At 38.7% G+C, this 144,179-nt stretch overlaps 2 protein-coding genes across 6 annotated transcripts; one reads left to right on the top strand and one right to left on the bottom strand.

Annotated features, from left to right (window-relative positions):
• Positions 1 to 31,814: 31,814 nt before the first annotated feature.
• On the bottom strand, positions 31,815 to 112,320 carry mettl15 (methyltransferase 15, mitochondrial 12S rRNA N4-cytidine). 4 transcript variants are annotated; one of them, XM_055203803.2, is made up of 6 exons: positions 112,216 to 112,320; positions 111,087 to 111,363; positions 68,954 to 69,090; positions 52,491 to 52,667; positions 46,484 to 46,662; positions 31,815 to 32,486 (listed from the first exon to the last, which is right to left on the bottom strand). In XM_055203803.2, exons 2-6 carry the CDS (start codon positions 111,354 to 111,356, stop codon positions 32,029 to 32,031), a joined length of 1,221 nt encoding a protein of 406 aa, XP_055059778.2. In that variant the 5' UTR covers positions 111,357 to 111,363; positions 112,216 to 112,320; the 3' UTR covers positions 31,815 to 32,028. The 4 variants fall into 4 exon arrangements, with proteins under 4 accessions (XP_055059778.2, XP_055059762.2, XP_055059769.2 ...); XM_055203787.2 differs by lacking the exon at positions 112,216 to 112,320 and adding an exon at positions 111,638 to 111,929; XM_055203794.2 differs by lacking the exon at positions 112,216 to 112,320 and adding an exon at positions 111,761 to 111,927.
• A 101-nt stretch (positions 112,321 to 112,421) lies between these two features.
• On the top strand, positions 112,422 to 138,722 carry kif18a (kinesin family member 18A). Of its 2 annotated transcripts, XM_055203774.2 has the most exons (19): positions 112,431 to 112,565; positions 112,809 to 112,895; positions 113,222 to 113,576; positions 115,519 to 115,676; positions 116,066 to 116,170; positions 116,272 to 116,382; positions 116,816 to 117,013; positions 122,198 to 122,374; positions 122,504 to 122,578; positions 123,112 to 123,212; positions 126,332 to 126,494; positions 126,787 to 126,951; positions 129,886 to 130,007; positions 130,227 to 130,465; positions 132,078 to 132,137; positions 136,744 to 137,092; positions 137,300 to 137,389; positions 137,529 to 137,638; positions 138,222 to 138,722. In XM_055203774.2, exons 3-19 carry the CDS (start codon positions 113,258 to 113,260, stop codon positions 138,359 to 138,361), a joined length of 2,682 nt encoding a protein of 893 aa, XP_055059749.2. In that variant the 5' UTR covers positions 112,431 to 112,565; positions 112,809 to 112,895; positions 113,222 to 113,257; the 3' UTR covers positions 138,362 to 138,722. The 2 variants fall into 2 exon arrangements, with proteins under 2 accessions (XP_055059742.2, XP_055059749.2); XM_055203767.2 differs by lacking the exon at positions 112,809 to 112,895 and having other exon boundaries at positions 112,422 to 112,565.
• Positions 138,723 to 144,179: the final 5,457 nt, after the last annotated feature.

Here is a 144,179-nt window from a genome sequence, read left to right as displayed (position 1 = left end):
GACATTTACTTCACAGTGAGCATCGCCAGACTTGCTGGCCAAAAGCCACTCAGATGAATATAACGGCAATTGGAAAAAACATGCTGAAGATGTATGAAATAAGTGGACATTTTTAAACATTTACTACATGCCATTACAAAGAACAAGCATTTGGATGATAAAAGTCCCTTTCACACATACAGTCTTTACTGGTAATTTACTGGTAAATTGCGGTAAACAGATCATGTGTGAACAGAACCTTTCCGGTAAATCAGTGCTCCCAATTTACCAGTAAGACAGGTTGTAAGATTACCAGTAATTTACCGGTAAGTGCTATGTGTGAACGAAAAATATAGGATTACCGGCATTTAGAACGGACGACGTCAGACCCCGCTGACAGCTTCGGCCCAATCAGAACGTTTTTATACAAGTGACGCGTTTACCCCCGCACGGTTTTACGGACGTTTCCACACACGCGCTGCTTGAAAGTCGAGCACACCTGAAGTTTACATTCACATTTCTTCACCAAAGTTGTTCAAAACAGCTTACCACCTACTTGCCGAATTGCCGACGTCCTTAGCACGCCCTCTGTGAAGCCTAAAGTGCAAACAGTACTGTTGTTTAAAACTCATTTTCGGTCTGACGTCGCCTCATGCAATGTTGTTTGGTCACGAGCAACTTCGCAACTGTCAGAGTTTGCCATAGACGTGAAAACAAAATGCGGACCGTAGATATAAACAACGTGGATTGTTTACAAATACAACACTGAGCTTGCCGCGCGCCACAGGTAACTTCCAATTTCTCAACGAATTTACCGGTATTTTAATACTGATGTGTGAATGATGTCTTACTGGTAAAAAGACGGAATGTCACTGCGTGTGTGAACAGCACATTTTTGTATTTACTTGTAAATTCATTCTGGTAAATTCATGGTAATTTACCAGAAATACTGTGTGAAAGAGGCTAATGTTGGTAGTGGCCACATTTTGGATTTTTAGCTTTGGAGGGTCCGTTCTGAAATCCTTAACCAATACGAAATGTTACCACCAAGAATCATACTTATACATTATACTTATACATATAAAAATATACATTTTGAAATAGGCTCAATTACCTCCAGATCTAAATCTATAAAAATGATCTAATATAATAACATAGACTTATACTTACTGTATTATTCTAATGTGCGCTAATTGCCTGACCATGCTTAGCAGACCACGTGCTAACAAGATCTTTATTTTCAATGTTCTGCCACGCTAATGGCTGCTCTATTTAGAAGAGATAAGGCAACAGCAATGCTAATTATCCCTCTTCACCATTCTCTCGCCTCGACAGGGGACACAACATCTCAATCAAAAGAAAAATACAGAAAAGTAGCTGTACGTGGGAATAAGAGAAGAGAATGCTGAACGAATCGGCATCGGAAGCACAACTGTGTGTAATCCTGCTTCAGGCCTTCTCTTCCCCATTTTACATCCATTATTGATAATCAATGGCTAGCTGGGAGGTCATTGTCTGGGGCCTCGGTGTATAGGGAACAGAGTGTAAATGTGAACGTCTGCACCAGTCGGTGTGTTTCGACGACGGGAGGGGGGCAATGAGTTGAGGTTTATGTGTTTTCTCTTTGAAACAAATGTAAAATGTTAATGATGGTGAGTCACGGTCAGTCCCATCTTCCCCAATCCAGCCTCTAATCAAAAGCAATGCTTAATGAGCTGAGTGTCTGAGCCGAGCAGCTCTCTGGTCAAACCGTGCCTTAATTGTTACCTAAATAGCTTCATCCACATTATATATGTCAGAGATGGAGAAAACAGATCGAGTTAATTCAGACACCCAACATGAGAAAATGAGCGAACCACAAGCACTGATGACGCAGTTTTTACGTGGGTCTGCGCCAGAGCACAGGCCCGAGGGCAATCAAATGGCTCTCGCCTTGGTCAATCAGACAACATTAATACAGCTTTCACAAAGTTCAAGCGTAGTTTTAGGGCAAATCTGCAAGCATGGCTACTTATCCATTTCCTTAAGGCACAAGTGGAAATCATCGATACTAAACATGAAGGACATCAGCCAAAAACCAGGCCAACTCATGGAGGGAGAGAGGGAGCAGGACGTTGACAGAAAAAACATGGTAAAGGCATCAGTAGGTCAGACAGGTGGAAGAGTCAGCTGTGAGCTCAGATGCATCACCTGACAGAAACAGAAGCTATATGTCAGCAAAGACTCCATTCACTGCATATACATGAAGTGATTTTTAGATGCTATTCAAACCTTACAAGTCAATGAAAAATGATATATAATACTTTTTTATGCACAAACATGAATCATTTGTTGCTACAAAAAGCTGGGCTTCAAATTACAGACTTTCTTTGCTAAGAAACCAGGTTTCGAGGGATCTTTGTAAACAGCTTTACTCTCGCAACAGAATAACAAGCTGTGAGAAAGCAACTCCACACGAGCAGGTTGAATGTTTCATTTGCCATTCATAGTCAACCACGCCAGCTGTGAAACAACAGGTGGTCAGTCAAGAATTAAAATGTAATTACTAATGCAATGTGACTCATTCCTATAAATCTGCTCACAAAGTAACAAAGTAACTTTTAAACAGTCTCTCCCCCAAAAGTCTCACATAATGAACTGCACTCTCAGAGAGAAATCACAGGGGTTTATTTATTTTGGATTTTTTTTTTAAAGCACAAAATTGCTCTGCTGACATCCTGAGCTCGTATTTTCTTTAGCCTGTTGTCTGAGATGTAACCAGACATTCGCAGGATTCAATTCCCAGAGTAAATAGATGCCTTAAGTGCCAATTGTCAAGCTTGTTATTTATATGTATATTGTTTGTGTGGATTTCCCTCCTTTTATCTCATTCTGTTTAGCAGAAAAGGTTGAATGAGCCATTCATGGGCCTGGCCGGCTTTATTGAGAGACCTATTTGTGAGTAATAGCCTCTGTCAGAGGGGTGAGAGCCGGCACACTGCACTGACAGGATCATTGAGCTGTTGGGGCAATTTGTCCCTCGATGCTGCACTTTTATCAGGAGATTGTTGGCCGTGGTGGGAAGAGAAAAAATGAGGGGGGAGGTAAAAGAGAGAGAGAGAGATAAAGCGAATCCCGAATCCTGTGCAGGTAATACAGGCATCGGAGGAAGCAAGATTGTACAGTATGGCTAAATGTCTGGTAAATATCACAAAGCAAAATTTAAACAAAGTATGAATATTAGGGTATATTAGCTTATATTAGATTCACATTTTTAATTGAATTACATGGTGTCGAGATTAATTTATCACAGCAATTAATCAGACATCAGTTTTGGCTTACATATATGTCTTTTATTGAGAAAATCTCATGAAATATGCAACTAAAACTGGCAGTAGGTGTCGTTGTGAGTGAGCCAGTCATTCATTAACCGTTTGATTCAAATGGCAAATTCATTCAGGAACAAAGCAAGCGACTGGCCAAATTTGGAACTGCATACTAGCACTACTCATATTATATTATACATACTACGGTCATTATAATACCTTTATATGGCAGTAAAAGCAAAATCATACCCCAGTAGTGTTGTGGGTAACGCATTACAAGTAACGTGCATTACGTAATAATATTACTTTTCTGAAGTAACGAATAAAGTAACGCATTACTTTATAAATGAACACATTAATATTTGAGTTACTTTTTAAAAAAGTTACTTTTCAGTTGAATTAATCAGAGGTGGAAAGAGTAATAAAATATTGTACTCAAGTAAAAGTAAAAAGTAAGTCATTTTAACTTTACTCAGAGTAAAAGTTACTTTTTTACAGCGGGGAGAGGTGGAGGATTCTAGTATAGTTCAAAAAGGACAAGGAAATATAAATCTCAAAGTAGTTGTTTTTAATTGTAGGAACAGCTTTACAATTAAAGTGCAATAACAAAAAGTTAATAAAATAAAAAGCTTTTTTAAACTTAGAAACATTTATGGAATTGTTTAATGATTTTTACATGTGAGTTATACACTTTTGAAGGTGGTCAGCAGATAGTAAATACAATCACTATAGTAAGGTTGTAATTGATGTATTGCTGGTAACATACATTATTTTATTAAATAATGTAACTTAAAAGTAATGTAAGTATTACTTTCCACAAAAAGTAACTAAGTAACACAATTAGTTACTTTTTGCGGGTGTACCTTAATATTGTAATGCATTACTTTTAAAAGTAACTTTCCCCAACACTGTACCCCAATATATAATCCCATAAACTGATATATTCAATTTCACTTGCTGCAGGTACAGGTGCTAAATTAGTCAAATTTACATGGGTATGGATTGGAGGATATCTTATATGTTAAATGTTTTCTAACTGCAACAGACTTCATCATGCAGTAAAAGCCCCAGTAGCAGTTGAGGGGTTATTTAACATACACAGGGTTTTAACATAATAAATCAAGGGCTCACTGTATGTATTGTGCGTACAGCTTCAGGCTCAATTGTTCAACATTATGAATCACAGATATTTCATGTATGTTCATGAAATATCAGTCGCTCATCACACAGTGGTTTCTTGCCTTTGAATTAAAACGATGGTGCTCCTAAAAATGCAAAGTCTTAATGCACCTCCCACAAAAAGAACTAATGGGGGCCACTAGACTGAAAATAAGGGTCTCTCACAAAAGTGTAAGGGCATTTTTAAGACATATGCTGGTAGTAGAACAAGATCAATAGCAGAATATGACACAAGGTTTCCATTATCACTATGCATTTCATTTGTTTTTAACATGCTTGTGTAAGACAACAGGAATTATAATTCACTATCACACTGTAAACCTGAACAGTACAATGAACTTGTTTAAAATGAGTGAACTGTACTCAAACCTGTTTTATGTGTCTTCAACAAATATACTATTTTGATTTCCACAAACTCAAATAAAATGAGTCAAAGAACCTAGCTCCAAACTCCAAAAAAATGTTCTTACTTCTAAACATAGTCATTTAAATACCACAACCTCATTTAAACAAACACTGCAAATAATTGCAAAGTTAAATAAATTAATTGGTGTTGGTGTTGAGGTTTATGGCATTCAGTTTGCCGTGTAAACTAAGAAGCAGTCTGGCACTGCAAACTTATTTCAGTTTAAAGTTAAATCAACACAATTGGTAAAGAAGGATTTTCAATTCCCAGCATGCTTTGGATGAGCCTGCATTACGAGAGCATTTTTTTAAATTAAGTGATATTTTATGTGGTTTTCGGTAAAGTGAAAGACTCAATAGTGTTAAAAATGTATGTTGTTCAGAACTGTAGTGCCTGTTCTTAGGCTGTAGGTCGGATATGTGTTGTTTTATCATATAAACAATAACTGTGAGAAAGTCAGTGCTAAGCTAAGTCTCTTCACTCTTACACTGGTCTTAATTTTTCATAAGTCACATTATCTGTTTCTGCGACTTGTGAATAAAAATTAAATGTTAAAAATTAACACGAATGGTTGAGGATGTTTTTCAGTTTTCAGCATGCTTTTTATAAACCATAAAGAAAAATATATGTGACCGTGCTGGCAAAATAAGTCGGAATGAGCAACTTATAAAAAATTAGTTATCTATATTTTGACATTTACTATTAAAAAAAACCTTTAAAATGATGTATTGTCAGTTTTGAAAAAAATCGAGTTAAAGATTTTTGAGGGGTTCAAAAGCAACATCACTGCATCCATACCTTAAAATCACTGGTAAAACTAATAGATTTGGCACACACAAAGTCAAAAACAATAATATAGGAAACATATGTTTAACTTTTTTCTTCTCTTCTTTTATTGTTTGATTGACAGAGAGCTTTAAAGGGTTAGTTCACACAAAAATGAAAATAATGTCATTAATGACCCTCATGTCGTTCCAAAATCGGAAGACCTCTGTTCATTTTCGGAACACAGTTTAAGATGTTAGATTTGGACATGGGCTGCATTCTCCGATAACGTTGTCTCTTAGCGCGCTACGAAGACTCAAAAGGTACACCTTAACTACAGGTATACCTTTCGTGTGTTCTCCGAACTATACCTTAGGATGTTGCTTAAGGTAAACCTTCTTAATCCTCAAACGCTCCTCGTTTTCTGTTTACACTTCTGGCCCTGGTCTATATGACCCCAAAATTGAAAGCATAATTGTAAGAAAAATATACATTTTCAATAATACAAATAATATATCATTTTTTTTGTTTACTTCTCATCTATACAATAAAGCTGTGTTTTGAGAGATTTGAAGTAGTTTTGTACCTGTTTACCACTAAAATCCTCAACTACACAATTGGCTTTCCTGAAAAATATCAAATTTTAATGAAAATTCACATAAATAATAATCTAAATTTGATTTAAATTGTTTTTAGATATTAATATAGGTGTGGGGTGTTGAATTCAGGCATCGGTTTTTAGAAAAAAAACATAAGAGAATTACAGTGTAGGAATTAAATCATTTAGACCGGCAGATTCCCATAGAGACCCATTCATTTTCCTGGATATGGACAACTGCTCAAATCATTACTTTTGTGATACATTTTGTAAATTTATGTTTATATAAACATTAGAAAGGATATTAAAAATGAATATTATGTCAAATAGTAATTTTTTATAGTTTTTGATGCATTTTAAAATGTCTGTTTTTACAAAATGCCATAGAAATTTGACTGAGTGTGTGTGTGTGTGTGTGTGTGTGTGTGTGTGTGTGTGTGTGTGTGTGTGTGTGTGTGTGTGTGTGTGTGTGTGTGTGTGTGTGTGTGTGTGTGTGTGTGCATGCATGTGTGTGCGCGCACGTGTGTGTGTGTGTGTGTGTGTGTGAGAGAGAGAGAGAGAGGGAGGGAGAGAGAGAGAGAGAGAGAGAGAGCCACCATGTGTGCTTGAGAGAATGTGTGTGAGAGGCAGAGGGAGAGAGCATGTGAGTGTGTCTGTGTTTGTGTGTGTGAGAGAGAGAGTGTACATGTGCGTGCATTAGGTTACACCCCTTTGTATCCTTTTTCTACATTTGTGACTGATTTTATTTGCCACATTTTATAAAAATGCTCTCTGTGATAGTCATGCGTGTGTGCGTTTGTCTGCGTGTGTTTGTGTGTGCGTGTGTGGGTTTGTGTGTGTGTGTGTGGGTTTGTGTGTGTGTGTGTTTGTGTGTGTGTGTGTGTGTGTGTGTGTGTGTGTGTGTGTGTGTGTGTGCGCGTGTGTGTGTGTGTGTGTGTGTGTGTGTGTGTGTGTGTGTGTGTGAGAGAGAGAGAGTGTGTGAGAGAGTGTGCATGGGAAGGAGAGAGAAAGAGCATGTGTGTGTGTGTGTGTGTGTGTGTGTGTGCATGTGTGTGTGTGTGTGCGTGTGTGTGTGTGCGTGTGTGTGTGTGTGTGTGTGTGTGTGTGTGTGTGTGTGTGTGTGTGTGTGTGTGTGTGTGTGTGTGTGTGCGTGCGTGTGTGAGCGTGTTTGTGAGTGTACATGTGTGTGCATTATGTCACACCCCTTTATGTGTTATTTTCTGCATTTGTGACTGATTTTATTTGCCAAATTCCACACAAATGCCCTCTGTGGCAGTCATCCCTGTGTGTGTTTGTGTGTGTGTGTATTTGTGTGTGTTTGTGTGAGCATGTGTTTTTTGCATTGCATTTGTGCACAAGTACCAGGCCTTCATTTCTGTGTCAAAATTTTCAGATTTATGCTGGATTTATTGATATTTATTTTTTTTACTTTATTACATTTTTTTGCATTTCCCATTCACTTTCAATTGGGGTCATATTGACCCCAAGGGACAGATTGATAAAAAAAATTTTTACATACCTTTAGAACAACCGAATCAAGCCCAGTTTTTTTGTGCATGTAAAGATAGATTATTTAGGAAAAGTCACAAAGTTTTACATCTCTGAGATGAAGGGAACCTTTTTTGTTAACCAATGAAATGTCGTTTGGGGTCATATTGACCCCAAGGACCGATTGAGGGTTAAGTTTGACCTTAGCGGGTGCTGTCCATGGTGGAGGTGCTGAATAGGTTGATATCGATTGCTCGACAATCAATTATTCACTTCATGTAGGTTTCGCTGCGTTATGAGATAGCGGTGTTCTTTATTAAAGAAACATTTTAGAAATAGTTCAAGTTAAATTTATTAGGAATATCTGGTAAAAATATTTCAAATTGCAAACAACTAAATTCAACCTTCTATATTTTATATCAAACTCGTGCAAAACCCGCAACTTTATTTCCAAACGTATCATGTTTAAACTGCTCCAATTCATCCGCTATGCCTTCACTTGAAAGGATAATTTATATTAGGGGTTCAGTGTGTTGCACAGGGGAATAAAGTGGGTCGTGCAAGTACTTGGTTGTGCATTACACTTAAAATATATAAAAACAAACTGTTGTTGTTCATTAGTTCACACGTTTATTGTGCTTGGACAGTGGATGCGCAAGCAGCGTCGTTACAGTGCGGATAAAGCTTAATGGATGCATTTCTGGAGCCTGTCTGTCTACATAATATATATATATTATGATTACCTTAGATTTTAGCTTTGATTAGTTTTAATGTGGAAATTGTGTTGACCTTAGGAGACTATACAAGCAAGTGCGCAGTTTATTTTGAATGTTTATAAAGAATATGGCATGCAGTTGCCTCAAAGTTATAAAACATTAATAAATTTCGATGCAAAGTCGAATAAACATTAACAATACTAATTAGTTTTTTATTTTTTATTTTACCCGATTTATTTATGCAGCTAAAATACTTGCCAGTAGACTAATTTAACGGATATGAAATGCACAAATGAAATAGTAGGATTCGCTGTATAGCTGCCAGTTTTACCAACTCCATCACCCAAAATATATTTTTTAAATAGTTTCTTAAGCCTGTAGAATTTAATAGTTCGCAGCTGATGTCCCTTTGGAAAACATAATTACAAATCTAACAACCATCAGTGTAATGATGTCTAATTATGTGAATGTTTTATTCTTTAAATATAAAAATATTTGCCTAATTAAACATGGAGTGTATCGGAACTTTTTTTTTTTTACAAATATTTAGTTATATAGACTACAATGTAAGCTTTTATGAAAGTGATGGCCCCTAGTGGAGTCATGTAGGATAAGGTATAGCTAAGAGTGCTCCAGACCAACCTTCCGAACGTATGACTTACAGAAGGGATACGTAACTAAGAACGTATTAACGATAAGGTACAGCTTAAGGTACAACTTAAGAACGACATAGAGCTAAGAAGGTTTCGGGGAACGCAGCCATGGAAAGTAGATTTTCAATGAAGGATCAGAAAGCTATTGACACAAAATTTCCACCAGATGTAGCCATCAAGCCAAATATTGAATTCATACAAAGAAATTAAAACATTTAAGTATACAAGTTGAGTCATAATAAATAAGGTGAAATGACAGGGAATAAGAGTTTCGTTGCAAAACTAGATAAATCCATTTTTAACATGTTTATTATTATGTTATCATGTTATTATGTTGTTTTATGGTGCTACATAGCTGTATTTTTTAAGTTATGAAGGTTTAAATAAAAACAAACCAACTGCAGTTGAATTGATATTAATTGGAATGCATAACCAAAAAACAAGATTTCTGAAAAATATAAAAACGGTGTAATCTTGTTTTGCAACGAAACTTTTCAAGTATTGAACACACTTTATTTAATACTTTGTAGAAAAGCTGTTGTTAGTGATTGCAGCTGCTAGACCCCTTTTGTATAGAGAGACCAGTCGTCTGCATTGCTCAGGAGTGATTCTGGCCCATTCTTCCACACAAATGGTCTTTAAATATTGGGTTCCTTGGGCCTCTTTTATGAACTTTGATCTTCAGTTCTCTCCATAGATATGGGATTTAGGTCAGGTGATTGACTGGGCCATTCAAGCAACTTGATTTACTTTCTTTGAAACCACTTCATTGTTTCCTTGGCCTTGTGTTTGTCCACCCACTTTTCATTTTCAACTTTCTGGTCGATTTTTATCCAGAATGTCCTGGTACATTTCTCTATTCATCCTGCCTTCAATAATGTGAAGTCTGCCAGTACCCCTTGCTGAAAAGCAGCCCCAAACCATGATGCTTCCATGCCCAAACTTAACTGTTGGTATGGTGTTCTTGGGCTGGTGGGCAGTGCCATTTCTTCTCCAAACATGGTGTGTAGAATGACTGCCAAAAAGCTTTCATCTGACCATACTATAGTCTCCCAATAATCCACAGGCTTCTCCGAATGATCTTTCGCAAATTTTAACCGAGCCTCAACATGCCTTTTGTTCAGCAATGGAGTCTTGCATGGTGAGCATGCATGGATGCCATGGCGTTTCATTTATTTATTTATTATGACTCAACTTGTATACTTAAATGTTCTGATTTCTTTGTATGAATTCAATATTTGGCTTGATCTGGTGGACATTTTGTCTCAATAGCCCACTTAGAAATCCCCTTACTGATAAAAATGCGGATGTGTCAAATTTTATTTTATTTTAAATAATAATTTTCCCCGCTGTATGGTAAAAAGTACTTATGTTAAACAGTAGTTTTAAGTATAGTGTACTGTACCTAGATATTAAATAAAATAAAATGTAAACTTTTAAGTTTGGATTAATTTTAAGTTTTAAATATTCTTTACTTTTTGGTTTGGTTTTAAAAAAGTTTGTTTACTTATAATTTTAATGTAATAAGTTTCAACAAAAGTTTGGAGTACTGTGAACTTGTTGGGTTTTACAGTGCATTATTTTCACTTCGGGTCAGCACATTCGCTCATTGTTAGCGAATTTAAACTTAAAAAAAAAATCATTCAATAAATCTCACTACATTCTACATACATATTCATCATGATGGTGCGTTACCTATGACAACAGATATGAATAAACATATGTATAAATCAGCTAACGTATTTGTCACTATCAGCAGGCACATATATCTCAGCGGTAATTCCAGCAGTTATATATTCCAATCTGCAGAATTCCACACCTCTTTCTTCATGCCTCTGTCTCTATTTCTGTCCCTGTGTTGGGAAATGAATACAGATTTCCCATGAGAATGGCCAATGAAAGAGAGAACAAAATCTAGCAGAGCTGGGCCAGATGGCAGCTCTAATGGCCACTTGGCAAGCACCTGCCTCAGCCTTGCTGCCTCACTTCTTCCCTCTAAGTCTGCATCTCTCCAAACGACACAATTCAACAGCTGAGTCTGATATAGCGTGTATAAATCAGACGTGAGCTTTGACAAAGCCTCAGGTAGAGCTTATGCAAAGCCGTCTAATAATGATGACGTGAATCGCAAGTTTCCACTGCATGCCTCTGTGCCGAGTCCTTTGTGAGCAAGCAGCCTTACAACACATTCATTGACGAAAATATTACTTATTATTACAATATTGTATTATAAAAGTACTCATTTCATTAGCTCAGTGAGCACCAGGAAAGCTGATCTTGAAGAAAACAATGCGTATGTGTTTTTGTATGTGTGTAGGTGTCGGCTTATATCCTTAATGTATTCAGTCACCTCACATACAGAACAAATAAAGAAATGGATCCCCCCGAACCAACGACATCATTTAAAAAAACATTAATTGAGTATAAACAGATCAACACAAACAAGCAGATAAGCCAGGGTGTACAGAGGAATGCAAATGCAGATATTTGTGTGCGTGACGCTGGTAAAGCATTGCGGCCGCAGCCCTGTCTCTGACTCAGCCTCCTCCCTGGAGACCCCTGTACTGACGTCACTTCAGCTCAGCGCCAGGCCAGGCAAAGCTCCTGCCACCCAGAGAAAAACAGGTAGACTTGCTGAAGATTTATCTCAGGATCAGATCACATCCACACCAGATACACACCCACCCATGTATGTTTTGTGCTAGTCATCGAAGCAAACATACCACAGGTTTACACCGACAGAAGGCTTTCATAACAAGCATTTATTTATTAATTTCCTTTTTTAACAGACTCGGGCCCTGCTCACGAGACCGAGCGTGTCAGATCGTGACCATGCTATGTTTAAATGAGGCTGAATCAGTGCAGAAACACTTCTGTGCTCTTTAAACCAATATACAGCCAGACCTGGTGCTACTGACTCATGTTATGGCTCAATACGCGGCCTGATGATGTAAGTGATGTACTAACACTAAATACCACGGGAAAAAAATGGCCTGTCTCCATCTCCTTCTCCATCCACATAGGGCTGTTAACATGCATTACCAACTAATAAGAGTGAAAAACATAGAGGAAACTTTATTATTAGCAAAACCTCAAATGCTTACAATAACAAAGGCGTATACCACCTCAGGGTGTGCATTAATATTTAAGAATGTATTGGGTCCATCATTAATCATTCCTTACTTAATTAGTCCTCTTTACATGAACATTTATATTTATATACCAACATAATATTGGACCTTAAAACCATTCCACATGCATTATAACATTTGTATTTAGCTGTCTGAATATGATCTATAATGCCGTGTCTTGTGCTCTTATTTTGAAGTTCAGTTCTGTGTTTTGTTGATGCCATGTTCCCTCATGTTTTCACTGCCTGTTCCCTTCTTTGTTTCCATGGACATTCATTGATACTCCACCTACTGCCTGTTTGTTGTTATAGTTACTTATTGTCTCTGCTTTCTGATTGGTTCCTGTCATGTTTAAAAACCCAGCCTTTTTCTAGTTTGTTTGTGTATTTGTGTATGGGAAGTCATACTAACAGAGTTTCCACATTCGCTTCCCTAACACTCTTGAGGAAGAGCAGAGGGTGCCGGTTCAGTGACAATATTATTATCAAATTCAATAAGTAAGCCCCTTTAGACAGGAAAATTGTATATAATTATCCTGCCTGTGCAATTATCCATTAGATGTAATTGTGGTGGCACTTGCAGCTTGTCTTTAGCATGCAGGTGCACAAGGAAATGCTTTCAGGGAGCTTGTGATACTAAATAGCTGCTGTCGCTGGTACTGTATGAATAAATTTCAAGAGAAAAAAACAAATACCCAAAAACATAAAAAACGTTGTTTCACTCTCAGCTAATTACATGAACTCAATAATTTTTTATTATTATTTTTAACCCATAATGGATGAATGAACCAATGTTGGGTTGTTTTAAAGCGACACCATGTAATTTTTCAACCTTCATAATACATTTTCAAGACACTTGTGGTAGTACATCGACTTTAAATAGGTTGAATGACATGTCTACTAGGGCTGTCACTTTTGTGAAAAAATCATTTTCGATTTTTAATATATAAGTGTTCATTGAATCGATTGTAAAATCGATTTACCATGTCTAAAAAAGACGTTTCCATTTTCAACGCCAAATAACAGGCAAATGTAAAGAGAGCGCCTGAAACGCACAAGTCAGCAATATTTCTTATTCATTGTCATTAAGTTTCGTGCAGAATAAAAAACAGCAACAGTAGTGCAACATTCTCTAAAAAATATGCAGAGTGGACTGCTGCCATAAATGAAAAACATTACTGCAGGCTTCAACTGGCTGCTTTTATGATTTAGGCAATTCAAAAATTATTTTAAATAATGATTCGATCCATTTCAAACAACTGTTCAAAAATGAAACTTTAAATAGACTTACTTGAAGTTGAGAACATGCTGTGTATTTTTTTATTAAACGTAACCGAAACTTAGGCGGCACTAGGCAGGCATAATGAAATGCGCAAAAAGACTAGGGCCATTACAAATTATTGGTGAGGAAAACAAGTCGATCAACATTGTAGGGGTCAAGAGCAGAGCGCTTTTCATTCACTATATGTCCATCTGTTGAGAAGACGCACTCCGACCGCACTGATGTCCCAGGGAAACTCGGGTGCTTCGTTGCCAGCTGCGTATTTCGTACTGCCAATCTTCCATCACAAAAGCGGGTCGCTGTCAGCTCGCAAGGATGGCCCCTTTGTCATAACTCATCATCTCCTGTAAGGTCACAATTTCGACACTGTCTCGTGTTGCACAGGTTTATTGACGTTGTCCTCCATTTTCTTTGCAAAACACTAGATGCAGCGATTGAAAGCGTGAACATATACAGTAGGTGCGTAAAATTGCTGGGTATTTTCTGTCTAGCTTTCGCACACCTACTGAACTTTCGGAATTCTTTATTTTCTTTTTCTGCTTGTTTGTGAGTTTTGTTACATCTATATTTTTTACTGTTTAATTATTTTAAAATTAATAGTGTACATATTTGGTTAAAATCGATTGCCTATTTTCGTTTTCGAAACTTTTTTTGGTTGGTCCGATCGATTGTGCAATCGATTTTCGAACGAAAAGTGACAGCCCTAATGTCTACCATAGCCTGGCGGAGTCTGTATCGTTTTTACTCGTACTTTAAAACTTAGGGTTTCTGGTAGTAACCAGAGCACAAAAAAACTACAAATTTCGACTGCTTTACGGCATACGTCACTTCCTCCACACAATTTTTTTTAACGTGAATTTTGTTGGAGGCTACTTAAGGAGCGTAGAGAGCATCTTCTAATATGTGACTCTGTGGCACCATGTTAGTGTCACGGACCTATGACACGGGCGACCCGGGTTCAATAAGGCAATTTTTTATATAAACTCACGATCTTGATTCATACATAAATGCAATCTTCTTTATAAATGACGTGCTTTATAAATGACTTGCATATAGTTCCCTGTATTCAGATGCTGCATTCACGTGTTCACATATTTACCTTTCTTTTACTGTCTATATTTACGTTACAATCCAGGATGCTATAGCAGTCAAACTTGCTCAAACTCACACAGTGTAAAACCAAACCCTATTCATTTACCAATCAGAGCCGAGCGTTTCTCTCTTCTCTCTTCCTCATTTGCTGCGTTCCGCTGTCACTCACGTGAGTGACGTATTACAAAGCGGCAGACCTAAACACATCGGTTTACTTGGATTTGGAGCGACAATTTTCAAAGAGGGGAAATACGAGCGCCATTGCGGAAAATCCTGGTGGCGAGGGAGAGAGAGACGATGCAACAATATTTGTTTGGAAAAAGGCAAGGAAATACCTCTGGTCGTTTCTCAATTGGAAGGCTGCAGCCTCCCGAGGTCAAATATGCAGGCTGCATACGTCATCAAGCCTGGTTTATTAAAGTAAACTGAGCATTACATTTGCAAGTCATAAGCATACTGCAACAATTTACGATTAACTAAGTATAACAGTCAACTTTATAATTGTTAATATTCTGAAATAAGACAGTCTTGATGACGTATGCAGCTTAGAAATACGACATCCGGAGGTTGCAACCTTCAGATTGAGAAATGGCTTCTGCCACGAGTTCCTCATCAGAAAGTTGTAACATGACTGCGTTTCTCTCTGATGCCTCTAAATGTTGATCGTTTAGCGTTTTAAAGGTTTAGTTTTTAGTTTAGTTTTAAGGTTGGCCAGATCTTTTCCTTTGCCACAGTGCTGCGGCGCTTGTGGCCTCTAGGGGCGCTAGGCGTGAAAAATACATGTCTAGCGCCCCCTAGTGGCCAAAAAGTTCTGCGGTGTGCCTTTAATGCAACCATGGGTTATGATAACCCAGCAACAGTTGGGTAAAACAACCCAGCATTGGGTCAATTGTAACCCAGTGATGAATTGTGTCCAATATTTACCCAACATGGCTTAAAAATAAACCAATAACTAGTGTGTGTTAAAACGCTTATTACAAAACAAATGCCTCAGGTTTAGCTGGCTGCCAAAAGGTGTCAGATAATTCCCAAGTCCATAAGACTAACTTATTTAATATCAACTAATTCTTTAAAAAAGTGCAATGTTTCAATTTGTCAAAAAATCAATAAGCCTATGGCGAGTAATTTATTGGCCAGTGTTTAATTTAGGAATGCAATGAAAAGATGATTGTAAATCCTTTAGGATTTCAGTCTAGACCCGAGCTCAGTTTTGTTGTGAATAAAATTCAGAACTGACTGACGCAGGCTGGGGTGCAATGCAGCAAAACAGATGAGTGGGGTTGTTTGGGGGGAAGCCAGGTACACCCCATTTATTGGAGGTGAATGAGGCCTAATGGCACTCCTACACTCTGACTCCCCCTACGCAATTTTCCTTCGCATACCTACAATCTCCCTCCCCCTTCCCTCGCTGCCCTGTCTTTGGCACTCTCTCTGTTTCGAAATGTCAACCATGAGGTAAAATAACTGACTGGCTGACTGGATGGTAATTGTATTGCTTAATAATTGATGGGCTGAGCGTTGATGCTGTTGGGTTGACGTAGCGAGAGGGAGCACCTTGCTGGCCTTTCACTGTTCATAGTCAAATTCCTAGTCTGAACAAATTTTTACTAAACTGTACATGATGGTGGTATCATTTTGAAGAAATTTTGTTGAATACAAAAAGATATTTTGATAAATGATGGTTAGCACACAGCTGACGGTACCCATTGACTTCCATAGTATTTGTTTTTCCAACTATGGAAGTCAATGTGTACCATCAACTGTGTGCTTAACATCATTTATCAAAATATTTTCTTTTGTAATCAACAGAATTGAGAAAGTCATACAGGTTTAGAACAACGTGAGGTTGAGCAAATGATGACAGAATTTTCATGTTTCACGTGAACAATCCTTCTAACACGTGAGATGTCAAATTGTTTTGTCCATACATCTGACAGGAGCACTGGATCTACATATGCATTTCCATAATATTATATGTTTGAAATTGAGCTCTGAATAACGCCGGTAACCATGGTGACTATGACTAATGTAAATATAAATGGCAACTTTCACAATAATGCAAACTGTTACCACAAATAACATGACATTTATTTAATAAATCTGCATTGTTATAGTTTTAATTTAATTTCATTCATTTGTTGTACTTCACATGTGGCAGATTCTTTTTCATGTAGTCTTAAAGGGACACAAAAATATCAACTCCCCTAGAGTTTATATTTGATTTTTACCATTTTGGAATCCATTCAGTCGATCTCTGGGTCTGGCTGTAACACTTTTAGCATAGCTTAGCATAATCCATTGAATCAGATTAGACCATTTAGCATCATGCTCAAAAATAACCAAAAGAGTTTAAATTTTTCCTATTTAAAAATGTTTCCTATTTATAACAGCCGAAAGTAGTCCCCTTAATAACTTTCAAGAGCAGGGGACTATTTTCAGGCATTGCGTAGTATCATTGCGCCTTCTGCAGCCATGTTATGACAACAAAGTCCCAACTTAAAAATCGCAACTTTTAATTTTCTCTCTGTCTTAGTATAAAGGGGATCGCACACCGGCCGCACAGCTCAGCGCTCGCCGCACCGTTCTAAAAAAATCGAACACATTGTTTTCTATGAGTATACGCACACTAGCGCCACCAGGTGGCGCCTGTCCGTGCCGCCCAGCTGTGCCTCAAGAAGTTGCTCAAATCCCTGTCATGCCACACAGCGGCACTCACATAGTTTAACATTAAATAACATCATATTTGTCCCAAATCATTAGCCATTAACATTGGCTGCTAACGTATATTTTACATTTTGAAGTAGACGCTATCTGACGAAGCTCGCGCTATTTAATGTGCACTTCCGGTTTACAATACCGTTCAGTTGTCCTAGACACGACTCGACACGGCGCGGTGCTGAGCTGCACGGCCGATGTGCGATCCCCTTAAGATGTAACGCCAGAAGATTCAAGTTTTAAATAGGAAAAATATCAAAACTCTTTGGTTATTTTTGAGCGTGATGCTAATGGTCTAATCAGATTCAATGGATTGTGCTAAGCTATGCTAAAAGTGGTAGCGCCAGACCTGGAGATCAGCTGAATGGATTCCAAAATGCTAAAAATCCAATGTTTAACTCTAGGAGAGCTGGAAAATTTGCATATTTTAAAAAAAATGGAGTGTCCCTTTAATTGTTGCTATACCAACATAAAGCTGGTAAACTAAAGGAATGAACGTTGGGCCAAAATGTGTATGAAAGCCCAGGTGGGACACTTATCACAGTGCTTTATGTAATGTTTAGGAACAACATGGTGCTCTCCACTGATTTCATTTGCCTTGAAACAGTGGCGGATTTAGGCATGGGCAACATGGCCTGCCGTCTAGGAATGCAGGGGTGGAGCACGAGGAGAATGGGTCCGTAGAAGCAACTTTTACAGATTTCTAATATACAGTATAAAAATATTGCAGATAAGAAAAGGTCCACACTAAGCCCAACAGGTGCTCATGTTAGAAACGATACTTTTGCTTTGTTTATCAGTCGTTGAATGATGCGGCATTTTGTGATATTTGTCACGCCTCTTCTCTAATGTGATTGGACGGCAGAGTGAAAAGTGACATTGACGAGCTGAGCGTTTTTCAACTCTGGGCGCTCAATGCTGAGCGTTTTTGAAAAGTACAGCGCTTCCATTGGACACAATTGAAAACATATGCCGGCGTAAACACCTTTGTGTTTCGAATTCATTGAAAAACTATTTATTTTCTGTTAATTTCTTGTTTGTTAGAAAGAATGATTTATTTGTGTTGTAAAAATATCTTTAAAAAACTGGTGGTGGGGTTGGGGCGCTGAAGGGGGAGAGTGTTTGCCCAAGGCGCCACACAGGCTAGAACCGCCACCGTCTTGAAAGCACAATCAGTCTATTAAATTACAACTTGAAATAGGCTGCAAGATTAAAACTTTTACATTTTTACTGACAGGTCTACTTAATCAAAAATGTAATTTTATAAAGAAATAAAGAATTATTTTTACCTACAAATTCAAACATTACATAGTGAAATATTTTTTCTTTTGGAATGTATTAACTAAATGCCAAAATAGTCAAATTTGATAAACAAATCCATAATTTATCTCTCCATGTCTAATTTGAAGGACTTAAAAAAAACTAAAACAAGAGTGGAAAGTCGAACATGTTTCCCGTCAATAAATAATTCATTCACAGCATAATATATTAAATGAGAACTAATCTATGAACATGAACGTCCACAGGCCTGGTAGCTTAATAACTATAGTGATGACATGCAACACAAAATTAATATCAGCTCTATGTAAAAAGACAGAGAAATAGGCAGAGTAAAGCAAGCAAGACTTTGGGGCAAGAAAATAAAGAGAGGGAAATATTCCTCTGGGTCGCTCTTAGTGAATGTGTGACTTCTGGTTGGACAGCTGTTTAATTGTGGAATGGCTCAAACCTCTGATGATCTGAGGTTGGATGGCCATCTGTCCAAGCAAACATGATAAACAACAGGGAAATGCTGGCCACTGTTTGTTTATGCCACATCCTAACCTGACTGCCAGGCCACAGTGGCCAAGCTCAGCCAGGCCTCTATGGCATCCTACAGGCTATTTATTTATTTATTAATGTAGTAGTTCAAAGTTTAAGACAGTTATTCATTGTTCTTAATAAATTTGTCTGTAATTTCTGTGTCTTGTACATTTGTCTGCGTGCTATGTTGCAGTTACCTGAAAGTTACCTGGTGATTGGTGTCACCTGCTGGGGGAACTGCTTAAAAGCTAACGCTGACTCACACACTCTCCTCCTCCTGATCCAGGTATGCATGCTACTCTTTAATATGCAAAAAGCAACCTACAGCCACCACATACACTTATTTCCCAAAAGTAATAAATAATCAGGTTTTGACCTACACAAATGTTGTCCGTGTCTCCTTAATGTTGGTTCATTTAAACCTAAAGTCCCCTTTGAGACGTAACAACACAACAATCAATTTATCTCTTCATCCATCCGTTCACTGGTCATTTCATTTACCAATCTGTCAAAAGACGTTTGCCAATACTGCTCGCGCCTGATCACTGGTCACAGTTGTTACCCAGATTAATATACAGAAGGAAGTAGACAATTGCACACCTATTAAGAGCAATTGATTGGATGGATTGGATGTACTTGCACAGCTGCCAAAAGCGCCATACCTCTTTGAGCGACGGAGGGTGGGTAGAGAGGGGGGTCAGGGGTTTAACAGCCGATAATGGGAGCCAGGTCAGCCATTAAAATCCCCTCTGGCCGTCAGCCAGGAGGAATCTGCCTGTTTCCGCTACTGCCCTCCATCTCTGTCCCTGTCTGTAAAGCTTTAATGTGCTAATGCACAAACACACAAATGGGTCTCAGGGTGGCACTGAGCGGTTTACCGGATCTAGGAGGTGGGTGGACGTGTACTGGAATACCACAGCAGACTGGGAAAGAATGGGATCCAGATTAGTGGAAAAGAGTCATGGTCAATACCCGGAAAAGTAAGCTCGACATAACTTTACCATAAGCGTCTCATAATCATCTTTACTGAAAAGTACGCCTTTGGTTTGACAGGATGACAGCCTGAGCGGAAAATCCAAGACGGAATGAGGAAAAGAGATGTATTTCCGAGGACTGACGTGCATTGAGGCTTTTCAAATGCAGGGGTCTGTGAGGATTATGAAATACCTTTCGAAGATATTTCTAACTTGTTCTAATGAGAGTTCTAATAAAGTCCCTGGTTATGTAAAGTAAAAAACTGGGAGAAAGAGAGGAGGACTGCGCAAACTGATACAACAACAGCTTAGTGATGTATCTACACATCTCTGTGTTTAAGTGTTGGACCCCATCCTACCAGAGCATACTTACCCCTAAAGGTCCTAATCTGCTTCACATCCACTGTAGTTTCATCTACACAGTCATCTCACCTAACAGCGAGCTTCATCTGCCGCTGCCCTGGCTGTGTTTCAAATAGAGCTGTTACTGCCCTGCCATCTCCCCAATTGCATTAGTGCTTAACCAGGCAAACCCTGAGAGGCAGCAGCGATAACCATTACAGACAGTCGACAGGCCCCTGCCTCAGCTCTGTTAGTAAACCACACAAGCCGCCTGATAAAACATCCGCCACTGCCGTCCCCCGCCTCGCCCGTGTGAAATACAGCGAGCTGAGAAACAGCTTCATTCCGCCGCCGCGTTCTCTCCTTGCTTGACTGAGCACAGCAATACGAGGGGTAATTTACACCCCAGCCAAACCTGTCATTACCCGAGGGCACTTGTTACGGCTGCACCCGATGTTTTTCCAATTCACCTCCAACCCCTGTGACTGTCAATCTCCTGAGTGGATGTTGAGGGGTGGGGAAGGAGTAGGAGAGAAGCAGGGGAAGATTTCAGTCTCCGCCAGACAGCGGGGGATAATGGGAGTGAAGTGGCAAAAAATGCAGGATTGTTGCTATAAGCAAGGTGAGTCAAAGCAGCACTCCAGCAGTGGTGTTGTTTAACATCTTACAGAGTAGTACTAATACACACGGCCTCTCAACACGCCTCCCTTTTTTTCCCTTTCATAGACTTGCACGGCGCGATTTACTAGCATTTTATTGAGTGTAAAACCTGTAAACCTGCCTGCATTACACCTGCAGGATTTGTTCGCCACCTGGAAAGTGCAGATGGATGTGAAAACGTGAATCATGAGACAAAGCGGCATGAACACACCCCAACACAACCCAGGTCTTCCTCTGACGTCGCTCTGGGACTCCCCGAGGTCTCGTCCTCCAGAGGTGCGTCCAGGCTGTGTGTGCATCCGTGTCTCTCTCTCTCTCTCTCGCTGGATGCTCTGCAGAGATGCAGCACACATCAAAATACACACCTATAAGATTAGTCTGTCAATATTATCGCTTCAGCATTCTCTAATCTGACAGTAAATGCAAAAAAATCCATTTGAAACCATGCCAAAATGATGAATGCATATCAGCTGCGTGATATCTTTGTTGTTAGATTGCCCCTCCTCCTTCAGCTTTGAAATCAGATATCCAGCAGAGATATTCTAGCCATCGCTACGTGCTGATGGCAACGTGAAGCTTGTCTGGTTTGCGGAAACATGCTAGGAACTCTTTCAGCTCTTTGTTAAGAGAGCCGATTTGTTTGGTTTAGGTTCTAGGTAGATTGAATCTACAAACATTAAACTGGCATTGGATGAAAGTAGTACAGAAGTGTCATTGTTGCAAAGCATAAAGGATACAATATTAGTATTATCATTAAAATAAAGATGCTTTAGCCTTGAACCTCAAGTTTATTGCCTTAACATTGTTTGCACCATTCTACTTCGTATTTTAAAGCTTAAAATTTGTATTAATAGTTTTACATAATGTGTCTCATTCTGTTTACAATTTTTGGGTTGTGATGTGTTATATGATGCCAAACAAATCACATTTATCTCTCAGTATAAGCCAGCCAGGATTAAGTGTAGCAATAGCTTTAGGATGTACTAGTTTTAATGTTCATTTACTTCCTAGAGCATTAGAACAGGATGGATATGTATATTAATATTTATTAAGAGCTCGGGACGTTCTGTTCCGTTTATATAAATACGTCTGAGAGGGGGTTATCGCCTAAAACCACACAGACGGTTCGTTCTATAAAAGATCATAAACAGAAATGCCGAGCGAGCTGGATACGTGCTAAGAGCATTTATTTAGCTTCATCATATTTTTATCTTCTCTTTGTTATCAAAGTTTTAATTGAAAGTCAGTGAAAGGTGGCAGGGCACCCAGCTGAGCTGTCGACAGAGCTGTCTTCTCCACCGGGTTTGATCTTCCTCCCATGAGGCTACGAGGCCCTGCGTCATTCACAAAAATCATTCAAATAGCTTCGACCTCAAAGCTTCGTCTTCATTCAGAAATCTTTTTATAGCACAGGCTGTGCCGGGGAAGGGGTGGATTATGAGAACGGGTTGGCCGGAGGGGGAAAAGAGGTGGGTATGAGTCTGCGCGTGTGCGTGCTGGGCTGTATGGGGCGGAGGCTGCTTGCACAGCACCTGACACCGAGCAGACTCGTCTGCTTCGCTGTCTCACCTGTCTGTCCTCCCCACCGGGCTTCTTGATTGGTGGAACGGGACCCGGCGCTGTGACGGACTGCTGTGAATGTGTGATCCGGCAGCATGAAGGTTCATTGGCTGAAAGTAAAGACGTCACAGCACCTTGTTAGAGAGATGCTGCAAACAAAACAGCATTGCTGAGGAAACAGGACTCGTCGCCGAGCGCAACCTTATTCACAGATATGACACACCCACGAACGCTCAGTCGCTGTAAATAACTTCAGATTATGCAGGGCTGCAAAAGCTACTATAAACTTATAGCTAAAATTGGCTAGGAGTAAATATAGTGCTTATATAAAGCTCCATGAAGCTTATAAAAAAACATTGTGAGCTTGTCCTAAAACTTTCTGCTATGAATCCAGTTAGAAATCAAAACCCAAGTTCTAACTTCCACTAACCATCCTAGTGCATTAGAGGTTAGCAAAGCATTACTTAATAGGTAAAAACTGGTTAAAACTACATTAGGCATCTGAATGTATCCCAGCATTGGCACGATTAAACTAAATGGGAGAATTGATGACACATTCACGCAGAGAAGACTGTTGGGAAATTGGTGAGGTGGCAATAATCAGCCCGTGTGTGTTTGTTTGGGGGGAGTGCATTAAAAGCCATTAGTTGTATTTAACATGGGCACACTTACTTATGTTGACAGTTTCATACGGCGGACTGATTCCCCACACAGAGGGTGTATCCACATGCACGGACGTCCCGATCCTTCACATCCTCTTCTGTGTGCGACCCATCCAGCCGTGACTGCACACAGACAAATTGGTTGGGGGTGGGAGGGGGATGTGTGCCTAAAAGCTGTTTGTAGTCAAAAGCAGCTGGGCAAGTGTGTGATTGTGAGAGAAATGATAGTGCGTGTTACACGCAGATGATAAAATCACACATTAGTATTTTCATTAAGCATATCTTGTACAGTGGTGTAGTCGGAGCGATACGCATGTACACACCATATGCTCACCTTTTCCAGAGCGCTGTTTAGGTAAAACGACTTCTAAGGATCTTTATTAGTGGATAACCTCTGTATTCCCACTGTTTTGATGCTTAAAGCGTCTCCACGTTGCTTTTGTGGTTGCGTTCTCTTTAACAATTTATTTTGTTTTTAAACTCGCAATTCTTGCATATGGGGCGGTTTCCTGGACAGGGCTTATGCTAGTCCCAGACTAAAATGCATGTTTAAGCTGCCTTATTTTAAAAACACCTTGTACTGCCATATCTTAAAATATATCAGTGCCATTGGTTGGTCTCAAGATGCACATCATTATTGTTTTTTGTAAGGTTTGTTTTAGGGATGCACAGCAATGAAAATTCTTGGCCGAACCCGAAAAAGAGGAAACCAAGGCCAAAAACCGAAACACCGAAAGAAATTATGCCAATTAGTAGTACCATTGCATTTATGGCTATGACTGTGTACTAACTTTACGGGTGTCGGATCACAAAACTCACATTACAGTTTTTAAGGCACGGATCGGATTATTTTTCGGATCAGCAAAAAAGGGGTGGGAAAATCTAATAACAAATAAAGAAATTACAAACATTTATAAAAAAAGATTATATAAAAGATTATTAAGTAAGGTCTAAATTAGCATTAGAGAAATCGAATTAAATGACTCATAATACTGTGTTTATTGTATAAATTAGATATGATTATTTTTTTAGAGCTACAGAAGTGATTTTCTCTTTGTCTTGGGTTGTTTGATTAACATTAATGACACAAACTTAAGTAGGTTAATTGAGGTTACTGTCTCTTTAAGAACAATTAACACAGATTGGTTTCTGACTCTAATCTATACATACATACATGTTTTATTAGAAAAAGAATACTGTGGAGATCATTTTGTTTGTATGTGCCCTGTCAATAACAGAAAGATGTTTGCTTGCTTTTTAAAACGCGTCTCTCTGTGTATGCACTACTGAGTGCACTTAAACGCACGCGCGCACACAGAGAGTCGCTCCACATAAAAACATCATGTTGTTCTCATTCTCTAAAGTTTACACATCAAGAGTTCTGATCTTTGAAGGGCATAGGGATCATCACGTCTGACTGGAGCTGCACCGGACACATTGAACCACATGTGCATCTGTGCTGTAGGTCTGTGCATACAGAAAGCTGCTCACTTTAGCGCATTTTTGCGGTTAAATTGTTTAAAATCACTTGAATGTTAACATTTGCAAGCCTTTGAAACATGTGCAAATGATACTGATTCACGACCTTGGGAGCTAGGGAATGAATTAAGACACAGGGATACGGAAATACGTCCACACCACAGACATGTTGCTTTAGACAAGCATTTGCAGGTTGCGGTTTCTGTTTGCATCATCACAACATTTCGATCGTATTGTTTCGATGATAAAAGTCTTTCGGACGAAAACCGAAAATGCTCTTCTGGGCCATTTTCAGCCGAAAATTTTTGGTGGCCGAATATTCGGTGCTTCCCTAGTTTGTTTATAAAAGCTACTTAAATATCTTAATATAACTAAGGCCTAGTCCTAGACTAATTTAAACCCTGTCCAGGAAAACACCCCACAATGTATAAAAAATACACACTATTTCCAGTGGCTCCGCCTCCAACAATCGTGTTATGAACAGGAATTGATGTTTATGGTCACTCATACTACATTTGAATACATTGTATTTCAGAAGTACTGAATAGTAAAACTCTTGTATGTAATGTAATTTGTTAAAAAGATATAATGCTTTTTAAAATAATATTGTATTGTAGTCATCCGTACAGGTGTCCATTTTGTTTCAACTTTTTAACAAAACAAAATTTTTGTCATTTTTGAGCCCACCACTTTCACTGTCCAACCCAGAGAAGTTGTAAAGTCCTGGGCAAGACATGACCCACGGTCACAGCAATTTAAATCTATATATTCAGAAAACTTGTCTGGAAAATGCTATAACTTCATAATTAAAGCACAAGTAAAGAATTATGCTTGCATATGAATAAATGGCATATGTAATTGTCATGTTACTAGAAAAACAAACAAATACACAGACTTCTGTTTTAATTTTTTGTCATTCTGCATCAGAGGCTCCAAATCTCAAATCTCTTGAAAGGGCTGCAACAAAAGGACACCCGCAGTAGCCAATCAGAAGCAAGCAAGCTTCAACCGGATGTCGCATGCTTTTATAGCTGAAACAAGACAGCCTCAAACATGACATGAAAGGGGAGTATTGAAAAAGATTATTGTACAACTATGGCAACAGTGCCAGTGCTTTTATAATGTGCCATGCAAGAACTCACACAACATTTGTTATTTTCTCAAGTCACATTTGATCTCGTGTCTGTGAGATCTCATGTCACTGTGAAATCATTATTGCAGTCATCAGGTGTGTTGTCTTGCAATCTGGTGGAGTCATCTAGTGTGTGCGTACTGAAATTAAAAATCGCTTCAAGTCTGTTATTTGCAAAGTACTAATAGAGATTGTTTACATGTAGATTCAATGTTCCTTATAATCAACAGAATGAAAGGAGATATCAGAACAGAGTATTAGCTGTGCAGAGGAAATAAAAGGATTGTTGTTGTGGCTACTTATTTACTTTTCATATGATTGTCACTAATATACAGCATTGATTGAAGTTTTATTAATTTACACAATCTCTCTCTCTCTCTCATACTGTAATAATGTTGGACATGTTTCTGTTACTTTTCTCACTTTGAATAGAAACCTGCCTTTATCAAGGTGACTCCACCTCCACAAATAACCTATCCCCCGCTGTAAAACTATTCCCAATGTTTGAGGTAGGTTTTGGATAATGGACAAGAAAGACTGTAATTAAAGGAGTAATTAGCAGAAGCGTAAGAGTATATCTCATTAATCGTGCCGTAATTCTGTTGACTTTATCATATTTTTAATTAAATACATGAACAGGAAGTCAGCATGTGTTGCTGTATGGGGTATAACTGTATTAATTATGGGTATTCCTAAGTCTTTCCTGACAATATCTACGAAATGTAAGTGCTGGCAGAATTAATGCAGAGTTGTACAAAATTCAGTACAGTACATTCTGCTTGTGATGTTACTATTCGTAGCAGTTAGTAAGTGTATGGGGGCAACAACTTGACCCTTGTGCATTTCCTGACTTTCTGTCGCTCCCCCTCTTAAAGTAAAGGACGATGTGATCTGACTGAAAACTTTCACGAGTTTTCATGAAGTGAATGATGCTACACATTCATGTGACTGTACTGTATCGCTCTGCCAACGCACAGCACAGCCAGAAGGGTCAGCTTGAAGTAAATCTACACCAGAGCCAAGAAATCCTCTTCTTTCTCAGTAAGAGCTCTATCACAGTTTAGAAACTGCTTGCGTTGGTTATAACAAAACTGTCGAATTAAACGAAATGCTAATGCGTGTGGCTGTGGTGTGATGCCACTCTAAGCAATGCATTAAGGACATAGGTGATCTTATTTTGGTGCTGGATCGCACACAAACTGACAGTTTTACAATTTACACCTATATTTGTTTCCAACACACACACAAACATTGTTTTAGTCAAAAAAGTGACTAAAAAGAAAACGCATTTATTCTGTTTTGATGATTACAACTTTGTTGATGAGAGTGAAAACCATTGAAATAAAATACATTTTCTGAATTTTAAAAATGTGAAATTCTGATCTGCTGTCTTCAATCTCACCCTCCCGATCAGCAACACAGGATATCTTTACAACTCTCTCATCTCACAGCAGGATCAAGGCTTCACAGTTGACACATATTAGCATGCAGGCAGCTTGTGAGTGTCGGCGTGACGTCAGCAGCAGTAGAGGAGGCAAAAGTGTCCAAGAGAGAGCAGAGTCTTTGGCTGATCGCACCATTATTAGAACAGCAAACACGCTTAAACACCATTAAGTTCAATGTTACATGTGCCGTTTAGTTTCCACGGTAACGACAGGGCGGTGTATATTTAGAGCTGACGGAATAAGATCGTGAAGGAGATCTTGAGATGGAATTTTTTTTTGGGGGGGGGGGTGATAGATGCGCACACAATTAATAATTAAATGAGTAAAACTTTTGACATGTTTGAGTCGCAAAGTATTCAAAAAGCATTTGAATAGATTGATTCAGGAGAGGCTGAATAACACCAACTAATTCAAAGTAACCTTTTTCTTTTCTTTTTTTACAGTATTCTTTCGAACAGCCCTTTAGCTGTGAGATTATTAGGAACTGATAGGAGATGGACATACAGTAATTAATTAGGATCAATAAGTCAGTTGGAGGCAGCACTGGCTATAGTCAATGCATTTTAACCCCCCAACTCGTAAGTTTACTGTAAGATGAGTGTTCATGGCCACAATTAGACAACACATACTGGAAATCAGTTTCTGGGAAAATAGTCATTAGTGAACCATCATTTAAAGGAATGATATATGATGTGAATTAGTAGGGAAGAGTGGGGTAAGTTGTCACACTGATCATAACTCCAACACTAGAGGCTCTATCTCAAAAATCAAATGGCACTTTGTGTGACGAGTTCTATAGTCAACTTCGTGTTCACATGTGGTTGCTCTAATCTTACGTTAGCACTATTATTTTGCACAAAATAGAGGAGACAATAACGTGTCTTTTGATACTTAGCTGACGTGCTATGCTGAGCTAACCCTGATATTTAACCAACATTAGCACACATGTCAGTTTGGGGCACGTTGTCTCAATGACTCTGGGGCAAGTCGTCACATGCTTTTCACACTGGAAATAGTTAACCCCAGGTTACTCTTAACCCCGGGTTAACAGAATCCTGGGTTATCTGTTTCATGTTACACACTGTTCGTACTTAACCAGGGGTTAAGAGATAACCCTGGGAATTTATAATCTGACATTTCACACTGTGCATTTTCTCAACCCTAGGTCAGGTGTCTGAAACCACGCTCTTTCACATGTCTGTAATCATCAAGCAATCCTAAACACCTTGATTAGCAATGCGAGGTTAACCCCGCAAAAGCAGGAATAGCAGGCTTTCATAACCCTGGGTTAATTTCGGCTAACCCCGCTTTTAAATTACAAGCAGGGTTTTATAACCCTAGGTTAATTTCAGGGATAACCCCGCTTCTAAATTACAAGAAGGGTTTCATAACCCTGGGTTAATTTCAGGGATAACCCCGTTTCTAAATTACAAGCAGGGTTTCATAGCCCTGGGTTAATTTCAAGGATAACCCCGTTTCTAAATTACAAGCAGGGTTTCATAACCCCGGGTTAATTTCAGGAATAACCCCGCTTCTAAATTACAAGCAGGGTTTCATAAGCCTGGGTTAATTTCAGGGATAGCCCAGCTTCTAAATTACAAGCAGGGTTTCATAACCCTGGGTTAGTTTCAGGGATAACCTGTTTATAAATTACAAGCAGGGTGTCATAACCCTGGGTTAATTTCAGGGATAACCGTGCTACTAAATTACAAGCAGGGTTTCATAACCCTGGGTTAATTTCAGGGATAACCCCGCTTCTAAATTGCAAGCAGAGTTTCATAACCCTGGGTTAATTTCATGGATAACCCCACTTCTAAATTACAAACAGGGTTTCATAACCCTGGGTTAATTTCAGGGATAGCCGTGCTTCTAAATTACAAGCAGGGTTTCATAACCCTGGGTTAGTTTCAGGGATAACCCCGTTTCTAAATTACAAGCAGGGTTTCATAACCCTGGGTTAATTTCAGGGATAACCCGTTTATTAATTACAAGCAGGGTTTCATAACGTGGGTTAATTTCAGGGATAACCCCACTTCTAAATTACAAACAGGGTGTCATAACCCTGGGTTAATTTCAGGGATATCCCCACTTCTAAATTACAAGCAGGGTTTCATAACCCTGGGTTAGTTTCAGGGATAACCCCGCTTCCAAATTACAAGCAGGGCTTCATAACCCTGGGTTAATTTCATGGATAACCCCACTTCTAAATTACAAACAGGGTTTCATAACCCTGGGTTAATTTCAGGGATAATCGTGCTTCTAAATTACAAGCAGGGTTTCATAAGCCTGGGTTCATTTCAGGGATAGCCCAGCTTCTAAATTACAAGCAGGGTTTCATAACCCTGGGTTAATTTCAGGAATAACCCGTTTATAAATTACAAGCAGTGTTTCATAACGTGGGTTAATTTCAGGGATAACCCCGCTTCTAAATTAAAGAAGGGTTTCATAACCCTGGGTTAGTTTCAGGGATAAACCCGCTTCTAAATTACAAGAAGGGTTTCATAACCCTGGGTTAATTTCAGGGATAACAGTGCTTCTAAATTACAAGAAGGGTTTCATAACCCTGGGTTAGTTTCAGGGATAACCCTGCTTCTAAATTGCAAACAGGGTTTCATAACCCTGGGTTAGTTTCAGGGATAAACCCGCTTCTAAATTACAAGCAGGGTTTCATAACCCTGGGTTAATTTCAGGGATAGCCGTGCTTCTAAATTACAAGCAGGGTTTCATAACCCTGGGTTAGTTTCAGGGATAACCCCGCTTCTAAATTGCAAACAGGGTTTCATAACCCTGGGTTAGTTTCAGGGATAAACCCGCTTCTAAATTACAAGCAGGGTTTCATAACCCTGGGTTAATTTCAATGATAACCCCGCTTCCAAAATACAAGTGTGAAACGATGCTTAACCTAGAGTTTAAAGTAGGGTTTAAAAAGAAGATAACCCAGGGTTATGTTAAGCGCAGTGTGAAAAGCCCTAGAGTTGATATTTCCAGTTCTGGGTTAAATTTAAAAATTAAAATCAATAATCACAATTAAGTTGTGTTTTTCTTTTTAGATAATCTAGTGTGAAAACTTACCCTCCGATGGGGCAAACTGTCTCAAGTGAACATTTTCTATTCAACAGTCTACAACTCTGTAATGAGATAAGATATGAAAATGTAATGAATAGAACATATGTGCCCAAGACTTTCTTCTTTCATTTGGTATGAGATGTATACCATATGGTGATGTATGGTGCTTAGTAAATGTGAAAAGTGTGACAACTTACCCCCCTCTCCCCTACTAGTAACAAATTTGGTTAAAAAAAAATGAAATTCAAGAAGGAAAAGTTTTCACTGTCCTAATTTTTTGGGTTTAACAGTTAATTTCTATGTGACCATGTTTGTCAATCCAGGTTAAAGTCTCAATCTAATTATGATATTAGAAGCATAAAAGTTTGATTTCAATCACTGATTTTACATTGATTTTAATCTTTGACATTGTCTTAATCAATATTTAAGATATCAATCTTATCAATTATTTTCACAAAATATTATTTACATTATCTAGAATGATTTTATGTAGAAAACAGTAAATTACAAAAAGTGACTGGGTTTACCCAGACTGAGTCAAGAAACAAAACAAGAAATAAACAATGTTTAATTTATATTATTTTTATTGTTAACAATATTCTTTGTGAATATTGAAAACAAATTTTCTTGAACATGTTATCATTTAAATTGCAAAGGGGAAAGGTATTTTACCGTGTAAAGACCATTTGATTGAAACGGTTTATTCAGTATCATTCAGGACGCGGTACAGTAAGCATGTACATTGTCATTCAGAGTGAACGAATATAAAGAGGTGTTAAAATCAGAGGCTGTGAGCTCAGAGAAAATATTTTCATCCTGTTCCACACTGCTGGTGAGGTGTTTGGATATTTGAATCAGATCTGAAGCGACTCAGGGGCCCGAAGTACAGTACACAAGGCGCTCGGTATTACCATGGCAGCTGAATCCCACCCAAGTCCTGCAGGTGTGTGACTCACCCCCACTAGCTCAACAAAGGAAGAGAGGCCGCCGCATAGCGACGCAATCTCTTCGTCTCTTTCTTTCTGTCACATGCTGCATTGCCAACATGCATGCAGACTCTATAAATGGCCATGCGTGCACCCCACATGTCCTAAATGTAGTGATGCAAATCAGATCAAACTTTTACCATACATTTAATAAGATAAAAATTATTCTACACTTTAAAATATCCTTGGCCTCTTGTTTGGCTGCTGAGGCGGGACAGCGTGTTACGAATACTCGCTTATTTTAGCTGATAATAGAAACTTCACAGGAAGCAGTCGGACTTCGGCACTACAGTCATCAATGCAGCAAAAATTAGTAGGGAAAAGGTGAGAGTTGGAAAGAACCCACGTGTGAAGTGATCCTGAATTTGGCTATGAGCTGAAGTAACAAAGCCAGAAACGTGGTAAAGTCTATTTATTGGTGTAATTGGAAGACAGTGGCTCAGCAGGTAATGGACTCAACCTTGAGCACTCCCTATTAGACATATAGGACTACAGCCAAGCAGTTTCCCTTGAATTGTTTTAGGAGTGTATGGGTTTTTCTGACTTAAAGAATTAATTTAACACAATATACTGTATACAGGCTATAGGATTTGAGATAAAAGCAAAGTTCTCTATCGTCTTATAGCTGTTCTGAGTTTAGCTGATCGTGCTCTCGGGTTCTTCTGCACCTCCTCTTCGCTTGGCTTCATCACTTTCTTCTGAGGAATGACCCAGTGCGCGCTCTCTCGTCCCTTCTCCTCTTCTTCACCCTCTTCCTCCTCATCATGCTCCTCTACTTCTGCTTCACGCAGGGCTCTGGCTCGCTGTCTAATGCTGCGCCGCGGAGGTGCAGCTAGGTCCTCTCCGCGGAGGAAGCGTTTGGTCAGCCGGTCCTCCAAAGAATGGAAGGTGAGAACACAGAGTCGTCCCTTGGGACGAAGCATAGACTGCACCACACGCAGGCCAGCGTGCAGCTCGTTCAGCTCATCGTTTACAAATATCCGTAAGGCCTGGAAGGTTTTGGTGGCGACGTGTGAAGGTCTCTGCAGACGGTCACGGCGGGCGTACAGTGCACTGGCTGGAAATGCTCCTACAATGAGAAAGGCGGATGAAAAAAATCACTTTGCGGTTCAAGAAAAATCCTGCTTTTTTAAAATATTACTTCATTGTCAAAACTATTAGCCACTTATTTATAAAAAAGTCACACATAGCATGTGTTTCTGAATATGGCTCTGTGCTCACTAAAGCATGAGTGTCAGACACCTGTTGGTGTCAAGGGGAGGGCAGCATAGGAAAAAAATAAGTAGGAAGTGAAAGACTTTATATAGCAATGTAATTAAATTAAATAAATATTCATATTAATGGACTCTTTTTCTTTTTGAAAAGCATCATATTAGTACAAAAATAATACTTACGTATTTATTATAGTAAACTGTAGCATAGTGTAGTATATTATTATTATTACACTTTGTTAGTGTATAGACGGTTTCATTGGACGCACGTGCGAATACGCATCAGGTCCGAACTTTACTTTCGGTTTCAGTTTTTCTTAGCGAAGTTTACCGGAAGTTACGTGTTGGCCACGAAAGCCGCTTGTTTATGTTGTTACTGCTGAAACCGTCTATACCACTGTAGTATTCTGCAGTTTGTTATAGTGTATTAAATACTTTATTATATTACTACAGTACATTAAAACAATCAGTATCTCGAAATTTTACAGCAGTTTTCTACAGTTTGTTAAATACTAAGGTATACTGCAGCATTTGTCATGTGGGATCACTGTATAGTTTCAAGTTTTTTCAAACACAGATCTTTTTCTCATTTTCTAAACTGAATTCTGTTTTGTTTTTCTATACGTTTACATTCTCCTAAAATAATCAACCGTAAGGTCCAAAATCCGAACAGACGTCAATAGCCTCGTATTAGGCTACTGTTTTGTATGTGATCGTGGGACCTTGTGAAGTAATTTGGCATTTATGAAGCAAAGAAGTCAATACATACAATAATAAATTAGAAGCTGTATAAACAGGTGTTTTTCAAGAACAAGCTAGATGAAATTACTTTATCAAGAACAAAAAACAAAGGTGCAGTGTACTTTAAAGACAAGGCCATAAAAACAAAAGACAAACACAGTGAAAGATGCACACTGCTGGGGACACACAAGGGCTTATTCCAGATCACTGTGTGATGACACAGTACTATTGAAAATAAACAGGCTGTTCTACAAAGCTCCCAAAGCTCATGGACAGATAGGTCCGTGCTGTATATTGTGCTGAGATGAGCTGGCGCATACAGTCTGAGTACGGGAAGGTGATGCTCACTGAACTGATACAGTATCATGCAGTGCTTAAAACTGAAAATAGAAAATACATACAAGTCTGATCATACAGCAGAGGTTACTTAAATTCTGTATGTTATAAAAGACAAAAAAAATTGATAAAACTATAGATCTGCTGACAGACAATGAAAAGTTTTCTGAGAGCAGGTGATGTTGTAAGACTGTTGTTCTAGGCAGATTCGTTTTTGGTTATGTGCTACCAACATAATTCCCATGCATGATTTTTTTTTCTGTGTAAACTGAAACATCTAACAAATTAAATCACAAAAATGTTCCATAAATTATATACTAAATTAATGCATAATTAAGTGCAAATAAAATATATATAGTTAACTAAAAAATACTTTTAATACTTCAACAATCATTTTTTGTTTCCAGAATTATTAATGCTAGAAATGCTAGAACCAAAATCAGCATACAAAAGGGATTATGAATTTTATTTTAGGCACTTTTTTATTTCATTGAAAGTGATATTTATTGTTGCACTGCCTATAATCTGTGTTCAGCTCCCCTCCCTGTGATTTCACGCTATATGAGGAAAAAATTATTCATTCATCTGAACTGCCTAATCACATATGTTGTCATGCAGTCATGTTTAAGTAAAGATGGAAATGCAGCAACCCCTTAGTTGTTATTTGAATGAAATGAAAGTCTGCTGTTGTCCAGGAAGTACATATTAGACACTTTCATATTAATAATAGTGTTGAATTGTACTGTAGATAGCTATTATAATTAGAAGTTTCTTTCTCAAGTTAAAATACAAACAAATTTACAGCAATTCACAGTGTTGGTGTAGTATTTCTCTAAAGGACATTAAATCTGTTAAGCTGTTAGTCCTTTAAAAAATACTAACTGTCTCAAATTGACACTACATGCTAATAAAATTAAATAAAATATTTTTCATATTTTGACCTTAAAGTAACTTGCCTATGAATAAATAAGTAATTGAGGGTCACTGATAAAATGAACAGAATATTCTGAAGATCTTTGATATTAACATCAGACTCTACAGGGCACCTTATACAATCATGATTTGTTTTTTCAACATTACACGGTGACCAAAATAAAACATCATTAACTTCCCATAGTGAACTAAGTTTATACTGCTGTACATGACAATTGTTGTCCTTCCAGGACAGCTTAACTAAATGAGAAGAAAAAATAGGACAATAAATAAATGCAAAACAACATGGAAATGATTTGCTAATTATTTAAAAGACAATAACAAAGCATACTTAATAAATGATAGAGTACACCCCAGTAGTTGGAATCAGGGCTTCTGTATCTAAAAAATATTAAAGGAACTTTTCACACAATACAAATAGATTTTACAATTAAATATGGTAAGTAAAGACAGATGATTTGTAATTAACAATTCTAGTCAATTTCGATGTGTTCCACACATAGAGCTATGGTATGACTTCAGTAGACGTGCACATCATCCTGTACATTTTTTTTTCCGGGTGCATTTTTGCTTTCTCAATTTGTAAAAATATTTCAAGAGCTTGCTGATGTTAGTGATGATATTGAATGAGTGCAGGCGATGGAAAGACACGGCTAAAGAAAACAAGAGGTGTTGCATCTCTCAAGTATTGCACTTCTGGACCAGGAGAAGTGAGACACGAGCCAATCAATAAGACCACATGCCTCTGCTCAAGAATCCCATCTTATTTTAAAACCAAGACATTGGGAACATGAAAGAGAAACAAGAAAATGAATTGGAATCAAAAGTAAGTAGAGAATAAGTAGTCAGGGAAACCAGTGGACTGTAAAACACAAAACGTTTAAAAGAGGGTTCGTTTGTGGGTTATAGAGGAAACATAAAGAGAGAAAGAGCTTTCTCCTATGCAATAATGCTGATAACGCACAAACAAAATACAGTTTAGATTTAGTCGAATGTACAACAATAATAATATATGAAGAGTTTGGTTCCAAAACGCGATAAACGACATTTAAAAAATATTTATATATTTACCAGCAAAATCAGTATTGTATCAGGTCAGTATTAAAAAGTAAATTGTTAATTTTAAGCAAATTACGATATCTGCTGTGTTATTCTGTCATCTTTTCTTCCTTTTTTTCTAAACTGTAACAAATGCCAGTCCTCCTTTTCTGCAGAATGCAATAAATCCCCTTAACCAATCACAGCGCACAATTTTTACGTATTGTAAACAGTAGGGAGTGGCGCTTTGAATACACACTGAATCCTAGTTTTCCTCATCTACTTTGTACTTCGTGATCAACAAACAAACAAAAACAAAATAATACTTTTGACATTGATAAACCTGTTGTGGTTTTCTGTGGCAAAATCTAATAATTTACATGCCGGCTGTGGCTTGTTCTCACACGACAGCATCAAGCTTCTGTCATGCTAACACATTAACCCCAGCAGATCTTATGAAAAACTTTCCATTATTTTACTCAAAGTCAATGAAAATTGAGCAGGAACAAAACATTTCACAGCTGATTGCTATCAAGAAAGTTCATCCAAAGTTTCCAAGGATGACAGCAGCAATGACAGTGTTCTTTAAATGACAAAGTAAGTGTTTTGATTAATGTCATTAATGTTATTAATATTTTTTAATCAGTGCATACCACTAGTCAACTAAATAAATGTAACATTGCAAATATAAATGTACATTTATATACTGATTCAATAGATATCATTTTGGAAAAAACTTGGATCATGGATTTATTGCATTTTGCGGAAAAAATAATCTGTTTTATAATAAATCTCTGAAAATAAAATAATGGATTTGAATTTTTAATGTTATGTTAACCTAAAGATGCTATGTGAAAGTTTGTAACAGAAAATAGTAGTTATCATCTTGTCACTTTCTTGGTATAGAAAATACATTTTTACCGAAATTAGTCAAAATTGATTTATTGCGTTTTGGAACCAAACTCCAGTGTGCACTAGAAAATAAAACCATCCTAATTATTTAAAAATAGAAAGTGCAAAAAATTCAAAAGCCAAAACAAAAAGATATGTAAATAAATACAAAAATCGCATTAATTCTGTTACCTCATGAGTGCTCTTATTACATTCCAGCAATCACTATTGATTCTTCATAATTGGTCTTAGATCCTGACGGGTGCGACAACATCCACAGCCTCCACTAATTACCATTAAATTCTCAATGAACTCATTGTGTTAAAACCAATGTTTACATAGAAGCCTAATGGGGTGATTTTGTAACAAGTCAATAGTTATCTTTCATTTGAGAAAAAAAACATTTCTGCCAACCCGAATATAAAGAAAAAACGTCTTTGAACTCTGAAAACCTGTTATGTGCATTATCAGTGATACAATATATTTATGTTGTAATAATAATCAGAGTGCATGTAAATGAATGTAATTGGTTGTCCATCTATTATGAGAGGGGAAGGATTAGAGGGTAAGACCCAGCTGTCCGTAGATCTGATAATTGGCAGTATATTTGAATCAAACTGATTACTGCATGACACCCGTCTGTAACGAAGGGAGAGATTGCTCTTGAATGAGTCTCAGCACAAGCGCATTTCATTTTGAATAGAGGGCTAATTCTTTGTCTGGCCGTGAACCGAATTACGGATTTTCTTCTTTAATGCCACTTTATTAATCGCGGGCTCGTGTTGCTTTTGGGTATGAAGCAGGGGCAGAACTATCATTTTCAAATTAAATGTAGACCGTTTAAGAGTTTTGTTTATTTCATTTGATCCTCTTGATTTGTTTTAAATACCGTGTCTGAAAAGTGATGTTTCTCTATTCAGTAAAATTGTCTCGCTCATCGTGTGCAGGCATGATTCTGTTAACACGTACAATTCCATATGTAATCCACTGTGATCAAACCCTACTAAAGATGAACTGATTAAGACAGCCAAATACTTCATTGAATTTGCACAACCCAAGACATGAGACGGGGATGTGAGTCAGTACATGGTTTATTCCTTTCATTTATTCTTCATTTGCCATGGAACACTGTTATGCTTGAAGGGTGAATATCTTTTGTTAAAAGACTCAATCCTGTATGCGCTATGACAACACAATGATGACTCATCTCCAACAAATGTGTCTCACGGACACTTACATATTTCTCCTTGTTCACCTCTGGGAAAGAATAGAGCAATAAGAATAAGAGAAAGAGAGAGAGAGCTAAAATTAAAGCCTTCCATCTTCTTGTTTACCCTGAAGAGATAACAAAAATTTGCACAACATTTTCCAATCTATGCCGATAACATCAGGTTTCCAGTAAGAAATGTGATGAGGGGCTCTATATTGTTATAGAGTGCCAATTTATGCCGATTTCATTGGAAGCTCAGGAAGGGCTTTTACAGGTTCCTATAGTTCATTGGTGGGGCTGGGAGTATATGCTACGGGTTTCAAATGATATTTCGTTATTACCCAGTAAATCCTTTTTATAAAAGCAACAAGCCGCATAGGGACACTGAACATTACAATTGTTATTTGAGGCTGAAAGGGCAGTGCTGTTAGTCACTGGTGAGAACTTTCAAAAGAAAAAGGATTTACATTTTTGACTGTTCAGAAAAATTACTTTTATAAGTTGCTGCTGGGAAACGAATAAGAAGAGCATCACAATAATAACAGGTTCATGATCTGGACTACTAAATAAATCTGTCAAGCAATGTACCTAAAGGGGCATCTTGGGTGTGGGAACTGCAGTACAGTTTCCGGTAGATATGAAATCTTGTCTAAAAGTAGGGCTGGGTATTGGCAAGGGCCTCACAATATGATACGTATGGGTCGATACATGGGTACGACACGGTACGCTGCACGTAGCGATAAATTGCAATACTTTTCTTTTTATCAAAAATGTAAAAAAAAGAGCTGATTTTTTTTTACAACTTTTTTTAAGCCAAAGTGCTGAGACATTGGCCAAATGGCCGTATATTACAGACAACTAGACAGCAACAACTATAGCAGCGGCAGAGGAGGTCATTTGACGCACACAGAGGGATTTGATGGGTTTTTAAAACATCGATAGTAGAGTTTGAAATATCGATACCGGCCAGGTATAATAAGCGTGCTTGGTTTTCGGGTAATATAAAATGAATGTGTTTTGCCAAATGGACCCGAGAAGACCTGAACTATATCGCGTTTGTGCATCAACTTTTTTTCCACCCCCCCACGTTTGCCAAGAGAGCTTGCATCATCCTGTGGCTGGCGGTAGGTTAATTTTGGTTGAGCCAGACTTGTCAATCAATTTTACATACACACTGTAAGCAGTGAATTGCGCCGAATTGGTTGCGAGGCCACTTGAGGTTTCTTTCTGGCTGATGGGTGCGGCTGCAGACAGCACAAACGTCGGTGCTGTTTACATTCGGGTCCAGTCAAGTAAAAAAATTGTCATCTAGTTGGGTCCGACTCTGGTCTAATTTTGGTGAGTTTGTCTTGGTTTGGGTCTTTATTAAAAAAAAAAAATTTAAGCACACCGGGTTCGGGTACAAAGTGATTCGGGGCGTTTAAGGTCAAGAAAATTTCTTTGTACCTAAGAAGACCTCTACACTGAAAAAATGATTAATTCAATTTGCTAAATTTTTTTAAGGTAAGTGGTTGCAATCAATTTATTTAAGCTACATTTAAACAATAACAATTAGTAAAATAAAAAAAAAACTTTTGTTTAAATGTAGCTTAAATAAATTGAATGCAAGCACTTACCTTAAAAAATTTAGCAAATTGAATTAATCATTTTTTTAGTGTACTTCATATGCAAAACCCAAGGGACATCTGACATGTTTTCTTGTAAATAAATGTCACTTTAGTCATTTTACTGATATTTTGACAAATTTCACTGTGCAAAACACTTTAAGTGCATGCAAGATAATTTAATTTAAAATGTTGTCTGTGCACTAGCGGACTTTGCTAAAAAAAATCATGTGCCGTTTAGCGGTTTTTGTCAACAAAAAAGTATTTCTGAATGGTCTAAGGCCGGGATTAAGTGGATTTAGGGTGTTTTCACATCTGTAGTTCGGTTTATTTGGTCCAGACCAAAAGCAAAAAATGATACATTGTAACTTTTTTTTGCAGTTTTGGTTCCTTTTCACACCACACTGATTGCTCTGATCCGCACCAGTTGAAACGAACCAAAATTATGTCATGTGTTAAGATCAACATCACTCATTGGCCACATATATTTGAACGTTCTTCCTAAACTGCTTCTCGATTGGTCAGAATCAACGTGCACGAAATTCCAATGGAACCCCGGAAGTAAACAAAAAGAAGGATAATACAGCAGACACTATGGACAGATGGCTGCGCTCTGTAATTATGTCTCTGTGGTTGTTATACATAGTTTGTATACAGTGCTCTCTACAAACCGTTCATTTTCAGAATGAATCGTGGATGCGGCTTGAAAACAATGTTTTAATGCACTACAAACGCCAAAAACATCAAATTTCTGAGGTACCTTTTACTTCACTACATTTCATAAATACAAGTTGTTTTTTACCTTATACTTAAAGACATTAAAATGTACTTTCTTATTAATTCTGAGTAAAAGTAATTAGTACTAGATTTTCATGTAATTAACTTAATATGAAATGCAATGGAGTACAACATATGATATTACCCTTTAGAATGCAGTGAAGTAAAAGAAAAACACTCTGATAAAAATATACTTGAGAATGTAACTGACTAAAAAAATAAAATAAAAAATAAGTACTTTATACACCTTTGCAAAAATGTTTTTTTTTTCTTTTACATTTTTTTGAGCTCTAGCCTCATCCAACAATGCATACAGTTTTGCGTGAATTGCTGAATTTAAAATGTAAGCCGGTATGGACAAAATTCTGAACATTACTGTTCATTTCTAAGATTTTGTAATCCCAGATTTTCGATATGGTCTCAGAGTTTCTGCGGCAAAGAAATTATTTTGCTTTTTTACATGGTTGTGGAAACATTTTTTGACAGCATCATACACTAGCCAGTCCCTCTGTACAAAGCTACATATCATAAACACGTCGAGACCCATCGTCCTCATATTTTCATCTTGTTGGATGAATGTCAGAAATGTGTCACTGCTGGAGTTGAATGAGACACTAAACCCCATGTTACACAAAGAGGACAACAGACTGCTTTGGATTAAAAGGTTCGACTAAATACTAATGGAAAAGGTAGATGCTAAGCTGCACGAGATGCATTCCGACCACACCTTCAAAGGACAATAGTAACACTTTACAACAAGGTTGTATTTGTTAACATTAGTAAATGCATTATGCGGCTAACAATAAGCCGTATAATCTTTTTATATTTTATTAATCGCTGTTAAGCTTATTTAATGCCAATACAATTCATTCAAGTTGTTCATTGTGTATTAACTAATGTTAACAGGTACAACTTTTGATTTTAAAATGTTTAAAAGGGTCATAAAATACCAAACAACATTTTCTTAAGAGTTGACAGAGTTAGCTGTGTTGCAAGAAGACAATGTTAGCATCCATTAATTTTAACAGCAGGAACTATTTTAGTGTGGGGGGGGGGGGCTTGCACTCTTTTCGTCTTCAGAGTTTAAAATCTACATTGTGTTTCTTATACATGTGTTTCTGTAGTGTAGGGGTATGTTGGCTTTCTCTGCAATGCTGTCAGGGCTAGACTTGGTTTGACTGCGGGCGGTTGGTTGGCCATCAACTTCTGTTTTTTTCTGGAAAGCTTTGAGATTTGGAAACAGGTTAACATTAGCCTTGCTCATGAAGGCGGTTTGTATCTACTGCAGCCAAGGATGTGGTACAATGTCCTGAGGACTTTTCCTTCTCTTCAAATATGGCACTGTCATATTTAAATTATAAGAGATTTACTTGGCTTTTGTTTTACTTATAAATTCATTATTTTAGAGAGGTAGAGAGGCCCAGAAAGGTACAGTTAAAATAGTCCAATGGATCAACCAAATGTTTTGATTTTTTTATGTGACAAGAAAACTTTTTGTGTGCAAAAAAACTAAAAGAATGACTTTTTTTCTTATCAATGTCACTTAAAGCAGTGGTGGAGTGAGACAATAAATTAGGCTGGGAATTTGATTCATTCCAGGCCACCTTTGCTGCTGCAAACAACGTGTTTAGGTAATCCACCAGATTTGCCAATCTTGTATACTAATAATTATTAAAGCAACACCAAAGAGTTTTTTTACCTTAAAATAACGCTTCCAAAACAGTTTCAGTCGTTCATCCACTCAAAACAGGGTGAACAGCACTTTCACATTCGCTTTGCAGCCCTCTATCGGCCAAAACCGCAAGAAGTTTCCAACCGTCGGGTAGCGGTCTTGTAGTCCGAGTGAATACTACAAAAACTTGCTTTACGGCAGACCTACAATCCAATCAGAGCCAGCTATGCCTCAGTATTTATGACAGTGGGTAATTGACAATTACGCTTCTAACCTGTAGGGGGAGCAAAGAGCAAAAACTCTTTGGTGTTGCTTTAAATTATATAACAGGTGCAAGCCAAATTATAAACTTGTGTTTATCTGGGAAGAAATTTATGCAGATTACAAAATATTAAAAAATTGCATTGACCAACAATACTGAGGACACAGTACATATTTCTATAGGTGAACCCTCAAGAACTCACTGGGAATACACCACGAATAAGACAAATACACAGTTGGCTTACACTTTTTAAAAGAGATGTGGCACAGTATACTGCTTCCTTGGCCACCTTCTCAAAAAACATTTGGGACATTTAAGACTTCTTAAAGACCTTTAAAGGAACTCCAAATTATAAGGTGAAATGACAGTAAGAAATTCATGATTTGCATCGTACAGTTTTTCATAAAACAAAGTTTTATATAATGATAGACTTCTGATTTTACCCTTCTCTCTCTGCTCATCCTTTTGCGCTCTCTTTTTTTGCACGATTGTCAGATATAGCCAAAGAGGCAGTGCATGGTTGATTTTAAGTCTGTTGTTGCCTGATTTGTAGATTTTGAGAGATCCGTCATTCATTTATCAGTCTATCACATGTCAAGCTGAGCTGACTGCACAGCAGGCAGGCCAGAACGACCGCCAGGCCACCGGGACTCCAGATGGCCAGTCCGCCCCTGAGTCAAAGTATTGTCCGTTGTCAGTTCATGTTTTGGGCAAATTACCGAAATACCGCAAATGGCCATATGGTAATATGCATATCAGAATTGTTTGAAATAACTGAATAACTGTACTACTTCTGAAAGTTATGTATAGTCAAAGTTTTGGCAAGCCGTATGTTTTTCAATATTTAAACATTTTTAAAAGACTAAAATTGATTTTAGAAACTCAAATCATTATCGTTACGCATATCATTAATCGCATCACTTAAGTTGTCACCCTTTTTTTCAATATCCTACAGTCCCTATTCATGTTAGCTAATCTAAGTTTAATTTGTGTGTCTGGGTCGCACTTTGAAAATACCTCTGTGTATGAAATTAGCTATTTAAAGAGCCACACAGATCCAAAATCGAAAATGACCTGTATGGCAGTGTGTCTTGTAGCTGTCCATCAATGTAAACAATGTGCAAAAGTAGTTTAACCAAAAAGTGCACGATTAATAAAGTTATTGGCTTCTTAAGTAGGGAGTTGACTCTGAATCGCTGAAACGAGTCTTCATATGGATTGAATCTCCTGCCTGACTTTATCCACGTAATGCCAACACTTTGCATAATAATCTCCGCCTACAGCCTTGCCCGCGGGAGAAATTAAAACTATGACCTGCCCACAGCTAGTTAGTGTGTAAACATCATATCACGCTGTGTTTTCAGTTTGTGTTGTTTTCACTACCAAAGGACGAAGATATATGAAGAATTAGTGTTTAAAATTACCTTTTCACAGATGGATATACTAGACGTTTGGCTGTGAAGAATCAGTGGTTAAAATGACTTTTTCACGGAGGGATATACTAGACGTTTGGCTGTGAAGAATCAGTGGTTAAAATTACTTTTTTACGGAGGGATTTACTAGACGTTTGGCTGTGAAGAATCAGTGGTTAAAATTACTTTTTTACGGAGGGATTTACTAGACGTTTGGCTGTGAAGAATCAGTGGTTAAAATTACTTTTTTACTGAGGGATTTACTAGACGTTTGGCAATGAAAGATGGTTTAGTACCAACTTTATTTGGAACAACAAGCGTCTCCTACCCACAACCTGTAAGTATGATTATAGCTACTTACTTGCCCAAATGAGTGTATATAACATAAATGTTAATGTCGGTCGTTGTTTTTATAACCTGGACTAATGATGAATGATGTGTATTGATGTTGTTTTTAAACTCCTTATATACTGTCAGAGAGTCACGTTAGCAAGTGGCTAACGCATGCAGCACTTACGGTTTTGCTATGGCCCAGTTAGCTTACATACTTGCTTAAATGAGTGTAAAAATTGATGTCGATAATGTCTTTTCAGTAAATCATGTTAGCACTAGGTCAATACATGTTGTACTATTGTTGGTCTGTGCCACTGATCTGTGGTCTGTGCGGAAAACCTGTCAGTTGTCCAATCAGAGCAGAGTAGGCTACTGAATGGTGGGGTTTAGGCAGACAGGGTCGTTGAATGGCTTCACACTAATCGTTTGGGGATCTCTGAGAAATGGGGTAATTTTAAATTTATATTTTGAGAAAATTACAGTGTTTTTGTCCTTGCATGCATTTAAACCTGTTGTCCGGGACTTACAAACAGTGATAGGACACATAAAATTGGCATCTTCCTGGCTATTTAAATAAACTTGACTTGCCTTGCCTAATCAGTTAACTACTGTTAACAAATACAACCTTATTGTAAAGTGCATACTGAATGCAATGCAAAGAAGAATCCCACAGACAAATCATACAGTAGGTTCTTCGACAGACACAGTACAAAGCTAAAAATCTAAATTTGGTTAAGTTTAAAACGATCAATAAACAAATCAAACAATTATCCAAGAAGGGACCTGACTACAGTATTTTCAAGAAAGGTCACTCAAGGTTTTAACAAAAAGAAAAAGTGCCAACTGTAGACCACACTGCCAGATAAAGTTAGACTGGTACCCATAAAGACAGAACTCCAACTAATAAGAGCGGAGACTCTAAAGACTGCCTTAATTCCCAAACTGTAATGTGGACCTCAGGAAACTCGGAAGGAGAAACCGAAAGATCAATTTTCATCAGAGCCCCAACAAGTCTGCGCTTGAACCAGTAATCAATAACGTCCTGATTAGTGTCTCTTACAGTGATATTAAAGCAAGGCCAGCCGCTTAAGCAACTGTTTAACCATGCTGTCAAAACCTAGAAAATCAGCATGATGATCCAAACGAATCAAAACGTTAACGCTAGATTGATAGGCTGACAGTGTATTCAAGAGGCTGTTGTGGCTGGCTGGGGTCTGCGAGGGTGCGTGTTACTGGCCTTAAGCCAGTTTTGTGCTGATGCTCGTTATGATTCAAACTGGTCTGATACGTAGAGAGCCGATCTGTGCATTGGGACCATGATACACTTTCCTTGGGGAATCTGTATAATCTTCTGTCACGCCAGCTGGGTTCATACTGATGAGAACATTATGCTGGTGTGACCTTGGCTTTTCTCTAATGTGTTTCATTAAACAGCGCTTCCAAAGGCCCTTGGCTGGGGAATCCCTGTTTTATTATGAATCAAGAACCCCAAGCAGCACAGTTGTTCAGGATGTAGCTGAAAGCCAGGAAATAAATGAGGGCAAACATCTACATAAAAATCACTCTGGCTGATGGGCATTGCAAAAATAACGGAGAATATAAACGTGGGGGTAGGTGCACTGATTGGTCCGCCCCCAAAAGCAAGGGCAGAAAGGCATTGTGGGGCTCGAGTTACGCACGTAAGGAAACAAAGAGCTCATAAGAGAGAGAAAGAACTCCCTTGATACCCATTGTTATGGTGTCTAAACCCCTCCCATTCTCCTATCATCATCGCTGATAAATACACACGTATACAAATCTGCACATATCATCCCTACGCCTGCTTCATCAATCGCTTCCCCTGGCAACGGTGATGCCGGCAGCCCACCGCTGACCCCCAGGGACCCTCGAAAGTCAGAACCTTCCAGATTGATTGGAATAAACATTGTTGTTGACTCGCTCCGCTCTTCAAAGAAGATCAAACAACTGCCCTTAGTCACACCTGTTCTCCCGGCGTGACGCATGTGCTTGCCTCGTGCTACCGTCATCTGAACCGACTCTCTATCTGTATCGCTCCCTCTCTCTGTTTCATCAGTGGCGTTAGGCTATGGAAACAGCAACGGCAAAAATAAAGCAGCCGATAAATATAATATCAAAAACCGTCGAGCTGCCGCAATGTGGTGCGTGCATGACGCGTGTGTTTGGAGAAGCGTGTTGGTGGGGGCGCGGAGAAGGGCACGGAAAGGGAGGGAGCTGTGGATGGCGGGGAGTGTGAGAAACAAATCAAAAGATACAGGGTGGGGTGGGGGAATGAAGACGATAGGAGTGTAAATCTAAATACGAATTAAGGGGATAAAAACCACGGAACCCCACCTGCATCATTTGGCTATTTCTCGCCATCTCGTTTACACAGTTCTCCTTTCCTCGATTCGTTTTTTTATTAATAAGAGCCTTGTCAAACGCGAAGGATACGTTGCTGATGAATACTCAGACAGCTGAGTGGGGGAAGGAGCACGGCAGAGATATCGGATAAGGAACGGCATCTTTCCTTCCGTCTCTTTTTCCAGGACAAATAAGTCCCGTAGGGAGACTTTGCATTAGTATCGCTCAGTTTTTTCATCTCCCCCTGGTGAGGGAGATGGTGGAGGGAATTAATGAGGGGGGTACCTGCTACGATGCTGGCCAGTTGCAGAGTCCGGCTGATGGGGTAGACGCTGCGTGCCTGTGCGATGGCTGCCGCAATTTTCCTGGTGTGCCGCTCCTCCCCGTACGCGGCCAGCACAGACGCAAGCGCCTGTTGATCTAAGGCGTTGACCACGTCAGCCGCGCAGGGCATGTCGGGGTACCTACGCACAAAGAGGAGCCCAATTAAGCAGCTTGACGTCACGAGTTCCTGGCTGACAGAAGCCAAGCCTGACAGCTCTAAGACACCAGCGAAACCCCTCCCACCTTCCCACTCTGGGAGATGTGGGTTTGAGATCTATAAAAAGAGAGTGTGTGTGTGTGCGTGTGTACATGAGACAGAACAGCAGGGAGAAACGCTTAGTGACAAATATAAAAATATATCAAATCTTGAACTGAATTATGCATTCATCTTTTCTTGCTTTTGAAAAACAATCATGTGTGGATAGCGGTAGACTCAACAAGACAAATAAAGTTACACACTAAAAGAGCCAAATCCATGTTTGTCAATATATTAACTTTTAACAAATAAAACATTTAACATAAAATTAAATATGAATAGGCAGTAAATAATTCAGTGGGCAGCTTTTCAATACACTTACCTGTATGCACGATCAATTGTACTGATTCATATGTTCACTGAAACATTGTGATTTACATTCACAGTATGAATCATTTTGTATTTGGGTACAATACCTTGATGTACTTAACCCGTACATCCATAACTGCCTCATTAAAGAAGCATCAAGAGCAATTACAAGCACATATACACTTTGAACTATAGTGTTTTTAAGGCGAATAACTGCACAAAAATGCTTTCAAAAAGTTAGAAAGTGTGTTAAAGGGATAGCTCACCCCAAAAAATGCCATGTTCGCACCGAGGGGCAACCTTTCGATCTCTCTGATGAAGCCAATACAGAAGTGATTTAAACTGCAATTCAACGACTGACCGCTAGAGGCTGGCTCCAAAAGAGAGTCAATTCCCATAGACATCCATGTTAAAATGCCAAACTTTACAGTAGAAAAGAATATATTTACAGCCTGGTACAAAAATTGTTTTTGGTCTTTATAGCTAAGTTTGCCCTTCATGACAACTGTGAGGGGGTGAATTTTTTTTGTAACTCATCCGTTTAAATTATATTAAGCTTTACATTTCTGCATAATTTAGGGTGTGGCCACTTGAGTGACAGGTGAACTGTACTGCTGTCACTATAGAGACAGAGCGCAGTTATGCAAATGTTAAAACCACACCCACCGGGGGGGAAACAATCCAACCGTCTCCATTGACTTTGTATTGCGAGAAGCCGCCTCCTTGTCATTTCTGGCTTATAACAAAAAACAGAATAATGCCTAAAAGCTGCTGTGTGACAATATGTACAGCTAACAAGCCAAAGAACCCAGAAATAAGTTTTTATAAGCTGTCGAGCCATAAAACCCAGCCTTTGAGGAGAAAAAAGTAGATCGCCGACTACGTTTCCCCCTAGTGGACGCAGTTCTACTAATATGAGTCATATGAAAAGTTGCTTGTTTCCACTTTTGTGTCTTGAATCGCTCGTTTTTTGAGCTCAACAGCTTATAAAAACTTATTTCAGGTTTTTTTGGCTTGCTAGCTGTACACCTTGTCGCACAGCAGCTTTTAGGTATTATTCTGTTTTTATGTTTAATCTGTAAATAAGTTTTTATAAGCTGTCGACCTCAAAAACCGAGCGCTAAAGACACAAAAATGGAAACAGGCAACTTTTCATGGTACTACTATTAACGAAACTGCGTCCACTGGGGGAAACGTAGTCGGCGATCTACTTTTTTCTCCTCAAAGGCTGAGTTTTACGGCTCGACAGCTTATAAAAACTTATTTCACACAGCAGCTTTTAGGCATTATTCTGTTTTTGTAATAAGCCAGAAATGACAAGGAGGCGGCCTCTCGCAATACAAAGTCAATGGAGACGGTTGGATTGTTTTCCCCCCCGGTGGTAGTGGTTTTCAGGTTATGACGCGTTGCGCTCTGTCTCTGTCGAGCTAGGCGGGCATGGTTTCAGCAACCAGTCACCTCAACTTCACTCACATCCCTTCACTTTACCGATTTTCGGATATCAGCGAGAGATGCGTGGTGACGCGCAGCCAAGATGGCGACGACAAGCACTGCCTACTTTAAGCTTAAAAAACGATCTTCAGAAACCTATGGGTGATGTCACGGACACTACGTCCATCTTTTTTTACAGTCTATGGTTCGCATCCTTATGTTGTTCTTAACCTGTATGATTTTCTTTATTTTGATAAAATGATTGTAAGCCCATAGAAAAACACACAATGACTTTCATAGTGGGATAAACAAATACTATGGAGGTCAATGGGTATCGTCAACTGTCTGACCATCATCAAAATATATTTTTTTGTATTCATTCGAAGAAAGAAACTCATAGAGAACAACATGGGGGAAAATGGTGACAACATTTTCATTTTTGGGTTAACTATCCCATTAACAGTTTAAGTCATTCATCATTTTGTATTGATATCAGGGAACTAGCCACGATATAGCTTTGGAAAAGCATCCATATTATTGAAAAATGTATGTTAAATATTTATCCTTCCAAGTGATTAAATAAATCCTTTCTTTAGCAACTGATGTCATTCTGGATTATCCTTGAGTGATTATTCTTTCATTCATTTTGTTATGTGGGCACAACTAATAGCACAGAATGAGCAAGTCAAACAGAGACATGCTGATTAATGCAAAGTATGTTCTGTCTTTCTCCAAGGCCAGCTAGAATTGGCTGACTGCGTCATGCTGTCGTAAATTTAATTCTTGCATTGGTTTTAGTGACAGAACGAGGATAAAGTGTTTTCAGATACCGTGGGTTGGACCTGGATCGACCTGCTCTACATCTTGGCCTTTCTCTTTTTGCTTTGGGTCTTTCTCGCACCCTCTCTTTTTCTTCAAGCATTTCATCTCGCCCCCAGGAAAAAGTTCACGGTCTGTTATGGTGGGTGGGATTTCCACCTCATTATCACACTGAAAACTTGGCTAAACTTTCTAATAAGACTGTAAAGCTTCTCACTCAAGCCCTACTTCATGGACAGCATTTTAGTCAAGAATTATATTAAAATTCAGTAACACTTTTGAACCATTTATAAACTAATTGAACCATTAGAATGTCTAAACTATTTTTACTGGCATTGTGTAGGGAAAAATATTATCAAACACTATCTATGACATCGACCCTTCATTTTATTTTTAATGCACTTTTATTTCAGTTTTTTTTTTTGATGGCTTGTCTTGTTTTATAAATGAATTTAATTTATTTTTTTAATTTAACTTCTAATGTATCTTTTGTTTTTATTGTGATTTTAAAATACTTTTAACATTGTAAACTTATTGACTTTAAAGCGATACTCCAGCCAAAAACCAAATTTACCCCATGATGCAATCCGAGATACATATGTCCATCCATTTGGAGTTATTTTAGTAAATGTCCTTGCTTTTCCAAGCTTATAATGGGAGAAAACAGGGATCATGGAACAACTTCTGACTGCTTAAAGTGCATCCATTCTTCACAGAAGTATTCCACATGACTCAAAGGGGTTAATTAAGGTCTTTTGCAGGTAATCAATGTGATATTGTAAGAAAAATATTCATATGTTAAACTCTATTAACTTTAATAACTTGGCTCTGGTAACGACGCCATCTTGGACTTACACAATTCACGAGAGTCACTGCACAATGCCAATGTACCTATGGCAACGAACGTTCACTACCCTACAACTCTCGCGTGAATCGCCTGCGTCCAAAATGGCGCCATTACCGAAGCTAGTTATTACTGTTTATAGGGCTGGTATCCTGGACAGGGCTTATCTTAGTGCCAGACTAAAATGCATGTTTGAGCCTACCCAGTCTCACGTAGATGCGTATAAATAGCACGAAGTGTAAAAATCGTGCAATACATACGCCAAATTTCACTTTGGCGTGCATATGATATGCCAGTCCTTCCCATTCACTTAAATGGTGCATCTTTTTTTGTCGTTTTATTTATTGGTTTCTAAAAAATTTTCTGTTTTCTAATCCATTTTCGCTTGGGTTTAGGGTTAGACTTTAGATTTGCTTAATGAGGTTATTTAATATACAGGTTTCTCCATCTTTTTGTCCATATTTAAGCCATGGTCGCTTGGAGTTGGGGTTAGAGTTGGGGTTTGGGTTAGGATGTCATTTTTTATATAACAAAAAGTTGTTCTAACCCTAAACCCAAGCGAAAATTGTAAAAAAAGCAAAAAAATTGAGAAGCCAATAAATAAAACAACGAAAAAAGATGCACCGTTTAAATGAATGGGAAGGACTGGCGTATCATATGCACGCCAAAGTGGAATTTGGCGTATGTATTGCACGATTTTTACACTTCATGCTATTTATACGCAACTCTGTGAGACTGGGTTCGTTTGTGCTGCCTTCATTCACTGCAAAAAATTACTTTCTTACTTAGTATTTTTGTCTTGTTTTCAGTAAAAAATGTCTAAAAATTCTTAAAATAAGATCTATTTTCTTGATGAGCAAAATGACCTAGGAAAATAAGTCTAGTTGTTAGACAAAAAATATAAAATCTAAGCGAATTTTTGCTTAAAACAAACAAAAAAATGGAATGGAATAAGAAGATTTTCTTGAATTAAGTGTTTATGAAAAAAGTAAACTTATTTCAAGAAATTTTTTGTAGTTCAGTAATGGCAGCGGAGAAAGACGTGAGAAAAGCTATTCGGTCCGTTGTTGCAAAACTGCCGAATATACAGAAGTTAAAGCCGGAGCAATAACCAGGTTTGCTAAGTTTTGTTTGTCTGATTATTCTGACTTGTTGTTTCCGGCCGGTTTCGGTGCATGATATACGTCAGGACCATACGTTAGCAATCGCCTATGGCGGATCCTGAGTGACTCTGGGCAGATTTTAAACTACAACAGAGGACCCTCCTTAACGGACGTAACGCTTTGCAACGGAGCGTGGCCAGACTCTCTGTACAAATGAAATGAATGGTTTACGAAAGTCTGGTTGGACCAGGCTAGGAAACCACCCCATAAAGTTTAAAATTCGGATTTTTTTATACAAACCCATTGGAGACGTGTGGATTACTTCAATAAAGGATGAATTCACTTTTTGGGGGTTTGAAGTAAGAAGTGTTTCCCTGCTCCCTGATATAAAGCTTGGAAGAGCAAGGACATTTACTAAAATAACTCCAGATGTGCTCATCTGAAAGATGATGGTCATATGTATTTTGGATTGCTTAAGGGTAAGTAAATCATGGTGTAATTTTTATATTTGGCTGAAGTATTTTAAATTGCCCCAATTGTAAAGTGTATGACATGTGCTTTATAAATACAACCTGCTTTGTCTTGCTAATTATATATATATATATATATATATATATATATATATATATATATATATATATATATATATATATATATATATATATATATATATATATATATATATGTGAAAAGGGTCCAGGACTTTATGAGTGGAAAAAAACATCCTAATAATATCTAAAGTCAAATTATATGTCAATATTGTGGACTGAGTGGGCCTGCATGTGTCACAACACTGTGTTCACGATGTACTCAACCACACTGGATGTGTTTCTCTTTGTCCACCCCCTACCAAAAATCATTATGTCAATTTATTGATATCTTATAGCCAGCATGATATAATGTACCACAAAAGTTGTCTAAGAATCACTTGGCTCTGCAGTGCTCAGTCATCTTCATATAGTATTAAACTATAATTAGTTTATGCCTTACACCTGCTCAGAATTAGTTTTGAAAAGCCTAATAGAGAGGCGTGGAGACTATAGATGTAATCAATAATGTGGCTCCATATCGAGTGACCCAAGAATAATAACTGTGGCCACCAGTGAATATCGAGAGTGAATCAGGCATTACTAATAGTGCGAATGATGCTTGGAATAATAGAGACAATGAGACTTTTTCTGAAGTGAATAGAGGTAACAGTCAAACCTGTCTCCATCCATCCTCATGTCTAGGGGTCCGTCCTTGCTGAGGGAGAAGCCTCTCTCTGATAAGTCCATCTGCATAGATGAGCAACCGGCGTCTAGAAGGGCAACATCCACATCCAGCGATGGGAGCAGTTTATCCAGCTCACTGAACCTTCCCAGCACCGGCTTTACTTGGCCCCTGACAATGAGAGAGAGAAAAAACTGAAAACTCAATTTAATTCAATGTGTTTATTTGTCATGTACACAGTTATACACAAGATACTTTCAACTTGCAGTGGAATATAGGTAAGCCCTCAAACGTCCACTGTTCCTGCATCACAAAGTATCTCAGATGAAGAATGAGAAGAAATGAGAATCTGTGGTGCATAGTGGAATTAACATTTATGATACAGCCTCGAATACAGTAAAATGGTTTCTACATAATACAAATATTAAAGCAAAAAAATGTATCAATGCAACTTTGGGTGCAGTAGTCATAGCCAGGGGTGCACATAACTTGGTGCGTATGCGCAATTAAAATAAAAAATGCGCACCAGACACTGCTCTAAACGGCGCTTTTGCCTACTGCTGGAATTTTAGGGATTTGTTAGAGTTTGCTTTCTTGCACTTGAACGCTCCATTTTAAAACTAATTCATCTTAAAATGCCGTAATTATAGTAGTAAAAGTATTTTCCACATTAAAAAAATACAAGCAGTTGAGGAAAAAAAATGCATGTGTAACAATCGGATGTGCCTCATAAGTCTTGAAAAGTGAAGCCACTGTCTCTTTGATCGCCCCCTGGTGGCTGGCTGCAGTACAAGTCATAAACCCCGCCCTCTCCATTCAAACAAATGGGACTCTGTTCTATATTTAAAAAAATATTAACACTTCCAATTAGGGATCGACCGATATGGATTTTTTTGTGCTGATGCCGATACCGATTTTTGTTTCATCAGCCTTAGCCGATGACCGATACATGCTGCCGATTTTCTTGCGCCGATATTTTGAGCCGATACTGCTTTTGCTCACTCAATTTACATCATAAAAATTACACAATGATGATGCTAAATGTTACAAGTCTCAATTTAAAAAAACATTTATTGAACTTAAAAAACTATATTTAACAAATAGTAAAAACAGGTGAGGGTGCTATGGAACCATGAACTGCACTCTCCATAATGACGAAGAACTATCAGCAAAGGATATTGATTTTAGCTAGTAATTTGATGCTATAGAAACGGGGCGTGTCGTTATAATTTGCATGGTTGAATTGGTTCCGCAAGCGTTTGGGCGAAAGTTTGATACATCATGGAATTACTCTAAACAGGAAGAAACTCAAAGAAGATCTCTGTACCACCTGCTTGTACCCTGGCTCAGTTGTTCAGTAGAGTGGAAATACAAAGATATTTAGGCACAGTGATGCTGAAAGTCATTTACTATAGTATTTACATGGTACATCAAGCAGTGGCAGTTCTAGCTTGTAAGGTGCCTTGGGCATCATTTCCCACTCTTCCTACCAATGACATCATTTACATCTCTGTCCTACGCAGATCAGTCTGTGCAGCACAGCATAAAGTTGTAAACAGCTTACGCCTCAGTGCGGCGAGTCCTGTACTGATTAACTGAGGACACGTTCACATAAAATGATTGACGCGCAATTCAAATGGGCAGTAAAAACATGATCGAGCATTTCGCTTTTGTTTTTTGAGTATGCCCCATAATACCCCATCACCCTGCCCATGTCACCGAACACCCCCTCCCTCACTTACATCAACAGTATCAAAAGAATGACACAGTTTTGCCATGTTTTTCCAAATATCTCCAACTCGTGTTTTTAGTTACAAACTGGAATAATAGCATGGATAATAGATATTAGATTAATAGTTTCCATGCAGCTTTTTTATGACTTTAACTACATGTACACTCAATGAGTAAAGCTGATGGGCCCACAAATATATCATGTGGGCTTTCACGTGTTAAAAGTGCAGTGTGTAATTTTTAAAAGGATCTCTTGACAGAAATGCAAAATAATATACAAAACTATATTATCAGGGTTTCATAATGAAGCGTTATGTTTTTATTACCTTAGAATGAGACGTTTGTATCTACATACACACAGGTTCCCCTTACTTGGAAGTCACCATTTTGTGCCGCCATGTTTCTACAGAAACCCTTAATGGACAAACTTTTTTTACTAAGTTGTCTCCGTCTATGACATTTTTTTTTGGTGGTGGCAACCGTAGCTTCTCTATGCGTTTCAAAAGCGAGGGAAGAGCAGTGGACTGAGCCATTGGTTGCAATTCGCAACCTCACCACTAGATGCCGCTAAAATTTACACACTGCACCTTTAAAGAGTAACTAAACCCTACTCCAACTTTTTTTAGTTACTGATCTGTAAGAATGATGGTTTATTAGTGCTGTTCATTGATTTTAGTAAGTTTTTTGACATTTGGATATAAAGTGTTTCAATACTACAATATATGGTGTAAAAACGTCTGAGTGCTGCCCTCTTCAGGTTGAACAGTGGCTACTGCAGTTGAATTTTCCTATTGGATGTTGGGTCCAAAAAATGACTCGTGACGTAAGCAGGTTCAAGCTTACCACGCCCTTGTTACGATCTCACCACACACTTGGTACGAGCTTAGTTCGTCCCCTCTATCTGTTAGGATCTGCCCACTTTTCTAGCATTTTTCAAATATTGCCAGTGGGTGGAGTCAGGCTCTGACCAGGGGTTTAGTTACGCTTTAACCATTGGTCTGATGTTCTAATTGATTCATTTTTGCAGTTTTGTTTCAATAAACGACTGATTTAGACTGGGGAGGCACTTTGATATCACTGGTTTTGAATTTGTTTAAATGTCCCACTTTAAACAAACACAAATGTATAATATAAGTCTTTCCACAAGGGAATTTCTGTTTTTAAATTAAAAACAAATTGTGGCAGGTGTTCTGCCTCGGTGGGTCACCTAGACACTGACTCCTTAGTGGGTGTCCAAAGGCTGCTGCAGCTCATAAGCTGTACGGGGAAAGAGAGATAGACCAAATAATGTGTGTCCCACAGGGAAGGTAACAAAGTATCATTTATTTATCACCTTGGAGACCAGAAGATGAGGATTGTGAGAGGGAGAACGCTGTCGCAGCGTTAATTGAAAAACACACGAACGAATGTGAATGCACAAGAGAAATGTGTGTGTAAAAAAAAAAGTTCCGCAATTATTCTGTGGGTCACGTTAACACGCCGATGCGTGTGCATTGCGTGTAGGGGAGTATGAATGTTACGGTGTGTGCGTGACAAGCGTTTTGGTTGACTTGAAGTGGAGGTGTTGGGTTGACGTGAGTATTGACCATGTATTTTTTTAGTCCTTGATCATTCAGATGGACTTGTGGGTGTCTATGCGTAACTGTCTTGTTTTTTTCACTTTTTCATTAGTGATTTAATCCACTTTCTTTATTTTATCTAAAGAGATTTCACAGCTATGACTAACAAAGACACCGGTACATCATGGCTCCTAACTATGTAGGTTTAATTACAAAACACAAGCGATGTTTAAACCTCAATCAGCATAAGGTCAAGATAAAGCTGGCTATTTCTGGAACACGTACATGAGCATTACGGCATCATCTCTGTCCCTCCAATCACTCTTTCTCTCCGTTTCTCCTTCTGAGATACTGAGGAGCCATTCATTTTTCATGCGACCTTTAGACAGCCTGTGAGTGGAAGACAACCCAGGTAGGCAACTATAAATCAGACGGTGGAGAAGCAAATGAGGTGCATGAACAACAGGGTTTTTTTGTTACGCAGAGGCAGAGGTGTTAATTTGGCGATGTTCGAGGTAACACAGACTGGCTCTTTGTAGCCATGCTTAATACGCAGATTCAGCTCCTCGATTCCAGTTAAATCCATTGCAGATGAGGACACAGGACGGGGGAGCCATCACCTCCTCCATTTCTCCACCTCCGAGGTTACATAGAAAGGTCCTTTCCTCTCCCACTCACGCGGCCGGCCGAAGGCTTTACCCATAGGACCCCGGGGTGCCCATGTCCACACACCCACGCCCGACAGAAAGATCAAGAGTTGAGGGAGCCGCTCAGCTCTCGCCCCCGCTGCAAGGGCTTTCCTCAGTTCTTTTCGCCGTGAAAGGGGCTTTTTATCTCTCTCTTGCTCTTTCCCTCCTCCTCCTCGTTCGCGCAGTACCCTCATTAATTTGTTGGAAAATCTATAGCGAGGCATTCTCTTGCCCGCCCACACAAACACATACAAAAGCGGTAAGCCCCCGTTCCACCCGCCCTGTCCATAGATTGGTGAGTTTGGATGGAGATCCTCTGACAAGCAGAATGCTGCCTCTGCTGTTACTGCTCGTTTCAATTTAAAGTTTCAAAAGCGTAAGCCTATTCTGCCGTTTTTTATCATCATCATATGTGGTTTTCCCAATTACTGAATCTACCCGATATACTTAAGATTTAGTGTTTCTTCTTGAGAGGGCTTGTGTAGGCTCAAGAGTGGTTTGGATCATATGCAAGATTGCTATATCTTGCTGACTACTAGACAAAGTTTTTTTGACAGGCACATTGTACTTTATTATTATGAGCTGAAGCATAAAACAAGATCTACACTCTTTAAAGTAAAGATGCTAAACAAATGTATCTAAATATGTGAATAAATTGTAGAAGGCGGATACTTTAAACAATTGCAACATGTAGGTTGCTCATTTCACGCAGTGGCAAAATGCAAGGGTGTTGCTTGACACTGACTGATCAATAAGTGAGCAAAAACTGATTAAACACTGATTAAATCCTGAACAGTGGCGAGAGGGTCAGACGCTCCCCCACCTACCTTGTCTTCAAATGCCAAACCTTTTACATAGACACACAAGAAGAGCAAAATTTAATGGCAAGAATGCAACACATCTATATCTCACAAAATGCTCCTAAATGTAAGATCTTACAAAAATGCAAATTCAAACTATGCTCGTGTAAGGGTTTTGTCTGGTCTTGTCATATTCATGTCTTTTATTTTGAAGTCCTATGTTTTACATGTTCATGTCTTTTATTTTGGAATTGTTCACTGCCATGTTTGGACTATGTTCCCATTGGTCTCCAATCCCAATATTTCAATTTAATTCTATTTATATACCACAATTGTTTAATTGTTTCAAACAACTTTACATTAATAAAAGCAGAAGAAAACAGAAAAAAAGAGTATAGAAGAGAGTTCTAAGTTAAGCCAATGTCAGCTGACTCCTAGGGGTTGAAAACAAACTTCTAGGAGGAAAAAAAACTTTTTTTAATAGGATGAAAAAAACTTTCAGACATGGCTGATTCTATAGAGGATATACTATATATTAGATATTATTTGATAAAATTTTATGGGAATTAAAACATTTAAAAAAAATTATGGCTACAGAAAGGGTTCAAGGCTGAGACAGGGAAACAGAAACAAAAACATGTTAGCTTAGGGGGCGTTCGCATGTAATGCAAGTGTCATACATTATAGTGGTTGATTATCTGCTTGGTTCTGGACAAGCTAACTATTGCGGCATTAAGTATATACCCAGACAAATTATGTGAATGCTTTGTTCTGGATAGGCTAACTATTGTGGCATAAGTATATTTACTAGACAAATTATGTGACTACTTTGTTACAGAGATATCTTTTTAGTTTAGACTTAAATTGATCGACTGTGTCTGATCCTCGAACATTGTTGGGTAAATCATTCCAGAGCTAAGAGGCTAAGTAGGAAAAAAATCTAACACCTTTAGACACTTTTTATACATTAGGGATAATTAAATGACGAGAATGTTGTGACAGCAGTGTATGTGATGGATTGTATTCTAATAGTAGTTTTCGAAGATACAAAGGTGCTAGGCCACTTAAGGCTTTATAGGTTATTAGCAGTATTTTAAAATACATGCGATATTTAACTGGTAACTTCGAAACCCCTCAAGTTACCATTGTTCATATGTTCAGGACTTTTTGAATTTAAGTTATAATGTACGATGGGATGACACCATGTTAAGGGGATCGCACACCGGCCGCGCAGCTCAGCGCCGCGCCGTTCTAAAAAAATGTAACACATTGTTTTCTATGAGTGTACGCACACCGGCGCCGACAGGTGGCGCCTGTCCGCGCCGCCCAGCTGTGAATCAGGAAGTTGTTCAAATCCCTGTCGCGCCACAGAGCGCCACTCGCATAGTTTAACATTAAATAACATCATATGTGTCCCACATCATTAATGATTAACATTGGCTGCTAACGTATATTTTACATTTTAAAGTAGACGCTATCTGACGAAGCTCGCACTATTTAATGTGCACTTCCGGTTTACAATACCTCCGAGTTCTCCTAGGCGTGACGCGGCGCTGAGCTGCGCGGCTGGTGTGCGATCCCCTTTACAGTTCTGTTTTACTAATGAGCATATTTATGAACAGTTTCCTTCGGGCGTTAACCATAATTTGTGGACATGTGGCTCTAACTTTACTCTAACTTTAAGTTGAGAAAGTCACACCAGAGATTCTTCATGCTCTTACTGTCATGTCTGTAATTACTCATGTCATGCCTGCTCAGCCAGAGTCTGCTCACGTCATGACTGCTCAGCCAAGGTTGAAGATCTGTCCCCTTTCTGCAGTGCTACCTGTGGTGGCTATGGCTTTGTGGTGTGTTTGGGCCACACACTAAACTACAGTTCCCACAGAGTTCACTGCAGATCATTAACCCAAGTCTCCTGAGCCACCTGCCATGTCTGAACCTGTTCCCACGATGGCCACCGCCACTTCCGAACCTTTTCCCAAGATGGCCGCCACCATGCCTGAACCTGTTCCCAAGATCACCGCCATGTCGTAGCCTACAGCCAAGATGGTCCCCTCCATGAAATATTTCATGGTTTATGTTTGAATTACGTTAACCTCCTAAGACCCGAGCTTTGGTTTGTCTTTTTTATTTCTTCCAGCTATTTGGGGTTAGGAAGAACCAATAAATATAATAACAGGTTGTGTACAACAGGTTCCAGTTACACAGAATTAAGTATTATGGCGGAAACAATCAAACAATGTGAGGTCCACGTATGTGGACATCCAGGTATTAGGAGGTTAAACTTCTCTATCAGCACTTAGATCCTGTCTTATCTCATGTTTGAACAGCATGTTACAGCTGGGTTGTTTTAGCCCCAAAATATTGGGTTGTTTTAACCTAGGGCTGGGCGATATGACCCAAAAAATTATCGAGAAAATGTTTTCCATATCAGTCGATATCGATAATTATCATGATAAATAACAAATCTTTATTCCTGTCACATTTAAAGGCAGATTATTAGTCCTGAATGAAAATTGTACAAACCAGACAGTTAATAATGGGTTTAAACTACTTTTTATGGAGAACATGACAAATACAAATCAGGCATCTGTATTAAATGAAAATATATTTCTTATAAAATTAACATTTTTGACACAGAAAGCAGCAGGCTACTGTCACTTTAAGACCCAAGACAGACTGCTTTAAGTTTCAATATACAGACTGAGTAACATCCAGCTGTCTATGTTCACTTAAACAAAAAAGAAAACTTAGTTCAGTGATCACACGTGTGTTATACATATACGAGCTATACACACTGATAAATGGATGTCAAGAGTGTGACGTTGCTGTGGTGGATCTGCTGTTTTTCCTCAGTTACCTGAATTTGTGAAGGTCCTGTAAATATACTTTTAAAGCTGTGCGAATGTGGGCGTGCGGAAGGCGGACGCTGAAAGAACGTACAGTATACTGTGTCTGTGCCTATTGTGTCTGCTGTGTTTGATGAACCCTGTTTGCGCGTGCAACATTACACACAAGAAACTGTTTCCGCGCATTTGGATTCCGTGATTCCGTCCGCGTTATCTGCATTGCGAAAATCATAGGGCTCTACTGATAAATGAATAACTTGCCTCATCCTCCACTCCTTCAAGTCTAACTGACACTCTGATTGTAAACCAAGAGCGCGTGCCGCATCCGGAAGTGCTTGCGCAACATTACGCACAGTGCGTAAACATTATCGATCACTTATCGAACTGTCCTTATCGCTTTATCGAAAAAGTTTATATCGGTAAAATTATCGTTATCGAATTATCGCCCAGCACTATTTTAACCCATTGTTGGGTAATTTAACCAAATTGGTTTGATCAATTAATAGTGTTTAGTCATTTTGTTTCAATTTTAAATGCAACAAACCCAAAACTAAATTGCACCAAAAGTACACATTTCTTTTTAGTGAAGCATGTGTATTATATTCATTAGACTTTAGACTTATATTCATTATTTTACTGGTACCTAAGGACAGATTGTCAAGAGTGTCATGGATGGTGTAATGGTAATGACTATGCAGGCATTATGTCAGATGTTATTTTGTGGAATGAAAAATGATCTGATGTGTTCACAACTGAAAAGCCTGTTAACACACACACACACACACACACACACACACACACACACACACACACACACACGGTTGAGAGAAACTTTGCAGTATGGAAGGAGATATAACTCAGAGCATGACAATATGACAATAATGCCTAGCAACTCTGAGTGGGAGGTGCAATGTCAGAGTGTCATTAGGTGTGGAAGAGTGAGCGCTTTTAGCATTGGCTGATTTGTCAAGTGCTGCACGAACGCAGGTTCAAACATAATGAGTCCAACACCAGAGTTGCTGAAAACGGTGTAACTTACAATTATATAAAAGTTGGTATCTCTGAACTTCAGCCATGTGTCACTGAAGGTGGGGGAGTTTTAGAAAGAAGAGCTTATAATGTAATACTTAAAGCACAAGTGGGCATTCCTGGTCCTGGAGGTTTAGCTTCAACCCTAATCAAACACATCTGAAGGTCATTTGCAAGAAATACTGAAGACTTTTATTCGATTTTTGAGGTGTGTTTCATTAGGGTTGGAGCTAAACTCTACAAGACTGTGGCCCTCCAGGACCAGGAATGTCTACCCTGTTTTAAAGGGATAGTTCAGCCAAAAATGAAAAGAAAATTCTGTCATTACTTACCCTCAAGTTGTTCTAAACCTGTATACATTTCTTTGTTTTGCTAAACATAAAAGAAGATAATTGTACAAACATTGCTCAAAATATATTATTTTGAAGAAAAAATGTATTCAGGTCTGCAACTTGAGGGTTGTAAATGACTTTAGGTTTAAAACTCGGGCATTAAGATGATTTGGTAACACTTTACAATAAGCTCTCATTAATTAACATTAGCTAACATTAACAATAAGCATCATATATTTGCATCATGTATTAATAAGTTAGTTGTTAAAAACAGTTGTTTATATTCTTTCATGTTACTTTATTGTGCAATTACCAATGTTAACATATACATATTTAAAGTCGAAAGTTGTATAAGTAAATTTTAAAATTACAAATCTGGGCCAAAACGGATACTGAAAATTTGGAAAATTATTTAATAAAAAACAAGAACAACATTTTAAATTAGTTTTTGTATTATAGTATTAATATAAGACTTTTTAGTTGGATGAATTGGACTACAAGCCAATAACTACAAACTAATAAAATAATCAAACTTTTTTTAAAGTAACACACCAAAAATTTGATGAAAATAAAACTAAACTACATATTTTCAATTTAGTATGCAACAAAATCAAATTTCACATTATTTATCTAAATAATGTAATGTTCTAAAATGTTTAATGTTTAATTAGGATACACAATAATTTTAATAAAAACAGGCAAGACAAAGCATGACAGTGACACTCTGTTCTGCTTATGTCAACGGCTTAAAAGGAGCTTCAGTGACGTCACTATGTCAGTCCAGTCCAGTCATGTCAACCAACATGAGTTATTGAAAACATCTTGGTTACGCATGTAACCTCCGACGTTGTGTCGATGATGTGACACTAGGGGTTTGACCTTGGAAGACAAATCACTCTGATACTATCTGAAAATGGCCAATGAACAGTGGCGAATGAAATTTGCATACTGTGACTCCTCTGTGGAGATCCAGGTATAAAAGAAGGCTTGTGTGCATCATTCATTCAGATTTAGTGCTGAGGAGTCGAGATAGGATCGACCAATCATTGGTCAGTCAGTGATGTGGCAGGAGGGATACTATGTCTCGTTCTCTGGAGTAATCAAGACATTTCCTTTTTGTCACTCACTCGACGTTGTGTCGATGACGTGACACTAGGGATACCTCTGAAAAGCGCCACAGAAACTGACTGTGTTATAAACTTTAGGCAGGCAAACCCCATAAGCAAAGAGTACGGGGAAGCCTGCTCAGGATAATAACCTTCCAGCGCACAAGAGAAGTGGGCCGTATCCAAGGGGACTTAAAGTAAACTTTTACCGAGGCATAGAACAGGGCTAGCCAGGCACTGGGAAATCTTTGGAAAAGATTAGTGGAGGCCACAACCTGTCGAAGAGAGGTAAGAGATGAAAAGTCTGCAATAAACGGAACAAGATAACCCAAGAGTGGAAGCTAAAAAAAGAGGAGTCCGAAAAATAAGGTTCAAAACGGGCTATGTCATAGAGGTAACCAAGCTCAGAACTTGGGGAGCGTCTTCTCCATCAGCTGGACCCAAAAAATAAACTAATAGAGGTAGTTCACTTGTATAGGGATCTTGTCTATGTGACAATTCCTGCTTAAAAGGGGCATTACCCAGCCCCGCAGGAAAAAACAAGTCAAGTGGAGCCGACACCAATCTGAACAAAACTTCTTCAAACCCTGAGGTTGTAGAACCCCATAAGTGTGTAGCCCAGCCTGCAGGTCTACAATGTCTGATAAAGAAACGCCAGACAGAATGAGCCCGAACCCCCCAGAAGACAGGCTGATATTCTGGGGTCGATATGCCAAGAAAGGGCAGTAATGACCCAAAGCGTGATCCTCTACTTGGAGACAACCTTCTTCTGCTGCTGCTCTCAAGACAGACAGACAAGAACTGAACAGAGCCAAAAAAATTCTGCATGAAGTCCAAGTAATGCCACAAGTGCAAGCTGGAAACAGCAATTACAGGGCTGATTTATGTTCACCAGGAGGTTCACTACCTAGTCCCGAAGGGGAGTGATAGGAGCCTTGGGCACATAGCCAAGCAAGAGTCTCAGGAAACGTGAAAGAAGCCAACCTGAATTCGAGGCACCCGCTGGCAACAGTGTCAGATAGCAGATCCTCAATCTCTTTTGATAAGTGAGCACAATCAGGAGGACCATCTTCTGAGAGAAAGAGGGCACTAAATTCTACTGAGTCCAAAGGCCCTCTGGAGTCCAGAAGGACAACTGAGGGGACCCAAGAGGAGACAAGACTAGATCTAGGAGAGTAAAACCCCCCTAGGGCCTCTGGGGAATCTGACGACCACATCATGCTTCCATACGGGTTCCCATCCAGCGAATGTGATGAGCAAAAATAGCTGCTACATAAACTTTCAGGGTCGAGGGGGACAAATGCTGTTCAACCTTTCCTGTAGAAAGTTAAGCAGAATGACACCAGACATCTCTGTCACCATAGAGAAAAAAAAAAGACATTTCAGGATGTAGAGCCACCAGGTAGAGGGGGCTCTAGCCTAGGTGATGGTATCCATCACAGGCAAAGGCCGGTTAGTTGTCCGACCCCTGAGAAAGAAATTCATCCTCAGGGTTTACCCGCTTTTCAGTGAACTACGGCTCTGTGTAGTAAATGCCGCTCCATCTGAAAGCAGCTGATGCCGATTTATTACTAATCAAAGAATCGGCTTTACTGACAAGATGTGCGTGACAATCACATGCGATTAATCGTGCATATATATATGGGTGTCTTATCAAATCATACTTTCTGTCACTTCAAAATAAAAATGTAGGACATGACCTTTCCTGAAATACTGCTTTATTAGAGATTTATCTAGCATGATACAAAGAGTCCAATGAGTAAAAGTGCAATTTGACTGTGAGCTAGTTAAAGCTGGTTCAGCATATTCATTACCCCTGTCTACATACGGTAATCCTCCCTCTCTCTCTCTCTCTGTCTCTCTCTCTCTCTCTGTTATTCAGCAGTCTTACTCTCTTCTTCTTTGCCTCCTAAAGCACCGTGGGGGTTTCCTAAGCTTCTCTGTGGCGCTGCTACCCACAGAATGATTTGAAAATATGCAAAAGTCTTACATAACAATTTTAAATTATTAACGTCTTTATGTGATTTAAACAGAGCATTGGAGATAGCAAAGCCTTATGTAAGATCTTATATCATTAAAAAAGACAAGTTTCATGCGTGTGTAGATACGCGTGAGTATGCGTGCATGCTTCCAAGTATGGCTTGGTAATTGCTAAGAAACCGTTCTATTTATAGTTTATCAACCCACAATCCTGACATCATCTTACTTAAAAGGGTACAGCAAAAATATAAGTTAACTGACACGCTCTGTTTCATAATAATAGAGGTGGCCTTGGTTTTCTTTAACTTCAAACTGAAATATTATTTAATGAAAAATGATCTGATAAAACCATCTAATTGTACACTTATGGCAAAGACATGCAAATTCCTAAAGCTCTGGAATTTCGGTAGGACAGGTAAACAGGTCTTTTTTGTGCAAAATAAAATTAAGCACAGGCTATTGATAAACACTTGCCCACCACTTCATACCAAAACAAGCTGTAAATAACAAGCAATGATGCTCAACATCCCAAAATTCCCAATGATGTCATAGAATGACGTAGACCAGTGTTAAAATCCCATTTTATGGAAGATAATACAAAAACAAGAAAACAGACAAAGAAAAGACAGCTGGCATTAAAACAGATATTTACAATATTTGCAAACTTAACTCATTCTAACTCTTTGTCCTAGCCTGACACTTCAAGCTGCACAATGTAATAAATGCTAAGCCAGTTATAACAGAGTGCAGGCAGGCGACTGAACCACAGCAATCGAAATAACATGAAAGTGATACCTTTGATCACAGGCAACGAACCTGATACTTTTCTTTTTACAAGTTATATTTTTCGGATTTCTTTCTTTATTATGAGATGACAAAAGAGAGACTTGAACCAATAGGGGGTGAATAGGGGGCAGTGAGAATGGGAAGGCATTACGAGTAGGCACTCCAACTCTGGTCGCCTGAAGCACTGTTGCACTATATGTCTGAAGCACTGTCCTCACAACTACGGCTCAGATATGGCTTTATTCTTTTGACTATTTCTCATGTCTTGACTGTCTCCTGACACCAAGGGTTAATGTCACATGGAGTTGAGAGGAAATAGTATGTTTGAGTCACATTTCATTTTTGCCTTAAACACATTCTCAAAAACTGACAAAGTAACCTACTAATAAGTAATAATAAAATTTACTAAGTACATAAAAAAATAGCACATTTGTCTGAAAAACAGAAGCTGTTCTTAAGCTGAGACTATCCCTTAAGTGATTAGAGCATAGGTAGTATCAAGCAGAGAGAGAGAGACAGTCCATTGTGACCTGACGTTCACAAACTAATGAAGCCTGAAATATTCCCAAGGACAGGCTGCCTGACCTGATGCCTGTATCTACGTCACTGAGGTTCAAGACAAGATGTCGATCGACTGCTTTCAGCAAGGGAGAGAAGATGGAAATTAACGAACAAAACACAGAGAGTCAAGGTCCAAAGCCTTTTTGGTGAATGGTAAACCAAAGAAACCTGGACTTGGCCTTAAAAGACAGATACATATAAATATAAGTCATTTGATTCAACCTATCTATAAAGTATACCGAACAACCGAATAATTTGATCTATCCACCTACCAGCCTATCATCTACCTACCTACCAACCTATCCATCCGTCATCTATCAACCTACCTAAACAACTACCTATCCACCTTTCCATCCATCCATCCAAATTAAACACATGAAGAGAACAAGGTGCAAAATGGCATAGAAAGCCAGGAGATCACCTGAAATCTGTTAGTATTGAGAGAGAAACCCTGCCCCCTATCAGTAATAATTGATATCAGCTGCTTTAGTCCTAATTGATGGCTTATAAAGGCTTCTCATTACCCAGGAGGCACACAGGAAATACTTCATGGTGGGTAAAAGCAAAGAACTCTCTCAAGATCTTCGTAATCTTATCGTTGATTGGAGGAATAGTTTAGGCACATTTCCAGAATGCTGAATGTTCCTGTGAGCACTGTGGGGGCCATTATCCGGAAATGAAAAGAGCATCACTTCACCATAAACCGACCATGATCAGGTGCTCCATGTAAGATCCTTGTCCGAGGAGTCCAAAGAATAATCAGGAGAGTTCTCCAAGAGCCAAGAACCACTCAGGTAGAACTTCAGGAAGACCTTACATCAGCAGGTACTGTTGTTTCAAAGAAAACTATAAGTAATGCACTGAACCGCCATGGCATCCATGCACGCTCACAATGCAAGACTCCATTGCTGAACAAAAAACATGTTGAGGCTTGGTTAAAGTTTGCGAAAGAGCATTTGGAGAAGCCTGTGGATTATTGGGAGACCATAGTATGGTCAGATGAAAGCAAAATTGAACTTTTTGGCAGTCATTCTATACACCATGTTTGGAAAAGAAATGGCACTGCCCACCACCCCAAGAACACCATACCAACAGTTAGGTTTAGGGGTGGAAGCATCATGGTTTGGGGCTGCTTTCAGCAAGGGGTACTGGTAGACTTATAATTATTGAAGGCAAGATGAATGGAGAAATGTACTGGGACATTCTGGATAAAAATCTGCTGCTATCTACCAGAAAGCTGAAAATGAAAAGATGGTGGACAAACACAAGGCCAAGAAACAATGAAGTTGTTTCAAAGAAAGAAAATCAAGTTGCTTGAATGGCCCAGTCAATCACCTGACCTAAATCCCATAGAAAATCTATGGAGAGAACTGAAGATCAAAGTTCATAAATAAGATCCAATAAACCTTCAAGACTTAAAGACCATTTGTGTGGAAGAATGGGCCAGAATCACTCTTGAGCAATGCAGACGATGGTCTCTCCATACAAGAGGCGTCTAGAAGCTGTCATCACCAACAAAGGCTTTTCTACAAAGTATTAAATAAAGTGTGTTCAATACCTAGTGTCATTTTACTTTATTTATTATGACTCAACTTGTATACTTAAATGTTCTCATTTCTTTGTATGAATTCAATATTTGGTTTGATGGCTACATCTGGTGGGAATTTTGTAATAAAATAAAAATTTGTCAATAGCCCAGTTAGAAATCCCCTATCTATCTACCTACCTACCTACCTACCTATCTGTCTGTCTGTCTGTCTGTCTGTCTGTATGTCTGTCCGTCCGTCCTTCCTTCCGTCCGTCTGTCCATCCATCCGTCCCTCTGTCCATCAATTTTGTTTTAATTTATTTATTTTAGCTAAGTGTTAAAGTGACAAGGAGATACTGAGGCAACAGACTGTACTGAAATCATCAATGACGCGCTTCCCTTGAAGCATGACTGTAATTCTGTGTGCGTATGTGATTAAGACTGTTTAAGACAACAGACGCCAGTGTCTTAGCACCTTGCCATTTCTCTCCTTTTTCAAGAACTTAGAACAGCCTTGGGACAAACATTCAATGAGAGTGTGTGAATGAGAGAAAGAAGGAGCTGAACAGGAGGACAGAGGAGCCGCAGAGGAGAAAAGAGTTTGGCGTAGGCTGCCTGCTCCTCTTACACAGGCATCCAGTAATATCAGCTAATTGCCTGATTTCTTCAGCTCATCCAGCCTCTCATTCTGAGTGGGAGTCAAAGGGCTTATTGGCGACTATATAGCTGCTGACAGAATAGCTTGTCCTGATTCTCTCTCTATCTCTCATTCCTCTCTCCTACGTTCGTTTCTGTAGCAGCAGTCCCTCTGAGACAGGTTTCCCCGGAATCCACGTAAAGAGGTATCTCTACCCACGCTGCAGAGTCAGGAACATCTCATCACTAGCTTTCTCCAGCGCAGCCTCATGCACACGCACACACCCGCCTGCAAAGCCCTCATGCCTTCTCCTCTGTCTCTTTTTTATTAAACACTATCTCTCTCTCTCATCCTACACTCTCTCGCGCAGAAATCAGGGGAACCTGCGTGGGTGGCAGCGTCTCTCCCTGTCGTTGAAGCCTTAGGCCCCGTTGACAAATGAGACGCTGGGGCCTTTCGACTGAGCGTGGGTGAGAGCGGGGATTCTGTATCTGCTTAGGAGAATCTCTCACACAAACAAAAACTACAGCGCCCATGACCATCACCCACGTGATCCTACCAAGGATGGAACACTCTGTAAAAATTGAAATATTCTCCCAAAAAAAGGTATAAAAGTACTCTGAACAAAGATTGTTACTAAGAGGAGTATCTATTATATCTATTTTTGATTAAGTTCCCAGTATGCACTGCAGCATGTTCAATTATGTGCTTGATATTAGTAAAAAGTGCCGAATGCACTGTTGCTCTCAGTGGGACTCTGGTGCGTTGTAACGGATAAACGAATGAACATTTCCTTTAAAAAAAAAAACATGTTGCAGTCTGCATAGACACTTTAGTTCTTGCATTATGGCCAATCTAAGAGTAACTCACGGGTATTCTTGAGCTAAATGCTGAGCCAGTTGGAAGGCCAAGGGGTCACGATCTGCAGCCACCACTGTGACACCAGGCACTGATTGCAGAATGGCCTTCGAGTGTCCTCCTGCCCCAAAGGTCAAGTCTAAAACCACCTGTTGAAAACCAAAGGGAATTTAGGCAGAGGATTGTCAAATGAAAAGACTAGCCACTATACATCCAACACATGAAAAATAAATAAGAAAATGTATAGTATCTATAGCATTGAACAATATTAGGTAAGGTCCAAACGGTGATCGATTTTGCTTGGTAAAAGGAGTTCGAAGCACGACACCACTGAGCATAAAGTTTGCCAATACTTTTTAAAAAGGTTAGAAAACACATTTACGCATTTTCCTTTTTCTCATCATTACAAACACAAGCTCACACCAGAGACACTCTTCTGTGTTCTCACTCAAAAGTCAATGCATGAGTCATCGTCTCTCCTGTTGAAAGCGTCTCAGTGGGTTCTTAGAGACACAGTGCGGCAGCTACACCTCGGGTCCATTTCCCAAAGCCATCCACCCACCTGAACGTCATACCCTCAACAATACAGATCCATCCTTAATAGAGCTGCACCGAAATGTTTACGTTTGAACTGCCTCACAATCTCCAAACTAATGACTCGTTCACATCCCTGACTTGCTGTTGTCAGAAACCACATGTGAAGAAGAATCTGTTGGGGTCAAGCGGTTTATTTTGTTTGTCTGTTGTTTGTGTCGTGTTTCACCCGAAGTGCCAATCAATTATTTGTCAGGAAAAATCAAACACATGCATCACTTCTCTCACTCCACTCAGAAAAGCTGAAAGCTCTGGAATAAACAGAAAAATGTAAAAACATGCTCATGATTCATGCTTGTCTATTATGGCTATGTCTATTATCCCAATCATTATAGTTTTTACAGTACAACTTTAAGTATAAAGTAGAACTAGTAGAATAGAAGCATTATGTGAATCGTATCACAAAACAAAAATCAACCTGGATGGCAGAGCCTGAATGCTCTATCAAGCCTTCACTCCATGTGTCCATACATTGTAACATACATTTGGAATTTAGTGCCTTTTTGACTGAGAAAAGCTGTGTTGGTAGTCTCACCTTCTCAACAATGGTATTGGACTTCCTACTTTCAATGATGCAAAATTATGATATTTACATAATTGAAAGAAGGAAATGCAACACTGAAATCTGTATTTCTCCTGTCTCAGTGGAAACTGAGGAAATGATGCACAACCATTCAAAAACATGACTGGGGTTAAAAAAGTTTAAATTGTTTAACTTAATTTGTACTTTTTTAAGTGTGTTACAAATATGATATATATTTATTATTTATATATATTAATATATCTACATTTTTGCACAGAGATGGTAGCAATTAAGCAATGCTAATGTCAGGCCCATGACATTGAATGAGCATTCATTATTATAATTCAAATGGGCAAATAGTCATTATGAAAGCTGACTCAAAGTACATAAAAATCCAAAGCTGTAAAGTCATCCATCTCTGTGACAGCAAATAGACTTCTGAATCAGGAATAAAGAGTGATTTAACCCTGCTCTTTCATTCGACAAGAGGGGAATAATATGGATATGGATTATATTCATCAACGTAAGGAACAAAAGGAAAATACTATTAAGGTAAGACAAAAGGTTTTGTTTTCATAACTTGTATACTTACTTAATTGGAATGTAATGTGGAATATGTGCCAATCGGGTCTGTGTCTCTCCAAATAATCTTTTACAGTACACATTTACAGTACATCTATATGTTATAACAGAAAAAAATCTCTAATGGTGGGCTTTGAGTTGTTGCTTCAGCGGGGCATCTGATATTATCACTATTCATCTATGCAACCAAAGATTTTACAAGATGCCTCCTTGTATGTTTAAACTAGTTGTATGTATGGCCCAGGTGTGATTTTGAGCCATTGGATTCAAGTCAAGTGATTGGCTGGGCCTTTGTAGCAGCTTTAGTTTTCTTTCTCTGAAACCAATTGACTGTCTTGGCTTTCCATGCCTCTGTGCGTCTTAGTGAGCACTTCTCATTTTCCGAGAAATAATCCATCTACCTCACAGGTGTGGCATATCAAGATGATCATAAGAAGGCATGATTATTGCACAGGTGTGCCCTAGGCTGGCCACAATTACAGGTTACTCTAAAATGTGCAGTTTTACTGTATTTTGGGGGTCCGAAAACCAGCCAGTATCTGGCCTGACTCCCATTTTCCTCCTGCAGTGCAACACATCTCCTTCGCATAGAGTTGATCAGGTTGTTAATTGTGGCCTGTGGAATGTCGGTCCACACCTCTTTAATGGCTGTGCGAAGTTATTTCTTTGGGTCATATAGGAATCAATATGTTTGTCTGGGTAAGGTATATGCGGAACAGGGCAGGGATCCATCTCGGCATACAGTGTTTCGACGGTTAAAGGCGCCATGGCACAAGACTTTTTTAAGATGTCAAATAAATCTTTGGTGTTCCCAGAGTACGTATGTGAAGTTTTAGCTCAAAAGCATGGTAAATGTCATTAATATTCTTAAGAAATATGTTGAAACTTTGAATTAGTAGTCGATTGAGTCTTAATTTCCACATATGGTCGGGTTGCGATTTTGGCTTTTTCCCATGATCTTGAGAATAGTATGTCATACAGGACCATTTGCCACTTTACTTAAGTATTAACGACGGCAGTGGGGCCTCTGGCCTTAGTCAAACGAGTTTCTGTTTCTGTCTTAAAGATCATATGGGGGGCCCCATACATAGACTCGCCCTGGGCCCACAAATTTTCTAAAATCATCAACTATAGGTAACACACTTAACCAGCAATAATTAGCCTGTCCGGAACAGAGCTGACTTAAACCACATCACTGTGTGACACTTGCATTACATGTGAACGGCCCCTACGCTAATAAGATTTTGTTCTCTCTCTCTGTCTCGTCCTCGATCCCGAGGACAATGACACAAACAGACCTAGTTCCGGTAAATGTGAAAGTCGGCATACCTCTGATCTACTGGCTGTTCTTCAATGTGATGCCTAGCTGATGCCTGACCAACAACCACCGGCAGAACCCGCTTAATCTCTGCTTAATCTCCTTATCCGTTTCAATGTATATATATATATTTATATCCCAAGGGTTTTTCCATCCTAGGACTTTTTATCCTTTCCCGGCTAAAAAGTCTGGGGGGGTTTTCTCCTAGGGGGTATTTCAACCCGGGGAGGCAGCCTTCTTGGGCTTAACTTAGCACCGTCTTCTATACGTTACATTAGTAATATGTTCGCTTATAATGTTGATTCATAGCTGCAGCTAATTTAGCTGCTTGTGCTATCGTGTATTATGTTGTGCTATCTGTCGATTTTCTGTGCTTTTCACTGCTTCTATTAATGTAAAGCTGCTTTGAAACAAGTACCAAATTGTGAAAAGCGCTACATAAATAAAATTGAATTGAAAAAAATTGAATTGAAAATACCTTATAGATAATTTATTATAGCATGATAAAATTGCAACTTTGTAGGTGTGTGCAAAAATGTGCCATTTTGGGTGTGTCCCACTTTAAAATGCAAATGAGCTGACGAAATTCAAACACTGATCACAATGATGGTGGTTTGTTGCAACTAAAACTCAATTGTGCTTTTCTCTGCACTAAATGGCAGTGCTGTGGTTGGATAGTGCAGATTAAGAGGTGGTATTATTATAATAAGAGCGCTTTATGACATCATGAGGAGAGCCAAATTTCAACTACCTATTTTTTGTGCTTGTAGAAAATGGTTTACCAAAACTAAGTTACTTGGTTGATCTTTTTCACATTTTCTAGGTTGAAAGAAGCACTGGGGACCCAATCATAGCACTTATACATGGAAAAGTCAGATTTCCATGCCATGGCCGCTTTAAAAGATTTTGCAGTAACTAAACCAGAATCAAAATGCCAGACTAACCATTACAGAGGATCATGTTGTGTGAACAGAGGAGAACTGTTCACTTTAGCGATGAAAGTAAGTTTAATTTATTTGGGTCTGATGGGAAACAAAATTTTCTGGGAGAAACTCTGAACTCAAAGTGTGTAAAGAATGTCAAGGTTTGGAGGATGTTTTCTGCAACAGCTACATGAAAGAGTAAATGCAAGTGTTTATCAGAACCTCCTGTGGTAACATGCGGTTCCCTGAGTTCATCGTTCAATCAGCCAGCAATTTTTATGCAGGACAATGCCCGTGTGTCACACAGCCAAACGGGTAAAGCAGTTCCTTGAAGCTGAAAAAAATTAATTGTTATCTAATTTGGATCTCCACTGTATATGCATACAGTATACACACACACACACACACATATACATCTGTAGAGATTTTGGGCGATGGGTTTAAAGAGAAAAGACAGAAGCATGCGGATCGATAAGGACGTCAATGGAGGGGTGCATGTGAGCATGAGCAAAACAGGAGGTCATCAGTGATGGAGGGGCTGCATCTCCCTCTCACGTTTGAACAGCAGGCAAAGCACAAGAAAAGAGAGGACAGGACGACACGATGAGTCACAACAACCAGCATCAGTCTGCCCTGTGTGCCATTTGATACAGAGAGCGAGACATTCACAGACCAAATGAAAAAAGTGTAGAAGACATAGAAACAAAAACCCTACATTAGGTCAAACTTTGCTACATGGACCTCAGATGGAGAGAAGAGGCTTTTTAGCTCATTTAGTCCTACTCTAAAATGTTCATACATCAATAGGTGGCCTTTAAATATTGAGTAGATTGTGGTCCCTTCCTGTCTAGCAATGTGTTTTTATAATAAAATTGTGTTTCGTGAAGTTTATTGAAATGGTTCACGCAATTTCGGTTGGAGAGTGTGTGAATGTGATTTTTAGTAAGGGAACCATTGATGCTCGATCGATACTTGTTTGCATTGTATTGTGAAAATGTTTAGGGAACAAAAGATCCAGTGCACTGAGGATTTTGCGACTGAGACAGCTCTTAAAATGACCAACTCCCTAATCAGCGCCCTTACTACCGAACAAGAGAGCTGACTGAGTCACAGCCTATGGCTTTTATCTATTCATTTTTCCGACATCAGAAAGTTGAGAAAGTTTTTCAGATTACTTTATATAACAATAGTCTGGTTAATCTATAGAAGGTTTCAGTTGAAATGTACATTTACACAGTACATTGAACTCTTATTTAAAAGAAAAATCAATAAAAATTGATTTTCACTATTATGACCCATCCACAAAAACAGACAAACAGGACAAAAGATATATGGATGTTTTAATATGCTAAGATGTATCCTTTGATCTTCAGTGATGATTCATCACTTTGTTCTTACATCTTCTTTAGTCATGACTCTTCATTTTCCACATTTGTTACTTTTTGTGTTCTGAAAGATTAGCCTCTCACTACACAGCATGTCTCTCTAGTATCAATCAAAACGCCATCCGCAGAGCACAACACATCAAATGATGTCTTCCTTAATCTCTGTGCAAAGGGAAATGGAGAGGTATTAGCACAGGAAAGAGCATGGACAGCCTAAGAAAAAAGAAACGGCTGAACAGGGTGTAAAAAAATGGAAGGGAACTCAAAACCAACAAAGGACATCATATAGTTGAATATATTTTTTGAGCATATAAAATTTTTAATTTTTATTAAAAAATAGTCATGAATTTGCCCAAATTAAATAATAGAAAAGCATAAAAAGTGTAGTATAGCTTATTTATTTAAATTACTAGTGTTAAATTATGAAGTATAATTATAAAGTATATTTAAAATATATTTACATTTTTATGTATATTACATTTTTTAATTGTTAAATTTAGTAGTAAAAGCTATTACAGAACACTAGATTTTAATAGTTTACTATACTAGATTTTAATAGTAAATATTAGTGTTTTTCATTCAAATGTTTAAGTTACAGACAGACTTTTATTTTGGCACACAGTGTTTCCCAACCAGGGGGTTGGGGCCCACAGAGGGGCCTCAGCAGATTTGAAAAATGATTTATAATTCTAAAAAATTGGACAAAACAAGCATTAAAATATCCTAAAACAAGCAAAAATAGAGATGTTTCTTATTTCTTTGGCCAATTTAGTAGAGAATATACATTTGCCTAGTCATTCCAAGTTCTAGTTAATTTTATGTGGAAAAAATTAAGCGAATGGGGGGCTTTCAATTATTGATGTGGGGAACTAGGGGGCCTTGAAGTAAAAAAAGGTTGGAAACCACTGCCGTATAGGAGAGACGACTGATTTCTAGGGCCTGCGCTTTTATCAACTGAATGAACTTGTCAAATAAACTCTTTGAGCAGCTCTGGAGATTAGGTTTATATGTCCACCTACTCATATGATAAATCCACGGGTGTCACACGTGTAGTATGTAAAACTGTGAAACTTATTCACTGAGGAGACACGCAGCAAGAGCAGATGACACATTTAAAAATGCAGACTTTAATCCATATCACGACAAAATCACACGCTGCGGAAATATGATGAGATTTTAATTATGAACTCAATAATCAATAAACGAAGCCTCGAGGCCTAAAAATTTGCCTCAATGATTTTTTGTATTCTAATTATTCAAGTTACTTAAACACTTAATGTTCTTAATTTAAAAAAAAAAAAAGACTTCTTCAGTGCCAGATTTAGTAACCAGGGCAAATTAGAATAAGAGCGCAATTGGAAATAAAGAGTCAATGCGAGTGGAAAAAACTGCAAGTGATTTATTGATAAGGTGGAGGTTAAAGAACACATGCGCAAAAATCTTTTTTTATTTAATGACCAACACAATATACCAAGAGCAAATTAGCATATGGTTTAAGACATGCTTTTTATGCATTAAATCATGGCACAAATACCAGTAATTTGACGAGCGCACTGTGTTTTTATTGCAGTTTGTGGAGCCTGGGCTGTCTACAGAGATCGCGTTTTTTACAGGTTGATCAGCGAACAGGCAGCAAGCAGATAGTGAGGAGATGTTTGCTGTATGTAACAAAAAAATTAATCGTCTAAAACGCATGAATTCGCTTAGAGCAAAACTACTAAGACAGACAGTCATTTGCAGTGTTGTATGTCTAAAATACATATACTGATTTTATGATCTGCTGTAATATCACACATTTAATTCATCACTAAGCCAATTCCAGCCAATTGGTTTTAGAAGTCAGCCCTAAATGGATATCACTAGTGCGTAGTCACATACAACTCTGGAAGGTCCAAGTTATGGTGAGTCATTTGTGGTGGAACAAAGACCATGAAAAAAGAACAGTCAAGGCAACCCTGTGAAAATGTAATTGAAAAGAACAAGTCGACAAGGGATGGATACAAGACGACTTTCAAGTTACTGCGTAGTGGCAGTGCGGTAAAAGCACCTTGAGCAAGACGCCCCCAAAAACCAAGAGACCATAAGAACATTCAGGTCACTAGGAAAGCAATTGCAGGTCTGAAAAGGGTTACAACGCAAAAAGAGTTACAATTTGCCAGAAGGCATGAGGGTGACTATTAAGGGAATTTTAAATAATCTGATGATGCCAAATTTTACCAGACTACACTTGTTTAACACAGTGAAAAGCTGAATATCACCAAAACCACATCATGCCCAGAGTGCAACATGGTGATGGAGAGTTATTGTGCTGTAGAAGTTTATTTCACCACATCTGGATCACTTGCAGCTGTGCAACAAAAGACAAAGTTGTGCTTTCGTTCAACACAGCATGAGTACAAGTATATGGTTGCTTTAATTTATTTAAGCAATTTTAGCATCTGTGGCTTAATTTATGGTGAGAACCGGCTAATCTTCTGTATACACAAGTTGATCTACACACAATCTGAAAGAAGGGGAATTTGGCATTTCCAATTCACCTTACCCCCATGCCTTTAGTGTGTCGGAGAAAACTGTAGTATCTGGTGTAAACCCACACTGACCAATGTTTTACACAAAATCTGGCCAGTTAGATTGTATATTTTCTTCACCAACAAAAAACCAAAAACAAAGCCATAGCATTAAACTTTGCATGTTGCCAGGCAACACACAAAGTGAATCAGAGTATGTGAGTGGAGTCAAGCAACAGTAACTTCATCATGCTCAAATCGTTTCTCTTATGACGCCATTCCGTTTTTTTCAGGTCCACTTTGGGTTTTCCATGTTCAGCTCAACATGCAACTTTGTCTTAAAAAAGGCACACACGGGCAAGCATGTGTATTATTAAAACACTCTTATAAATAAATGGCTATACCAATGAAGAATCACTTTTAGTCAAAGGATCTCAAATGAACAATTTCTTTCTTACCTTTTTATCATCTGTATAACTTTTACCACTACAAAGAACCTTTCATGCAACAAAACGGTTATGTGGATGTTAAAAGTTCTTTATGGAACCAAACAGCCCTACAAAGACCATTTTAGGACCCATTATTTTCAACCTTTACATTGTGAATTGATGGTGTGTTGAAAAAGGCAAGAGTATGGGATTTAACCTCACCACTGTGATTGTAAGGGTTTCTTTCAAGCCATTGGACCATTCACTGCTCTTTGGCTTGGATACTGTGCTAGAGTCACACTGCAGGAATTGTGGGTTAAGTGCCATTCTGCAGGGCAAAACAAGAGGACAGGAGGGTCTGCAGCTAGCTCTGTGATTATGTTGTAGGTCGTTCTCAGTCCCATTTGTGTACAACCAAATTGGGCAAATAAAAACATCATGGTGTTTGACTGACTCTAATTGAAGAGTTTGGTTCCAAAACATGATAAACGCCTTTTTCAATTAGTTACCACCAAAATCAGTATTGTATCAGGTCAGTATTAAAAAGTAAAATCTTAATTTTATGAAAAAAACGATATCCGCCGTGTTATTCTGTCATCTTTTCTCCCTTTTTTCCAAACTGGGACAAAGGACAGTCCTCCTCCTCTGCAGAATGCAATAAATCCGTTTAACCAATCACAGCGTGTAAATACACACATATTTCCTCATCTACTTTGTACTTTGTGCTCAACAAACAAACAAAAAAAAAAACTTTTGATGGCATTGATAAACATGTGGTGGTTTTCTGTTGTGCGGAAGAAACGTAATACATCAAAATTGAATAATTTACGCGAGGCACTCAGGCGAAGGAAAAATGCCGGCTGTTGCTTGTTCTCACACGACTGCATGAAGCTTCTGTCATGCTAACACACTGACCCCAGGGGATCTTATGATAAAACTTTCCATTATTTTACTTTAAGTCAACAAAAATCAAGCAGGACAAAAACATTTTACAGCTGATCGTTGTCAAAAAAGTTCAGCGACGACCTCCCAAGGATGACAGCAGCAATGACAGTGTTCTTAATATGACAAAGTATTTTGATTAAGGACATTAATGTTTATTTTTTTAATCACCACTAGTCAACTAAATGAATATATCATGGCAAAGATGAACGCACATTTATATATTGATTAAATGGATTTATTGCATTGTGTGGAAAAAAATAATAAATCTTTAAAAATCTAATTATGGATTTGAAATTTTAATGTTATTATAATCTAAATATGCTATGTGAAAGTTTTAGAAAGTAACAGAAAATAGTGTTTTTATCTTTCAACTTATATAGAAAACACATTTTTACCAAAATTAGTCGAAATTGATTTATTGTGTTTTGGAACCAAACTCTTCAATTATTGCTTTGACGCAAAAGGGAGAGGGGTGATCACTCAAATTTTGGTGTACATGCACTTTGTATTACCCACCATCCTTGGCAAGTGACCAGAATTTACTATTTCTATCAGAAAATTTGAGCTTTGTAATTTACAGACTCCAACTGAACTGAAAAATGATCTTGTTTATGTATGTTGTTCTGGGCAGTCCTGTTGTGGGTAAGATAATATGCATGATCTGTAACCCCACCACTAACACAGAAAAGTCTTTCATTTATTTAAACACATAAATGATATGTTTAGAAGAGTTTTAATTTTATTTTATTTAAGAGAAACAACTTCTACAAGCATCAATAGATAAAATGATAACATGTGGCAATAAATGTGTAATAAGAAAATGGGATCTTTTCACTTTGAGCACAGAATTTAAAAAAGCCAACAGTTTGGTGATTGTATTATTTTTTTTGCATGGTGTCCCAGTTAATTACCCACAAGTGACACCTCTTCGGCTCACCTGTGGGTTTGTGCAAATCACTGAGAGATTCCTAAGCATTTTGGCTTGAGTAGGTGGCATCCCATTGTGCTCAAAAAACATCTCTGCTCCTACTCCCATGTGAGCACATCACACTAAGCCACACGTGGAATCTTTGCACGTTACACAGCACTGGCAACCCTCTCTAAATAAATGTAACTTTGACACTTGCCACGCTACCTCATTAACTGACTTTCTGCATTGCATTTTTTATAAAGTGCAGGTTAGTTAATCTTGATGATTCACAACATGCTTTTGAACCATTTCTAATTCTATTGTTGAAGCAATAAAGGTATCTCTTCTTTAGGAGCTTAAAATAATACATTAAAGCATAGGAGCATGGTTCTGTGCCATTAATATCAATCAGTAACATCCTTCAGCTAAACTTTATAACCTTGACGGCTTTAAAGGAGTTGTCTGTTCTTCTAAACCCATAGTGACGCAAGATGCAATATCCCAGCATCAAATGCGACAACCTCTGACTACCTCTACCATGACGAAAGCACAGAGCAAGCCTAAAATAGCGTATACCAGTCCCATGGGACAACCACTGGGTGTTGGCTCAGAGCATCTCAGTTTTTTACCCAGTTATCGCTACCGTTTTCTTTCCTTTTGGTCACTTGTTTTGTTTACGCACAGGGGCTGTGGGTGAAGAATCTGTTTTTAGCTGGACCAAATAAAAGAGACTAAAAAATGTATGTCTCCTGCAGCAGAGTCAGACAGCAATCTTTTTATGGAACACTGCACCTTTAAGAAACCTGCCTTCTCCGTTGCCGGAGATGGACGTAACAACTCCCTGAAGGATTTGGCTATAATGGGCTTGGCATTTGCAATGGTGATTGACACTGAAGACGAAGTGAGTCATCTGCATTGATATTTCATACAGAGTGGTGTTGAAGGCCGGGCTCCCTGGTCTGATGCAGCTCAGGGATGAGAAAAGAGGTGAGACTTACAGCAAAGAGGAGATGTGAGTGATAACAATGGGAGAAAAGGTAAAGGACAAAACTACAACAACCTCTGTCGTCTTTCATAAGGAGAAGTAAAATGAATAGGGAAAAAATGAATAGGAAACCTAAATACACAAAAGCATAAAGTTTTGCTCAAAATTTTGAGGTCAGGGATAAGATCTGGCCATTCAGACTGCGGTTTCTGCCTTCAACAGCAGAGGGAACAGGAGAGTAAAGAGTTAGTCTGAATTTACAAGTACCACAAATGCTCAGGGGGGTCACTACTGGCAAACTAAGAGATTCCAGTCACTCAACTACACCCTATCAGCCCTTCATCTTAGCTAAACTACTGTTTTTGCTTATAAAAATGCAAAGCAAGCATTAAAACCACAAAGCTGTGACCCATACATATCTGCAAACCGTAGCAGTCAAGTACCTCTTACCACGTTGGCATACAACATCAACATACAACATTGAACAGTTAGATGAGTCAATAGACCTGTCTCTCATTTGCTCGCTGCAATAAGTGAACAAGGTTGGCAACCTGAGAGATACAGAGTACAAATTCAACCTGTGGCTCCCATGCCCAGTTCAGTTACAGCAGGGGTTCTAAAATGTCAACCGGGGAAGTTTTGAAAAGATCTCCTTACACCAACAGACGCACCATTAAGGAGAGAGACTGACTAGAACAGGATCGCTTTTCCTCATCATGTGGTTGCCATGGGCGCAAGGGAGATGGGGGTGGAAAAGGGTGGCTTGTTACTTTTTTCCATTCTGTCTTTGAGCTTGACAAGATTCGGTTTACATGTAATTTGTAGGTGCACTAATGGAGTGCATGCAGTGTATCTGTTGAGCACCCAACTTGCAAGCTGGTGGTACAATATATGAAGTGTATGGGGGGATTGCTTTGGGGTGGGGTAGTGGTGGCACGCGAGTACAGGGACGGTAAGTTCAAGGAAGCACAGCTGTGTAGTTGGGTAATGCCACTTACTTTCACCAGAAGAATAAAATCTATTGTATTTCTAACATGCAAGGAACATGCACAAAGCATTAAAACCCTTGACATCAAACAAAATGCCCTCTCTGTCTGTAACACATTAGTGGTACTGCACACTTTCATCAGCATAATCTTAAGAGTTCAAGCAGGGCTTAGTTCATTGATCGGACCTCTGCGATTCAAACAGCAAAACCACATACATCCAAGAGACAATGTGTCTTGGAGAAGCCGTCAAACTCTACTGCGAATAGGAGTTTCCTTTTATAATTAGGCGTCTTGTCGTTAATTTGCATAACTAGTGGGAAGATTGACGCCTGATGTCAAAACGTAATGACTATATTGTTTATCTCAATGCTGTACAACTGTGTGCATAGCAATTTTGTCAGTGAGCACACAGTGGGTTGTTACAAATAAAAAGAACCTGTACCTGCAGGTAAGGCATAATATTGTCTTTGAAGCAAAGACATGCGCGATGAATTCCTATGTACACAGAACATCTTGTATAGTTTGTATAGGTGACAAGGTGGTTTCTCAATATTCCCGATTCAATGAAATCAACCATCAATCTTATGTTTACACAACCAATGAGGTAGTCATCATACAAAGACCACCCAAAAAATCAAAACATCCGTATTTTCATTTTCCCATCAACTTAACTATTATCAATTTTTGTCAGGTTAGATTGGCCTAGAATGCATGTCAAAACAAGAATTTAAGACCAATATTGCCTCCAGTAGCATACTTGGCAAGCTGAAAGGAATTTGACTGATGGACATAAACCAGGTGAATGCTTAAAATCTCAACCATGTTCTTGGGAAACAAAAGATTGACCCAGATACACTTAATGCTGGAGAGGGCCACTGGACCCGTGCCAAATACTACACTCCAAAGATTCTGGGCCAAACAGAAAAAGAAAGAGCTAAGCAACCAATGAGGTGTCTGCCAAGGGACAGGAAAAGCTTCTGGCAATTACTCTGTCAAGAGGAATTGTGTAGCTGATTGTACCCATTGAAGTAGACCGCCAAAGCGCATGTGTTCTCTCTTGTTCCATGCTGCTTGTTTGTATAGCATCAGAGAGAACCTACCTGACATGCTTCCACGAGTCTACGGAGGGATAGGCGGATGAGAGGGATAAAAGTGGAAAAAAAAATTTTCAACCTCCTCAAAGATGCAGCCCCTGCCTCCTATACCACGTGTTGTGTAATGGATTAGTCCAGACTCACACAGACAGAGCGTCATGTGCCAAGGCTGTTTTTGACTACCTCAGATATTTGTTGAGCAGATTTGTCTATTGTCAGTCTGAATAAATAGTAAAGAGTGACAAAATACACACAACATTCCTTTACTATTCAGTATCGCGCAAGTATCCGTGCAGACAAATAAAGTCCTTACAGGAAGGTCTGAGCCTGTTAAGAGCACGACACAGTCCTTAGTAGTCAAAACAAGAGTTTCACGTGCCACTGTAAGCCTCAGAAGCAAGGCCAATGTTTGCCAAGCGTCTCACCACCACCACCACCACCACCCTGAACGATGGCTGTAAATATTCGTGTTGACGCTTGGTTGCCTGAGTTTGTGTGTGGGGAGTTTAAAATGACTACCTCACAGAGGTACAAGAGTGGAAAAGCCTAAGGCTACTGTGGCCAGAGACACCAACCCAAGCAGTTACAGTTGTAGTAGGATCTGTTGGCTGTCCTGTGGACCACCCCCGGTTGAGGTATCGGAGTGCCTGAGCATGCAGTAATGTATGCTGCTGTCAGTGGATGTTTAGTAGGAATGCTTCTATACTGTATGTGTGCTCATTTGCTCCCAAGCACACTGCCAATGTCCGATCACGCATGGCTTGACAGGTTCCCCGCCTCCCAAACTCATGAACTTTTTATGAGGTGATGGGCACATGCGTTCATTGGAGGTCTGCAGTGATACTATAACAGCTCTTTGTGCACCAGAGTCTGTCTGTGTCCTATATCTTAAACGATTACCTTACTCTCTTGCAGACTTGGCTATCGTTCAGCTCTTTTTGCAAGCTCTTACCTGCATTAGCTTTTGTTTTCATGGCTGCCTGAAACTCGACAAAAGTTAATGTGGCATTTCAAAGTGGGTCTAATTCTGTTCAAAACAACCGGTGATGATAAAAAATGAATAAAGACGAAAACAAACTAAAGCCATCTTCCTCTCTGGGGAGGTGTTTATCACATTACCCTCGGAATTAGCCAGCATGTCTTATTCAAAAGCTTTGCCTGTGTAACAAGGATGTGAATATTCTAGCACCTCCTGGGTCGGAAGAAGAGGGAAAGAGGGAAAACATTCAACTCTTGGATTTCTGTCCAGTAATCAAACCACAAAGTGGGCATCGATATCGTTGTTTATTTATCTTTGAACACAATTTAGAGAAGAGGGTCTTTAAAAATGTATGGAAGCGCTAAACTTAAGTTATCAGATCTGTATAAAGTTTGTACTGTCACAAATCTACCATTTCAACTTCTGTCAGACAGACACTGATAACAGATTTGTCTTTAGACACTAAGACCTTGAAAAGTGCAAGACTGCCAGGAGTAAAACAGAGATAACTTTTGAAAAATTAGCCTTATTGATTCCTGCCATGCTATTGCAACTGGTTAACCACCTTGTCGGGTGTTAAAGCTTTTATAGGCCCACAGTCAGTCATGCCCTGACAGATAGTGGGCATGGGTTCATTGACCAAGCAGAGGCTGGGGAGAGATAGTTTTGATGGAGGACTCCCTCTACCCAGCGGGGAGAGGAGGTGGAAGGGGATAAAGATAGGAGATGGATAGCCCAAGGAAGGGATTTATGTCTGGATGGACACCCCCGCAGACGTCACGGGGTGTTAGCAATGGCATATGTAGCTCCCATCTCAACCACCTCTCACTCGGAGCAGTACTGCAAAATTTCCTTCACTGACAGGGTTTCTTTGCGCATAAAACATTTGTGTATTTGAGAACTTGTGAAAGCTTCTAAGAGAATGTGACTGGTGGGTCTTTATAAATTTATAAAAAACTTGTAAATTCAAGTAGCCATGATACTTTCTCAGAGCAAGTCTGACTAAAATATAATGAATGCACTGATTAAAAAATGCATATAGACGTTTTATCGGACGCACGTGCGCTGACGCGATACATGTCTGGATCCGAACTTTACTTCCGGTTTCGTTTTTTTAATGGTCTGACTTTGCTAAACTGATCTCTTGAACAAATGCCTCATCGAAAATAACAAATGTTTTGGTTTCCTAGGTAATCTATGTGTAAATAAACTACGTTTAAAGAACTTTGTTGTTATTTGTTATTAGTGGAAGTTACGTGCTGACAACGACAGACGCTTGTTTATGTTGTTACTGCTGAAACCGTCTATAATGAAAAAATTTAGACCATGCCATTTAAAACCAAGAATTTTTGTTAAAGCATCAGTTTACTCAAAAATGAAACTTCTGTCATCAATCACTCATCATGTTTTTGTCCCAAATCAATATGGAGTTTCCTTTGTCAGCAGAAAGTTTTTTTGTGCAATTACAGCGAATGGATATAGGAGTCTGTAATAAGCCCTCCTAAGCCATACCTTAGTTATGTGAGGGAAACAGACGTTAAATCTATGTTGCTATTCACTGGGGGTTAATTTTGATGTTACAGTCTGTTTCGTACAGAAAGCTATTGTGAGTCCAGCATGGAATTTCTTCTTATGTGTTCCCCTTTGTAAGTAAATGATAATGTAATTTTCATTTTTGGATGAACTACTCTTTGAACTTACTTCAATCGTCTAAATTATCTAAATGAGAACCAGACTTATCGTCTTTCTCAAGGATTCATCCATCTGCAAAAAATCCAGCTATTTTCTCTGGCTACTCAGTGACAGGAAGGTAAAGAAAAACGAATTCTGAGAAGACAAAATGTAACAAATACAAAGTCAGACACAATCTGCACAGTATGTTCAAACACAGTACGCATCATGACAAATACAATACGTGCAGACCAGGTCATTTGTGGAGCCCATAGCGGCATGTGCTACAAACACACATCCACGCACCAACCATTTTAAATGATTGAGAATCGCTGTGTGCAGCAATAATGAAATGTTGGAGAAAGAATACAGCAGCAGTGTAGTTCTGACTCTGGCAGTATTGAATGACAGCTGATAATGAGATGTTTTGATACTGAAGGTGAGGGAAAGCAGGATAGAGACAGTGCCTGTGAGCCTCTATGACTCACACACCCATCTGAGAAACTATAACTCTCCTTTCTGCACCCCCCCCTCGCTCACTCTCCTCTCTCTCTCTCTGCAGGAACTAGGAACCACTACCTGGGTTTCATCCAAACGCTTATTAATAAGCATGGCAGGCCAACTACATCATTCATCATTGTTTTATCAGAGATGAAAGCGGATGGTGCAGTATCTGTGGTGATAACTTTTTTGCTGCAACAATAGCGTGATGAACCTCAAAAGCGGTGCCCATTTGAACGTCATTCGATTGCATGACACATAAATCTGAGAAAACTTTTTATAGACTTTCATAAACATAAAGATTTAGATCCGAATATAAGATTCTTTCAAATGTAGAGCTGCTGTATTTCAATTGTTTGTGACAGACACGCTTTCTATTCACGTTGTTTAAAGTCCAGCCTGCAGAACTGGGGTAAGATTCATCCAGAGGGCCTCCTTTAAAATGCCTTAATGAGAGCAAGACAAAAAAACAAGGTCAATTCTGATCTAGCACCCTCCATTTAATAGCATCCCTCGAAAGAGCAGGGCCTGTATTTAAAGAGCTCTGCTCGCTTGGATGAAGCAGGGAGTATAACACTATTGTTGGCAAGCTTAAGGACAGAAACAAAACATGCTATATTTAAACTCTAATGAAACCAAATTGAGAGTAAACGCTTACGGTGGGATGCGGGACGGGACTCTAGCCTGGAGGTACCTAACTTCTAAAGTAGTGGTGAGAGACAAAGACGGAGCCATGGAGTAGATCCTGAAGGTGAATTTCATGACAGTAGATCTGGACAAAAGAGGCGCTGATCTGTGACTATTAGGACCTGTAAAGAGTGGTCCGGTTAAATGAAGAGAGAGAGCAAGAGAGAGCGAGGTTCATTTGGTAAGTTTTCAGGGAAAGAAGTAAGGATGGATGGATGGATGGATGGATGGATGGATGGATGGATGGATGGATGGAGAAAAAGAGAATGTGTAAATGTGCAGTGGAAAGGGCCACTGACAGATGGAGCCCTTAGGCACTGTGTTTTAAGACAGAGAAATTAGCAGTTTATAACGGATTTTATACAGCAAAGACTGCTGGATGGGGGAAAGGCACAGAAATAGTGCAGAAATGCAACCTACTTACAGAGAACTAGCTAAAGGCATGCAACCCTGCACACATATATCTCCTATAAAGAACGAAAGAGTGAATCAGATATACAGGCTCTTGCCGAACAGCAGCAGACCACTAAGAGAAAAAGTCCAGGAGATATTGGTGAAGTGAGCTATCATTAACTCGATGCGAATTTAAATCTTCACTCTGTGGATTGAAAGTTATCACACACTGTTAAAAGTCCTAAAAACATGAGGAGTATCATTGCACAAGAGTCTGTTTCCCATGGCCCGTGATCTTCCGCCGTCACAGAGGCAATGACGCAAGAGGCCGGGCGCCCGTCCTACTCTGTGAGACAGTTTTAGGCATAAGCTCAAGCAAGTCGGTATCACCTTACTACGTCACAAAACACCCAGATAGATCACCCCAGTTCCTCTGACCTGCATGGCCTATTCACACCAATGAGAAACAACAATGCAAAACAAATGGCAGATGAAGGGCCTATGAAGTGCATATGACATGTCTTTTTTGTAAATGAGCATTTTTTTATTATCAGACTCTTAATGGATGTGCCAACGAACCAGTATTTCTGGACAAGGCTTTGAACCGGTTCACGGAAAAACGAAAACCAGAAACTTTTGATGTTTTTTAAGGAACAGAAACAAAACCAGAAACTTTCCAAAAATATATGTTCCGGAACAGAACCATTTATTGAAAATAATGGTAACCGGTTAATACCATTATTTTTTCCGTTCTTTGACAAGATTTCTGTACAATACTCGGTGAAGTTCACTTCCGGTCGTCTCTGGATGTATAAAAGACATTTGGCGAATAAAGCACTGAAAAACAACGTAATTTTCTGTTTATGCTGCATCTTCTTCCCGAAGCGCCGTTTGGCTTTCATCCTTCATCTATGTGTGTGCGCGCGCGTTTAAATGCACACAAAAAAATTTAGGTATGTTAGAATTACAGTTATGCCGCTAACATAATGTAGCCTTTTTAATGTTTGATTACAAGATAGAGACTTTAGTTTAATGTCTTAATGATCAGCCTACTTGTTCTTAGTATGTCCCACAGCTGACATGCAACGTTATTAACCGGTACAAGAACTTTCTTTTTTTGTTCTAACCGGTTCAGGAATGTCAACTTTAGAGTTTGAACAAAAACCAGAAACATTAAAATACTGTTTTTGTTCGGAACGAACCAACTGGGATAATTTTCTGGTTCAAAACCCTGTTTCTGGATGACCTGAGGGCGGGAGAAAGCAGATTTTAAGCAGGGTTTCCCAAAAAAAAATTGGTTAGTTAAGGTGGTAGGGTTGGGCGGGTGGTTGGGGCCGGTGGGCGTGGTAACCAAAAGGGCGGGGCTTATGCGTCATGATGAAAATATTTTTATTAAAACCACTCAAATAAAACTTAATTTTGAAGAAACTATGACAGAAATGAACACATACTAGATTATTAACGAATTAAATGTTTTTAACAGATACCTGCGTGATGAAATGAAACTAAAGGGTTAATAAACACAAACTGAAGCAGATGTTGTAGAACGTCTGGCGAACGATGATAGATAGCGCGAAGATTGTAAAAAATGTATAATTTTCCACTATTAATTACATTATCTTAAAGGAGTGTAACTACATGAAATAATGCACAAAAATAACGTGAGCAAGAGCGCTCAACAATTATATGTAATCAACAGGCACGTGAAACCTAGCTAGCAGGTTGCTCAAACAAGAAAATCACCAGCTAACTTTCTTTAAATGTGCCAGAACTAGACTAATACAATAACAGGCTTAAATAAACCCAAAACATAAGTCCCCTTACAGTTTCACGGACATGCGTTTTTTCAACTGGCTATCCTCCAGACAGTGATGGACCATTTCTGCCATTTGGCACTAGTGCCCGCTCGCGGTATGAAGCGCGTCGGTGCTATTCTCCGAGATGCACTTGAAGGCCTTTTCTTCAGAATTATTATTTTTTGGACGACCTAGTTAAGGTGGTAGGGTTCCCAGCTTAGGCGGGCCGCCCAAACTGCAAAGTGCTGCTGTTAAGCAAAAGTATATTTTTATCATTATCTTATTTTTGACAAAGGTGGTGTTTAACTGCTTTTGCATCTAAGCTCCTTAATTGTTTTCTAAAGACTTGTCACCAGATAATGAAGAGCCGCTTAGAATAGATTATTTACAAAATGAAACCAAGATGAGATGTTTAACAAAAGAAAGTAATTTAATATAATCCTAGTATTTAATTATAGCATATTTATCTTAATTTGTTGGTAACACTTTATTATAATGTTCATTAATTAACATTAGTTAACTACATTAGTTTACATGAACTAATGATGAACTGCACTTGTGCAGCATTTATTAATCTTTATTAATGTTAATTTCAACAATTACTAATACTTTATTAAAATTTGGTTAACGTTAGTTAATGCACCGTGAACTAACATGAACAAACAATGAACAGCTTTATTTCTATTAACTAACATTAACAAAGATGAATAAATACTGTAACAAATGTATTGCTCATGGTTTGTTCATGTTAGTTAATACATTAACTAATGTTAAATCATGAACATTATAATAAAGTGTTTCCAATTTGTTTGGTTTGCATGTAATAAAACACCTGTTATAAGACCTTTATATAAATCTCTCTTTCTCTCTCTCTCTCTCTCTCTCTCTCTCTCTACATATACAGTACATGTATATATACACATGTATATATGAAGAGTTTCGTTGCAAAACGAGATAACCACCGTTTTTTTTTTTTATTGTTCAGAAATCTCGTTTTTTGGTTGTGCATTCCAATTAATTTCAATGCAACTGCAGTTGGTTTGTTTTGATTTAAACCTTCAAAACTTAAAAATACAGCTAAGTAGCACCATAAAACAAAATAATAACATGATAACATAATAATAAACATGTTTTGACAAAAATGTTAAAAAATTGATTTATCTCGTTTTGCACCAAACTCTTCATATATAAACATATACATATACATACACACACACTACCCAAATAGATCATAAGGAATGTGTTCATTCTATTCAAAATATGGTTTGCAATAAACACCTGCAGCAAATGTTCAGGCTTGACGTGACTGTGAATAGGTTTAGGAGACAGTAAAATACTTATCCGATTCCTTACTGCCTAAGAATGAACTTACAGCCTCCTTGCAGAATAAAAATACTTTTCTGCTTTGAATCAAAGGTTGTAATGCTATGATTCATCTCAGTGATGGTTGATTTGGTTCAAGGCTTAAGGCTCTTTATTAAAGATTTTGCTTTGAAATGCCTATGCCGAAAATGAATGAATAAAGGATGGGAGTTACTGCTAAATCGAACGGTCTTGAAAATATCAGCACATTTAAACAATGAAAATAATTAAATGAATAAATAACAAGCACATGTGGGGTCTGTGTAATCTGAATGGGACCTAATCAGTAATCCTTTTGATAGGATTCTTTTAAAGAAATACACCCCTTAAACTACAATGTTCAATAAGAACCAAAGGTTTAACAGCCTTTTGCATGCCACAAATAACTTATTATTCTTTAGAAAATCTTTATTTCATTTAATGGCTAAAAATGTCACAATGCTTCTCGACAACAGACATGCACGATGCCAGCAATGCTATGATGTGACCTCTTTAAACTACACTAGAGCAATAAGAAGAACCTTGCAAGATATTGTTTGCTTCTTTCAGTGTTTCGGATAAATTCAGTTATAGAATACACTTGATAAAGACATGGCAAATCGAATATTTTGGAAAATGAGGGATCAACATCAATATTCCAGATCAATACTCTTAAGTAACTGTAAAAAGAAAATGAGGCAATGTTTGAGGAAACGTCTCGTCTCTTTTTTCCTCAGGTGAGGTCCGTCAGGTGAAACCGAGCACTGCGCAGGGTAATGCATACAGCCCACCTGACCCCTCCACTTCTATCAGTGTCTCTTGACCGCTTGCTTCCATTTCAGGCAAAGCAGATGAGAAGCCCAGCTGTAACTCAGACACCCCTGACTTATAATACATAACCAGTCTTTCCCTGAAAAATGCATACGCATGCTTGCGCCTGGGTGTGTGTACGCTTGTCCGACTGGGTAATTGATATGTATCTACATGTAGTTACTTACATGCCCTGGCTATACAAACAGCAAGGGCATGTAAGTGTTTCTAGGGCTTTCACGTTTCACAGCGCAGAGGAGCTTTTTTGATATTGTCATTAAAACAACATAAAAACAATGGTGTGAATGGAGAACAATGTTCCAAATATAACTCCTAAAGAGAAGTAATAAATCTGCAAGGATGTTGTCATTTTCAATTCCTCATAACCAACATAAACAAGATAAAAATAATAGGGGAGAGTGGGGTACGATGCGTCAGTGGGTAAACTGCGTCACCCCTTTAATCTAGCAAACAGCAATTTAATTTTAGTTGACAGCAGATAACCTATAACATATATATAATAACATGGTAAGTGCATACAGGCATAAATGGCTTACTCCCGTCTCCCCTACCACTCATTCTTATTTTTTATTTTAATACACTTATTTATAAGTGGAATCTTCTGAACTAAAACCCTAAAAAATGCTTTCACCCTGGTCCATAAAATGAAAGGTAATTTATTAAATACAATAAAATGCATTATAAATTAAATTCAAATATACATTTTGGCATACAACCCTAATTATTACATTGCATCCACAAGCAATAACATGACAATATGTTCATAAAAAAGCCTTTGCTTATAACCCTGGCTCCAGTTCTGCCCTCTAGGCATCTATATTTCTCAGACAATCATAACCAACCAGGACACCTGCTTCACAACAGCAAAATAAAGTGCTATACATTACAATTCCTGTCACATATAAAACCAAAATGGACAACTATTACAACCATCCATTTCAGAATCAGCGGCACGCGTCGGACGCATGACACATCAGAACAGTCACACAACAGCATGAACACACGCACATACATTTAAAGGTGCCAAAGAATGCATTGAAATAATATTGTTTTCTGATATCTACATAGAATGTTTGTGGCTTTATTAAGTAATTTATTTATAAAGTATCCAGAGACGGTTAAACATGTCAATTTAAAACCTTAGCACTACGTCCGAAATTGCATAATGTGAATGTAGGTACTGAATTGGATGAAGAACCTAAACACAGACCGTTCAAACCGTAGATACCAGGGCTTCAGACTGCCACCAAATTGTGGCATTTTGCCACCAAAATTTTAGAGTGTGTCACTGAATTTTACTTCCAGTCGCACTTGTGCGACCAGTAAATTTGACCTTTATTTTGTGATTTGACACTGAATTTGAAAACAGACCTGTACTTTCTGCATCTATCATTAAAGTATCTATTAGTAATACAGTGGAAATTAGTAGAAATGTGAATATTTGGTTAGCATGTTGATTTAAAGTGTGTGCCCCTACAAAATATTCAGTAGGGGGCCACTGTGCTACTAGTGAAAAAAGTTAGTCTGGAGCTCTGGATAGCATATAGTATGAATAAGGATAGTATGAATGATTTTGTACATACTACATCCGCCATGTTAATACATCACATGACGTCGTCAGAATAAGTTACTCAATAACTGGAAAGACATTAAACAAGCGCAATTTAATTACAAGGCACAGCTGTTTAATATATGTATATGCATTTGATTAGAGACATGATAATGACATTTTTAATAAAACAACGCCTCTCCTTTTTATTCGTTGGATAACTACTCTCCAGGGGGCTCGTGGCATAGTAAAGTGTCCATTAAATGAACACTTGGGGATCTTGCCAGAAGTAGTAGGTCATTTCGGGTACTTTCACCTACTGTTTTGGAATACTATGAATGGAATACTGCTTTTCGTCTACTATATAGTATGAAATTAGGCGGTTTCGGACACAGCCTAGGATTTGCCTTTAGAATTAAATGGTCTATTATTACCTTATTTGAAAGGGTCATGAATAATAATGTTGAGCTCTGCTCTGATTGGCTGTTTCTCAGAGCAGCTCCTTTCAGTAGCTCTGTGTGTGTGTAAACAGACCCCATGATTGAAATACAGAATTTGAGGAACAATTAATTGTTTAGAGATTGTTAATGGACGTTTCTGGGTGGTAAGCTTGTGAGGGGGTCAGTATAGACCTGCTAAAAATAACTGTAACATCAATAGCAGAACTTTTTTTAGACTTAAACCTGCCTACTCTGCCTTTTAATGCTGTATGCTTGCGTTTAGACCAGAGATGGGCAACTTCGGTCCCGGTCCCGGTCACCTACCTGTAACTTTTTAGTAATCCTGAAGACGTTGATTAGCTTGTTCATGTGTGTTTGTTTGGGTTGAAGCTAAACTCTGTAGGACATTGGCCCTCCAGGGCGGAAGTTGCCCATCTCTGGTCTAAACGAAAGCATACCGCATTAAAAGGCAGAGTAGGCAGGTTTAAGTCTAAAAAAAGTCTAAAACACTTTTTTCCAAATTTGTTTAAATTGTCTTTACATACAAATACATAAGTAAAATGTAAGTACTCTGAAAAAGAGAGTATAAAAATCGAGGGTCTGTAGACCTCTCACGACTGTTTTAAACACAGCTAATTATTTCCATTCACTCCACCCCTTACCTTCTGGGTTTCTTCTAAAGCCACGCCCCCAAAACATATGAACGCGCGACGCCGACCGGCTCCGCTGGGAGAAGCATTTACCTGAGATGAGCGGAGAGGAAGGAGCGCGGTGCATGTAGTAACATCATGTCACAATCACATGTAATAATACACCTAACTTTATCACTATGAATATAAACAAATAGGATGGCTTTTAGTACTCACTACTAAGCTATCATATCGATACTGGTAAAATATATTTTGTTTGATTCGGTAACAAACAAGCTAGTTATATTTGTAGACAAAGCTAAAAACAGGTTGCATTGATACACGTTTCTTCATTACCATCAGTTACACAGTGATGAAGGTGAATTTCGTGGAATATTCATAACATATACAGTGTTTTGCATGTAAGAGTTTCTGTGATGAAAGCATTGTTGACACTGATGAGGACTACACACCAGAGACAATACCGCTACCGCATCGTCGACTCGGGGAAAAGCCACGCTATATTAACTCTCGTTTGATTTCTTCGTTTATTCCTTTTTTGCCTTGTTTGCTTTGGCTGACTGCATATGCAGGTACTGTGAGTTCTGAATGCTCTTTCTCTGTGTACTTTTGCTCTTCCTAGAGTGCCTCGTGCACGTTCAAATCAATCGGATGTGCGCATGTGTAGGCAGATCCTGTAGCAACAGGGGTGGTAGCCATGGTCGCGAGAGAGAGTGACAGTCGTGCAAGCCAATCATTTGTTTCATCCCGAATGAAAATAATTAGCTGTGTTTAAAACAGCCATGAAAGGTCTACAGACACTCGAGTTTTATACTCTCTTTTTCAGAGTACTTACATTTTACTTATGTATTGGTATATAAAGACAGTTTAAACAAATTTGTAAAAAAAGTTTTTTAAATAATTCCTGCCTATCCTGCCTTTAACTAGCATATAGCGCTAACTCAACAGTCGCAGCTTTGTTTTTATCATTGTAACAACATTGTACTTAATTTAATATGTAATCTAATGTTGGGGCATACATCTCGACTGCAATGTCACCGTTTGTGTTAAGTTGAGATTGGCCTGTATTCCATGAGTCTTTTGCATGAATGAGGTTTTTATAAGCAAAGGAAACAATTGTGTTTAAGGTTCACAATATGTCATTACCATGTACAGAACTCTTATTATTTATCTATGTCTAGGTAACACAAATACAGTTTTTATTCTACGGCACTCTTAAGTGGAGTGGACAATGTCTGGAGTAACCGTCAGTCAGATGCATCAGGCAAAAGACAGAGCTTTAATTAAATCAGAAACAGCTTTCAATTAAGTTAGTCTAGGCCACGGCCGGGCAGGAAGGTTCTGTGTCAGGAAGCTGACTCATAAAGCACTAAAACTTTAGTTTTTTCCATCTTCTCTTTACCCCCCTCCCTTCAGAGGAAGAAGTTTCTATCGAATGAGATCTACCAGTGATTAGAAAGAGTGGTAAACGAAAACCAGAAGAAAAAAAAGGATAGGCCATCTGACCTTCTGTGAAGTTACAGCGCTTCCGGCCCTGGACACAACCCATGGTGCCTATTGACACCTGGCTCCCCAGCATGAGATCAATGGCGCTAGAAACACTGAGCAGGAAGTTGCTCAGCAAGCATCCTACTTTAACAGGCTATAGCCTTCATATCTTGAATACAGGTTTACTCTGATTTTGGGTTCTGTAACATACTAGAATTAGTATAGCAGGTGCACGTCACTTCAAAAGCTTCACTTGGGATAATGCTTGACATTGAGTTTGAAGGAGAGAGGATAACAATCGCAAACGCCTTCTTTGAGCTGCATGTCCACAAGCAAGAAAGTGTCTATCAAGGATTTGCAAGAGAACAAGGATTAGATAGACAGCATACTGATACAACTTTTTGAGTTACCCCTAACCCCAAACGCCTCTTTTCCATCTCACAATAACAGCACCTGCGTCGAATCCGATCATGTGCAGTGCCGGCACATCGTCGGCCAGACTTCTGTATAAAAATCGGGTGCAATAAATTACGGAAAATCATAATTCAAATAATGGCATGCCTGCGGTTTCTGAGCGTTCATGCAAACCCCAATCAAGGCCATGTTGCAGTGATGAGTCATCGCTCTATCCAGCTGTCCACGGGGCATACATCTGATTAGCAAGCCCACGCTCACCCGGTAGGCACAAATGTAAATATTGTAATAAAACCCTCAGTAATAACTTAGCTCCCGTGTCTTGGAGAGGCTTCACTTTATTTATTTTTCCCCACATTTCAGCAATATTGTTTGATGGAGACTGCATACTTAAATATCAGTTATTAAAGCAAGGTTTCAGGTGTGGGTTTTCAGAATCCATTCTTCAACTTCAGTTTTTTTTTAATCTCCCACGAGAAGCTACTTGCATCATTAGTGTAATTATCCTTCACATCATTGTTGAAGTTATTTAGCATCAAAGAAGTGGGTGTTTTGCTTCACCTACAGAGCGACACGCCACACTGTGACTAATCCAGAGTGATATTTACAGTTTATTTCTCCATTTTGCCAAACTAAGAATGGAAGCGAAAGAAAAAACGCAAGTGACACGCAAAATGCAATTGCCGTATAAGTAGCGCATCAGAACAATATATTTTCAACTATACATCTTAATAGGAAGCATAAATATTGACCAACGGCCATATTGCCCCTTGGGGATTCAACGGGTGTGTTGCCGTGGTGACGGAGAACGCTTGAGGGCCTCAGATGAGCTCCCACTAAGAAGCTGTCCCCTCTGTGCCAGCTTAGCCACCTGGTATGGCCATGATACATTTGGCTAATGATGTCACGGACTCTCTTTCATGCCGCACCCCCACCACCGTGGCACAATTGTCTATTCATGAGAGTAATGAGAAGTCAGGCAGAGGGAGAGACAGACAGAGAGAGACTTTGCTCATGGCCACTGATAACCCCAGACTAAACTTGCAACCTTACGAGGCTTGGGCTTAATATCTGGCCGTCAATCAGCTCTGCCATCCCTTGCCGGAGTGTTTAATTACAGAGATCAATTATTCACCAGCCTCGTCTTTCAGTGGGCCACGCTCCTCGAAAAATACTGCCAGAGGCTGAGGGAGGAGGCAACGGCTTGCCAGGATGGACCAGAATTATCCATAGCACAACATCTCCACCAGGGGAATGCTGTCTGCGCCTTACCCAAGCGCGTGGACCTATTTGCCATGCATGACCAGTGTGAGTCTAACATTACATTAAAATTTAAAATTGAGATCCACTGCCCGCCTTGTCGGCTCTTGTCAATGTGTTTACATCATGGCTTGTTGATAAATTCGACTTCTTCGTCATCAACAATTGTTGTCAAGGGCTCCGTCGGCCGCTCCGTTCATTATTATTTTACACAAAGTGCTTTAGATGCAACTGTTAATGCTCAGTGCCAGCTGTTGCGATGACATGAAATAGTTTAGAACACAAAACTAAAATGGTGATTCAGTCTTTTGGGATCAAGTATAACCATGCTTAAAAGATCTTCATATGGGTGGCTCAGAGCAATAACATATTAGGAAAGAAGACAACAAAGCCATTCCACCTTAGCACACGAGGAGATGAGAGCAGTGGCCATAAGGTCTATCTTGTTAGGGTGTTGCTTATCACAAAACCCCATTTTTTACTCGAATCTAAGAGCTTACTCGTTTACCTGGAGCCAATTCTCAATCATTGTAAGACAAACTGTTCAACTGACCCCAGATCAGCCCAAAAGGTAACGTCAGCCAATTCCGGAGTCCTCCCCCGATCTACAGACTGACAGCTCATTAATCTCTCTTTTGGCCGCAATCCCTCCTCCCTGGCGACAGCGCCTGAGCCAGAGCAGAGGATTCCCCAGCGCCTGGCTGTGTCCATCCCTGCTGGTCCACCTGCCTGGATCAAACACTCTCCACGGGGAGGGGACAAGGCAGTAAAGACCAGAAAGTGGGCGTCAGGGAATCCAACAAGCAATAAAACAGAACAAATCACTTCCTGTCAGGGTGTGTCTTTACTGAGTGGGCGTGCAAATGTGTGTAACCAGGCGCTAAGAGCAGGGCCACTAAATGAGACAGGACATTAATAAAGAAGTGGCTGGCTCGATTGTCTGTGGGCAGGCTCCAGGGGAAAGCCAACACAGAAGAATCTATCACATGAGACTGGCTTGGTCGTGGGTGGACCATCACTGAATAAAAAGGTCTTGTGGTGAGATCTGACACTGGGCCCACTAGATCTTAGTGTATAAATCACATAGCCAATAAAGCATGCTTCTTTACGGATAAAGAAAATGAAGGGGAAACTACACCGTCAACAAAAAGGTTATTAACAGTAGTTTATTAGAACATCTTTAAAACTTCTAATCCCATGATGTACACAGATATATAGAGAAGATATACAAAAGATATACAGATTGGATTGAGAAGGATGGGGTGAAGTTTAAAAGTAATGTAAATGTGATGCAGTTTGGTCTTTTACGTTCCAATACATTCATGTACATTAATTTAAAAGTAACAAAGCTTTTTGTATTTTATTTCATCGAAATACTGTAAACACTATTGCTGTTTGGTACTTAAAAAAAAATGCTATTGTTTGAGTATCCAGGCATGCCCACGTGGATTCAACCTATACCATACATTTCTGGTAAACCTCAGTTGTCATTATAGGTACTCGTATGATTAACTCACTAAAGTGAGTAATACTCATTTAAAATCAAATACCAAGCCTAATTCTAACCCTATGCTGCCTTTAAGACTTTGGAGTTCAGTGTTCAAATGTGCCATAAATAATTTCCGTTAATAAGATTTATAACAAATTGATTGTAAAGGGACAGTTCGGTACCTAAACGTTTGTGTGTTTGTAAAAAAAATATACGGCTGCCCTTCTGACCTTTCCAATTGGCTCTATATTGCGAAAGACAGCAAGAGCATTATTACAGGAGGGTCACATCTGGTTTTGAGATTGGCCTGAAATGGCAAGGAATGAAAACGCTGAACCTGTGAACTTCCTCATATCAATCTGTTACACTCAGTTAAGCACTACGTGCACTTGAAGATTGGGACAGAAAAGAGAAGGCAGAAAATGAAATGAAGTCAAAATGAAATCAGTCACACTTCATTTTTCAGTTAGTGCAAACTACCATCTTCCCCAGCGCACATACGTACGTAAAAACAAATCCAATTGAATGAAACGTTTAAACCAATTTCGACTAATCTCCAAGCATAAGGTAGCAACGCATGCATAGGTACCTGTTGAAACGGGTCATGCACAGTGCAGTGTAACAAACAGAGTGGATGGGGTTGTAGGTCTGTTACGACCAAGCATCCAGGATCTTATGTGGAAATTCCCAGTCCCCCTTCCCTTAAGCTTGGAATTCATATTATTACGCATGGTCGAACGCACAGCCTTGCATAGCATAATTTATTTGACTCGTGCATGTACACAGACGTTCAACACAAGCACGTTGCGACAAAATGCAATACCTCTCGTGGCCTACACAGGGCTCTAGACTCATCCTTTTTACTGGTCGCACCGACTTCTCAGCTGGTCGCACCGACTCCTCAGCTGGTCGCACCGACTCCTCAGCTGGTCACACCGACTTACAATTTAGTCACACCCATTTTTTATATTAATCATAATGATCTTGCACGTTTATGTTACAGTATGCAAGTTTGCATTGATGTAAAAATTAAGGGGCTGATCACACCAAAAGCGTTTATGGCAGTTGCAGGCGCCTTTTTTGAATGATATTTTATGGGCAGGGAGCGTTTGCGCGCTGTTTATGTGCGCGAGCGCCTCTCGGTTTTTGCCGCCAACCGCAGCAGGCCCTTTTGAAGGAGTGCTGAGAGCGGAGAAGCGCCCGACGTCGTTCGCGTCTTTCCATTGTCCAATCGAATGAGTGTAGGCGGGCCTTACGTTGTGGTGAGGGAAGTTTACAGTTGCTTTGAAGAACCGGACTCCACTCGCTCACTCTCTCCTGCGTGTTTGTGCACCTCTCACCCTCAAACAAGGTCAGAGCAAGCGCCCTCTTTTTAAAGTTTCTGCTAATATGACAGTTAACAGCAAAAGAGCGCTCACGCTTCAATATTTGATTGACAAGACAGCTGACTCTGTGGTTGCCTAGCAATATAAAAAGACGCGTTGCACTGCTCTCTTTTTTTTTAAAGGCAGTGCGTTGCGCCTTGCGTTAAATAGAGACGCGTTCTCTATGAATGGTAATGTCCAATATGACATGAACCAGTGCTGCCTGGTAGAGTAATCATTTAAATAAGAAATTATTTGTACTGCGTAAGTGTCGAACCCAGTCAACTGTGCTTATGCCCGGTTAAGTATACTTTGAAAGCTGTGTGGACATGTGCGTGCACCTTATTAAGGTTTCCTTCTATAAAGTAAACTGACAAGCAGCCTTAGTTATAATAGCAGGGTACTGACTTATTTACATATTAGGTTTATATCAGTGGATTATGAACACAAACACTCTCTCATCTGATTTCAATATCCATGGCTCAATGTCCAGCTCCTTTCGTCTCATCATCATCAACATCTTCGTTTCATTCATCTAATTTCCTGCTCTTCCAGCTGTTGCTGTGTCATCTTTCATATAAATTGCAAGAACTCCCAAGAAGACAAACTGAAAGCTTTACGTTCGCTTTTCTCTGTAAAACAGACAAAACAATAAAGCAGCACATCTGTGATGTTTTCTATAATTTGCCTATAATTGGTCTGTAAATATTATTATAAAACGGTTAGTTCCAATCCTTGATTCTGATTGGTCAATAGGTGTGCTTTATTCACGATAAAACACAGCTATGACCGCTTCTCCCAACGGTTCTGTTTATCACTGCGCTCTTAGCAACCACACATATCAGTTTGTTGTTTTTATTTGAGCTTTCATGCATATTACACATTGGAACACATTTTTGTTCATGGTAAGGGACTTTTTTCTAGCGGAATGAATGCTTTTATTGTTTTAACTTCATGAAAGTTTACTTTAATATAATGTGATAACCGTTTAATAAAAGCAATAAGTATACTTGAGGCAGGTGCTGTATCGTGAATAAGTAATAGAAGCCTCTCGTACCTTATTGCTTACATACAGTATACCTAAGGTTTGCTAAATACATATAAAAGTTAAATTAAATTAAACTCCAAAATACCAGAAAACATGTTTAGGAATACAGTTTTACTATAATAAAACAACAGTTACTTTTCCTAAAGACTGACTGAAAAAATTTGCACCGAGATAACAAATATAACACCCAGACACTTATGCAATATTTTGCATAATGTTTTAAGTGTTTTGTATGTAAAAGTTATGTAGCAAACACGTTAACAAAGGGACGATGATCCAACACACCATCTATCATTTCTCAGCACTGTTGTCCATTGTTTGTTTTGAACACTTTTTACTGTGCCCGCAACTTTTTAAACTTCTCCTGAACTGGTACCGTAATGCACAAGATCCGCCAATATATTTTAACGCGTCTTTGTTTCTACAGATGTTGAGCATTTTCTTCAGTTTAAATTAAGAAAATAGGAGGTATACTCTAAAAATGTCTGGGTTATTTTTAACCCATAATGGGTAAATATTGGACAGAACACATGTTGGGTTTAAAATTACTCAATCTAGGGTTGTTGTTATGCAACAATTGGTTATAATAACCCAGCACTGGGTCAATTTCAACCCAGCAGTGTGTTCTAGTATTTACCCAGCATGGCTTAAAAATAACCCAGCCATTTTTAAAGTGTACTTCTATTGATCAGATAGATAAAGGTGAAACACGCATCTTGGCAGACTTAAATAGACTCCTCTAGCCCCGACTAGCCTGCTCTGGCCCAAGGTATTCAGCGGGATAGAAAAGTCTGGCCTTTGGCCCTGAGGAAGCCACGACAACGCACAAAAAGGCCTCAAAAATGAAAGTGGAAAATATCTTTGTTTATATCGCTGTTCTTCAAAGTAAAAAAACTCAGAAACTACAGGTATAGGACAACATGAGGGCGAGTAAATCATGCTAGAATTGTCATTTTTGGGTGAACTATCCTTTAAAAGGGAACATTTCACAAGACTTTTTTAAGATGTAAAATAAATCTTTGGTGTCCCCAAAGTACATATGTGAAGTTTTATCTCAAAATAACATATAAATAATTTATTATGGCATGTTAAAATTGACACTTTGCAGGTGCGTGCCAAAAGGTGTCCTGCAAATGAGCTGATGAAATTCAAACACTGATCACAATGATGCTGGTTTGTTGAAATTGAAACTCAATTGTGCTGTCAATAATTCTCTCTCTCTCTCTCTCTCTCTCTCTCTCTCTCTCTCTCTCTCTCTCTCTCTCTCTCTCTCTCTCTCTCTCTCTCTCTCTCACTCACTCACTCACTCACTCACTCGCCGTGGTTGGATAGTGCAGATTAAGGGGTGGTATTTTTATAATAAAATCCCCTTCTGACATCATAAGGGGAGCCAAATTTCAATTACCTAATTTTTCATGTGCTTGCATAGAATGATTTTCCAAAACATAAGTTACTGGGTTGTTCTTTTTCACATTTTCTAAGCTGAAAGTTGAAGAAGGTGAAAAGCTCCGCTCGTCAATATCACTACTCATACGGCTGTCCAATCACAGTGTACGAGGGCTGGGGCATTACCACAGCAACCAACAGGCTCACAGCTAAAGTATCACAGCTACCAAAGCGCTCAGCTGAAGAAAGCTGTCACTCACAAAAAACAGCTGGCATTTGGCGTTGTCCAGGCGTTTTCAGCCGCGTTTAAAAGTTTGGTGTGCACAACCCCTCATGGGAAAAATCAGATTTCCATGGTATGTCCCCTTTAAGGTGAATAGAATATCCAATTGTACCAAATGTAATTTTTTCAAGGCTAATGAGGCGGCTAATGAGGCTGCTTTTGTTTGGGTAATAGATGGGTGAGGTGATGAAGGCCAGAATGAGAAAGAACTAACATAGAATTTCCTCTCTCTGTCAATACTTTCTGAAAGACACAAAACAAGTGAGATCTCTGGACACTCTCTGGCACTTATATGTCTATCAGGAAAATATTGAGAGACAGCAACAGTGGGATTTGAAAAGTCAAAAACTAACATGAGAAAATGATTTTTAACACGCATAAACGATAATTATTGCACAGCTGCCGAGAATACTTGATTCTGATTTGTCAGTTGTGACACTGCGAGGTTATTCTCTGACAACAACCGCCAAAACTGATAACCACTAACCAGTGTTGTGTGTAACTAGTTACAAAGTAAATTTTTCCCTGAAAAAGTAAAGTAAGGGATGATTATTTTTTCAGTAATTTAATCACAGTTACTTCTGATGTACTTGAACTAAATATTGTGTATGGACTGTAGTATATATAATACAACCATTATATATAATACAGTAGTGGATTTAACTTCAAGTGGCGGTTTCCCGGATAGGCATTAGACTAGTCCTAGACTAAAATAAACGTAAGAGCTGTCCAAACTGAAAACAACTTGGACTGACATATTTTAAAATACACCAGTGCCCATTGTTTTACCTCAAAATGCAGGGCAGTTATGTTTTTAGTAAAGCATGTTTGTTAAAACTAGCTATTGTCACGGTGATCCGTGTCATGTTTTGTTTGTCTCTCCGATTACGTCACCTGGACATTCACGGACTGATTCATCACACCTGTTCCCTGTTAAGTGTTGTGTATTTATACTACTGTCTGTTTCTCACCTGTCGCCGGATCATTGTCATTGTCATTACTACCCTGTCTGTTCCCCGTGTCACATTTTGGATGTTCCTGTGTTGCTGTTTTACTCCTCGTGTTTTGTTTCTGTTCATTTTATATTAAATGTTATTTATTTCATGGTGAACCCTGCACTTGCGTCCTGATTCCTGGTTCCCAGTCGTGACAGAATGATCCGGCCAGACTGGACGCAGCGGGTTCACGGAGGGCGGCTCCCCCAGGAGTTTCGTCGAGGGGGAGTAGTGACATCGGGGTTCATTCCCCATCAGCCCCGATGTCTCTTGGGGACCACCGTGAGCGATCGCTCGCTCCTGCGAGCATGCGGGAGGAGGATCGGCCCAGGCGGTCCCCCAACGGTTGAGTGGTCGTCGACGGTCCCTCGGAGAACCACCATCCTGCTCGCAGGGGGATCCGGAACGGACCACGCCCGATCATTTCCCCGGGGTGGCTAACGTGAGAGGGTCTCCGTTTCCGCGAGGGGATGGGAGATGACTTCCGGGGGCAGCTGATCGTCGGCGATTCCCAGGAGGGGGGTAATTCGTCTGCCTCGGTTCTCGGAGCGATCGCTCCGGTTCTCCTGGCGCAGTCCGGCCTACCATTCCTGTTGGTCTCATCCCGGCGGCTGCCGGCTTCGCCAGGGTCCCCAAGCCCTCCACCCCTCCCTTGGACTCATGCTTCCAGACTTTTGTGTTTGTTTTGTTTAGGTGAGTGTCTGGTAGCCACTCTTAGAGGGAGGGGTCATGTCACGGTGATCCGTGTCATGTTTTGTTTGTCTCTCCGATTACGTCACCTGGACATTCACGGACTGATTCATCACACCTGTTCCCTGTTAAGTGTTGTGTATTTATACTGCTGTCTGTTTCTCACCTGTCGCCGGATCATTGTCATTGTCATTACTACCCTGTCTGTTCCCCGTGTCACATTTTGGATGTTCCTGTGTTGCTGTTTTACTCCTCGTGTTTTGTTTCTGTTCATTTTATATTAAATGTTATTTATTTCATGGTGAACCCTGCACTTGCGTCCTGATTCCTGTTTCCCAGTCGTGACAGCTATATTTCATAATTAAACTAAGGCCAAGTCCTGGTTTAAGCTAATCACTGTCCGGAAAACCACCCCCAAAAGGTTAAAATGCATGTTTTTATGTATCCTTCTCACTTTAAATACTTTGGTGAGCTAATAAGAATAATGGTAACACTCTAGTGTAGTTTATCAATTCTTACTATTAACTGGTTGGTTATTAGAGATTAATATTACTGATATATTGGCTGTTTATTAATACTTACGTATTTAAAGCTCATATTAAAGTCTGATTCTGCAAAACCTTATTTTACATCCTTATTCCTACACTCTAAAAAACCAAACGGTGCTATATAGAACCAAAACTGTTGCTTTGGATCGTAATCATAGAAGAACCGTTTTTAGTGCCATATAGCACCGGTGAAACACCAGTGAAGCACCTGTGTAGAACCATACAGGGGCCATTTAGAACCACTATAGCACCAAATTTGGTTCTACATAGCACTATATGGTTCTACACAGGTGCTTCACTGGTGCTTCACCGGTGCTATATGGCACTAAAAACGGTTCTTCTATGATTACGAGCAAAGAACCACTTTTGGTGCTATATAGCACCGTTTGTTTTTAGAGTGTACCCAATTCCTACCAATACGTAAACTTAACAACTTTACTAATTATTAAAGGTGCTCTAAGCGAATTCACACATTTTCACCATAAAACATTTTTTGTTACATACAGCAAACATCTCCTCACTATCTGCTTGCTGTCTGTCCGCTGATCAAACTGTAAAAAAGGCGATCTCTGTAGACAGCCCAGACGGTAGGGGCGGGCGAGAGAGTCTTCATTCGTCATGTAATGAGTCATTTAACCATATACCGACTTACGAAGATGATTTATTAACATAAAAATGCTGCCTTGTGTCCCTTTAACGTCACACGTGATGGCTAATTTTATAGTTATTTAAGAAAATGAAGTACCAACGCGCATTTCTAACGTTCAAAATAACCCCTTAGAGAAAAGTGATGCGCATTTATTAGGAGAATAGAGGTTTGATCGTCCGTCAATCTAAAGTGTTTCCAGTTTGAATTACTTTCAGGTTTTATACATGCGGCACTTTACAGTCTGTTATTTGTGATGTTTCCTTGTACACAAATCCGCCGTCTGTTGAGCTGCGTGCGTTGATTTGTTTACACTGTTAGATTTTGTAAATTGTAACTATAACAACCGCTTCTCCATTTCTGTGTTTTGGCAGAGACTACCGTAAAATACTTAGTATAAACACTTAGGTAAGGGTGATAGTTAAGACCTTTGTTGCAACACTCTTAAAGAAATCCCTTACCTCAGGGATTTTTTCTCCCTCAGGGAAACCCTCACTTAAGGAGTTTCATGCAACCGGACACAGACCGTTTTTCACCCAATGAAAACAGCGGTCTACAGATGAACACGTTATATTGTGCACTGTAAACACAATCAAAGCACATGGGAAGAATGGGACATTAAAATGTGTTTTTGCTTCAAATTCAAAAGTTGTCATTTTTTTAATGAATGGCACAATGAATCATCTATTTTTAATGTTCTATACTGTTGTCTGTGTTCTATACTTATTTCTGTGCTGAATGCACTCCCTCAGGTTTTATTTATTTTTTTTACTATGGCCTTGTATGAAATCATAAAGTGTGGAAGTCCTTGCACTTCTCCCAGAATGAGAGCAAGAGCAGGCCCATAAACATGCTTCATTCGGGTTATGGAAGTCCTTGGCTCGGCAGAGTTGTTGTTTCGTTTTTAGATAACAAAATCAACAATGTCACCAAATAAGTATGCTTTGGGTTTTAAAGGAAACATAACCTCTGTCATCTTCCCGAAGAACCCAGCATTGAGGGAACAGTGGATGCAGTTAAAAGATGAGTCAGAACCACAGGTTGTAAGTAAAACTGCATAAAACATCTGTTTTTTGTTGGCAATCTGCGCTTACGTGGACATAAAGTGAAAGTGACATAAAGCACAATGTATGGTTACCTGTAATTAGAATGTGACCTCTGCATTAACCCATTCAGTGAGTCGTAACACACACACATCCAGAGCAGTGGGCAGCTATCACTGCAGTGCCCGAGGAGGAATGGGGGACCGGTGCCTTGCTCAAGGGCACCTCAGTTGCAACCTGCCGGCCATGAGTCTCGAACCGGCAACACTCAGGTTACAAGCCTGACTGTCTACACAAGCGTACAGTGAATCAAAAGTTATCTAGGGGCAATACGATGATGTATTGAGTGTGTTGCAGGCTCATGACTCGTTGTGCCACAGTAACCACACACCTGCATTCATCTCTTATATAAATCAGATAAAACGAAAGACTCGTTGGTGATATGAAGGATGCAGTAATACTCTAAAGGTACTAAAGATTAACATGACATTGGCTGTGTTATTAGAGATTACTTGAAATACCTTTAGTGAAAACGATTATAGAGCTCAACATAAAGGACTGGTTTGAGAGAACAGTATTGATCAGGCCAGTGCTTTGACCTTAGTCACTAAAATATATTTTGTGCCTGTGGCCGTTTGACTGTATATATTCTGATGCAAAGATATCATTGTGAGACACTTTAATTGGCGCCAATGTTAACTTCTCCACAATGTCAATGTCGTCCTACCTTATTGGTTGTTGTAGACAGTTGCGTGTGTTGCGTGTTAGGTCAGCTGGTAGAGCAAAAAGACCTTAAGATGGCGGTAGCACCGGTGCCCGCTAATTATGAAGACAAACAAAAATGTAATTATTTATAATGTACTTGGGTAAAACACGACGAAAGAAACAATGCATTGTTTGCAGTTTGCCGTTAGTTTCCAGGAAACGCAGACAAGTCGGGAGCCTTTTTCGTTGGTACGTAAAGAAAAAACTTAAAGCTCATGAGAAAAGCTGACAGCACATAGCGCGCATGGTGCTTAAAGGGATTGCTGATAGCCCTTCAGCTGGTCCACTGAATGTAATGGTGAGACGTATGAATGAAGAGAATTTTAAGCGCATCGAGAGACATATCAACACACTGTATTAGTAGCACAGTTTTATTTATATTGGCTCGTTAACTTCCTTACAACAAGATGCCTTTAATATGAGTTCTCCATTTCTGTGTAATTCTGATATACCTGGAACTATTGAACCTAAAGAGAGCATTGTGAAATTTCAGAATTTATATGTAAAATTGCCAATTGTCTTAACAAATGATGAATAAAATGTATATGTATACAACTATACACTCACCTAAAGCATTATTAGGAACACTATACTAATACTGTGTTTGACTCCCTTTCGCCTTCAGAACTGCCTTAATTCTATGTGGCATTGATTCAACAAAGTGCTGAAAGCATTCTTTAGAAATGTTGCCCCATATTGATAGGATAGCATCTTGCAGTTGAAGGAGATTTGTGGGATGCACATCCAGGGCACCAAACTCCCATTCCACCACATCCCAAAGATGCTCTATTGGGTTGAGATCTGGTGACTGTGGGGGCCATTTTAGTACAGTGAACTCATGTTCAAGAAATCAACTCTTGTCATGTTCAAGAAACCAACTGAAATGATTCGAGCTTTGTGACATGGTGCATTATCCTGCTGGAAGTAGCCATCAGAAGATGGGTACATGGTGGTCATAAAGGAAGAGACATGGTCAGAAACAATGCTCAGGTAGGCCGTGGCATTTAAACGATGCCCAATTGGCACTAATGGGCCTTGTGCCAAGAAAACATCCCCCACACCATTACACCACCACCACCAGCCTGCACAGTAGTAACAAGTCATGATGGATCCATGTTCTCATTCTGTTTACACCAAATTCTGACTCTGCCATCTAAATGTCTCAACAGAAATCGAGACTCATCAGACAAGGAAACATTTTTCCAGTCTTCAACTGTCCAATTTTGCGAGCTCGTGCAATTTGTAGCCTCTTTTTCCTATTTGTAGTGGACATGAGTGGTACCCGGTGAGGTCTTCTGCTGTTGTAGCCCATTCGCCTCAAGGTTGTGCGTGTTGTGGCTTCACAAATGCTTTGCTGCATACCTCGGTTGTAACAAGTGGTTATTTCAGTCAAAGTTGCTCTTCTGTCAGCTTGAATCAGTCGGCCCATTCTCCTCTGACCTCTAGAATCAACAAGACATTTTCGTCCACAGCACTGCCAACTACCAACTACGGCTCTGTGCAGTTAGTGTCGCGCCATCTGAAAGCAGCTGTTGGTGATTTAATACCAATCAAGGAACCGGCATTACTGACGTGCAACCCTACCCTAAATGCATTGAAGCAACTGCCATGTGATTGGTTGATTAGATAAATGCATTAATGAGAAATTGAACAGGTGTTCCTAATAATCCTTTAGGTGACTGTATTTAACTTTTGAATTATTATTTCAAATATGTGACACTAAACTTTTTTTTGGTGGGGCCAGTGAAAATTTTGTCAGGGCAATTTAAAAAAAACTTAACCACTGGCCCAATTGGGCCAGTATAAAAAATTATTTGTGTTGAGCCCTGGCTTAGGAAGAATGTTTATCGTTTCCCAATGTTCAAAAACCCTTTTACGCCTAAAACTGGTCACTGCTGCACTCTCAGAGCACGTACTAAAGTAAAGTAGTACTGTATATGGTATTCACTAATTAGATTTCATGCTCAAACTCTCCAAAATGCCACTGGTTAACATTTAATACAGTTTTGTTATTGCTCTGGGTGGTAAGCTAAATATGGTTTACCTTCCCGCAACTGTTTCAACAGTTCCCATGGCAATGGAAAACTTAGCGTGGGCCTCCACACATGTTGGTGACACCTGTGAGCGAATTGTAAAAAGAACCGTGCAACCACAATCTGTATTTAAATAATGCAGTCTCAGGTATTGAAAGGTTGAGTATCAGTTGTGCACTGAGAGCAGGGAGGAAAACAACTTTGAAATTGGTTATCGTATTATATTGGATATATAGCAAGCAAAACCTTGACAAATACATCAAGGATCAAGCCTGTATGCTAACAGAACATTAAAGGGCAATCCCACTTATGAGGCAATTTTGATGGATTGTCAGTGAAACCCCTACTTTGCAGCTATCGTGCCGGGTGGGAGGGGGACATGTGAAAGCCCTTCACCTGTGCCGCTATCAATTCCTGGATAACTGCGTAGGATGTGGCGGCCAGCTGAAAGCCTACATTTACCCACTTTGGTGTAATTGCAGCGTTTACTCTTTGATTGCCTAAGAGCTCCATTCAAACTCACCCCTGCCTCGTCTGACGAGAGCTTCTGCAGTACGGTTGATTGCTGTTCAATGGCAGATCAAAATATTAGAGTGATCCCTCTGAGCAGTCACAGTAAGTGTTTGTCTTACAGTTATTATTATGCTGTCTGTCAGCATAATAATAATGGAGGCTAAATTGTTCAATGGGGAAAAAATAGCTGGTTCATGCCCCCATTATAATTATCAATCTGCTAGTTGTTTTCTGGATTTTGATACAGTCAGAATCCCTCAAGCTACAAAACAGATCTTATGATAAGGCCTTTTAACTAAAATCAACCTTGTATGTATTATATACTTAAGAATAATTTATTTACTAATCTTCTTCATCAGTTTACTGTTATGGGCTGAGCCTACGTTTATAACGCTTTTGTATTTACAAGGAAAACTCTGGTCTATACCCTCATGTATTCTCTACAAGTTACAGCCAACAAAGTAAACTCTACATACAAAACATCTGTGAAATACATTCCTTACCGAACCAAAATCTGTGTCATAATTTCATATTTGATTATCTGGTTAAATGCAAGTTTTGGCAGGCTCTCTCTGCACCAGTTGGCCCATGGGCGTATAGTGAAGTTAAGAGGTGCAAACCTTAGTCAGGAGTGGTGCGGTACTTTGGCGCCCCACGTTCTGCCAACAAACCAACAGTGGTGCCATCACTGACTCAGAGTCACTGACCCGGAGCCCCCACCTGCATGAGCAACGCTTTGAGCTATAGGACCCAGCGATGCCCATCTCAAGCTGCCCACTAGAGCAGAAGGCCCTTTGACTCACACCCATCTGGCCTGCTAGCACGTTAGAGTACGCCAAGGTCTGTGAGCACACTGCTAACTTCCCTACCCTTCCCAAGAGGGGACAGTTAACAAATCGGGAGTCCTAAAAGTTTTGGTGACAAGCAACTTTTTCGTCAAGACGGCATGTGGTTAACAGAGGCAATGACAAGTCAACATTCCGCCTCCGGGTTTTCCCACATACATACACAAATACACAAACACAGAAGTTCAATGTTGCACCCTGTGTAGGAGTTTTAAAGGATACACGTTATGGTCTTCATTAATTATTTCCATCAAGTCGATGAGAATTGTTCAACAATCTATTTAACTTTTGCAATGTTTCGTATTTTAGAATAAAACTTTCATACCAGTGAGCCAGACTGAAAGACTGCTAAAACAATGCCTAAATAGCTATTTGCCTTTCAGTTAACATTATCCAAAAAGTCTTTGTGAGGTGACATCACACTCGCCAAAATCGAAATGCATTGTGGATCTAGCCGCCATTCGTAATGTATCAAAAGCAGGGCGTACCATAGCGGTGCTTCTGGTTTATTGTGTTAGCACTGGTTTGCTCCATTGATGATGCAACCAATAAAACAAATATATGACAAGGGGGTAGGATTAGATTATTAAATTCTTCTTACGTGTCCAAAGTAAACAAAACAGTCCTTAAACAAGTACTTATAATATATAGTATAACATGCCATTATTATACAGGTACCTTACCTTTGATATTACTACAGTGTTGTAACAGTCCTTTACTCGAAATGTAAATAAATCCTGTAAATCCTTTGGTGTAATGTCCATGGACTTTAAGAGATTTACAGTTTTTACATTTTTCACAAGAATATGCACTTATGCAATAAACAAGGTAGTTGACAACATGCAAATATGAGGTTGGAGGCAGCAATGCGGGTCAGCACTTTAACTTATTGCAGTCAGCTCGTATGGATCAATAATCTGAATGGTCGGATAAAATGATCGAACAAAATATGGAAATGATGCAAATATTAATTTCATGTTATTTTTAAGTTATGTAAGCTATAAATATAAAAAATCTACAACCATTTTTTTTTGCGTGAATAGATTTACCAACTTGATAAAAAAACAAATAAAAATGTATCAGTGTACTGTTGCAAATCAATAAAACACATCAACTACTCCAAATGGTCACTAGTGGTAATAAACCTCTAATATATCCAAATGATTAAAAACCTGGAAAATTTGTGTCACTCCTTCAAAAGTCAGACTGTATTGATGCAAACAATTCAAATGTCAATTCGCAAAATGCAGTCAGAGCAGAGATTTAATAATCACAATAATATTCAAAACTTTTCAAGGCAGATGAATGACTGACCTGCCCTGGTTGGATGTCCAAACACTGCAGCACTTCTTTGACCATAACAGGTGTGTGAAGGCTTTTCTCATTCTGAGTTGGTATCTCCACATTTTTGAGATCAGCAACAAGGCTTGGAGGCACTGAGCCAGTATAGGGTCTCCAAGAATACCACAACCTCCTCCAAACTTGCCTGAGCATTCTGTAGCTGTGGTCACGATCAACACCTTTCCATGACCTCAAAGTCAGTCTGCGGAATGCCAAAGTCAAAGGACTACAAAATAGAAGCATCTTGGTCCTGCACAGAATAAGATATAACATTTATGTTAATACATTTTAAAGCCAGCAGATATATTTTAGATATGGCATCTGTTTACCTACTGAAGACGACAAAGGTTTTACTTTGACTTTGCACAGAACTTACTATGGTACACAACTCATAAGGTCTGTGTAAAATAAACTACTGCAATATATAAAATATATATATAGCGTTGTTTAACGTGCTGGGCTGGGTTAGGGATGTATGCGGATCGATGTTAAATAAGGACGATAAAACATGATTTATAACTTGCATTTCTTTGCTGTCCTCCCTGTCAGCACGTGACGTATTTCAAGGTACGGGTCTGCGAAAACACAGCAGCATATCGATGCTGAATGTTAAAACAGTTCGGAAGCACAACAACACTGTAACTTACAATGAACAGCGACAAATCAGTGTAGCATGTTGTGAGTTAATGGTTTATCGTTATGCTCTTAAAAAAGATATTTGTTCATTCATTTAATGTTGCGATGGCATTGTAAACAGGCACTGGTGAAGACATGAGACATGAGTGCAGCCGCAAGGGTTTCCCGGAAGAAATAGGAAATGACGATTTTGTGTTCCTTCTGTTTCACAACAAGTTTCAGTTATTATATGCCAGTTAGAAATATCAATAAAACATGAATTAGCAATTTAGACAATTTTCGCTAACAATATTTTACAAATGTAAAATATGATGTGCAATGAACTGACATTCTGTTCGGTTGATTCCTAGTAGAATTATAACAATCACTATGTATGTCACACGATATGTATACATTATGATTTAAGCAGCATATAATTAAAATATGCGAATATTTTAAGCTTTCCATCGTGAATAAAAGTCTTTACCAATAGGTCTTTGACTTCTTTTTGCGCTGCGCAGACGGTTTGGCACATGATATTAAAGTACTGCGAGAGCGTTTAAAAGGCACAGCTTTCAAGTCGCTCTCGCGGTATTTACGTCATACACTGATCTGCCGGCGCAACGCCGCACGAAGTCAACCCTTTTGCCATACGTCACTTGACGTACGAATGCGTTCGTCCAATCAGCTGCAGGGAAGGAACAGCAGCTTGTGTTTGAATTCTTGGCGCTTTGGCTTTGGTTTAGCTTACTATCCGATGCAAAAGAGGCTTTAAAATACATTTTTACTTCAATACGGTTGTCAATAATTCGTCGCGGATACATATTGTATCTAATGGTATGTTAACGATTCGTACTTTTTAGCGTTAACCTAATATTTTGCGATTTAAGTAAAACGAGATGTACAGTTAGCCGATGCTCCTAGCTTAACGCTGGCAAATGCTACACATACAGTAGTTAAGTTGTAAAGTAAAGAACAAATATTAGCTGAAGCTTACAGCAATCGATTTTATTCGAATGTCAAATGAATAAACATTGTTTTGAAATGCAACGAAATAATTAATACCGATTTATTATGCAGGTTTTGGTCGTGGCCTTGCAAGGAAAACATTATATGGGAGTTCTATTGACTATAATGTAGTATGAGCATTGTGTTAATCCTTCATATGTAAGTGTTTATCAGTAATGCTAATAAGTCAATTTATTTCTTTATTCATTCATGAAAGTGACTGAATTCATTACCACAGCCACAACAAAGCTACAGAGCAGTGGATGTTCAAATATAGTAAACAATAATTATTTGTTATCATTAGAAGTGTTGTTATAATGAATAAACTAGATACAAATTGTAAATTATTATTATGCTGTACGACACATTTGTTACACTTTCTAACTTATGTATTTGTATATGAAAGAATTAACGTTAATATTTATTTATTTTTATTGCTTGATTAACTTCACTGTGAATGAATTATGTTCTGTCATGTTTTACAGGTAAACAAACATAAGGTAGCAGAATAAACCAGGACGATGCGAGATGTGGAGCTGTGCAGCCACGTAAAAGTGGTGGTCCGAGTCCGTCCTTTAAATGACAAGGAAAAGGCTGGGAATTTCAGAAATGTGGTCCAGGTGGTTGACAACCACATGCTTATCTTTGATCCCAAAGAGGAACAAGTGACGTTTTTCCGGGGGCAAAGGGGAGGCAACAGGGATGTACGGAAGAAAGCCAATAAAGACCTCAAGTTTGTGTTTGACAGCGTGTTTAGCGAAGACTCTTCACAGTTGGAGGTTTTTGAGAACACCACAAAAGCAATTGTGGATAGTGTCCTGAATGGCTACAACTGCACTGGTAAGAAAATAATTTTCTTTTAAAGGGATAGTTCACCCAACTCATCCTCATGTTGTTCTAAACCGGTATGAACTTCTTTTTTTCTGATAAACACAAAAGGAGATATTTTGATAAATGGTGGTTAACACACAGCTGCTGTAACCATTGACTTCCATAGTAGAAAAAAAAAAACAAATAATATGGAAGTATTGTGATAAATGATGGTAAGCACACAGTTGACGGTACCTATTGCATTTCATCACATTTGTTTTTTCCTACTATGGAAGTCGATTCATACAGGTATAGAACAACATGAGGATGAGAACATGATAACAGGATTTTCATTTATTGGTGAACTATCCTTTTAGGGTTATGTTAGTCAAATTAGTGTCAATGCATAATGTTAAATAAAGGGCTGTGCAAAAATATCGATACAGCTAACTATCATGATAGTTTTTCGCGATAGTGTATCGATATTTCTGTCTCTACTGTCGGTATTTTAATTAAGTAAATAAATTCTGTGTGCGTCAAATGACCTCCTCCGCCGCTGCTGTAGTTGTCGCTGTCCAGTGGTCTGTCATATACGGCCATCCGGCCAATATCTCAGAAGTTAGCAGGAGTGAGAAAATGGCAGAAATTTTAAAAACACCTGCAGCTTTCAAAGTTGACGTGTGGAAGCACTTTGGCCTTTAAAAAATTTAAAAAAATATGCTGTTTTTACATTTTTGATTTTAAAAATGTATCGCAACACGCAACGTATTGTATCGTGCCGTGATACATTGTATCATGCGCCATGTATCGTGATATGTATTAGTGCTGCACAATTAATCGCATCGCAATCGCGATGTCAGCCTGTGCGATTATTTGACAGCAAAATGTTGCAATTATATTAAATAAATAAATGTGTGGACTTGTTAACACAAACTTTCTGATAACAGTTTGATGATTTTCCTTGCTGTTTAAAAAAAGAAAGAAAAACTAACAAAAAAGGCAGTGCACGTGTGGCATGCACGTGTGTGGTGTGCGTCGTCACTTATACCAGAGCGAAGATGGATGCAGAGGAGGTTGACATTGATCTGGTAGCTAAAAAAAAACTCTGTGTCTGTTGTATGGCGGTATTTTGGATTTAGGATTACAGACACTGAGCAGTTGCTACATCACGTGGCAATACAAAAACATTTATAGTTTTACAAATACACATTTTAGCATTATCACTAAACTGTGTGTGGATTTTACTTAAAACCCATCAAGTTGACTCATGATACCGTTTAGTATAATCGCACATCGCAATATTAGCATCAATAACCGCAATGGGAAAAATTGCCCAAATCGTGCAGCCCTAATATGTATTGTATAGTGAGGCCCTTGCCAATACCCTGCCCTAGTAATATAACAACACAGTTTCCAATGATCAAAGTGAAAGTTCATAACCCCTTTAGCATAAAACGTTTTGAAGATGTGTGTGTTCAGCAGTTGTTAGCTTCAAAGTGTTTACCTATAAATTTAGTTTGTATTATTACTATAAAACAGGGGCTTTATATAAAAAAAAAAGTTTACTATGTGATTATGACGTGATTTCATTTTGGATTTTACATGGTTAAGGTATTGACTTGCTATTACCTTGCTTATTCTGCTTTTTGGACATAGACTGCAATAAATACTGCAATTTATAGATGTCCTCTTTCTGAGCAATTCAAAGTGCTTTGTGATTTGCTCAAGAGCACAACAGCAGAGCCCAGTTGAAGAGCTGTTGGTTCAAGTAGCTCTCTTCCATGTTTGCAACTTCTTCACCCAGCATTTTATAACTCTAAATTGAAAACATGGAGAGGAATGCAATTTAGATTATTTGCCGCTATTTGATACTTCTGAGTTCAGACTATTTTTAAGTCTGAGATTATCGTTGTCATGGCAAGCGAATAGCTGCTCGTATTTACCTTTGAATTTGTCTTTTATGTTTGGCCAGTGTTTGCTTATGGGGCTACAGGAGCAGGAAAAACGCATACAATGTTGGGCAGTGTGGATGACCCAGGAGTGATGTATTACACCATGAAGGAACTGTTTACTCGTATGGACTCCATCAAGGAAGAAAAAGTCTTCGATATAGCTTTCTCTTATCTTGAGGTGAAGTTTTAGACTGCCACAAATTCTGCATAAAAAACAGCAGTGTGCATTTATTCATTTTCATTTTAGTTTTGTCCTTGATAATTGGAGAACAGTACTTGTTCTAGTTCTGAGCTCAATTTCTAAATATATGAGACCTTGTCTGTGAAATCCAGGCTGTTGTCTCGTCTAGTTATTCGATTATTTAGAAGCATCATTAAAATTGACTTTTGTTATATTTTCGCAGGATGTTCTATACATTATGTAGGATAAATCAAGGTCACATGTCATTTACAGTGCTCCTAAAGTAGATCTTAAATTAGGTCTGCTTTATTACATGGCTAAGTTGTATAAGTTAGTCAGGCCTTTGTGTTCTGAGCAGCTGGATTTCTGTTTCTGCCTCTATACAGGTTTATAATGAGCAGATTCGGGATTTGCTATCTAACTCTGGTTCATTAGCGGTAAGAGAGGATGGGTCCAATGGAGTTGTGGTTCAAGGACTTACCCTGCACCAGGTAAAGTGGGCTTACGTGTGTTATTTCTGGATGAACGTTTGTAAACCACATTGATTAGCTTTGTCTGATGCATATGTGTGTGTTGTGTCATTATTTTATAGCCGAAATCTGCCGAGCACATCCTTGAAGCTCTTGATTATGGCAACAGGAACAGGACGCAGCACCCCACTGACATGAACGCCACATCTTCGCGCTCCCATGCCGTATTCCAGGTAAAATGTTGCTCTACGTTTTGATGCTTGGCTCTGAATATCATCCGGTTCTGCGTAACTGTTTTGATGCATGTTTCCTGGTGACTGAACAACTAATTTTCAAAAACCCTTTAGTTTTGATGCAGAGCACGCTGATGGGGTCATAAGTCTTTGCTGCTAAATAGAATAAATTAAGATTTTGGTGTTTTTATATCATTTTTATTTATATCATTTATATAAAAAAATTGACATGACAACAGTAAATCAAGCTCTTTAGCATGTCTGACTTGAAAGTATAGTGCATCAATTAAAAAGCAATTAAGGCTTTGATCTTCTCTGAGATGTGATATCTCGGTCTTCTTTTAGTTGGTCTATGTGTTTGACTGAGTAAATTGTCAAGTAGAAATATTCAGTCTGATTCACAGACTTTCTTGCCCCAATCTTATTTCATCAGATCTACTTGAGGCAACAGGATAAGACAGCCAGTCTCAATCCAAACGTTTGTGTGGCTAAGATGAGTTTAATCGACCTGGCCGGCTCAGAAAGGGCCAGTGCTACCAACGCCAAGGGGGCCCGTCTCCGAGAAGGGGCCAACATCAACCGGTCTCTTCTTGCCCTTGGGAATGTCATCAACACACTCGCCAACCCCAAAGTAGGTCTATACCTCCTGTAAAGTGAAAAACAATCTGAGTGATTCATTACCCAGAGCTTGCTGAAGAGAGATCTGTCTCATTATTTTAATTTAAATTGAGAACATTATGTGAATTTGTGACAAATTACAGTATGGGCCTGTATGTACACATCAAGTCAAATGAATTTTTTTGTATGGTCTTAAGCTTTTCATGTAAAGCTGTATGCTTCAATGTGCTATATGCTGTTGTTTAAAAGTGGAATGGCATCTTTAAAGGTGTTATCTGACAGGTAGAACTAAAATAGCTGTGCTGTCAGACATGAAAAAAGTGATCCCTTTTTATTGCAAGAATTACATGTTTTTTATCTTACTTGTGAGATCAAGATGGTGTGCTAGTGTGTCTACAGAGGGTGTGGTCTTGAAACGGTGGTGTGGTTAAGACCAGAACAACTTATATTGTTAAATTCACCATTCATATTGGTTTTGTAAAGGCAAATATATATTTGAATTCAGTCAGTGTGTTGAATTAAGACATTTAGGTCATGTGTAATTGGTGTACTCTTTGGTTTTGTAGAAATGCACGTTATAGAGAGCAGAACAGAAGATGGTCTTGTTTGTATTTGTTTTTGGTAGTTTAGCTTTTTATGATTTGCGTGTTTATTAGTATGATGTTTGTTGTTGTTATTTCCATATGAAATTTGAGATCAGATGGACCTGGAATCGGTACATGAGGTCAGATTTAACCAGCGGATAGCAGCACTTTAGTCCACCGAGTTGGCAGCCTCCATCTTACCTTTTCCTTACTCCTTTCAAAGCAGGCCTGCACTGAAGCTGCACCTGCAGAAAGTTCAGTTTATTCCATTTTACCGTATTTAAATCATTTTTTGTACTTCCCTCGCATGACTGGAGGTCAAATGCAATGAAGGTGTAACTTCTGTGTAAGTCTAACTATACGTTCAGGCCGCCAGGTCAAGGACGCTTGTCAAAAAGTACGGGGAAGCTTGTTGAAGTTTTGGCCGGTGGCCGCTCTGAAGTTTGTTTTTTCTGAACTAATGTTTTGGTAGTTTACATCGTATGTTTCTCCGGAATCAGCCAGGGAATAAGAATGTCTAGGCTATATTCCGATTTGTTGCTGGCGTTTTGCCGCTGCTTGCCGCTGAACCATGTCATAGCTCATTACCATAAAGTTGAGCTTCTTTCAACTCTCTGACGCTCTGGTTGCTCAAAACGCGACGCTGATGGATTTGATGCTCCTTGCAGCTGAGAGAAGCCAGCTTCCATTGTAAATGAATGACTTCCGGTAACTTTGGAGCTCATGTTGGCGGTGGTGTGAACGTACAGTAAAGCTGCATTCAGACTAGCAGTAGCAGAGCAACGTGATCTCATTGATTTCAATGGAAGCTTGGCGACTTCCAGCAACACGAGTGACAGCGACCATTGGTGACTGGATGGGGCGTGTCCAGTCGTGCATCAAAGTTCAGAAATGTTTAACTTTATGCAAATTATGTGCGACTTACGGGAGCGACTACCAATGAGAACGAAGCAGTGGAGTTCAAGTCATCTGTCTCTCATCAGTTACTGGAGTGGACAGTACTCGTTTATGACAACCAGATTTAGAAACGCCTCTTTTTAAAGAGACGAGCGATACAAAGTCGCTTTTAATGTGAATGTACCTTAAGAAACACTGCACCAGGATCTGGCTCTGATGTAAGCAAACATGTTTGTTGTGTCACTATTACTTATCTTCACTGTAGCCTTTCTTGATCTTTATCCAGTCTGGGTCGGCTCGGTTCATAGTGTGATGTGACACATGCACCACCATTGGCTCTGATGGTATTAGCCTTCCTTTGGTCTTTACTTTTGGGACAAACCCAGAGACTCTGCTGGCTCTTTGGTTCAATGACTGATTTTATCAGTTGGAATAGCTACAGCTCTCTTAGCCTAGACTTGTTGTGTACACTTATCCGTCTCAGGGCTGGCTTTGTGTGTGGATGAGTGCCGACTTCAGTACACCTCCACCAGAGACACTGTGTGGAATTCTATCCAGATTTTCCGTCTTAGAGATGGTTTGAGGGTAATTTACCACCCAATCCCATTAGCCCGTGACGGATATAGAATGTAGTCTTAGAAAACGGTTGTTAAATCTGCCTTGTGGTGTTTGTTTTGTGCCATTATAAACCATGCCTTAATTAATATTGGGTGTTAGTGTATGTTTGCTGCAGTGTCTGTCTCAAATCCTGATGCTTAGCATTTACATCTCATTAGTTTTATGAAGAAAAGAAAATGGGATTGTGTGTTAAATGCCTGCTCAATTCACAAAACTATATTCCTAGGAAGTACCAAGATAATGGACTGAGTGTTTTATTTACATAAAATAATATACATTTGTGAAGTGTATGTAATAAAATTAAACATGTACAACCTAGGGTTGTGACAATTAATCGGGCAAATGCCCGTTTTCTCAATTAATGAATTTGAATGAATTGCGGTGAAATGCCGCCACATCCAAAAGCCAGAGGACGTTTATTAACAATAAGCGTTTTGTTAAATTGCTTTGTTGACCACTTTTTCCTCTGTCATCTCCTGTCAATCTTGCTGCCGTCTCGCTCTCTTTGCTAGTGCTTGATTGTGCACACAGGCGCGCGTCCACTGCTCAACATATAGAAGTTTCTTAAGGCAGAGTAATAAATAGGTTATTTGCATTTTGCGCCGAAATAGAAGGTCGGATTAATATCCCTTTAGCCAAGACTCATTTATGTGGTCAAATGTTAATGGGACAGTTTTAACAAGTCAGATATATATCTGATCAGAGAAGTGACCAGGTGTAAAATGCCCTATAACGACTGCTGGAATGTTAAAAAAAAGTCATTGTTAAATAATGTGACATAAATATTGTAAAAATGACATTCTGAAAATGTAACTTGTGCAATGGTGAGAAAATTGGTAAAATAATTTGTATAAAAATAATGAAAAAAAGTTCTGTATTCGGCCTTCCGCTGAGTTTTTCATTTTATTCGACTTTCGGCCAAGAATTTTCTTTTCCGTTCATCCCTATCTATTATCATTTTTTGTTGTTGAAATGGGGATAAAATGTGTGAGTATGTGACTACATTGTGAGTGTTGCTAATTTTTGATAATTACTATTGCGTTAAAACGCATAACCTACACGTTGACCTTCAACTCAAAGACGTTTACGTTCTCTTCTTACCCAATCTCAGCTGAAAATGTGCATATATGGTATTTGTAATGTTTATAATTTTGTTGACAATGCCAAAACATTTTTTTTTTTTTTTTTGCAATATGTCTTGTAAGTAGGCTATATGTGTGTGTTTTATTTGTTTATGTATGTTTGTGTCTTGTGGTTTTTGTATTTGTCGTTTGATGCTGGACTGTTTTGGCTGGTGTGTGTGTAAGGTGAGGAGGTTTGTCTCTGTCTCCAGGCCCCTCTATGCAGCTTCATAGGTATTGTTTTCATGCCATCCGCATAAATTAACCTGTCATGCAGACGGCTCTCCTTACCCACGTTCTCTTGGGAGGGCCCGAAACAGGCCATCACACACACACACACACACACACTGCTAACACGGTCGTGCCAACAGAGGGAACATGCCGCCTTCAGAAAAGTGATTGCTAGCGAAACTTGCTAGCAATTACTTTGTGTGTGGCAATGTTTTTGTTTGTTACGTAAGATGGTGTTTTACCACTAGAAATGCCCTCTGTCGGTTTTCTACTCCCGCTTTTCTGAATACTGCAGTAATTCTTAACAGAGAAGGAGAATTGACTGGAAACTGGGACGCAGGCTTCATCTCTCCCCTTTAAATGAGGGTTTTCTATGTTCCCAGCAGGCCATCGCTTTATAACTGTAATGAAAGCATTATCATAAACAAAGTCCAGATGTATGCTGTAGTTAACATCAGCTGGATGCACTTGGATATATAAATTTCCACTGTGTTTTTGCCTATATTTGTGTTAGTGTTGTCGATTCACTTTTACCTTCATGTAAATTTGGCTTTGATGTGTGGAAGCCAGGATGTGTACTACATACAAGTCACTAAATCCTGAGATTAATTAGACAGTTGGTTCACGCATGCTTTTATTCGGAGGTCAGACAGGCCAGTGAGATGAAAGAGCGTGCCAACCGACTTTTTGAACATGTGTAACAGCACGATGCTATTGAAGTTGTACATAATTGAGACAAAATTGAAATTATTGTCAGGATCTGGAAGTTAAGGTCGGTCAGCATTCGTTTTATTTATTGAATAATTCGGTGTTATTGTGGAAACTGATTGAGATGTACTAAGGGCAGATGCCTGTCAGGGTTCCCACGGGTCCTTGAAATCCTTGAAAGTTTGTGAATCTGGGAGGAAATTCAAGGCCCTGGGAAGATTTTGAAGATATACATACATAGATACAGGTCATTGAAAGTGCTTGAATCTTTGAATTTTATGCAATAAGTTTTCTGGAAAAATCCATATTATTCCCTGTGTGGAGTAGGATAATATCATAAACATTCTAGACTTTTTAAGCACACGTGCTAAACTGTTCGCTTTAAATGCTTATATCTTCTGTATGCGAATGTTGATTCATACCAAAATGCTTTTTTGCATAGTTGTGTTTGACACATGAAAACGTCTCGGGTTACGTATGTAACGGTTGTTCCCTGAGAAGGGAACGAGACGCTGCGTCTCTCTTGTCATACTTCCTGCATCCCTGTAACGCCGTCTTTGGCAATATTTCAGATAGCGATATACTTCCTGGCTCTCGCGTCACCCTGTCTTTGTCGTTAAGCCTCACCATTGGTTAAAGTTGATATAGACGTTCAGACGCAATTACCCCTGGAGGCATCCCCGCAAAGTGTCAACGCAGTGACGCAGCGTGAGTTCCCTCGAAAGGGAACTGTAACAATGTATCTTAAAGGTAACACGATGTAACCTTGCTCTCACTTGAAATGTGTCCCCACATTTAGGCCTTGCATTTGAGGGTATTGGACCTGGAAAGTCTTTTTTAGGATTTCTGTTGTAAAAAGTGTATTTATTGTGTATTCAATTAGGATCATATCAGAAAAGGCCAGAATACAATTTTAGGCCTAACCTAATTCTAGCAATCTGTTTTCTTCCCTTCTTAGTCATTGTTTCCTGTTTCGTAGATGGCCTTTTATGATATTTTTGGATTTATTTGCGTGGCTCGGTTTGTTTTTTCTCCTAGTGTAAGAAGACGCACATTCCTTACAGAGATAGCAAGCTGACACGGCTCCTCAAAGACTCGCTCGGTGGAAACTGCCGAACTGTGATGATCGCTAACGTCAGCCCGTCCTCGTTTTCCTATGAAGATACGCACAACACTCTCAAATATGCCAACCGCGCCAAGGAGATCAAATCCACTGTAAGTCCCACACATAAACGCAGACCAACAACATGCCTTAAATCACCAAACATTGCTCAAGCTGATCTTGTCAGAATGGAGATGCGATTTAAACTGTTTCTGCTTGCTTTTAATCTCACTGTGTTTCAGCTGAAGAGTAATGTCATGAGCTTGGACAGTCACATCGGCCAGTATGCTGTCATTTGTGAAAAACAGAAAGCAGAGGTAAAAAAAACTTATTTTGAATATTATCTTTGATTATAGATGTGTTCAAAATTGAAAATACTAGATGGAGAGGAAGCAGCTTTAGATGCGAAATGTGAACCGCCCCATAGGCAGTATACAGTAGTCACTGCGTAAGAAACCCCTTAAGACAAATCTTATTGGTAATACCCTTTCAATTACAACTTAAAGGGATTCTTGCAACTGCAAGATGTTGTAACATACTGTCTACTGAGGTACTATCATCTGGTTAGACTTTAAAGTCAACATAGATGTATTGGAGTAGAAAATATCCCGCAATGTGATGCATAAAGTTGGTGGTAAAAAATAAGAAGCCTATATACAAAAAAAATGCACTGTAAAGACCAACTTTATAGTGTGAAAGCTGCCTTGGTTTTAAACAAAACCTTTCATTTTGCCTCTATGTAGTACTATTTATTTAAAATAAAATAGTAAATCTGGTAGGTAGGGATGAGTCTAATCCACATGAGACTAGTGTAATGAGACCAAGGCTAAGTGTGTTTGTGTCCTTGTAGATCATCATGCTGAAACAGAAACTTCGAGAGTATGAAGAGCGGAAGGTGGAGGTTCCTGCCCTCAATCCAATCCCCATCCAGAGACGAGCCGAATTTGAGAAGTATGTGGATGCTTCCAAGATCATTTACATTAGCTTTATAAGCGTGCCATCATGCAACACCACAAACTGTTTGCACCCATCATGAGGTGACTTGAGGCCTCTGTTTTCCTTTGTTTAGATGTTGTTTACTTTATGCCATGTGTGATGTGCAGCTCATTATCACGGTCCTTTGAAACTTTGAATACGCCTCAATTATTCATAAGTAAGAGTACACAGGACAAAGCCAGACACCATCGCAGGTGGAGGTCTCCTTACTTCTGCATTTTTCATCAGGCCCAGTAGAGAGTCAAAGGCTTGGGTTTTGAGTTTTCCACTTTTTATTTAATTTTTCAAGGTTGTTTTTAATTTTAATTTCTGTTTAATGCATGTTTCATAAAGGAAACAGTTTTTGATACATGACCTCGCCCCACCCTCAGCCTTTACGTGTCTTTCTCCCAGGCTTTATTGTTTGTGGTTCTTGTCAGCAAAAACTGCAGCAACATCCATAGATGGGAGGGAGAAAACGAAGGACAGGGAGGAAAATCGCAAGGGCGGGAGGGATGGAGAGGAGAAAGAGGAGGGGGGAAAAGCTGAATGAGTCTCACTCCTACGTGTTTCATTCACCGGCATCAGAATTCACAACTTGCCGAGAGAGGGAGAGAGATGCTTAACGGCGAGGAGGGGCTGCACGCTCCCGCCCGCATTAAAAATTCAGGAGTCTGGCAGTGTCGGCCGCTGCACCAACATTATGGCCCCAAATACAGCTTCTGCACTCTCTCTCTGTCGGTTTATTTCATATTATTTATGTTTTCTAAGTTAAAAAAAACTAATATCGCTCACACAAGTGTGATATCTCAAAGCATTCATTGAGTCTGCATATGCAGTGATGTAAAAGGCTGTGTGCGGTAGGGAAGTCTTTCACGGCAAAACATTTTTTTTTCAATGGAAATGCAATGCCCCTCAGCTCTTCATGATATATAGAGGAGAAAAGATGCAATAAGATTTGATTTGGGTCCGTTCATTGCCAGGTTTTAGAGACGCTGCTTTGTGTGGTGTGCATGTCTCCATACAGGTGATCACTTTAGGTTAATAACAGTGAATCAGCACATGATTCGATGTGATTCAGAATATCCATCGTGGATTTGGCTGCTGCTGTATGTTATGTTTATCTTAGATAATTCTTGAAATACTATTTATTTGATTGTTTTTAAACCTGATTACACTGACAGTAATTTTTACTGCTGAAGGTTGCCAGGTAACTGTACTTTTGGCAACTAAAAGCGTTCCTGATACAGGATGCAGATGTAATAGTTTTGGTGGGATACACAACTGGCTGTAGTTTTTAAATATGTGATCACAAATGTTGACTTAAAGTGATACTCCAGCCAAATATCAAAATTACCCCATGATTTACTAACCGTCAAGCAATCCGAGATACATATCTCCATCATCTTTTAGACAAGCACATTTGGAGTTATTTTAGTAAATATCCTTGCTCTTTCTAGCTTTATAACGGAACAGGGATCAGAGAACAATTTCTGACTTTAAACTCAAAAAAGTGCATCCATCTTTTACAAAGTAATCCACACGTAGCCAATGGGGTAATAAAGGTCTTCTGTGGGTAATCAATCAAATCAGATCTTTTAAAATGATAATAACAAGCTTCCGATTTAAGCGGGAGTATTAGCATAGTAAGGCTTCATTGCCATGGGCACGTTGCACAGTTACTCTTGTGAGTCCAAGATGCCGTAGTTAACGGAAGTTAGTTATTGTAGTTTATGAAGTTGAAAATATGGATATTTTTTCTTACAAAATCGCATCTATTACCCGCAGAAGACCTTTATTAACCCCTTGGAGCCTTGTAGATTACTTCTGTGAAGGATGGATGCACTTTTGTCGGGTTTATAGTCAGAAGTTGTTCCCTCATCCCTGTTTTCTACAGTTATGGGGCGGTTTCTCGAGCAGAGTTTAGATGAATCCAGGACTTTTTTTCCTGATGGGAAGGCTTCTAGTGGACCAATCACAGTGTTTATGGTCCGCGTAGAACGGACGCGTTGTAAAAAAAATTACGAGGTGTGCATCAGGTGTACGCCGTAGAACCTTTGCACGACTATAAATTACACTTAATTATATAGACAGTTTCAGCAGTAACAACATAAACAAGTGGCTTTCGTGGTCAACACACAAATTCCTGTAAACTCAAACGCTAAGAATAAATAACAACAATGTAAATGTACTTTAAACTTAGTTTATTTATATAACAAGCAAAATAAACAACGCATAGATTACCTAGGAAACCAAAACATTTGTTATTTTCGACAAGGTTTTTGTTCAAAAGTTCATTTTAGCAACTAGTCAGACCATAATTTTTTTTTAAACCGTAAGTAAAGTTCGGACCAGGCGCGTATCGCATCACCACACATGCGTCCGATGAAACCATCTATAAGTGAAGTATTTTTAATATTCAATATTTTACTAAGTTCTTACCTCAACTTAAACGAATTAATACATACGGTACCTATCTTTTTTCAATGCGTGCACTTAATCTTTGTACAGTGCGTCGTGAATGTGTTAGCATTTAGCCTAGCCCCATTTATTCCTAAGGATCCTAACAGGGATAAATTTAAAAGCCATCAAACACTTCCATGTTTTCCCTATACTTACATAAATATGGGCGCACAAAATAAAATGTGGCGATTGTTTAAGCGGATAAAAAAATGAGAACTCTCGCTCAAACTTCCGTCAATATTACTGCGCAAAGAGGTCAAAGTGCGGCAAACTAAGTGCTCTTCCGCTATACACGCTAAACACGTTTTATTTGGTGCCACCATACTTACTCGTGTAACTACTCATGTAACAGTCTTAAAGTTTGGTGGCTTCTAAATTCATCCCTGTTTGGATCCTAAGGAATGAATAGGGCTACGCTAAATGCTAACACATTCACCACTTGCTGTACAATGTTTAAGTGCACGCATTTAAAAAAGATAGATATGTATTAATTAGTTTAATTTGAGGTAAAAACATAGTGACGTATTAAAAAATTGTGGTGTTTTCCTTTAATGTAAAAATAAATAAGTGCCAAGGAGGAAATGCTATGTATTGAATAGGTACGGTAACCGTGTGTTGATTTGTGTTTGCAGAATATCTGAGTCTATGCGCAGCGCGTTTGCAGCACGTCTGAAGGTCCGTAAGGAGCAGCTAGTCATTGAAAAGCAACTGAATGAAAGCAGGCTGACCATGAGACACAGGGAGCTGTGGCACCAGCAGAGCTTGATCTTCTTCCCCGACAACAGGGCTGAGAAGGTAACGGCACCATTTCATAAACGTCCACTTTGTAACCATTGAAAATTTGCTCTTTAAGCAGAGCAGACTTTAAAAGGCCCTTATTGCTGTGAAAATCTCATTAACCAAAGTTTTTACAATGAATATACATATTTGTAGCTTTGCCTTGGTTCTTGGGTAAAGTAAAATTTGCGAGCCATAATAATGTATATTTGTATTATTCCTTCCAATTGATTGATTAAAAAGTGTGCACACCCTATGGGTGTGAAACATTTGTTTGCAGATTTCAAATGTGTGTTTATATGCGTTCCAGGCCACCTGTAAGTACGAGCGTAAGTTGGCCTCCCTGAAGTCTCACCAGGAGCACCTGCAAAAGCGCTTGCTGGAGAGCGAAAAGCAATTTCAGGAGAACGAGGGATGGCTTCACCGCATCGAAAACGAGATGAAGATGCTTGGACATGAAGGACAGTCTCCAGAGGTTAGTGCAGGGTCAAAAGTCGTTTCATCATCTCACTGTATCAAAGTGTATGAAAAGTTAATCGGCGAGCCAACTGATAAAGTCTCTGAAAAGTCATGGAGATTTATAAGTACAAAAGTGTTGGAACCCTTGAATAAACATTGTAGTATTCTGTCCTTCACATTACAGGACACACTACCACTAGCATCTCCCCTGAACAGCTGTTACACATATGATGAATACAAAATACATGCAGTTTCAGAAAGCCAACTGCATTGACACTCAATTCAATGCTTTTTGGTTACGACATGGCCATACTGTGAGGCCTCCATGTCAGCAAATGCATAATACCAAAGAATGAAAAATTTAAATAGATAAAAAAATCGGTCCATACTCTAAAACTTTAATCATTTCTGTGGTTTTGTTGTTTTTTGTTTTGTTTTTGAGGAAGACAGTTTACTTCAGACCCAGACTGAAAGACACTTGCATGTTATCCATTTCTGAACTTTATAAAAAATCTTTTCTACCCCAGAAGTGAAGCACTACGGTGCCAGTCTGTAGTGTTGTCATGTCTAAAACGGGCTTACTGCTCCTAAGGCCTTGGATAGCAAAGCTCTTCTGAAGCACTTGTTTGAGCCCATGATCTGCGGAGATGGCCAGCTCAACTTAAAAGAGGAATACAATTATCTTTGTACTGACAGAGCTGGCATAACTTCTGCCTCTATCAGAGGTTTTTTTTTTAACTTGACGGTCACGTTCCCCTTGAGCAATTTTGCAACCACGTGTGCAGTGGTCTTGCTGGTGGTAGTAAACCATTGATCAAAGAATTATAACGCATCTCAATTTAGTACACGGCTCTTTGGAATGCTCGATTCTCATTGGCCAGTCGCGTCATTTGCAGGTTTATTATTCCCAGATAACAACTGCTCAAAACTAATAACAATAATGCTGCAAATCATTTAGACACGTTATAGAGCACCTATTGTCCGATTAATGTTTTTACATTTCCTTTGATGTGTAAGTGTGTATTAGTACATATTAACAATATGCAAATGGTACAAACCCCAAAGTAAACGATGACGCGAGTTATCGTCACCAACGTAAATCTCTTTTCTTGGACTACAACAAACACACGGATTGTAGGCAACAGTTTACTTCCTGCGATTGCTGATGTAGACAAGACCGACATTATCATAATTCCTCCGCTTCGGACCACAGCCTGTAAGTTAACTTTTGACGTCAGAGGTATTCAGACCAATCACAATGTACAGATTAGCTGGCCAATCAGGGACACAGCGCTTTTCAAATCCGTGCATTTCAGGAAAAGAGTGAAATCTGGAGCTACAAAAATGTACAGTATGTGGAAAATAATGTTTTTTTAACCATAAACCACGCGAGCACACTGTATTGTACAAAATACACAAAATAACGTTTTTTAGCAATGAATATGTGCACTTTAATATTACACAAAAATTAAATATAAATATGTCTGTTAATAACAGATATTACTTTATATTCACATATGATTAAATCAAATAGCATGTTTATGACATTTGAACGTCTTTGTCTTTTCCAAAAAAAAAAAAAAATTAATGATTTAATTTTTTTTTATTAATATTTACTGTTCCTTACCTTACTTTAGAGGTAAACCGGCATGTTATAAGTGGTTGTTATTGTGAAATAAGCCCTTTAGTGTAATACAAGACCCACACTGCCGGGGATTATTTCTGGTATAAAAACCGGCTGCCTATACATTAGCCCTAACATAATGTTTTTCTTCTAATAATAATAATAATATAAGAGCTTCTGTCCTATGGCTTAGTTTTTGTTTTCATCTCAGATTGTGGCCCCCACTGTGTGACCATCTTTGTGTCTCTCTTTTTATCTCACACCTTAGTTTACCCCATCCCTCCATTTCCCCGCCAGAGGATGTCTTAATAAAAGAAAAATCAATGCGTTTTCCTCGTCACTCCCTACAGCTGCTCGCCTAAATCCACACCTCTTTTCTCGCTCTCATTTTTCCTCTCCTGTCTTTTTTTTCTTTTCCTGGAAGTAGAACGGAGTAGTGACGCACCCGCCCGTCAAATGTTCTGTGCTCTGCTGTTTTGCGTTTTCTTGCGTCAGAGGGGGTAGAAGGCTCCTCAGAAGGTGCATTTTTAGTGAGACACAAAGAAAACAAGAAGCTAGACTAAAAACAACATCTGAGCAGTTTCATCGTTTTTGTAGCGTCTCATCTCTGTTGCCTTTCTCATTATAGTGCATGGATGAGATGGATTATTCTCACCTTCCTTTTCTTCACATGCAAATCTGTCACAGTGTCATTCCTTGGTTTGACGTTCGAATAAAATTTGCCATCTAATAGATGAATTGAGATTGCACAGCCATACCTATGTCCTGATGGTTGCTACTGTTAATATGATTGTTGGGATGTAGTATAAGTCTCTCTGGAAAACTATTTCTGCTTGTTTATTGGGACTGTACTCGCCCCAGCAGGCCCGTTACAGTCGATAATACAGCTGACAACAAATTCTTTCGTACTGTTTTTAAAGGGATCACAAATCGCTTGTCAGTGATCTTTGCAAATAAAGTAGATCAAACAATATTACAAAAAGTAACAAATTAAATTAAGCAAATCAATCAAAATTGCCAGCCATAGTACTGAATAATCAAAAAGCTATTTTTGTTGCCATATCACTCAGATGTTGACAGAATCATCTACATTAAACAACAATTGATATGTATAACATGCAAATACTATGACAGTAATACAAACAACTACTGTAACGGCGTGTATACCTTTTTAAGCCTCCAGGAACGGCCTTTCATAAAATACAGGACCGCCTTTTGTGGTAATAATAGAAATCATGCTGCTTAATACTTTTGATAGCATTTATATTAATGGTCTTGTATAGGAACTTCATTGCGTTAAGATGTCTTCATGTTTGTCTTTTCTAGGAGCTGCAAAGAGAACTAAAGTGCCATCAGCTGCAGGTGAAGATCGCTGACCTTCAGCAACACATTGAGCACATGAACCACCTCATCAGTGTGCAAGACCAGGAAAACGCTCACACGCACAAGTATGAGTCAACACTCGTATAGGTTTTTAAACCAGGATTCATGTTGTTAGGCTTAGTCACCCAGAATTTATATGAGTTTGTGGGAAACCACATGCTTTTTTACATGCACTGGAGCATTTTTTTGTCGAATGTTCTTTGTATTAATTTCAAATTTGCAATGTAAATACCTCGTCTGTATCATTCAGCTACATCACCTTTGTTCTTCACCTGTCCTGTCAGGTTGGTAAACGCCCTGCTGTCCACCTGCCGCCGACAGCACCTGGCGTTGAAGGCCGAGAGCATCGCCACAGATGACGGCGAGTGGGAGGAGCTGGAGCGTCTGGTGCACAGAGAGAGGGGCGTGGTCTGGGCAGACCAGGAGAAACCAGAGGAGAGGGTTGATGGTGGCACAGGAAACACTCAACTACAGCCCATCCTGTCTTTCTCGCACCTCATTTCTCACCAGAGCACGCCGTGCAGTAAGTGATGAAATCCAGTCGAATTTCACGTTAAATAGTAAACATTTCTGTGAGTTGATTCAGCAAAAGAAGAAGAAACAAGGCATTGATTTGCTATAAATAAGAAGTACCTTGAGGAGTTGTCCCACGTTTGAAGTTTCACCGGAACTTTTACAGTCCTCAATAACATTGTTGCAACAAAAATACAATATAATATGCAACAAACACACTCCTGTTATCTGAGAACATGAGCAATTTGATGAATAATTAACTAATTTAACACATTATGATTTAACCTTATAAGTTTTTTAATGCATTTAAGACAAGAAATATTAGCAATAACGCAAATAAAAAGAGATGTAGAATAAATAATAACAAAAGATCAAAGATACAAATGAATTAAACGGTGCTTATCTGCAGCAGCATCACGATTCAGAAAATCTAATCTAAAATAAAACATTTGTGATTCATCCCTGCATATGCAGACGCAAGTATGTAATTAAAATGAGGTATACAGTAATTTGTATTATGTTCATGATGAGTTTAAAAGTTACATTAAACTTAAATTGATCGAGCTAAGTTAAGTTTTCACTTTCTCATCAACCCTAATAAAAATTGTCAACAGCGTTTTTGAAATGTCAACATTTTGAATATAAAAAGCAGATGAACGGTTCTGTTGTCACTCTCATCGTTATTGTGACACATTGGGAGATGGTAAACATGAGGGTTCAGCATCACACGGGCAATGGATGCATTTAAAAATAATCCAATTCAAGACAGCCCGCAATTGCTTCAGAATGCAAATCACTAATGATGAAACTTGATTTTGTCATATCAGTGTTGCTTTTGAAGAATAAAGTGTTATTGTTGTCACCGCGCCGAGTGCTGACTCTAGAGCTTGTTTGTGTAATGTCAATTTTGACAAGTGTCCTGGAGCTCTGAATAGGCGCTGAATTAGACGTATTATTATAAACAAGTGATTGAGTAAGAGAGCGCTGTTTGCATGAGAATGACAGCGCGCGCGTGTGAGCAAGCTCTTGTATGGCCGCATATGCACTCGGAGTACAAGCACTCGTGTTACATCAAGTGTACTCGGATTTGTATTTGCATCTTGTTTTATTATTCATTGTTAGATCCATTTGCAGGTTTTTTTGTGTTTGAGTGCAGCTATTTAGTAAGCGAGAATATTATGGTAATTAATTCCTCTTGAAAATGAACACCTAAACATTCATAAATATTTAAATGGAGAGGTATCGATAGAGGTGAAATGAACTGCTCAATTTCTGACTGCTCTAAATATTCCTCTTTTTTTGTAAGATCCTATGTGCATGAAATATTATTTTTATAATAATTAATATATAATAATTGGGGTATTGTTTGTAAGTTTTACACACTTTATTGGTAAAATAACCTTGCAAACGTCTGTAGCCATATGATAAAGCTCTTCTTCAACGCTGTGTTGCTCCCGTGACTTTCTGCTTTCAGCGTCAGTGTAATGTGATCTGCATTGTGTGAGTGTTGACAGATGTTAATGCCTTGATTAACACATGTTTACTTCCTGTGTGATGTATATATTGGCCTGAATAGATTGGACAAGAGCAAATAAATAAAACAATGCGTTCTTTTTATTCAGGTGCAGAGAAACGCACGCGCCGAACCTCACAGCGACTGAGACTCGCACACTCATCTAAAGGTAAACTCATCTTTATATACCTCTTCTTTACCTCCATGTTCCGCTCCAACATACTCCGCTTCTGTCATCAATCCAGCTGCCCAACTTTGTATCATTGCTCATACTGACAGGCCATGCGTGTGTGTTCCTTTATAGGTGGGCTGTGCCTTTAAAGAGATAGTTCACCCAAAAATGAAAATAATGCCATTAATGACTCACCCTCATGTCGTTCCAAACTCGTAAGACCTCCGTTCATCTTCGGAACACAGTTTAAGATGTTTTAGATTGTCTGAGAGCTTGTTGACCCTACATTGAAACTCTATGTACGGTATACTGTCCATGTCCAGAAAGATAATAAAAACATCATCAAAGTAGTCCATGTGTCCGAATCAATGGCGGCGCCTGTCAAGTCACGCGCGTACTTTGAGATGTTTTTCTCACGTCAGAGACTGACATGATTGTTTCTCGTCACTTCTTCTGATTTATTGAACCAATGTAGTCACATTAACTATTTTAAAGGGGGGGTTCAATGGTATTTCATGCATTCTGACTTATTAACACAGGTTTAGAGTTGTTTCCTCATGCTAAACGTAGGCGAAGTGTCAAAAAAGCAGTTGGGGGTGTTACAGAGTATTTCTGTGCCGAATGCACTTCGCTAGGGTTCGTACAAGTTTCGGAAAGTTTTTTTTCGATTACGGGTCCAGCTGACATTTCAGGGGCTTCTATATGTATCACTTCTTTATATGGGCACTTCACCCGGAAAACCCCGCCCACCCGTCAATCAGCGGGAAATGCTAGAACTTGCAAACATCACATCACGCGACAGCTTTGTTTAATTTCAAAACTCAACAATGGCATGAATGAAGATGTGTGTTTTTGAATGTAAGGAGAAGTAAAGTCACCCTTATGGAAACAATGGATATAGTTTATTATCCGGGGGAGCAGCGGAGTTTTGCGTGTGTGTTTGATGCACTGGAATTCATTGAAAAGTCCCAACCGAGTCATGAGTTGCATGTGGTAAGTAAGACCTCTGTGTTATGTTGTTCATTTTCTTGTATGTTATTGGAAAGATTCTGTAAAGCTAATCTTTCTTTTATAAATCTGATTAAAAACTAAAGACTCTTCGGAGATATAAAGGATGTAATACTACTCTATAGGTACTCCAGATTAACATCAGAAATGCAGAAACGGCTTGTGTTATGTGAGCTTTAATGATGTCTTTGCTGCCTTTCTAAAACCTTGGATTGCTGTTAAATGGGGGGTCAGAAAGATCTTGCATTTTATCAAAAATATAATTTTTTTGTATAATTTATTATAAAAAATATATAACTTATTTATTTAAAAATATATAATTTATATATTTTTTATAATTTATTATAAGTTATTACAGGTGTGGAACAACATGAGGGTGAGTAAAGTAACGATAAAAGATTCATTCTGGGGTGAACTAACTCTGGTACAAGTTAGACTAATGCTTATTTTGTATAGCTGTAAATGATTTTACTTTAGCAATTTCACGTTTCATAAATGAGCTTTGTTTAAAACAGACCCCTTTCAGGCAAGTCCACCTAAATTGCTCTACAAAAGAAAATATTTAAATACATTTTAATAATATAATTATTAAAATCTTGAATGAAAATCTGTAAGAAACAGAAGTTTGGATAAACCTGTGTTTCAACTCAAAACTCAACTCGTTTTGATTCTTTCAGGAGTTGCAGGCACCAAAATAAAATGTGTTAAAAGCTAAATCATATTAGTGCCTTAAAGAAACCATAGGATGAAATTGAGTTTGGCTTTCTTAATTATGTGGATAATTCAACAGAACAGCAGAAGCATTGGTAGTTTCGCTCAGAAACAGACGGTGTGCGTTCTCTGCGTCCATTGAATGAAATACGAAACATTTTACAGGATGGAGGGAATAGAAGGGTGAGAAAAAAGGGGAAAGGAAAAAAGGGAAAGCTTTGGGAAATGTGAGTTATTGCTCAGTAAATGGAGAGTAATGATATTTGCTACAGAACAGGTGTTCTTCATTTGATTGAGACACGCTGTGGGAAATACACTTTTTTTTGGAAATTCAGAAAGGAAAAGAGGAAGTGGGGGAAAACACAGACGGATACTGTTAAAATATTTAAAAATTTTGCATTCTGTAGTACTGTGGATATTGTCCATGAATTGCTTTGTTGCACGTTGTATTTATTAGTGATAAAACAAATTTCCTGTGTGTATAATAACTCATTTTTGACAGGGAGAATGGGGTGTTTCTTTTCTTTTGTTTTGTTTTGTTTTTTTTATTTCACCGCACCCCCTCTTCCACTGGTTGTTTAAATTTTAATGATTAATTTCAAACACCATATGGAATTTGACCAGGTCAGGACAGTGTAAAACATGACTTCATTTTTTCAGCGTTGGGAAAATAATGGAGCTGTTTACAGCGATGAATAATGATTTGTTTACTGTCCTATAAAAGCGAGCATGTTTTGTGAGCGTGCACGGGCATCAGTCAGGTGTCGTGTAGCGTCGGCACGCCTACAAACTGTTCACGGACCATCTGAGCCATATTGCATTTAAAAATCGTGCACATTTATCAGACCACTGGGGGAAAAAATCTTGTGTTTACAAGTTCCCAGGCTGCTACAATGAGCTGTCTGAGGAAGAACTAGTTACTGGATCAGCCTTAGTTTGTTGTGTTGCATCATAAAGGAAAATAAACAGGGTATCCTTAAGTTAAACATTTTGCATTATTATTATTTTTTTTATACATTTTTGGATTTTCCTTCTGAACTTTTTATATCACGACCTACACACTTAATTCTTGTCTATGAAACCGTTTTAGAAGATATTTGAAAAGTCCTGTATGCAACCACATTTTCAGATAAATGTTTTGCATTTATTTATTTATTTTTTAAAGTCTTGTGTTCCAGATTTGAGGATATAAAATATACATTTTTGAGTCTTTCACCAATACAGAAATGAAAGCTGCATGTGTTCAGTTTGTCCCATGCCGTTTTCCCGGTTCTCTTCAAAAAGACAAGAGAGTCCTGTGTACCAAAACTGAAAGAGATGGAGATTAAAAAAGGGTTATTATGAATGAACGTCCGCCCCACCCCCACCACCGACGCGCTTCATGACGATATCGTCTCTGCACTCGTGCTCAAGTGCTCGATGGAGAGATGAAGTGCATGAGAGTGAAGGCATGGAAAATAGTGATGGAAGAGAGGAGAGACGCAGGAGGGGGTCACGTGTCACAGTGCACGAGACTGCCGGGTTCCTGCGTGCCAGACCTGACCCTGTTTTTTGTTTCTTTCCTCCTTTCATCACCATTGCTTTGTAAATTTGCTTCTGTGATTTCATGTTTTTATTTCATCATTTTTTTCCTCGTCCTTGCCTCTTTATTCAGTCAGTCTCTCTCCCTCTATTGTCTATCTCCACTCGTCATCTAGCCTCTCCGTACCGCCGACCCTCCGCCCTTCCGAATTTCATTCATAAAATGATTCCTCGGTGCAGGGAGGGGGAGCTATCACATATAGTATGAAACGCTCCTGGATTGGCCGAGGACGATTCTGCAATAAAAAGAGAGCGAGAGGGAGGCGTGAGCCAGGCGACCCTAATCCGCAGTGGCTTCATCCAGAAATAGCGCCTCATGCATGTTTTAATCCCGCCAGCCAAAAATATGCCACCCAGAGCACTCTGTCGCCAATTACTGATCGCACCTATTCCTCTGCCTCCGCTTTGGGCCATACATCACTGTCCACCAATCGGGCTCCCTTTTTTTTCACCCCGATCAGCGTCACCTTGTTCTTCTCCTCTTAAGTTTGTTATTTGTGCGCTAGTTATGTGTCTAAGTGAGCCATCAAAGATTTTAGTTTTCAGTTCTCAAACTTTCTTTTGCCATTAGGGGTGCGTGTATAGTTAGTCATTAACAGGATGTCAGGTTCTCTACCATGCAATCCAGATTTCTGAGAATCGGCACTGACTCAGAGAGAAAGAGAGATGGCCGTGTGTCAACAGTTTGACCAGCAGGAGCTCTAAAGCATTGCGATTGGTCAAGAACGCTTAAGATGCAGCCGCAGTGTCTCTCTCTCTCTCTCCCTCTTTTCTGCATCGTGTGAGTCAGTGTGCGGCCAGACTGCGACGTGCTCCAGCATACTCCGCCACTCAATATCCAACGTCAGACCCCTCCAACAGCTTCCTGGAGCCACCCTTCCCTTCCTCACCCACATAGACATCATACTGCCTGTCTTGATGAAGCAAAGAACCTGGCCTTTAGCATCACGTAGCTCTTGATGTGCACTCAAACGGTCACGTGATGAGCTTGACTAAATTATTCAGTCTGGTAGGAGTAAAGAATGTTTGCCCATATGCATCAGTGATGGGAATTGCTTGCGTGTACGTGCTATACGTCTCTGGGGTTTAGAGCTTGGAATGGGCTTCGGCAATCAGATGGCAAATATTGTAACGTGCCAGTAATGTGGATTTGATTAAATAAAGTTTCAAGTCATCCATCGGACAAACAGACAGTGTTGTTATGTTCGGCCTATAGTCGCAGATTGGAGTATTTGTTTTACGGCTTTAAACAAATGTGATCGTTTATCGAATGCAAGCTTATGTTTTGCTTTCTTTCTGTCAGCGGGTAGCCCTCAAAATCAGGATGCAGAGGCTGAATGTGCTCCTAAAAAACCAATCAGGAGGAAGCTGTCCGTGTCTCCTGCAAATCCAGGTGAGGATGGAGCAATTCCTGTGCCGCCCCACTACCCTCCTGCCCTTCAGGAGGTCTTAAGGCAGGAGGGCATGTTCCCAATACAGTACACTCCTCAGGGCCAGCCACATACTTCATGCACCTTTGATCCAAACTCAACATTCGACGTTGGTCATAATGAGGACACGGCCGGCGCCAATGCCACAGTAGTCCTATCACCTGAGCCACCCATGACTCTCCGGGCGCTACGAGCTAACAATGGGAATGAGCCACCTAAAAGGTATCAGAATGGTTATCTGCTAAATAATATATTTGTTTTAAATGAAAGAAAATACTTGACTTACTCTCAGTCATTATTAAAGATATCAAGGTTATTTTTCATAGAATGTTCTTTACATTATGTGTAAAAATGATTTGATCAATTGTATTTAATAGCGAAGCATTAATAAGAGGCACTGATTGAATATTTGTCCCAACTTCCTCTTAGGTTGGAGATCCCATCGCTTTTAGACCTGCGAAGATCCAAACCATCTTACATGGCCATGACCTCGGCTGCTCAGGGCAAGCGCAAATTCGGGTATGTGTGTGTATTTGTTGTGGAGATATGTTCACTGGGGCTTTAATAGGGGCCGTTTAGATCATGGCTCATTGATATTTCACACTCTTGGTATTTGCCAAAATCTCACTTAGTATGTGTGTGTGTTTGCGTGCAACAGTTCCAACGATGGGAAAGAGGAGAGTTCTCAAGCCATAGCCGCGGCACCCAAGCGTATAAAAAGAGATACCTGCGAGGCGTCTAAAGCACTACGAGTCCGACGTTTTGGAGGTTGGTACGGCTGCATCATTATAGATACTTGAATAATTGCAGTTCTCCTCTACTGGCTTTGCTTTTGTACCTTAGATATCAAACACGAGCGTCTCTCTTATTATATTCCATTTATGAAGTCCTCACACGATCCATTATGTTTGGTAAAGTATTCTAATAGTGTAATGGGCGGGCCGGCTGACAGCTGTGAAACGATGTCAGGCGCACCGCCAGAAGCACACAATCTCCTCCTCCCACTCCCAATGGTTCTCTTACTCTCACACTTTTATTTTCTTTAATAATAGAATGCCATAAATTGGCTGAATTTGTCCCTTCCATACACAAGTGATTGTAAGGTGCTTAGTGTAATTTACCACAAATTTTTAAATTAATAACTAAAAATTAAACATGCATAAAAAATAAAAGAGTGAAGTTTATATACATAATAAGCTAAATTAAAAGGACAATTTAAAAAGAAAGTATAATATTTTAACTTTTTAATATTTGACACTTCAGTTTTATTGTAGATATTAAGACATTAAATCTGATAAAAAGAAACTACTTGTCTTATAAAAACTATAATTCTCTTTTTCTTCTCTTCTAGTTTCATCTGAGAATGAGCCACGTCGAATAGTAGTACGAAGCGTATCTGAGGGAAACCTCCATCAGCTCGATCAGCGCAAGCCCAAATCGGGCTCAATGGGGGCTGCTGCATTCTTTAGAAAAGTAGCCAAGAGGATGTAAGGGACGTCCACTGCTATTAAAGACAGTTTTTTCATACACCGCCTTTCTCATGAAATGTGTAGTTGAAAAGTTGTAAATAAAAGTCTGGTTCTTGGGCTTCGTTATTTTTAGGATTTTTTATGTTAATTTTTAAAAAAAGAAATGTTCTTAGGAAATTTGTTTAGTCAAATTTGAAGCAAACATTAAAGTATTGCATTTTTACTGTTGTCTGGTCTGGGTCTTGTAAAGCAACTTGGTTCACTTGTAACTACTGATTTTTTTACTCTTTTAAAAAAGAATTCAATTAAAATGTCTCAATTTAAAAAACTCAGGTCAGTTGTGTTTGTTATTTGATAGATTAAAATGATTATTATCCCTGTGATTTTATTTTTTCTTGGCTTACATACATTGTTCTGCATTTCACCTGAATATTTAAAGGTAATAATACCTATGTCAAAGTAAAGTTAATTAAAAATATAAATCATCTGGGGTTTAAACATTTTAGTCGATTATTTAACTAAACTGTATAGTAAAAAATAAGTGATATATATTAAATAGTGATACTTATTAATATAAAAGAGAAGATAAGACGTTTTGAAATAATAGGGCTGGATTATACAGATTTTCTTAAAAACTCATCTTTGATTATTACCCAGTGCATGCAGTCCTCTTGTTTTTTGTTGAACTGGGTTTAGCCCAAATGTAAAAAAATAAAAGTTTAAGGTCGATCTTTGTTCATTCATTTGTCTAAACCAAATAAATAGGAATAGGAAATAAATAAGGAAAAATGAAAATTGACAAAAAACATTAAAAAAATATTGTTTTTATGGCTGACTTTTTTTCTGTTGGACAAATAAAGGAAATATTTATAATGATGTAAATGATTAAAATAATTAGCTAAAGTCACAATTAAACAACGTTCCAGCCAACAATGGAATCTTATATTAACTATACCATCAATTGTGTTATTTAAAGTTCACCTATTTCATTAAAAAAACGTTATTTTGTATATTTGGTATAATACGATGTGTTGGCATGGTTTATGGTTAAAAAACACATTATTTTCCACATACTGTACATTTGTCAAGCCCCAGATTTCACTCTCTTCCTGAAAAGCACTGATTTTGTTCAAAACTCATGAATTTAATAAGGGCTGTGGCCAGCTAATCTGTACGTTGTGATTGGCCTGAATACCTCTCACTTCAGCCAGAAATGTGACACTCCTTACCATGTTTAAAAGATTCGCCCACAATGCAATGCTGACAGGAGTTAATTTACAGGCTGTGAGTCTGAAGCAGGAGGAATTATAATAATGTCAGTCTTGTCTACATCACCAATCCCAGGAAGTAAACTGTTGTCTACAATCTGTGTGTTTGTTGTAGTCCAAGAAAATAGATTTACGTTGGAGACGAGAACTGGCGTCATCGTTTACTTTGGGGTTTGTACCTTTTTGCATATCGTTAACATGTACTAATACATTACACACCAAAAGAAATCTAAAAACTTGAATAGGACAATAGGTGCTCTTTAAGCTGAAATTCCTACTTGGTTATGCTACTTTTGCATCAGGATGGGTAAATGAGATTTTTTCCAAAAAGAGTGAACTATAACCTTAATTTAGATGTCATTTAATAAAGGTAAAACTTTTCAATCAATTTCAACAATACTTTTGGTTTTGGAGACTGAATATCTTGCTGGGACTAACATCAAGCCTAAGAAATGATCTGTAATTAATTCTGTTAATGAGATTATTATTAACAGGTAATTATGTAACAAAGCCTGCAGGCAGATGATCCATTGTGCTCATGGCATCAAGAGCACCACATTCAAAGTGGTAGATATCAAAGTCTTCACTCAGTTTGGCCTTTCACATGGCAAATAATGAAATATTCGATATGTGTAATGAAATGCCATTATTCTTTGTTATACATTGAAAGGTGTCATATAAATTCTTACTGGCCTGCACATAAGAAAGTGCATCCTTTCAAACCAGCCTGTAAAGAGAAACGGTTTCAATATTTTATTACAATACAATATACAATAACATATCACTTCAGTGCAAGGCAGATATTAGAATCCTAAAAAATAAGTATAGATTTTGGAGCTGTGGTTTTCATCTGGGCTTCAGAAATTTGTGACCCTGCCTGTGAAAACACAGGTAAAGATTTATTTTGTATATAAAATCATCCTACGTAACCTAAAGAACATTATGTGAAAATATAACCTTAATATCTTAAAGACGATGTCAAAGAATAAAATGAAAGTGAAATCAAACTTTGACGCTCTTAATCTCATGATTAGATTATTTTGTAGAATGATACACTCTCAGAAGAACAAGAAGGTATTAAAGTTGTCACTTGGGCCACAGTACCTTTTCAAAAAGTACCTAAAAGGTACACATATGGTACATATTGACCTTTTCAAAAGGTACCGTCCCATTGACAACTTTTGTACTGAGAGTGTAGTAAGGGTTTTGAAGTCACCATGTAATCAACAATGTAAGTCCATCTGAACTGTGGGGGCATTTGCCCTTTATTTTGATGAAATGTGTAAATATTGCTTACATTTTGTTGGAAGTTATGCCAAACATGCAAAGCATCATGGGATATTGGAAAAAGGTGGAGAGAAAAACACAACAGTAATCATGTTATCGCCAACACCCAAACACATTGTGAGAAAGAGTCTGAAACTGACATTTTGGAGGTTGGCCCTGGCTTCACTCCTCTCAACACCTGGAAAGTTACACTTTACTGCTCTCTGGGCTTTTCTCGCAGATTAAAAAAAAATGACATGATCCAATTTGCAAATTCTTCACACAATATATTATGTTTGTTAAAATGGTCTATTGGTGTAATTGGCAGAACACCTGACAGCTGTGAAGCAATGTCAAAGCCGTTGCCAAAACATACAATCCCCTCGGTTCTTTCTTTCCTACATTAATGATACAAATACATAATTTTCTACCTTTGAATAAATTTTATGTTACAATTGATTTTTTTTTATTTATAACAAACTAACTCTTCACACACAATGTGCTTTAAAATGGTCTTATTTTAATATATAACATTCTCCACTGCCTCCCACACCTCTTAAATTTAACAAAATCCTGGTTACACTACTAAAATTATTTTTATGAACTCGTTATTGTCAGGCTACATTTAGTAAAAACCATTACAGTAACAGACGTGGGACCAATTCCAAAGAGCATTTTTCGTGCCCCTGGTGGGCACTGCGGGAAGGGGGTCACGGCTTAAGGGATCGATCCAAATGAAAGGTAGAAACTGAATCCATCACCGTGGAAAAATTCTGAAGGCCATTAGCAATGTATTCTAGTTTACGGAGCATACTAAACATTTCACTTTAACCTTACTTGCTTTGAGTGTCAGGTTTCCATGTATAGGAAATAACACTTAAAGGGATAGTTCACCTAAAATGAAAATTCTGTCATCATTTACTCACCCTCATGTTGTTCCAAACCTATATGGGTTTCTTTATTCTGTTGTTAAATGATTTTTTGATAAATATGTGTAAGCACAGAGTTGATATCTATTGACTTTGAGGATAGGAAAAACAAATACTATAAAAGTCAGTGGGTACCGTTAACTCAAAATATCTTCTTTTGTGTTCAACAGAATAAAGAAACTCATACAGGTTTAAAACAACATGAGGATGAGTAAATGATAACAGCATTTTAATTTTAACTTTAAGTGAGATTACAGTATTTTATTTTTTATTTTTCGGTCAAAAAAAAGATAATGTATTTATGACCAATATATTGAACCATCTGTTTATATTTTTCGTTTCCCCTGATGATAGAGTCCAGACATCAGAATATCAGTCTATACTCATGTTTTCTATTTAAGATAAGGGAAATGCACATGCATTATGGATGTGACAAATACTTTTGTAGGAATTCTGTGAATTAAAATGCACAAACCAGAAGCAATAATACCTAACAGATGTAGATTTGATTTATTTGATTTAAATTTTCATGTGCACATATGTGAGAAACGTTATGGATGTGACATTTCTCTGTTATAAATAAAATAGTGCTGGGCAAAGATTAATCGCGATTAATCGCATACAAAATAAAAGTGATTTTTTTGCATAATATATGTGCGTGTACTGTGTCTAATTATTGTGTATATTTAACCACACACACATTCATATATTCATTTCAGAATTGTTTTACTTATATATAATTTTTTAAAATTTATTTTTAATATAGAATATATAAAAATATAAATAAATATATATAAACATGTAAATGTTTCTTAAATACATACATGAATGTGTGTGTGTGTTTATTTATGCATAATAATAACACACAGCACATACTCATATATTATGGCAAAAATCACTTTTTATTTTGTATGCCTTGTTTAAACCTTACGCTTCATGATAAGGTTGTGATTTGCATGGTATTGCTCTTATAATTTACATAGCAATTTTAAAGTGAAATCTAATTGTTTTAAAAGCCTTCTATAATATTTTCTCTTTTTAAGGACAGTAAATACATTTTTGTAAATACACAAGTTTTTAATTCAGTTTATTCTATGCACGTCTTTTTAATTATTTAAATGCAATGGTTTACATAATGGCACCAGTAATCTGTTGCTAATGTTACCTAAAATAGTATTGATTGTTGGTAGCACTGTCAAGAATTGTGTATTGCAGACTAAACAGTAATGGGATCTACCTTGTAAAACCCCTTAGTTCCTGCTTTCGTACTCCCACAGCCAAACATAACAAAAGACTGATGTTGAACATGCAACTGGATACGCACCTTCCTTTTTAGTGTCTCTTAAGCTCTGATCTCCAGGGTGAAAGGCAATACAGCTATAATAATGGAAACATCTCTTCTGCAGGTTTGATATCAATCATATCACTGACAGTTTGCTTTCATTATGAACATCTTTTTTTTTTTACTTTAGTAAGCTTAAAGCATGCAGCAGGAAAATATGAGCATTGACACTCTCTGAGTCTCTCTCTCCCCCTCCCTCCCTCACTCTCATTCACAAAAATCTGTTCACTGGGCGTTTTTCCTCTCGCTTTTTTTTCTAAAGAGGCGGGTCATGACTAAAGTTTATTAACTTCCTCTGAGCCAATAGGCTGATTACTGTGTTTCCAAGATTGTCCAATGAGACTGAGTGAGAGGTTGGAGGTGGATGTTGCTTAGCAACTGCAGGTAGAATCTGGGATCACGTTGAAGTCATTGTCTTATCTGAGGCCCCCATGAGACATCACATGTATTGTTTTGTGATATAAATGGTTAAAAAAAGATACACGTGTAAATTGCTTTAAAGTTGTTTTGCTTGTTTGACATTTTTGGTCGTACCCTGCACCTCAAGGTCTGTGAGACGACCACACTTCTGTGTGTTTCGCATTAATTGTTTTAAAAAATGACTTGAGGAAATGAAATAATCATTAGATGTGTTCATCACATCAAATTGCGTATTTAACTTTTTTAATTAATTTTTAATTCCCTATTTTAAAACTTTATAAACTTTTAATTTTTTTAAAGGGCAAACATCCTCTCTGTAAGATGGATCGATAGCTGAGAATAAAAGTCGTATTTAATAGTAACACATAAAAAACCAAATGAACATAATGTTACTTTGACCAAGTGACAGACAAAGACAGGACAAAGAAACAAAGTGATTTTGGGTGGGCGTTCTTCAGAAGCAGATTTCACGTCACAGTTTTAGTGACAGGTGAACTATTGAAACACTCCCCCACCTCGGCATAACTAACGCACGCAGTTCCTCCAACGATGCAACGTATCCTCCACCCACCAGCGCACATCACAGATGCCATGCTTTTGTGCTCTGCTAATTAC

Source organism: Misgurnus anguillicaudatus, chromosome 21 (assembly GCF_027580225.2).
Source record: "Misgurnus anguillicaudatus chromosome 21, ASM2758022v2, whole genome shotgun sequence".
Classification (NCBI taxonomy): Eukaryota; Metazoa; Chordata; class Actinopteri; order Cypriniformes; family Cobitidae; genus Misgurnus; species Misgurnus anguillicaudatus.
Note: the sequence above shows the minus strand (reverse complement) of the source record. Positions and strands in the feature narration are given on the sequence as shown.

Bases quoted from the DNA above. Each gene is read 5' to 3' on its own strand.
- mettl15 (XM_055203787.2), bottom strand. The intron at 69,091-111,086 runs GTCAGTCATTCA...GGTTTTCAACAG, and splicing joins TGGACATCCAACCAGGGCAG to GTGGTTTTAGACTTGACCTT. The intron at 52,668-68,953 runs GTGAGTTACTCT...TCTCATTGTCAG, and splicing joins CATTTAGCTCAAGAATACCC to GGGCCAAGTAAAGCCGGTGC.
- kif18a (XM_055203767.2), top strand. From the start codon at position 113,258: ATGCGAGATGTGGAGCTGTGCAGCCACGTAAAAGTGGTGGTCCGAGTC. The intron at 122,375-122,503 runs GTAAGTCCCACA...ACTGTGTTTCAG, and splicing joins CCAAGGAGATCAAATCCACT to CTGAAGAGTAATGTCATGAG. The intron at 137,639-138,221 runs GTTGGTACGGCT...CTTCTCTTCTAG, and splicing joins ACGAGTCCGACGTTTTGGAG to TTTCATCTGAGAATGAGCCA.